This window comes from Scardinius erythrophthalmus, assembly GCF_964197995.2.
Source record: "Scardinius erythrophthalmus genome assembly, chromosome: 6".
Classification (NCBI taxonomy): Eukaryota; Metazoa; Chordata; class Actinopteri; order Cypriniformes; family Leuciscidae; genus Scardinius; species Scardinius erythrophthalmus.
Genome location: NC_138226.1, coordinates 42,124,191 through 42,268,369, shown reverse-complemented (window position 1 = coordinate 42,268,369; position 144,179 = coordinate 42,124,191). Strand labels below are relative to the sequence as shown.

Sequence of the window (144,179 nt, the reverse complement as noted above, 5' to 3'; positions counted from 1 at the left end):
ATGAAAAACTTTTTACTTTAGCTTTATACTGACCCTAGTTTGTAAAGCAGTCTGGTGAGAAATGATTCACGCAAACATGAAAGCATTGACGTTGATCGTGGGGAATATTCCCTTCGAAAACAAAACTCAGCCACGGCGTCTTCAGCGGATTTAGGAACATCAAAATGACTGCTGTGTTCCTTATTACACCCAAGAACAGAACACCACAATCACTTAGACGCCATTCTGCTCCAGCGTATCAACAATGGCGGACTATGATGACAGCTCGCTCACGAGCGGGGACGGGTCTGTGTTGAAATGCTGCTGTCGATTAACAATCGTGGGAGAGGCGTCCAATCTTGTGTCGTCACACGGTCGAACGGCTTCATTTGAGATGGGGGAAAACATATAAGGAGATTATAAAAACACCACTGGATGGATTTTTATCATTTTATGATGGTTGTGTACAGGCACTGCCAACACACATTTCAGTACAATCAACTTGTAAAAGTGCATGTACCATTATATGAGCCCTTTAAAAAGCGCACCCCCACCTCTCCTACCCGCTCTGCAGACACTCATAAAAGTTAGGAGGGGCTGTTTCATTGAGGACTGTTGCACTGCAGTTGTCTTCTAGCAAGGATTCATTTAGAAGCATAACATCCAGGTTGTTTGTTTGATGTTTTAAGTCGTTGACTAGAAGTGATTTATTTTTAAGTGATCGGATGTTTAAAAGTGCTAACTTGCCAGTATTAATTTTTCCACCCACAGCAATCTTAGTTTGACATGTAACAGGCAGCAGATTAGATTGGTTTGCTGTACGGTTTGGGAAGACCTTAGACTTTCTATCATGTAATATAACAGAAATAGAGAAAGACACAGGCGCACTGGGTTCCCGCTTGTTCTGTTAAGTTACTGTTATCATCGCGGGACCCGATGCATATCACTGAGAGCTGGTATCAGTTGTGTCTGGTTCACCTCGAGCAGATGGAGGAGGGCGTGGGCCCTGGCGTTGTGGCAGAGGCCGAAGAGCTCTCACAGGAGGAGGGGGAGGGCGAGCTCGGCGCGCAGGCTTTGGTGGTCGCCCCTTTTGGTTGATATCTGGGGGCTCGCAGCAAAAGAGTGGGATAGTTTAGTTCATCATACACCAGTTCCTCCAGTTTCTCTGAGAAGCTCAGATGCGGGGAAGCAGAGAGAGATGTCTGGTGAGAGAGGCTGTTGCTTTGGTGTTACCGGAGGCTGTGATATGTTGTCCTGGCTGTTTTCCAGAAAGTCATCCTTGGATGCTGAAACTTGGAGCAGCTCTAATCCGTCACAGTCTGTCTGTGGTGAGCTCTGTGGGCCGGGCTCAGCTGAGACTGTGTCCGTGAGCAGAGGCTGTTGGCAGCATGCTGTTATCATTGTCCTTGTGTGATATGTCAACCGTATCACACAATGTTCATTACTAAACCAAACACTGACAACATATAAATACCTTTAAAGACATGAATCACAGTTCAGGGGTTTATTTACAGTAGCGCAATCAAAGTGAAGTGAATCACTAGTGAAACAAGGTGACGTCAACAACAGATGCATGCTTTCAGAAACATGTTTCTTCGCCCACAAGATAGTGCTGAAGGCCTTCATGACGAGCACAAAGCAGAGAACAATGACATTATTCACTGTAAGTCACCCAATAAATCTAAGTTTGTCCTTATCTACTCACCCTCATGCTGTTCCAGCCTGCGTGACTTTCTTTCTTTTATGGAACACAAAAAGATATTTTCTAGATAATGAAATGTGCTGTCAAGCTCTGACAATTACAAAAAGCATTATAAAAGAAGTCCATATACCATGACTATAATTTACGGAGCCCCTAAGGGACGTGGTGGTGGAAAAATATATAGTTCCCCTGAGAAACTTTGTGTTCGCTTGCAAAAAAAACAAAGTTTTCTCGGGGGAACACAAAACATTGGCAAGAGAACGCAAAACATTGGCAAGAGAACGCAAAAGTATTGGCATTTAATTTTTCCTTCCATCTTATATTTTTTCCCATCACCATGTCCCTTTAGGGGCTCTGTAATACTTCAAGTTTTCTAAAAAACAAGTTTCCACTGACAGCTTTGTGATAGAAATGTAAGTCTATTTTACTGTATCGGTCAAAAGTTTGGAATCTTTTTTTTTTTTTTTACTGCTTTATTTATTCAAAAATACAAAAAAACAGTAATATTGTGAAATATTGCAATTTAAAATAATGACTTTCTATTTACAATTGAGTATCAAATCATCATATTGAAGGATCATGTGACACTGAAGACTGGAGTAATGATGCTGGAAATTCAGCTTTGATCACAGGAATAAATTACACTTTAACATATATTCATATAGAAAACAGTTATTTTAAATTGCAATACTATTTTAAAATATTACTGTTTTTACTGTACTTTTGCTCAAATAAAAGCAGCCTTGATGAGCAGAAGAAACTTCTTTGAAAAACTTCCTAAACTTTTGACCTGCTGATTAAAAGACATTGAGCATGAAAATTAAGAGCACAAATGACATTTGCTTTTGATTATTAATGTAAATACATTTAAATTTGTACATATTATATCTTTCTACAATGTGATCTACAGTAAGTGTCGAAACAGTTGCATATAAAGCCTATCAGTATTATTAATCTACAATGCAACAGCTGGGAATTCATGCACTCTTTCACACTTTCAACATTCAATTTAAACTCAGTTCGCTTGCAAAGAACACAAAGTTTTCTCGGGGAACGCAAAACATTGGCAAGAGAACGCAAAACATTGGCAAGAGAATGCAAAAGTATTGGCATTTAATTTTTCCTCCCATCTTATATTTTTTTCCATCACCATGTCCCTAGGGGCTCAGTAATAATTCAAGTTTTCTAAAAACCAAGTTTCCACTGACAGCTTTGTGATAGAAATATAAGTCTATAATTACTATATTGGTCAAAAGTTTGGAATCAATTTTTATTTTTTTTTACTACTCACCTAGGCTGTATTTATTCAAAAATACAATAAAAACAGTAATATTGTGAAATATTACAATTTAAAATAACGTCTTTCTATTTTTTTTTTATAATTGAGCATCAAATCATCATATAAGAATGATTTGTGAAGGATCATGTGACACTGAAGACTGGAGTAATGATGCTGAAAATTCAGCTTTGATCACAGAAATAAATTACATTTGAACATATATTTACATAGAATTGCAATACTATTTTAAAATATTACTGTTTTTACTGTACTTTTGCTCAAATAAAAGCAGCCTTGATGAGCAGAAGAAACTTCTTTGAAAAACTTCCTAAACTTTTGACCTGCTGATTAAAAGACATTGAGCATGAAAATTAAGAGCACAAATGACATTTGCTTTTGATTATTAATGTAAATACATTTATATTTTTAGTTTTTACATATTATATCTTTCTACAATGTGATCTACAGTAAGTGTCGAAACAGTTGCATATAAAGCCTATCAGTATTATTCATCTACAATGCAACAGCTGGGAATTCATGCACTCTTTTACACTTTCAACATTCAATTTAAACTCACATCAACAGTCCAGTGGAAACACTCATTGAACATGTTGACATCATTTCTGTCTCTCCATCGGTGGAGGCATCAGGGATGTGAAGAGACTTGCAGAAAGGACCTGTAATTTTCCACACCAAAATGTGACAATACATACTGTTCTTTTGAAGACTGGTCCTCTCATCTGAGAGGAATGTAAACATGAGGTATTCTCCTGTGAGACTGTCGGAGGATTCGTGACGCCATCCAAGAGTTTCCATCAACAAGACCTCAACCAGTTGACCATCAGCAGTCATCGACACATCACTGATAAAGCTCTGTGTGTGTTTGTGTCTCCATCCAACTGCAAGTACTGAAAAAGAAGTGTGTTTGTACTGAATGTGCACTTACTTAAAGCTCCAATATGTAGGAATTTTGTAATAAAATTTCCAAAAATAACTTGCACAGTGTGATATATTTCCTCCAGTTGTGTACTCACAATATCTCAAAAGTCTCCAAAGATTTTTTATTTCAGAGAAATTCCGATTTTAAATAACTGGCCGTCCCGGAAAAGAAATGTCGCGCCTCAGTGACGCAATATCCCTTTTTTCCGGTGTGGACCATGTGATAGGATATTCCACCACACCGGATTTTTTTTTTTTTTTTTTACAACAACTTTATTGGGTTTTTTTTTTCTTATCACAATAAACAATAAAGACGTCTGACAAAGAATAAAAAAAGAATAAAATAAAAAATATGACCCACCACACCGGAATATCGCATGGTCAAATGCGGAAGTGGTGGTTAAAGCGTTATAGCCATAGACTGTATGGTTATAGCTGTTATGGATCATGAACTCTTTGGCGAGTATGGAAGTGCCAACAAAACGAAAGCGTCCATATTCGGATACACTCAGACTGTGTGACAAACGGCCAGGCGTTTTCGAGATGGAGAGAGCTGCGCGTCAATCTTGGACTTGACAGAGACTCTGGTCTCGCGAGTGTATTGATAGACAGGTAAGACATGCAACTGTCAATAAAAGCACTTATAAACAAAGTTATATTGCTCTTTGTACTTTGGTAAGGCTTTTTATCACGTGTGGTGACCGAGATTATGGCAGTACAATTAAATACAATCGGATATGATGTTAAAAAAATATATTTAGTCATTACTTGCAAATGTTCGTTCAAATTTACTTTTAGATATTGGTTTGAACACGTTACACAACACGGCATTAACCATAAAAACGTAAAACTGGACAACATTAACCAAACAAATCATTTGACAAATAGCTGTATGTTGTAACGGGATAATATAGCATAACATTTCACGTTCCTTGCAGTTCATTAATTATGATGAAATAAAATAATACGATCAGACATACAGGTAATACAAAAACGAATAAATTACCTCATCCGTGATCATGATTCATTAATTCCATTTAGATACATCGCTAGATGGTGAAAACGCATTAAAAAAAAACGACATCTCCCATCGTCACCTCCTTCATAGCGTCATCAAGCTTCGCCTTTGTTATTGTTGAAACTGCGCCCTCTTGTGTTCAAATACCAAAGTCGCATACTGGAGCTTTAAAACCTTAAAGGTATATTTGATGACACTTTATTTTTAGTGTCCTTGTTACATGTACTTACTGTAGTAATAACAGTACATTTTGCATAATTTAAATGCTGAGTAATTAATTAACAACATGTACTTACTTATTATAGGGTAGGATTTAGAGTTTGGTTGAGGGTTAGTTACATGTAATTATGACTAATTTATTGTTATTATGGTAAGAATATGTAACAAGGACTTATTCAATATTACATTTAAAGTTAATATATTTTAAATGTACTAAATTGCATCTTCGTCATTAGAATATATATTTAAATACATGACACAAGTGTCAATAGAAATGGCATTAAAGTACATTTTAGTTTATCATAAATGTTTGTCAGTACATTCGGCAGTAACTTTAACCATATTTCAAAAACAAACGAAGTTAAAACTAAATAAAACCATATATTTTGTGTAAATTGACTCCATATGATATGATGACTAAAGAACTATGTCTTGAATGTTCAATAGCCTTTTTGTGTCTTTATGCAACTATCAAAAACAACCCCACCCTGAGACATTCACTGAAGGAAAAAAACATGACAACTAGCCCTAGTTTTCCCTATACTGAATCATATGCAAAGGTGCACCCTTACAGAAAGTGTTATGCTAGCTACGCCCATGTTTTAGTAATAGTATCAGATGTTGTCATCATCATAATAGTGTCTAAATGCCCAGGGCTTCATCATGATGGTTAACTGATGCCATGCTTTATTTGTAAAGCACTAAAGCTTCATCACAGGGCTGATTCTCCAGATCCCGATGCCAGCCCGCAGGTGATCCCACAGCAGAGATGGAAACACAGATTGGACCTGCGCTGCATTTAAAGGCCCTCATGTTGAAGTCATTACCACTGCTGAAGGTCACTGGTGTCGCCACCACCCACGCGCACTTCAGCAAATACACCACAGTGCTCAAATAACAACGTTAAAAAAGAGGTTTAGTTCAAATAAACATTTCTTTTTAATATCTTTAGCTCTTTCATATTGCGTAACTCATTTTTGAGGCAGAATCTGAGTCGAAATATGTAGGCTGTTTTCCAGGAGAAAGGCACAACACCAAATGGCTCATTCTCAGGGAACTGTGCCATTTGTGGAGCATCATGTGTCTCCATGACTTATGAACGTACTTATCTGAGACAAGAAGGTTGAGGATCCAAATGCAGTTTATTTATGGACAATCCAAACACGTAATCCAACATACAGGCAAGGTAAAACACACACAGCGCTTTATAAATTAAGTTGACTTTCTGACTTGACTTGTATGCATATTCAGTGTGTGTGTGTGTGTGTGTGTGTGTGTGTGTGTGTGTGTGTGTGTGTGTGTGTGTGTGTGTGTGTGTGTGTGTGTGTGTGTGTGTGTGTGTATATATATATATATATATACATACAAGCATACAATGTACATACAAGCTACAATATAGTTTCTTAAAAATTGCTTCACAATGGTAACAAATTCAAAATCACCTGAGAAGCAATAGTGTCAATATTCAGCTCAAGTCAGTGTTGATTCAGTTTAGTTCAATAACTGTAACATTCATCAACTGTGCATATACATACTGTAGTATATATGTACATACTGTATATAGAGTGTATTTGTGCACATACATGTACGTGTGACAAACCCCTGTACTCCACTGCACACTGAACAAGCAAAAGACACCAGAGATAGTGTTACATTGTTCACATCTGTGTGCAGTTTGGCATGCATGTGGAAAATCATTGTATGTTTGTGTGTACAGTTTCTACGCAAAAACACAATTTTTTGAAGAGTTAAAATAGTATTGAATGATGTCTGATGTTTTGCATGTTGTGTGCGTGTTTTGTGGTTTTGTGTGTAGAGTTTCAAGAAATTGAGTCATAGTTTCAGAAATTGTGTATAAGCAATTTGAAAAAAAAAAAACTGTAATACTCAGGGCATCATCATGATAGTTTACTGATGTCATACTTTATTTGTAATGCAATAAAGCTTTATCACAAGGCTCTTTACTCAGATCATAATGTCAGCCTGAATGTAAAAGGTCTGCAAATATCCCAGTGCAGAGGAGGGTTTTATTCTCCCAAAGAAAGAAGTGATTCTGAACTGCTGAATTGAGTCATTAGCAATTCCAGTCTCACTTCCCATTACATAACTAACAATGTAACTCATTTGCATAATGCCAGCCTATGGTCTTCATTGCCTGGTGAATGTCTTTGGCCCTCAAACTCTGCCCAGAGGAAGCATTTATTGCTCAGTGGTTGCTTTTCCTAAGCTCAGGAGACTTAGTTGTGATTCCCATGCATTTCAGATGTTCCTCCTATCATTTCTTAGGAGAAATAAAAGTAGGCACAACTAAGACACAAGAAAGTGTTGAGAGAAAGGAGTCCAAAATGATAATGGGCTGAAACAGAAACATGGGGATCACTGTATTGTCTTGCAGAGGTTGCTCTTTTTTTTAATCATCATTATTGTACGCCATTGGGGTGTTTCACCTTTAATGGACAGTATTCATTCAAATACCATTGTACATTTCAGAATATTAAGGGTTACTAGTTTAAATTAATCTTCAATGCCCAGCATTGTATATGCAGCACATTTTCCAAACACACTAGAAAAGAATTAGATAAGTAAGATTTAGTATAAGAAATACTTTCTTTTTTATCAAACGTAACAGTGGTGTACCAGTACTTCATTGTTGTTGCATAACTTTTTTTTTTTTTTTTTTTTGCATTGGAAATTTTGTCTTGTAAAACCCATTTTGCATGCATGTAAATATAGGCCATGACTTTCTCTATTAAATCATTAACAATAAACGACTTCAAATATGACAATGCATATATTGTGTTTGACTGAAATAATGGAAAAAATCTCACATTTTTCTGCTAGACATATATTAGGTTACATTAACATCAAATGGAGACTTTTGCTTGAGTCACTTTTCTCTTGAGACAAAACAAAAATAAACATCGAACTCTGTCACAACAGTCTCCTTTAAAGTTGAGAAGAGACCTCAACATCACACACTGTGCTCAGATGTTTCTCCTAAACTAAAGACCCCGGCGGTCTCATATTTGTCTCCTCCAAAGGTTCAGACAAGATCTCAACCACATCACACACATTTGCTCAGATTTGAAGAAGTTTTTTTTTTTTTTTTTTGTATAAAGTTTACAAGAGACCGCAACAACTTTACAAATTGTGCACCAAGTCAAGAACTTCAAATGCAACAAAGTAAAAAACAATCCATAAATTCAGAGCTTAGGTCTATAGTAAGAGTGAAGTTATGCAGAAATAAGGTTGATGTTAATTGCTGACACACAATAGGAGAATAGAGCTGTACAGTTTATGTGCACATCATTTGTTCTCGGAAAAATAATGTACCGATGCCTTTATCAAAACTGACTTACAGAAGTCTTACTACAGGAACAGTCAGCCAGGAGCTTACTTCGCTGAAAGGCACATTAAATGTCTTACGACGTAATCCTTGACCAATTTGATTATTAGTATATATTATATGGTAGCAATGTTTGAGTTTATACTGAGACATTTGATTTGTAAAGTTGTTGAATTTTAAAGGAGAGAAATGTGAGACCACGCGAGTGTTTAGTTCAGGAGAAAACTCTGAGCACAGTGTGATGCTGCTGACATCTTTCCGTATTATTTAAAGGAGACAAATGTGACAGACCATTTCATGTGAAAAATACATGTAAAAAAATAAAATAATGAATTGCATTGTCACACGTCAAGCTAAACCATTCAACAAATTACATTTTTTTTAAGTAAAAAACAACAATTTTCTTCACTCAATGCTATAAGTTTCGGGAAACAATGTTTTATGAATAAACACAAACCACCAAACAATCTACTGAGTTCTTGCAAAGTTTGGTTACCCAGATAGCATGTAACCATTGAAACAATGTTGAGTCAGACAGTGTTGATGTGGCAGCGCTGATTACATTGAAATTACATTACAAAGTGATGTTGCTTTAGCATCACTCTTGCACCCTCGGTTAATATAGAAAAAATTTTAAGATTTCAACCACAAATCAATAGTGTTAATATTGCTTCAACATTACAAAGTGATGTTGTTTCAACGTCACTTTTGCACCCTCAGTTAATGTTGAAATAATATTGAGATTTCAACCAAAAATCAACGGTAATAGTATTGATTCAGCATTACAAAGTGCTATTTTATCAACATCACTTTTGCACCCTCAGTAAATGTTGAAACTGTTGAACAAAAAATCAATAGTAATGCTACTGAATCAACATTACACTATTGATTGTACATCACCGATGCGGAATCAAAAATAATCAATGATAATGTTGTTGAATCAACGTTACACTAAGATGTTCACCGATGCTGAATCAAAACTGAAATTAACAGAAATAATCTTTGGTAATATGGTTTGATCAATGTTACAATGTGATGTTGATTAAATACATTTTGTTGAAACACTGAAAATACAACTGAAAGGGAATGCCAAACAATGTTGTCATCTGATGTGCCAAGCTAATGTTGAAACAACATTAATATTTCAACTACACTTCAATGACACGTCAGCAAATTCCTGACCATTTAAGAATTTGGCGAAAACCTTTTAAAATATAAATGACACCTTTCCAGCAGTTGAATCAATTTATTTTAAAAGATTAAAAGATCATTCTTTAAAAAAAGAAAGGGGGAGAAATAGGACAAAAGCATTTTAACCTTTAAAAATAAAATTGGCTTCAGAAGTCTGATGTCATAACTACAGGTGGTCCAACGGTTCAGGTTTTTATAAAAATCTGTCATACATCAGACTACTGCCTCTTTTCCTCTGGGTTCTCTGAAATCTGAAAAAGAAAGCATGATGTTACTCAAGAAAAAGTCAATTCAGTTGCCACATTCAAGAATGTTAATATACTAAACACAATATGAATCACTTTTTAAAAAAAGTCACTGAACACAAAATATTCTAACTATTATTATAGTATTGTTAAATTCTGTTAATTTAATTTATTTTCTAAAATCTATTAATGCTTCAATATCAAAAGAAATCACTTCTTCTTCTTCTTCTTCTTCTTCTTCTTCTAGGATTTAATGGCGGTTGGCAAACCAACTTAAAAGGTGCATTCCCGCCACCTACTGAAATGGAGTGTGAAGCGCATATTTGGAAAGGAAGTTTAAACTAGATCTACTCTTTTAAAAAATAAAAAATTACATATATATATACATATAAAATTTACACATAATGGAGTAAAATAAATCACTGGCAGGGGTGTCCGATTTTATCTCCAGCCCTAATTAAACACACCTGAAGAAGCTAATCAAGCTAATCAAGGTCATTGGGATCAATTAACACTTCCAGGCAGGTGTTGGAGCTAAATTCTTCATGAAGAGGAACAAACACATGTGAGCTATAGCCATTAACTATATCTCAGTTCATTTTCTGTGAAACTACATAGCATTCAAGTAACAAGTTTATCTTGTAGAATAAAAGAACTTAGTTTTTTTCAATGAAAATTTCTTTAAAGGGATAGTTCAGCCCGAAATGAAAATTCTGTCATCATTTACTCACCCTCAAGTTGTTCCAAACCTGTATGAGTTTCTTTCTTCTGTTGAACACAAAAGAAGATATTTTAAAGAATGTTGGTAACCAGAAAGTTGACGGTGGCCGTTGATAACCTGTCTGGATGCCAACATTCTTCACTCTCTCTTCTTTTCTGTTCAGCAGACGAAAGAAACTCATACAGGTTTGGAACAACTTGAGGGTGAGTAAATGATGACAGAATTTTCATTTCGGCCTGAACTATCCCTTTGACGCTGCAGATTCACCTTATGTAGACCTTAATCTCTTTAAATATCACAAAATAGCCATGTCAGTCACTTTCTTAATAAACACAAGATTGTGTTTCAGTGGAAACAAGCTAAACTGAATGGAAATCAGTTACATTTCTCAAATTTAATACAGATTCAGGAATATGAATGATTACCTGATTAATCAGTGATAAGTCCCAGGTCAGGTGATTATGCTTTCGACAACAACTCAGTGTATAATAGGGTGACCATACGTCCTGTTTAACCAGGACATGTCTGGCCAGGATTTCGAGATTGCCCAAAATGCCCGGGATTCGGCTTTTGCTTTCTACAGTCACCATTCATTATGTTTACATTATTTGACACTGACACGTACGTGCCAACTTTGCAGGTCATGCATTCTGCTTCACACAGATCCCGATCGAGACGAAAACACAGGAATTTTCTTAGCAATGCTAAAACGCACATCAACCGATCACTTGTTTAGCGTTCTTGTAAACACTACATTCAGATTCACCAATCGGAGTTAATTCAGTCCTACTGAATCAAAAGGTGTGCATGTAAACAAAATGAATGGCGACGAGAAAGCAAAAGCCGAATCCCGGATATTTTGGGCGATCTCGAAATCCCGGCCGGACATGTCCTGGAAAAAGAGGACGTATGGTCACCCTAGATAATCAATGTCAGCATTATCAGGAGGGTGCTTCTCTCTCTTTTTTATTGTCCATCTTCATCTGCCTTCACTCCTAAAGGAGCAATGTGCTCTGCATGCAAGCACTGACGGATGCAAGACACCCTGGGCTATGTTTGCAGTGTAACATTCTTGCTCATGTTCATGTCTCCTGCACTTCAACGTTAGAACTTTAGTCAGGAAATTACTAATAAACTTTACTAAAGCAAGATGCATTTTTTAAGAATGTATAAAAATAGATGGTTTATTCAAACAGTTACTAACTTTTAAATGTATCTAATTACAGTGAGTGACAATACAAATCATACGCAAACAAGCACGCAAAACAAAGGAAGAGAGAAATAAGGTAGATGCACCATTTGAAACTGTGCTAGTATGTCAGGTGCTTCAACATACAACACTTCTGTAGGATGCACCTACTGTATGTTTTCTCTCTAATGAGGAAGCATTAGACTACTGAGAAGTGTGCATGCAAAACCAAAATGGGCATTTACCAATCAGTGGCCAATTTCAAACGACAATAAATGTTTTTCAACCATTTTTTCAACAGACTTGCTAAACCACCCCACCCCTAAACCAAGCCCCCACTGGATTAGAGCAAATCAGGTAAAGCGGTTGAAAATGCCCATTGTGGTTTGAAATCACCCCACTGATAGAGAAACACCCACTAGTGTTCTGCAGAGATACATGCCTGAATGGTCTTGTGCTCATCAACTACAAATCACTGCTAGTTCAATGTCACTGTCTCCACCCATGTGTGCTGTTGGCTTTCATCAAAATTTCAATGCTGATCCAACACACTTTAAACACTGAAATGTCAATCTCAACCAGAATTATGGTTTGGATCAAAACTCAACATGTATCAATGTCCCCATGCTATCTGTGTGATTTATTTCAACACTTTACTTACTTTGAAAATTAATGTATGTTAGTAGATTTAGTAACAATAAATAAAATGCAAGTAAAAAGCGTGCTAAAAACAGAAATACATTTTATGCACCATTGTTTGAAACTCATAGAGTTCATCCATGTCAAACACACAAGACTTCCGTATAGGACGCACCTTGTGTTTTCTCTCTAATAAGGAAGCATCAATTAACTACTGAGAAACCCACATGCAAAACCAAAATGGGCGTATACCAATTAGTGCCAATTTTCAAACATCATGAGGGCCCACCCCTAAACCAAACCCCCAGTGGATTAGAGCAAATGAGGTAACACCATTGAAAGTGCCCATCATGAACTGAAACGCTCCACTGATTGGGAAACACCCAGTAGTGTTTTGCACAGATACACATAGATATCATATAAAGGCTAGGGGTGCTTCTCAATATCCCTCCTCGTCTCCTCTCTCCTCTGTCCTCCATCCTATGACCCGGAAACCGATCGAGCACAGCCATCTTGAAGGACATCTCAATTCTCTAATTGCACCGCGAGGAGTCGAGGATCGAGGAGTGAGGAGGCTTCCAGAGGAGTCATGAGCGAGGATACACAGGTGCATCCTATGCGGAAGAGTTTTATCGACTAAAACGTGACGCACGTATAAATTCTCCTCCCCCTTCACATCGGTCACAATAATTTTGATTTATACTTTACTTTTGCAGTTTATAAAAACCACACACCGCACATATTTCAACAGGGTATCTTTCTTTATTATTATTTATTATGAATTTCTTAAATAAACAAATTTCAACAACATGAGGGCAGATCCTCTGAGCGCTGCTGATGACGCGATGAAGTGACGCTCGAGTGATCAAGTATTCCAATGTATAAAAAAAGCTTTCATTCGATCCCTCCGTCCTCGCGTCTTTTCCTTGCAGCCTTCCCTCGCATCCTACAGGGGGCGGAGCTGAGACGCGAGGAAAGGAAGCGAGGAGAGGAAACGAGGATGCACAAATAAGAATTGAGAAGCACCCTAGATGTCTTAAGGCGGAGTCACTTCCGGCATCACCGGCGGCCATCTTAGGACAGGGCTCTGTGAATTAAGGTGAGTGAGCAGCACGCACACAAATCCTCTTATCTCGCTGAAATCTGGACGGATTTACAAACGGTTTGGTTTCTTACAAACGTTATTAACATGGCTATAATTCTGAATGCTTAAACATTTTGAACATAATTATTCATATGTATGCCGTATAATAGCTACATCTCTGACGTTTATAACAAACCAAACCGTTTGAAAATCGGTAGAAAATTGAGCAAGTTATGGTTATTTAAAAGTACATGCACCATGTTATGAGTGAGCGAGCACCCTGTGGTAAGATGGCCGCCGTGTGCGGATGTCGAGCTCCATTGGCCAGCAGCGCGGACGAGACATCTAGCCTTTATATGATATCTATGCAGATACATGCCTGCAAGATCTTGTGCTCATAAACTAAGACTCACTGTTAGTTCAATGTCACTGTCTTCACCCATGTGTGCTGTTCCCTTTCATCAAAATTTCAATGCTGATCCAACACACTTTAAACACTGAAATTTTGATGTCAACCAAAATGATGGCTTGGATCAAAACTCAACACTGAATCAATGTTACCATGCTGTCTGTATACAGATTTGTAAAAATTTCAGACCCCATAAATAAATGAATTAGACAAACAAACGGACAATACGATATTTATTTTGAACTCTCTGGCTTGACAATCAACATTTTCTAAAGGCTGAGCACATATTTTTTAGGCCCTATTTAGTATGGAAAGAGCCGGAGCTTGTATTATAGTTGTGAACACTGCAACTACGGCAACATTTGTTCTTCTGAAACTCTTCAACATTCCTGCTGCTTTTCTCTCCCTGCATTTTCCCCAAGTTTGCTTCCCCAAGACTTCTTTGTTGGCACATACGTTTCTTAGAAAAAATACTGCAAAAAAAAAACGTTGCTTTGGTTTGCAGCTCTGAAATCTGGCCATAATTTTATTGCCAGATTTCAATCAAGCCAATCGAATGGTATTTCCTGCATTTGGATAGAACGTTCACAGACTGGATTGTCTAGATCTCTTTTTCTTCACAGCCTGTCAACAATTTTGTGGACTGTTTGCTTTTTACAGCTTTTAAAAGCAACACAATAGTGCAGTTTGAATTTGACTAAAATTTGGCATGATTCTTAATAATAGCAACCCACTGACCCGACTTACCCCGAAGCAACTGGCTCAACTTACTCCAAGTTATTTATTAGTTGCTAACCTTTATTGTGTTGAGCATCTCAGCCAGCCCAATACTTCCTTATCTAATTAACTTTAGCTTAAAGATTAAAACAAACTAAGTTCTCTCTTTGACCTACACACACACACACACACACACACACGCACGCGCGCTCTTTGTGTGACAAGGCGTAAATTCTACACAGATGTAAATGTTGTCGCCATATGTGGTTGAAATACTAACACATATTGCTCATCAAATAGACATGTGGGCTTTAGTGGCTCTTCTGTAGAATGCAAAACACAGTTTGCTTGTTGAGTTTATGTATGGGATAGTATTTAGTGGGTCTCAGTGAATGCACTTTTTGTATGTGGTGTAATTTGCTCCTTAAATGTTGCTTCCACATTATTTATAGCATCATTCCTTTGTTTCTGTTGGCTCTTTTTCTTCCTCCTTTTAAATCTGTCTAACATTGACTGATTGAGTAACACCATAGCAACAAACAAAGAGGAACCCCACAATTCCCTACTGTGCCATGTGAATAACCACTAAACATCAATGTAAAAAAGCATGTTTTCAAATAAAACCCAATTTAGCCTGACACGAATGAACTCGGATTGAATAAAACGCTTTTTTTGTACTTTTGTCAATTAAATTTTAAAAGTGTGCTACTTTCTCATGTTTAAGCATCGGTACAAATTCTGTTTGGGGGCGGAACTATCTGTTTGAGCAGCCAATGGAAGACATGGGAGTGTTCAAGAATCTTGTGTGATTGGTTAAGATTCCCGTTTTAAAATAACCTGTATTTTGACAATTCCATAGAAACAGACATTAAAGCTTGTTAAAACTGACATGCAACACTTTTTAGGCACCTGTGGTGTAAATTCTGTCAAATCTTTCAACAGAGAAGCTCTTATTACGCCTGCGTTCCAGTCCAAAAATGTCTTGCCCTTCACTCGCTAACTTCCCTCCGTCTCGTTCACTCGGATGTACGTCATTGCCTACATTGCATGAGTGCCCACTACTGGTGGAAACTGCAATGGGCTGAATTGGAACGTGCTAATAAGCCCATGATCACTTGGAATCCACTATGGGGGTTGATTTATTTATTTATTTATTATTTTTCCCTTACGAAATTGTTTAATGCAGCATTCTATATGAATATATGTGTGTTTGAGTTGTTTGAAAAAAATCTAAAAAATAATGAATATATCATTGAGTTGTTTGTGGTGGGGTAAATTAAACGCAATATGCGTTGACGTCACAATTGTGTTGCATTGTGGTATATGGAGCTGCCTGAAGTAGATGAAGTAGACTCGCTCCCTCGGTCAAAATCGAAGGTCTGTCCATATAAACTTCCCTCGTCCACTTCACGAAGTGGAACGCACTTCAAAATGGCGGCAGGGATTACCCTGAGGGGAAGTGCTTAGGGAAGTCTGCAAGTGCGTGTCTAAAAGTGGACTGGAACACATCCTTTTTGTTTCAATGGAAATCTAAGTGTAGCCTGTGACTACTACTGTGCTCTTGAGCAAAACACTTAATATGTATAATCTATGTAAGAGTTAATTGTCTTAAAACATTATGCTTAATTGCAAGTTTCCAGCTCTGTGCTTTCCCTTTTTTTCTTGCTTTCCTCTGCATTTTTTTTGTGACTTTTATACAGCATATTTCAAGAAAGTTTGACTCACAGATGTTTTCTGCATTCTCTCTCATTCTGAGTTTTGATGAGTCATCATACAAAACATGTGGTAACAATGTGAGCTGTCCTAGTGCACTGGCCCCCAGTTTCATAGACCAGGCTAAAATGCATGTTTCAGCTGTTTTAACTGAGATATCTTAAAGTATGTCAGTGCCTTTGTTTTGTCTCAAGATACACACCAGTAATGTTTTATACCACCAGGCACGGTTTTCTTAAGATACTTAAATATCCTAATTGAACTAAGGCCTAATCGCTGTCTGTAAAACCAGGCCTGATTAAAAATGTCTAATTTTATAGTTAAAGGAATATTCCAGGTTCATTACAAGTCAAGGCCAGTCGACAGAATGTGTGGCTCGGCTGACAACAAGATATTTTGATATAAATTTACACAAAAAAAAAGTTAACATATACGATTTGTGGCTACCTGTCAGGATTATGGTTAGTTTAGTTGCCTTTTTGTTTCCATGTATTTTTCCCTGTCTCCAGTTCAGTGTGGTCTTGATTAATCCCTAGATAGTTCCCTTAGTTATCAATTATATTCACCTGTCAATCATTATGTCTCCCTGTGCATGTCAGCCCTTAGTTTCCTCAGTTCTTTGTTTGGTCTCATCTTATTATTACTATTCCTGGCATTCTCCTGCATTTTTCCTTTTTGAATTTATTATTAAAGACTTTTTAAAGATTAATGATATTTTTTCCTACTCCTGCGTCTTGCAATTCATCACAGCCACAACGTGACGCTTCCATTGGAACAGTCTGCTCACTTCCATTAGAAGTTCTTCACAGTAACCCAGATTTTTGATCCAAATTTCATGTCCATTTTTTTTTTGGATAATAAAACATTATACCACAAATGTTGTTACTTTAAAATTGTAGAGATTTTATCTAATAACTTAAAGCAGAATAATTCTAAAACATTAGAATGAGCAATTTATTACTAACTTTATTAATTCAGTTACAGTGTGCATCCAAATGACACAATAGTATAATATGTAAAATGAGTTCTTTCAAACAGAGCTGAAATTTCATTCCTCAATTTTACACTCTTAGAACAAAAGGTTCCGTTGTGGTTCTATATAGAACTCTAGGGCTCTTGACTCAACTTTAAAGAACTCTGTATGCAAAAAATATATATATATAAAAAGGAGATTGCATAATACTTTCATGTTTAATCGGTTATTTCATTTTTCTAGTGTGTTTATGAGCTGCTTGATTTATAAAATTGATTTAAAATAAGATTTTATTAAAAATGTATTAATTCAAACTTAATCCATAACATGATCCCATGATGGGACCTCCTAAAAGGTTCTATAAGTGAAGCACCTGATGGAACCCTTTAACGTTCTATATAGAACCCAAATGCCGCATTATACATTATGCACTTATACACTCTATACTCAACACTTTATACATATATTTATACTGTAGTCAACATTTGAAGTGGATCAAAAAAGTTCATCAAAGTAGTCCTAAGACAAGAACGGGTATTGTTCAAAATTCATGCATAACTTTGATGAAAGGTTTTAATCTGCTTCAAATGTTGACTACTGTATAGGTACTAAATATAAAAGAGATGATGCATTAAAAACATATTTACGGTAATGTACTGCATTAGTTTTAAAAGTGCAGTAAGCTTTTTTTTTTTTAAACGCCGTTAAAAGTGAATCGGACCGAGCTCCAAAACAAACTTGTAGCCAATAAGCAGTGTAGTCCACTCATGATGGGGGAGGAGAGAGAGTGAGCCAATCAGCAGAAGGGGCGTGTCCACTCATGATGGGGGAGGAGAGAAAGTGAGCCAATCAGCAGAAGGGGCATGTCCACTCATGATGGGGGAGGAGAGAGAGTGAGCCAATCAGCAGAAGGGGCGTGTCCACTCATGATGGGGGAGGAGAGAAAGTGAGCCAATCAGCAGAAGGGGCATGTCCACTCATGATGGGGGAGGAGAGAGAGTGAGCCAATCAGCAGTAGGGGGCGTGTCCACTCATGATGGGGGAGGAGAGAGTGAGCCAATCAGCAGTAGGGGGCGTGTCCACTCATGATGGGGGAGGAGAGAAGTGAGCAAGAGGGAGTTTAGAAGAAAGACTGACGGCTGAGGCTGAGAGACATTACAAAAGCTCAGAGGAATATCACTTGGGTTCTGATCAGGCAATAGCTTTAAGACACGAGTTTATCTTACGAAAAGCTTTCCATCACTGGAGTCACCCAAGAAGGAAGGCCTGAAAATGGTTGCAGAGCTTACACTGGCTACGTTTATATGCAACCAAATAATCCATTATTAATCGCATTGACGGCTCAATCGGACTGAAAACCCTTCATGTAAACACCTTAATCGAAAATTTTGATCCAGATGAAATTTCAATCGGATTGAAAGGGGTGGTATATTCCTTTTCTAATCCGATGGAGAGGACATGTAAACACTTGATCGGATTGAAAACCAAAACTGAAAGGACTGCGCATGTGCAATGATGTTGAAATAGCATGATGACGTATGACGTGCGAAACGAGCTGTTGTTCCTGTTGAATAAAATGTCATATAAATGAGTGTCCCGTCATTCTAAAATTCTCCTTTCACTCTGTGAAGTGGAGCAGGACAACGTCCCACCAGTCCTTGTTTCAGACTCTCATCCACAGACGACAACGGTTCATATGCTCATTGTCTCCAAATTATGACCAGAGACGTATATTGAGTCTGATAACAAATAAATAACCAATGTAGGACAATGTTTATTATGCACAAACAGCGGGAAACTCTATATTTATTTGCGCAGTGTGCGCATGTCATAAAATCAATTCCGATTTGAAGCTTGTGACATATATACGAGACTCGATATAAACCCGATCACATGTTTAGCGTTCATGTAAGCACTACATTCAGATTCATCAATCGGAAATGAATTCAGTCTGATTGAAGCAAAAGGTGTGCATGTAAACATAGCCATTGTGAGTAACATTGGTCTTACTGCACCTTTAAAAGTCAGTATTTCCCAACCAATCTTTTTTTAGTCAAGTTGGAGCTTTCTTGAGTTGGGGTGAGTTTGGAGGGACTGGAGCCCATCAGATGGAGGAGCTGGCCATGGGCTCTTCAGGAGAGTAGCTGACCAGTGCCGAGTCTAACTCAGTCGCAGACACAGACTGGCTCAGCTCTCTCAGCGAGTTCTTGGTGAAGTTAAACAACGACCTCCTCACCAGTTTACGCACTTTCTTGGTGAGCAGTACGTAGAGAATGGGGTTGACGCAGCTGTTGAAGAAGGCCAAGCTGGTGGCGAGCGGGAAGCCCACCATGAGCACGGAGTGAAGGTGTGTGGTGTGGTGCATGCTCAGCTCCATCAGGCTAAACGTGTGGAACGGCACCCAACACAAGAAGAACGCGAGGATCACAGCGGAGACGGTTCTGGAGAAGCTGGTCAAGCGTAACGAGTTGGACTGGCGCATCTTGACGGCGAGCAACACGCCGCTCACGGTGATGGTGGCGAACGGAAGCAGAAAACCCACGGTGGTTCGCAGAGACACGAGTACAACGTGTCTCACCATTACCATGTGCATGCTCTCATTGTGAAAGTTATTAAAACACACGATCTTCCCGTCATGTTGGATTACGTCACGGAATATCAGGGCCGGACAGCTTAAACAGCAAGATATGATCCAAATCAGCGCACACACCCCCCAGGCCCGCCGGACGTTACGGTACCTTTCCGACCAGCTGAGGTGGACCAGTGAGATGTAGCGATCCAAACTCAGGACGGTGAGAAACAACACGCTGGCGTACATGTTCATGGTGCACACGAACGAGTTCAGCTTGCACATGGTCTTCCCGAAGAGCCAGTGAAAGTCTCGCAGCACGTAGTCGATGGAGAACGGAAGGAAAAGCACAAACACGAAGTCGGCAATGGCCAGATTCTGCAGCCATACGCTGTTTACGGTCCTTTTGCTTTTGAGTGCGGTCACCCAGATCACCAAGCCATTCCCAATTACACCCAGAGTAAACGCCAGGCTGTAGATGATCACTGATATGATGTGAAGAGCTTCTCTCTGAGTGTAGCCATCAGCTTTGGTCTCCTCTACGTAGCCAAAGTCCGTGTATTCGTAAGTGAGGTTTTCATAGTCCGTGTCTTCTTGGGTCATCATCCTAAAGACAAAATGAGAGAAAAATTACTTTAATGTCTATTGACTTTTACTTAGATTGAAAGGAGAGCGAACTGCTTCAAGGCGATGTAGCAAGTCAGCAAGTGGAATTGCAAAAATGATCAAACATTTTTCCCAGCACACTCCCGCAATCTGCCATTGTATATTATTATAAATGTATCTTAATATATTTATTACAGTACCGTCTTGCATTTCTTTTGTCAGGATTGTCCCTGAAAGAGTTGTGATTTCACAAAGTTCCAAGTTTTGTTTGCAGTGTTTTGAATTAATCTGTATAACAAACAGTCATGAAGTCTGTGTTTTTGACAGATTGTGAGTTTTTAAAATTGTGTGAGGTTTTGAGAAAATGGTTAAATGTCAGGAAAATGATGAAAAACAGTAAACTGAGTTAGGAGGGGAAAAATAATTCACACATATCAACAATGTCTCAAGCTGTGCTGATCTGCCAACATACCAAAGTCAGAGATTGCAACATAAACTCGGACATCTCTTATCAAATACATTTTTAAAGCTCAGCATCAACTGTCTCATTTCTACAGATGTTTATTTCTTCTAAAAGATTAAAGAAGTATGAAAATATATATATATAAAAAAGTGAAATATCTGAGGCAAAGATGACACATAGATGGAAAATAACTGAGAAATACACAAATATGTATTCTAACAGTTACACTCAGTTCATGGAAATATTAAGAGTTGAAGAATGAATTACCTGCCAGCGTCCAGCTCACGGATCAGTTCCTCTCTGCAAATACTCCTGCGCCAAATCCCAAAAGGATAATGCTGTCCCTGCTGGGTGTTTCCCTGTTTTTGTTCCCGGAGTAGAACGAGAGAGAGAGAGAAGGAGAGGGTAAGAGAGGTGAAGAAAGACAGGAGATATGGACTAAGCCTGGCCTACACACACACACACACACACACACACACACACACACACACACACACACACACACACACACTTTTGCCGCTTCATAAACTCATTCCTGTGTTTTGTTTTCTGTGTGCCGTTAGGAGCACAGGGGTCTGTGGTCTGAGTTTTGCCAGCACGCGCACACACACACACACACACACACACACACACACACACACACACACGCTCAAAGGGCTTTTTATGACAGATCTGTCACTAACTCCCAAACCTCTCACTCAACAGGAATGTATCACAGCAGGATCTTTCCATCTGTGCGACCAGAGGACTTTATGACCCTAATGAGAGATGCATGAATATTCTCTCTCTGGAAATGTGATCAGTTAATAAACGCGACTGTAGTTCTGATGGGCTTAACACAAATCAGCTCATCATAAGTTTGAAAACTAGCTAGACAGCTGAGCTGTCATTGCTTGCAAACATGATTGAACAACAATGCATGAGCAACAACAACTGATATTATATTTCAGTTATTCAGTTATAATTATATTTATTCTGCCACACCAATGCAGAATTTGAGCAACAATGAGGGCAGAGATGTTTGCATAGCCTGATCTTCAAGAATAAAACTGGTTTCAATTAGAACCAAACCCAAGCTTTGTACATTTTTAAGTCTGTACATTTGTAAGTCCCTCAAAGAGTTTTCACTTCTAGAAAACCATCCATATGATTAAATAATCCAGAAACCAGCAACCAGTGAATCAAGAACTTCACTTTTTAATATTCAAAGCAACACATAGCTCAACCTACAGTAAAAACAAACAGAAAAACGCTTCTTAATAAAACAGTTCTTTGCCAAATATAGAAAGACCGGCTGAAGTACATTCACTGTAATGAGTGTAATGAATAATGCATTGGTGACACTTTACAGTAAGTTTAATTTGCTAACATGAGTTTAGTTAACATTAACTAAGAATGAACGGTACTTCTACAGCATTTATTAATCGTAGTTAATATTAAATGTTGTATTTGTTAACATTATTTAATGCACTGTGAACTAACATGAAAAAAAAACAATGAACAGCTGTGAACTATGCACTATTTTTAGTTAGACCTATGCACTAACAAAGATGAATTAATGATGTAACAAATGTATTGCTCATTGTTAGTTAATAATACATTAACTCATGTTAACTAATGAAACTTATTGTAAAGTGTTGCCAATGCATTTAGTGAAGTCATAAACTAGCCAAGTGAGAGAAACGTAACTGTAAACGTCGCCGTACCTTGTTTGTCGTTGAGGATATTGTTCGCTAGTGTAGGTCCCAACCCCCAAAAGTTTAGGCAAATGTTTGCCCCATTTGTTGAAATTGGTTTATAAGGCGTGTAAAGTGTGTCGTTTGGTGGAGGATGCGAGATAAACACTGAAGACTCACTGCACTGACTGGAGCGAACTTTACAGTGGAGCGATTTTGCTCTCTCTCTCTCTCTCTCTCTCTCTCTCTCTCTCTCTCTCTCTCTCTTACAAAACATACAAACTTATAAAATATAATTATAAAACAAGTGATATAAAACAACATATTTTACACTACGTTAGTGTACTTTTTTGTTCTGATAGAAATTCATACTTTTATTCAAGGACATATTTTAAGGGACAGTAAAATATTTGTGTTACAAATAAATGCTGTTCTTTTGAAGTTTTTGTTCAAAAGCTGTTCTTTTGAACCCCTCAAAGAAAGAAAAAAAAAAGTGTAAAACATCCAACATTGAATATAATCCTAAATGTTTCTTGATCATCAAATCATCATATTCTGAAGGATCATGTGACACTGAAGACTGGAGTAATGATGCTGGAAATTCAGCTTTGATCACAGGAACAAATATGCCAAAGAACGCTAATCTAAACGATTATAGTGGTTTATTAATTAAATGTATTATTACATATGGTTAATTCAGTATAATCATGACATTTATCCCAGTCATCTCAATGGCAAAAAGTGTTCAAAATTGCCTTTATATGTCCTGCTATAATTATTGCAACAGAATGAATTAATTTAATCACCAGTAGATTGTTTCCCCATATGTACCATGTTGCTGTGACCAGTTAATCCATTTTACAGACCTCTGGTCTCTATACTCATCACATTAGCACTATAGTCTGCCCTATTACAGGTCTTTCATTTTGTGCAAATGAAGCGCATATGTCTGTGGTTAGTATAGTCATCAGAGTTAATCTCTGCAGTCTGTCTGAGGTACACAGTCTCAGATGTATGTTTCTGAGCAGCCACTGCCCCCTGCTGCAGTTGAAGCATGGCTTTACATGTACAGGATGCATATGGTGTTTAATTCAAACCTTAAGGGATGCGTGTGAGTCACTTCCTATTCCTTGGAATATGACCTGCAGATGAAGGGCTAAATTTGAACCATATTGTTGATTAAACAGCTGAGATTTCCACACTAGTTTTGCATTATTATTTATGGTCTAATTCCATCTTGTCTGCATTTCTAATATAAATGTTTGCTACAATCTTTGTTCTAACGAATTGTTATATTAAAGTTCCTCGGGTTTGCTTCTTCTGCTTGGAATAACTTACAAAACATCTTAAAGCTGACTATGCTTCCATCACTAAACAAGTGTATTATATGTTTATGTTATTGTAGCTGCTTTCTTGGCCGGGTCACTCTTGTAAAAGAGATTTTAATCTCAATGAGTTTTAAACATGGTTACATAAAGAATGAAAAAAAAACAACAAAAAAATGCTTTCAGTGTCTAGCACTCTAATAGTGTCTAATACATTTTCATCATATGTTTATATTTTTCTGTATCGCAACAAACTTCTGTAGGTTTACCCCTAAAATCAGCACAGAAAATGTTTGCAGATGTTGTCTATGCTTATTAGAGAGAGACAGCTTTAACCCAACATATAACTGCCACTAACAGTAACTTCCACACTGGGCAGACACCAAAGAGATATGAATGTCTGACAGGTAACCAGTGCAGTTGTGAAATCATGGATTGTATCTCAATGATCTGCAATTAATCGTTTAAGGTATGATGATCACTGTGGCTTGTGAGTAATAAAGTAAAGTAAACAGCCTGTTCTGAGGAAATTAAGAGGTCTGGCATCTGAACTGGGAAGGAAAGGGCTAAACTAGTTGAGAGTCATAGTTCAAGGCCATGGACAGCATTTGAACACAGAAATCCTGGGCTGATCATTCGATCTGTTTCCAGCATCGCTTCAGTGGCTCTACTGGGGTCTCATCATTTTAACAGGATATCCTGGAATTATAATGTTTGTAACAGACAGTTAGAGGACACATAACCACTATGTAAACATTATTAAGCTGGAATGCATGGAATGCACATATTTATGTATTACATAATTAATACAAACTTTTTTTAATTAAATAATTTTGTTTGAATTCTTTCTAAGCACAAACAATCAGCCAAAATGAAAAACTTCCTGATGCACAGACTCTTGTTTTCTTATTTAATCTTGTATATTCATTAATTAGTCTAAGTTTATGGTGCTAGTTTTATAAGGATTGTAACCCACTTTAATTAAAACCTAAAATAACCAGAAATGTTTATACAATTGCATATAATTATAAGGAATGCAATGGGATATTTTCTCACATGCATTAACAAGTTATAAAATTATAATTAATTACCAAAGGTAATTAAATGATAAGATCATATACGGATAGAAAGCAGTTTGTTCGAGAAGACCAATGATCTTATAAGACTTCATGAAAAGGCACCAATCCTCACAAAAAAATGCCAGAATGCCAGAAACCCCCCGTTAATAAGATACAGTTTATAACTGTAATTTTACATACAATCTTACCTTTTCTTTAGCTTTTTAATGTTTAATGAAGGATCATTTACTTGTATAAAAACAATACAATTATCTATAAATAAGGTTAAACACTGCTATATACAAATAACCAGCCTCTTAATTGCAAAAATATATTTTTAATTCAATAAAAACAGTGTAAACAGAATAACAGTTTTAAAACTAGTAATGGTTTTGAACAATTGCAGCAGTATACATAATATAACAATACAAGGTACACAGCTGGTCAATAATTAAACAGTCTCTAAAGCCTTAACACTGGTCGACAGATGAATTACAATTCAACTAAGAGTGAGTGTTTTCAAAGCCTGCGTGACATTGATGAAAATTCCCGTGCAAGTGAATGGAGGGAGATTGGACTCTCTTCTGAAGAATGTTCTCCATGTACTCACTATTCATAGTCTGTAATTTTGGTTCAGAGTGAAAGAACCTTTCGAACACAGGTGTCAAACTCAGGGTTGAAGCTAAACTCTGTCAGTTTACTCTGACAGTGGCCTCAAGGAGCTAATTAAACACACCCGAGCCAGCTAATCAATGTTTTGGTGTACCTCAAGGTTCAATATTGGGTCCTTTGTCATTCAGTTTGTATTAATGACCTACCATACGTTAATTGTCAGATGTATGCTGATGACGCAAGCTGCAGAAGAATTATCAGCTGCCATAGCCATTATCTCTAACTGGTTAATAAATTCATGTTTACACCTTAATGTTAGTAAAACTGTATGTATGTTTCCGCAAATAGAGATCCAGATCAAGTTGTTATAGTAGCAGGAAGAAGATTATCAGCAGTGCATGAGTATAATTATTTAAGCATAATAATAGACTCACAACTTACATTAAAAAACAACTGTAAAAAGTTGGGAATAGATTTAAATTTAATCGTGTAAATTTTAGACACATTAGACCCAAGGTCCTGTGTTGGGAGCTCCTTGTTGTCGCAAGAACGACAAATGCATTTCTCACGGGCTGGGAAGTGATTCTAGATGGTCGCTCAACTCAAAGTCTGTGGAGGGGTCATCATCTCTCTTGACACATAAACTGCCTAGAGATGACGCTGTCTTTCTTGCTCTCAAGAATTTCCTCCCAGACCTTAGGGGCCATCATTTGCTTGTCCGGACAGACAGCACATCGGTGGATGCCTATTTACATTTACATTTAGTCATTTAGCAGACGCTTTTATCCAAAGCGACTTACAAATTAGGACTAAATTAAGCGAGTCATCATGAGGAGGCAAAAACAACGCAAGAAGTGCTCAAAATACAAAGTTCAGGCATTATTCAGAGTAGCATAAGCCTGATAAGTGAGGTTTTAAAGGGAAAGGGTTTTTTTTATTATTTTTTTATTTTTTTATGAGGTTAAGTGCTCACGGAAGAGAAGAGTCTTCAGCTGTCTTTTGAATGTTGTCAGGGATTCTGCATTCCGGATGAGGGTGGGGAGAGCGTTCCACCAGCATGGAACTGTGAATGAGAATGTTCTGGAAAGTGATTTTGTGGCTCTCTGTGATGGAACCACGAGACGTCGCTCGTTGACCGATCGTAGGCTTCTGGTAGGGATGTAGACTCGTAGGAGTGAGTGAAAGTAGGAGGGAGCTGCTATTTAAATCACCAGGGGGGTTTGTGCTCATGTCCACTTTGCAAACTGGCCCACCAAATCCTTCTGTGTTTTCAGCCCAGCCAACATTTGTATGTGGGGCCAAATGGGTATGAAATAAGCTGAAAAACGGGCCCCATTGTCCGCAGGTTCCATAATAGCCCCATTTTAATTGCCCAGCCGGATTCCAGATGGTGGGATCCAAGTAGGCAACATGCACAAGACCAATCTCAGTCCCAGCTTTAGGGAAAGCTGGTTTCACTCGGAGAAGCTTACATCCCTGAGTGCCAAACCCAGGGAGCAGACATTGTGTCGAGGCCCGGGGAATGGAAGGTGGTGCAGCAGATATGGAGGGTGTTCAGCCAGGCAGAAGAGGATCTGTTTGCGTCTCGAGAGATGTCTCACTGTCCACACTGGTTCTCCATCACGCATCCAACTCCTTTGGGACTGGATGCCATGGTACAGACGTGGCCGAGGCTACGTCTGTTCGCTTTTGCTCTGATTGCTCTGCTCCCAGGAGTTCTGGAGAGTCCCTTTGAACCTATTGAGGAGGTTCCAGTCAAGTTTTCCTCCTAGCTACCATGTCTCTTAAAAGGATAGGAGATTTGCAAGCTCTATCGATTGCCTCTTCATGCTTGGAATTTGCATCTGGCATGGTGAAGGCATTTCTTCAACCGAGGCCGGGTTACATTCCTAAGGTCTCCACTGATGTCTCTAGATCTATTGTGCTGAAGGCCTTCTGTCCTCAAAGAAACAATCTGCAGTTCGGCATTAGATGCTTACGTCCACAGAGCTGCAGTGGCGTAAATCAGAACAGCTGTTCAACTCATCTGTTTTGAGGTTTTACAACCAGGTGGACTTGAGCTCTTCACCAGGGGCCCGGTTGCTCTCGTCTAGTGCTTTTTTCAAATGATTCCACACTAGACAGACACTTGTCATTATGGCAGCATGGGTATAAATGTTCCCAAAGCGTCAATCGATGCAGCACGAATTCCCTTGTAAGGGAACGCTTCGGTTGTAATCTTGGTTCCCTTAAGAGGGAATGAGATGCTGCGTCACCCTGCCATACTTCCTGCGTGCCTGTCAGTGACTTACTTCAGCCTACTAGAAGCTAGCGCTGAACTGTTTGGGCATGCTTTATAGTTTCCTGGTCGTGACGTCACCTGCCTTAACGTCCCGCCATACCGTTGGGCTGATTTCACATGTGCTTCATGACACAATCACGCAGAGCGTTCCCACAGCGTCACTCGACACAGCGTCTTGTTCCCTCTACAGTGAACAAAGGTTACAGTCGTAACGAGGCATTTGTGTTAATATGCTCTGGTTATGGATATGTTTACTGGAATATGTTTTTATTTATTTATTGCCATAACAAGCAGGTTTCAAGAAATGTGCAGAATTAGTTTTAATTGATCTAAGTCGACTGCCTGAAGGTAGAGGAGGAGTTAAGAAATGTCTAACCGGGTGTGTGTGATATCTATGAATCTTTTCTGCTGGTCTGTGGAGCTGCCAAACCACACTATTACTGAGAAAGTCAGGACGCTTTCTATCACAGCTCTACGAAATCTGGACATACCAACTTGAGATAGTTCAGCTGTCTTAAAGGAACACGCCGACTTTGGGGGATTTTAGCTTATTCACTGAATCCCCCAGAGTTAGATAAGTCCATACATACCCTTTTCATCTCCGTGCATGCCGTAACTCTGTCTGACGCCCCCACCGCTAGCCCCCGTGGTGAGGAGCAGAGAGTTCATTCGGAGTTGGAGTAAATCACTCCACAGAAGTAGCAGAGCTTCACCTTCTGAGAATATAGTTCCCAGTATGTATATGGTTAGAAGATGGCTGTGTCTCATGTGACCTTGTTATTCATACACGCTTGACTATACAAATCACAACATGTAAATAGGAAAATGTTGGCGTTATTTTGTCACTTATTGGGAGCAGTATGCTAGCTGGAGCCGTTTACCTCCAGTCTTTGTGCTAAGCTAGGCTAGCGGTGGGTGCGTCAGACAGAGTTACGGCACGCACGGAGATGAAAAGGGTATGTATGGAGAATAGGTCTAATAGGTTAGACAAACTTAGTCCCGGTCACGTTGGAAGTTACCGAGCTGGGGACTATTTTCAGGAACTGCGTCATATCATTACGCCTGCTGGACTCATGGTACGGCAGCAAAGTTTCTTGATTATTACGCAGGAATGAGAGTATAGTTCCTAGCCATATCAGCCTAGAAAATCGCAACTTTTCATTTTCCGTCGGTCTTAGTACACAATGTAACTACAGAAGAGTCATTGAAGTTTTAAATAGGAAAAATATTGAAACTCTTTGGTCATTTTTTTGAGAGAGATGCTAATGGTCTTGTCCGATTCAATGATCTATGCTAAGCTATGCTAAAAGTGGTACCGCCAGACCCGGAGATCAGCTGAATGGATTCGAAAACGGTAAAACTCAACTGTTTAACTCTGGGGGAATTGTAAAATGAGCCTATTTCCAAAAACAGTGGAGTATCCCTTTAAGGTCTGTAATCATCTAAGTAGCTAATTTTCTAATTTTCGGGGCTAAACAGGCAGTGTTGAAGTAGGTGTTGATCTTCTGCGGAGGCGGTGTTTGATACCCTTTGACGTCATAGATCCCCACTTTTAAAAACCTGTCGTTCGCTGTGCCTGGTGTCAATAAAAGCTTTTGGCAAAGGGTGCCATGTGCGTTCGATGTAGACGAAATGTCAAAAGCGTCAGTATATGATGCCCTAGGATGAGAATGCGTTGGATATTCTTATAGTATAACCAAAAGCTCAAGGAAAATGTGATTTCTCTTTAATTTCCTCCATCTTCCCTGACTGCTATCCCTCTTCTTCCCTTTCCCTTTTGTGTTTGTTCCCTGCCTCTGGATTCAGAAGTAAATGGATTATTTTTAGTGTAGTGAATGAGTCATCATACCAACAGAACTAGCTAACAAGCTTACAGTAAGTATAACATATGGTTTTAATCTTCTAGGCCGCACTTTAGCTAGGGATTGTGTTTATGAAGGGAAAATCCCCTATTAAAATGACTTAAAAAACCAAGAAGAAAATTATTTTAGGAAAATCTTATCCACTATTGAAGCCCTTTTTATCCCATACTTGTTAAGATAAACCAGGGACATCACTGGGGCCAATTTAGGAGGGCTTTAGACATCACCCCCATATATCCACCCAGCCCCCCTAAATATATGCAATTAAAGAGTTAGTTCACCCAAAAATGAAAATTCTGTCAGTAATTACTCTCCCTCATATTGTTGCAACCCCGTAAGACTTTCGTTCATCTTCAGAACACAAATTAAGATATTTTTGATTAAATCCGAGAGCTGTCTCACTCCTCCATAGGCTTCTAGGTAATCGATTCTGCCAAAAGTTAGTAAAGACATTGTTTTAAATAGTCCAAGTGACTACAGTGGCTCAACTTTAAGTTCATCAAGCGACGAGAATACTTTTTGTTCAGCTATTCATGTTCTTCTGTGTGGGCCTCTGAGTGAGGTCACGCATTGTAACAGCGCAGCACTTCTGCGTTGTACGTCAGCACGTAGGCTCACTATTGGCTGACGCTGGTCATGTGTGTGATGCGTATGATGCTGGCCCAGAATCGCTGCGCTGTTACACTACATGAACTCACTAAGAGCCCCACACAGAAGGAAATGAATAGTTGAATAAAGTCGTTATTTTATTTTTTATTTTTTTGCGCACAAAAAGTATTCTCGTTGCTTGATAAACTTATGGTTGAGCCACTAGTCACTTGGACTATTTTAAACATTGTCTTTACTAACTTTCTGGGCTGGCAAGTTTCAATAACATAGAAGCCTATGGAGGAGTAAAGCCTGTTTTATACTTCTGCGTCGAACTCACGCCGTAGCTACGTCGTAGGCTGTGTGTAGCGCGCGTACCCTGACGTGCACCTCTCCAAAAATGTAACAACGCGTCAATTCTACGCGGACACAAGCGTGGTGATTGGTCTGCCAGAACCCCTCCCTCGGGGTTTCACATGCTCCCTAGGTGCGCGTCAACGCGGACAACGACACAGAAGTATAAATTAAAACCAACACGTTGCCTACGGCGTATAGGCTCCGGCGTAGGTCCGACGCAGAAGTATAATGAGGCCTTAAGTCAGCTATCAGATTTAATCAAAAAATATCTTAATTTGTGTTCCGAAGACAAATTAAAATGTAAATTACTAAATATTTTATTTTTGGTTTTTTTGAACTGTTGAATGTCGCTAATTACCTAAGGTCGAATCACAGCTATTCAGAACAAATATTAGGCATATGATAATAGGCTTATACATATCAAGTTCAGTCATGAAACTCTAAACTCTAAACTTTAAGGATGCGGTCCTTCACATGCAATCTGCTAGCAGTCACATCATTACCACCACATGGCACAAGCTGATTGGCCTCTGCTGATCCTGCTGCCAATGAGACTGCTTGCTGAACATTGCTATACATTGGCTGTATAGGCTCCAGCGCACTATTAGAGCTCCTCTGAACCCCTCCACCTCCCCCAGCTCCACCTGCAGATCTGCTACAGGATTTATGTGTGTGTATTTACGTATGCAGCAGCAGCACATCTTACAAGCTCACAGCAGCGTGTCTGTGTATCTACTAGCAGTAACAAGTCCATACTTGCTCTGCAGCAGCAACTGCCAAACATATTTTTCATAAGCCAATAAAAGATATAGGCCTAGATATTATATACCCATAAGATATACAGTATAAGTCTGCATTATGTATCTGCATTATGTATTATTAACAATTCTTATATCAATACATATCTTCAAATTATAATGTTATGCAGACATGCATAACATTATAATTTGAAGATATTTATTTATATAATAATTGTGTACAGGACATGTTTAATCGTATCTTTGCGATACCTGCAGTATGCATGCATACTATTTTAAATAAAATATAATCTTACATTTAAAATATAATCTTGTGTGGGCAGATCAGCTGGTAGGGCAGGGGGGTCATGTGGGCAGATGCACGGCACCTGCGCGCGGGAGCATCATTATCTGAAGCGTGCTCGCGGAGATCTCGGGCTGGCCTCCGCCTTCACGCTCTGCACCATCAGGACCATCAAGGACAATGAGCCCCTAGCGAGTCACCGCATCCATACGTTAATCTCGCGCTATTCCATAGACCAACTATGAATCATGTATGTGCTTGTACTGTCAAATCTGCTCGCGTGCTTCCTCGCTTCTCGTCTCCAGCCGTTCGTGGCGTCAGCGTCAGCCGGTACGTACTTAACCTTAACCGAATCACTGTATTTAACTTGCACAGACCGCCAGCGCGCATGCTGATAGTTGTAATATGTTTTATAAAGGAATGCGATGTGCTTTCGCGAGTGTCTGGTTCGGGATGTTTTCAGGGAGTTCTGCTTCTGCAAGGGCATCGTGTGTGTGTGTGTGTTTGTGTGTGTGTGTGTGTGAATGCGGAGGACAGCAGGGAGCAAAGTGTCCTGACTGAGAGAGACAGAGACAGACATGTGCACGCTAATACAGCAGTGTGTCTCTGAGACTTGATATGGTCAGGGCTCACAGAGGAGACTGCAGAAGTTGAAATGCACTATTTCTATTTGGATCCTCAATCTCTTTAATGCATCGATTGATACTGCTTAGAGCTTGGAGTCCTCCTGTGCATTTTATCTTGAGAAATTTACTTTAGAAATCTCACTGTCTGGTTTTATTTCTCAGAGGGAATTTCATGAAAACCAGGAATGCTTGTAGAGAGGGATCCCAATAAAAAAGTCTTCAATGGTATAACTTATTCATTGGGCCTAGGGAAAAAGGCAAGGCACCCGTATCGTGTCCTGCCTCTTAGCAATGCATTTTATCATACAATAATAATGGCATAATGTAAGAAATGACAACATGAGTAAGCCTACCAGAGCTGTATGGCGTTGTTATGAATAGTCTAAATAGATCCAGTTTTTCCCGATCATCTTGTGACGCATGTATTGTAGTCTGCACTGACACCAAAGCCTTCCTGTAAATTCGTCACTGATTTCTTTGAGGTTCAGTGTCAGATTGGCCTAGTTTAGATGGTGTTAGTGTCAGGAGTGTTCATCGGACATGGAGATGGTTTCAGTCATGTGTGTGTGTGTGTGTGTGTGTGTTGTCAGTGTTGGAGGCTGAGATCCCCAGGGAGGCGGTGTCAGATGATACTGCAGCGGGACAGACGCACAATGCCAGCGTCCCGCAGGAGTCACAGCGCACACTCACATACCCCTCTCGCCTCATCTACTACCTGAACGAAGCTTCTGAGAGCACCTACCATGACCTGAACACCCGCAGTAAGATTCCTGACCCACACAGACAGGTGAGAGCAGCTTCACTGAACTCAGCATCCGGGACAGAATATGATACATCAGCTTATGTCCATAGAAATGTGCGCGGATCTAAATAAGACACTGCTGAGGCAGGATAGGGGACTTGTTGTGTTTGGTAAGGATCACACTTTAGTATTATCACATTATCTTATCTTTTTACTACTTCTCATGGACCTTCAGTCCCCAAGTAAACGAACGCATACATTCGTCATGCATAACATAATGCTTCCAGCACAATCAAATTCTATGCATCACTGAACACTAACTTATGCATTATTAAACCCCACTTGAAAGAGCACAACAGGACTGTTTTAAGAAACTAACATTCCCTCTTTCATCTAGCCATGATCTCAGCTAACAGGGAATGTGCCAAATTCTCTCCAAATGTGATATTCATACACTGTGCAACAAGATGAAGCATTAGCCGCTCATTTCTTTACATTAAACGCAATGTAGAACAAGAGCTACCATTTAGTAAGGTGGTCAGATTTTTAAAAATGAAAACACAGCATATTTAAAGTGCAGTGGTCCATATATGAATGAAATTTCCAGTGCCGTTATGAATAATAAAGTGGGACATTTCCATTAGACCATTATAAATGTAGTGCTGAGAAGAACTATATCATACTCTTCATACTACTTTTATCAACTGCATTCAGTAATTGTAAATGCCATCCATTATTCATTACATTTACATTACATTAGATTAGATCCATTACATTAGTCAAACTAATGCTCATTTAATAATGTCTGCGCAACAAAAACAATGAGCTTTTGAAGTTGTAATGTAACTAAATAAAATATTTGCATGAACTAAATATTGACAGGATCGTTATATTATGTTGTGCTGTTGCTGTGTGCATATTGACACCCGTTACTATGCGACCTTTAGCCTCACAACTTCAAAATGGTCGTGTTTACAATGGCAAGCAAGTAAACAGTAGAGTAAGATGATGATAAGATGACTGAAAGCCGCTAAAGTGAGCGGTTCCCTCTGGTGGACAAAATAAGCAGGAACATATAAGCCAGAGCTACTGAAAAAGATGTGCACTTAATTTTATTGAATGTACACTTACTTTAAACATTAGGCTAAAAGTACATAAAAAAACTGTGCTTGCAAATAGTATAATATTAATGAATTAAATGCCACTTATTTAAAGTACACTTTCATGACTGTTTCTCAACACACTTAAAGGAACACTCCACCGTTTTTTGAAATAGGGCTTATTCACCTTCTTTCCTACATTTAGATAGGTGGGCAAATGCATTTTTGTCTCAGTGCATGCATTGTTTTAGTTTGACAGGGTCGGCGCTAGCTTAGCTTAGCATAATGAACGGAATCCTTTGTTGCCAGCTAGCATGTCCTGAGTAAAAGTAATATGAAAAAAAAAACAAAAAAAAAACACCTAATTACTTCTTGTGGCCTGCATATTCACAACAGGTACAAATAGCGATGCAGATTAACAATGGGCGATTCCTAGGCAGATATTGACTTGGGACTATATTAGGGGGAAGCACAGGCGAAGCACTGCTACTTGGGCGCAGAGATATCACGCCCAAGTAGCAGTGCTTCGCCTGTGCTTCCCCCTAATATAGTCCTTAATATATAAGTCAATATCTGCCTAGGAAATCGCCTAGTGTTAATCTGCATCGCTATTTGTACTCGTTGTGAATACGCAGGCCACAAGAAGTAATTAGGTGGTTTTTTTTTTTTTTTTATATCACTTTTACTCAGGACATGCTAGCTGGCAACAAAGGATTCCGTTCATTATGCTAAGCTAAGCTAGCGCCGACCCTGTCAAACTAAAACAATGCATGCACTGAGACAAAAATGCATTTGCCCACCTATCTAAATGTAGGAAAGAAGGTGAATAAGCCCTATTTAAAAAAACGGTGGAGTGTTCCTTTAAGTGCACTTTGTAAAAATGTTGAATTCAAATTTTTACTTTAAAATCCATTTTAAATCATTATGTTTTAATAATCTTCTGTTGTGCTTTAAAGAATTACACTTAATTGAATGTGTAAAGGTCACGTAAAGTACTTGCTAATGTGTAATTAGAAATATATTTTAATACATGACATTCAAGTTTCAATAGAAATTACATGAAAGTATATTTTTTATTTAACCATAAATGCTTGTCAGCACATTCATCTGTACACTTTAACCATATTTCAAAGACAATAGAAGTAATTATGATATTACATGTAAAGATGTGCTTAAGTCCTTCTGAAGTGGCTCAAAAAGCACCCATAAAGTCATTTAATAAAAAAAAATTAAGCTATAATACATTTTCATTTAATTGCAGTGTCCAAAAATGTTAAATTTAGCGAATTCTTTTAACATATATTATTTCCCTAATAATTACTCTGAAAGTATTCTAAAGTGCACACACACACCCCTTATTTGATAATAATTATTTTATATAAATGAGGCTAGAACTTCATCCCAAACCGCCATATTTACACAACCATTTGATAAAAGACACTGCAACATTTAATTACTTTTTCTTATTTATTAACTTACTGGAAGCAAAACAAAAGATACGTTCAAAACAACTGAAAATAGGCAGTACTACTTACTGACTGGCTGAGTCACATTTCACCAACCCTGATAAAAGGACATGTTTGTGATTATTACTGTCATAATGACATCGCTCAGACATTGCTTTAGAAATTGCTTAACAATGTTTTGATTGTACCATAGAAATGAGTGCATTTCCTATGACAGCTCGAGGGACTTGATCTGTAAGCGTTTGGTCAATCTGGCATCCAGCTGACTCTAAATCTGGACTGTTGCTTTCTTCAACAGGAGGTTCATCTCGCTCAGGCTTCATTCCAGCTTCAGGCCTTTGGATCCCAATTCATTCTGGACCTCACACTAAACAAGTGAGTAATGCTAAGTCAAATCAAGATAAGAGTAACTTGTGCAGACTCGCATCGGCCTCACACACACGTCTCTCATGACTGTTGATGTGCCAGACTATTGATGTGTTGTGTCTCTGTCAAACTAACACATGCACTTAAGGTGATGATACACAGGGCAACGTTTTGAGCAATGTTGCTGGGCAATCTTGCCGAGCGATTGATGCTTGGGCACTTTCCCACTGAAAATGGGCAATACATTTCTATCTGGGTAATCTAGATCGGTCGTGGGTCCTGTGTCTCATCTGGTTGCCCATTGACGGCAACATTGCCCAGCAACATTGCTCAAAAAGTTGCCCTGTTTATCATCACCTTTAGGGGAATGAAGGTCCTCTCTTTTGTGTTACTGGAAGCAAAGTTTGTACGATGGGATCCATTTCCATTCAGCTTCGTGGATTTACACTGGAAATAACTCCATATCCTTTTGTCCCCTCCACATAAAGTGGTATTGAGCGCCTGAATGGTTATTGCAGGTTTTGTAACCAAAACACTACATAACTACACCCTTCTGTGATCACACAGAATCCCCACAGCCAGACATTCATCTGAAGGGAATGTGTTTGTGTGTGGTTAACACATGCACGCTCACAGACACGGCATCCCTGCTGAAAGAGAAGTGTGCACTTGTAGCACTGAATGTTGCGCTTGTGCAATTTCAAATCTTAAAAGTATATTTTTTAAAAACTACTTGCAGATAATATTACATTAATGAAATAAAAGGACACTTTAGTGTACTTAAAGGGTTAGTTCCCCAAAAATGAAAATTCTGCCAGTAATTACTCTCCCTCATGTTGTTCCAACCCCGTAAGACTTTCGTTCATCTTCAGAACACAAATTAAGATATTTTTGATTAAATCCGAGAGCTGTCTCACTCCTCCATAGACTTCTAGGCAATTTCATTCTGCCGGCCCAGAAAAGTTAGTAAAGACATCGTTAAAATAGTCCAAGTGACTACAGTGGCTCAACCTGAAGTTTATCAAGCGACGAGAATACTTTTTGTGCATGATGCATGTTTTAACATATGGCTAACATGTTTTAGCATGCTGTCTTTGGTTAGTTGTTAAGCTTTAAAAGTGATAGAAAGCTTAAATACTCTATTAGAGTTATTGTATAAAAGTTTTGAATACGTCACTGAAAGTCTTTTGGAATTTGGGATTGTTCGAAGGTCCGGTACGGTAATTCCCAAAGTCGGATCAGTCTGAAAAGATATAGCAACGTGAGTCAGAACAGTCTGAAGGTCTCACCTGAGTTTGTTGTAGCTTGAAAGCTGTAGGAGTTAAGAGTCAGAAACTTTAGTCTCAGAAGAAGAAGAATTCTTTCTTTCTCAAGCCAACATAGTTACACTGTTGACCCAGTCTAATATCTAAATACTCGGTACAGGTCAGATTGAGCTTGATTCCAGATGTTGCTCCAGAGAAAATAAATCTTTTCCTTTGTAATAATTCATGAAAATCTAACAATTCCTCTTGGCGGCTAAGATCACCTAGATAGTTGATTGCTGTTTTATCTACAGTTGTAAGTGATTTAGCCTTTCTAAAATCTTGCCAACAGTTAATTAACTAATTTAATGGCAGTTAATGTTAATGTATAAAAGGTTATTACAATAATAGCACATAACAAGCGACTCATAAAATAAGTGTTGCCATTGGAGTACATTGAGATTGTGTAATTGTTGAGTTACTTTTATCAGTTCATGATGGATTAGTATGGAAAAAACTTGGTCACACTGGGTCAATAGTATTGCTATATCGAGGCCATATTATGTACACAAACAGAGAAGGATGTAGTAGAGTTCTTTCTATCACAATGTTTCCTGTTATTCCCTCACATATGCACGCGCACTAGCCTAACCTATTCTAATATTCTGATCTGCTCCCGAGGAAACCTGACTGTGTGTTTGCGTCATTTACACAAGGTTACAGGAGAACGCCATTCTGGCAGAAAGTGGCAATTTTGGCATCTTGAAATGAGCAGTCAGCTAAGAATGAGACAGCTAGCGGTTTGTCAGCTAGAGTGCGTGTTTGTGTGTTCTGCCTCGCTGACTCAAGACCAGGCTTGTGATGATTAAAGGACGTTAAAGGTCAATCAGTGCCTCTTCCTGACACACACACACACATACACTAAACACTGCCTACCTTCGTTTTACACAAAAACAAACAGAGATGAAAGTGTTAGTCTCAGCCTAAAGCACCTTTTAGATTCGTCTGTTTTGACATAACACATCAGGTGACAAGGCCGACAGCTACAGTATGTGATCCTGAGTGTGGCCAAAGTCCTTTACAAGGAAACTCTATTCACTTGGCGGCCATATTTGCAACACCTCCGGGCAGCTATTTCAGCCATCCAAGACCAAGTCCTATTTACTTAAATGGGGAATTAGTAAACTTTAAAGGGATAGTTCACACAAAAATGAAAATTAGCCCATGATTTCCTCACCCTGAAGTCATCCTAGGAGTATATGACATTCTTCTCTCAGACGAATACAATCGGAGTTGTATTAAAACTAGTGATGCACCGATATGAAAACTGTGGCCGATACCGATAACCGATATTAATATTGCTGTTATGGCTGATACCGATATTTACCAATGTCGATATCTCTGTATAGAAAACACATTTTTATGATAATCAAATAAAGAGCTATTTTCCAAAACACTTTTTTTTTTTTTTTACTTTTGTAATTTATTTTCAGAAATTACTGATATTGGGCACCTTTACCTGTGTGCAAAATATGTCACAAGATTTTCAGAAGAAAAAATAAATATTTATATATTTTTTTTATAAAGGATACAAGTGTGTCCTGAATTCACACTATGAATAAGGATGAAAAGGCAATGAATAGGCAATGTCAATGTCTGAGAGTTTTGTATAACATGCTCATTGGGTTAAATGGTGAGATTGACAAGTGCTGAAAAACTGTGCTGTTGAATTTACGCCTCCAGCCTAGTTCAACGATTGTGTAGGCTGCTCTATACCTAACCTCTGTCATTAAGAAACATTAAGAAACATCCAGAAACACCCCTCAGCAATCTCTGATATATTAAGTGAATCCCAACAAAATCCCATTGCATAAACTTTCAATTATGTCCATACTTCACGTCAACACACGCTGAACACTTGCTACGTGTACGTGCTACGTGTAGGCTAGAATAAAGTTGGGCTGCAGCTACAGTGTATATTTTAATTGTTAGCGTGCTTTTCATCCATTCAATGGTGAAACGAAACTCTTCTTATCACTCAAGGAAGATATTTTTCCACCTCCACATTGGCTGTTTTTTTTACTAGGGTGACAATACATCAAGACTTTAGAGTAAAAGCAAGCTGCAGCCGATCGATACTGTATAGGCAACTGACCCAGCCTGGAAGTGTACGTGCATAGCCCGAAGGATGTTAGCTTAATTTCTACTATGTCGCCAATTATATGGATTGAGCCAAACTGGACTGTTTGGCAAGACGACTGCTGTTCTTTGCAATTCCTATTACGACCATATAACTACATTTTGCCTGATACTAGGGCTGTCACTTTTGAGAAAAATCTAATTCGAACGGGTATCAAATATCAAGCAATGTATTCGAATATCTACGAGTAAAAAACGATCAGTCAAAAAATGCGTCATGAAGACAAAAAAAAAAACATATATAAGTCGCATTTATTTAGACATTTATTTCACACACACACAAAAAAAAAAAATGTTACGGACGGGACAGGTTACGGATGTGAGCGCTCTGAAAGCGGCACTAAAAGACTGCTTTAAAACTTTCACAGAGACTCAAACAGAAAGCACAAAGCCTGTCTTTAAATTTAATTTCGTTTTGTATTAATTGTATCTTAATTTTAATCAATGTTTCAGTGGTGTGGTGTTCCCATAGCATCACTACCATGACGCAGCACGTCGTTCACTTCTCAGGGAACAGTGGTTAGAGTCGTACCCTGAGAGGTTCTCTTTAGGTGAACTTAACATCATACTTTTTATTTTTTTATTTTTGTACTTCTAGGGTTCCTATTTAATTTTTATACTTAAAATAATAAACCTTTAACTGTACTTGAAATAGACTTTTTTAACTCCTATATGTACACTACCTATAAGTTATGCCAATGATTTATGTATTACATAAAGAGACTTGCTCTATTTGCTAGTTGACGCACAACGTAATGACGAATGCAAGTTAAATACAAACTAAAAATGTAACTTAACTTAATAACTTTCTTTAGCATATCTCGATCACAAGATTAAGTACAATTATAGGCTAAAGATACAGATTTTTCTGTATAGGTTACTTGTCAGTATAAGACAAGCATTCCGTTAAGTATATCTCGGATAAGTACGAGACTATCTTCTATACTGTGTTATTTTTTGTTTAAAATAAGTATACTAATAGAACTTGAATTTTTTTCTTATTTGTATGGGTATGTAACAGAAATGCAGAAAACGTGTGTTGCACATGAATGTATATTGAACCGAGTGTAGTGATGTTTCGCCTGAATTATAGGCTCTGGTCCAACAAAATTGGATTCAGATACTTTCCTTTCAAAGCAAATACTCTTCAGCCGAAGGTGGCTGTGAAAACAGTCCTTGTGCGTAAACTTGAGCCAGAATACCAGAGTCTTCTGATATCCAGAATCAACAGATGATCATAAGTTTCATATTTGTGTGTGTTTGTGTGTTCCAGTGACTTGCTGTCCTCAGACTATGTGGAGATACACTATGAAGAAGGGAAGCCCATCCTCGGGAAGGTATAAACTAGGATTTCTCAATTCAGTGTTTGTCACTCTGGATTCCATCCCAAACATTTCATGCTAATCTAGTCCAGCTGGAATGGAAATGGTTTCATTTTCCATTGTGGGTCTGATAAAGAAGCTCTTTGGAATGTAATACAAATGCGTCTGAGTTGATAGATGGTACGAGATGTAAATAGCAACTGTGTAATGGATATTTCTTTTAATTTCTTTTAATTTTATTAACTTTATTAACTTGTGTTTATTTTGTTAGCCAATTGTGCTGAGAATTCCAGATTAAGAACAGTGTGTAATCGAGCCATGCCAAACCAAACTTAAGTGGGAATGTTACTGGAACAGTTCCTTATCTTTCTTAGAACCATTTGGCCCGATGGTGGCTTATGCTCTTTTTAGAGAATAGTTAGTCATACAATGGCTATTGCAATGATTGTAATAATAATAGCCATATAATTTAATTTGAAAACATTACTGCTGAACCTCACTCACAGAGTATTGTAACTACAATTGGGAAAAGAACTTTTCATTACAACTGGAGCTGCCAGTTTCAAATGATTATTAAACAGCAAGCAAAAGTGCAAAAGTGGCAGCCCTTCCAACGCACTCAGTGTCCGAATTCACTCACTCGTTCTCATTCACTCCTTCAAGTGGACTTTATTAGTGGAGTGATGCAGGCTGTAGTGATTGAGGGTATAGGGAGCGATTTCGAACACAGCCATGGAAATAGGAACTAAACCACAGCAAGACAACACAGACACATCAAGACAACAGGATATCAAAATAAGAGTCCATGAAACCGAGACACAGAGAATCGTAACAGAAACGAGTTATTTTCACTCAAATATTACTGAAAGTTCAATGAACTTAAAAAAGTTATGTTTAAGTAGAAAGTTATGCTTGGTTTTAGTTAACTAGAAAAAAAGTTATGCAAACTCATTAACTGATTATATTAAACAGAACTCAAACTGAATCAGTTGCAGTAGTCTCTAGTTCCCTGCATGCTTTGCTTCAGACATTGTAAGGAGAGTAAATGTTGAAATTAAATTATATTTTATCTTTACACTGATTTGTTTAAATGTAGCAACTGCACTTGCTGATAGAGTAGTAGTCTCAGTCATTGCTGTGCAATTTCACAGTTTTTAAATTTAAATTATGTTTTATTAACAAAGTTTGGGAGGAGCACGTTCAGATAGTCTACCCAATCAGTGCGAGAGTTAGCTTATTTAGAGAGCCAACTCCTTACACTCGATTATTCTTATCCTAGCCAGGGATGGGGCGGGGGTGCTCTGGGTTCTGGCCAAATTCAGAGCTCGGAGCCCATTCCTTGGACAGCACACCAAATACGCATATTTTATACTATATCTGATTATACATAAGTGTGAACTCATGAAATGGACTGAGAAAATCTGTATCCTCAATTGAAATGAGTTATCCTAACTCGTTGGGTGTAACAGTGTAATAATTTAACCGCCTACAGTGTTGTGTGACGGGTGAGATGACAGATGTGACACAAAGGTTGTGAGAAAGGGGAGAGTAGCAGAAAAGAGCATGACCGGAGGGAGAGAGAGAGAGAAAGAGAGGATGCTGATAAGCGCTGAATCCGGTAAATCAAGACTTCACTGCTGAATCAGCACAGCTTGTTCACCTGCAGGTCAGGTCACATGACCAGCACACGTTACTCCACGATAGCAAAGCAGAGAGAGGCTGAAGACCAGTCGCTCTGGCGTTCCTCGAAGAATCACTTTTAGAGTAGATATGGACGTCAAACTGTTAAACATTTGTATTCATGCATTTGTACACTGAGACCCACCATACAGGAAAATGTATAAAAATCTGATCTTCACTTCCCACGCTATATGCAAATTTAGGTAAATGAATGTAACAGATAATCGAAAACAATCAGCTCACTTCAAGATCAAAGAATGCAATAGAAAAGAGAAAAAAATGAAAAACATTTTTGGAGTGAAAAGACCAAATATAAATGGAATCAGTTCATATAATGCTCAACTTTGAAGATGAAGAGAAACAGTGAGTGATTGTGTGTTGTTTTGATGAAAAGATACTGAGCTACTTATTTGTGACGGGCCATATCGTATGTACACAGAGATATATCTTTAATTATAGGAAAGTTGCTGACCACTAATGTAACTTCTCCTCTATCTTGCTGCGACACTCTCCACTACAGGATGTAGCGACGGGTCACGTGACTTCCCTCTTATTGATTGTCGCTCCTGAAAGTCGCTTTTCGTTTGCATCAAGTTAAACATATAGGTGCGTTCGCATCATGTGGTAATTACCGTAACAATTCGGATCTGTAAAAAGCCTTCACGTGCTTGTAGAACTTATAATTACAACGTGTACATTTTCTGAGAGCTATGACTGCTGTACCACCTGACCACTGCAGATGTGTTTGATTTGAAGTACGGTAATTACGACATGTCGTGAACGGAGCATATCTCAATGCTAGACATGTCTATATCTTGTCGCCAATGGTCAAGCCATGGTCACTCTGCCAGTGACACACAGTGACATGATCCTGTTCATTTCAATGGAGAGCTGCCAATTTCTGGCGACAGGATGTAAACGTCGCCACGGTGTTGAGATATGTTGAACTTGATGCAAGTGAAACTATGAACTATGAAGGTTTTGTGAATCCAGATAGACCAGCGATTGCACTTTTGCTCCAATAGCCGCGATGGCAAAGAGCACTCGCTGTTTCTCGTTCATTAATATTAGTCCATCTGTGGTGAAAATCAAGCTTTTAATGTTGTTTATGTGTCTATGTGGTGTTTTTAATATGCTTTAAGACAAACCATGTGTAAATTCATAAGTCGACAGCATTGCTGAGTATTTCCTCCTTAAAACTGCAGTGAATCAAAGACAGTCTCAAAAACACGCTTTGAAATCGCTGGTGTTTCTGACGTCACAAACTACCTTGTAACCAATCAGATCAACGTGTGATCGATCGTCAACCAGTGGATCTCTGAGCTGAGTGAGTGAGTGAGTGGAGGCGGGGCTCATTTGCATATTCATAGAACTGCGTAAACTAAATGAGGCACGGGTGTAGAGTTACATTCAAGCAATTTTAAGGCATGAAGAAATAATTTTTTCAAGGAGAAACCGTTTAAATATGTCATTTTGATGATCAAAGATGAGTTTTAAGGGACAAAATTATCGACTACAGGGAGACTTTAAGCATTTTAAGTATTGACTCCATTTATATTTAGTCTTTTCCCTCCAAAATGTTTGTTTTATAGCAGCTAGAGAACTTATTCATTGTCTACAACATGGAATAACATCCGTGACTGTCATTGTAGCCAAACTCTCATACTTTTTTAACCCATTTGGAAGGAGTAAAATGTACATATGGCTTTAACAACCAGATGTATTATTTACACTTGTCCAGTTTCATCTGGAAAGCGTCTCAGACCTCCTTCTGAAGTGGTCTCGAATGCATTTCGGAGTGCATCGGATAGCTGTCCAATCAGAGAAAACGCATGAAGTGACCAGGTGTAAATGTGTCCTAAGGCCCTAAATGTGTGTGTTGTCAGGGTGGAGAGCACTGTTACTACCACGGCCAGATCAGAGGGAATGACAACTCGCATGCCGCTCTGTCCACCTGTGACGGTTTACAGTGAGTACTGCACTCAATCCATACACTTAAATAATAAGTCTCAATACTGACTTATTCAGCTGTGTCTGTAATTTATGTTTATGCCACACATTATGTTCCTATAACTCATTGTACTGTGGTGTGTCCTGTGGTTTGTAATGTGTCTGTGTGTTTTCTTCATTTCTAAGTTGCTTTGGATAAAAGCAGCCAAATGAATCAACATAATTGTTTGTCTCTCTCTGGTACCCAGTGGCATGTTTGATGATGGACTCCATATGTACACAATTGAGCCACTTAATCAGACTCACTCTATTGTAAGTTTTCTTTTCTAAATATCATTTTTACACACTTTAAGACCAACTTTTATGTAACTCAAGCACATTATCTAATTCTATTGTTATTATGTGGTGATGAATAATAGTAAATTCATAGAGTTAGATGTGATGTTCCTGAAAGAAATTAATACTTTTATTTAGCAACAATGCATAAAATTGATCAAAAATTACAGTAGAGACATTTATAATGTTGCAAAAGATTTCTATTTGAAATAAATTCTGTTCAAACTGTATTGCATTTTCCACACTTTATTAAGCAGAATAACAATTTTCAACTGTGATTATAAGAAAAGCAGATTCTTGAACATCAAATCATCATTATTTCTGAAGGATCATGTTGCTGAAAATTCAGCTTTGTTCAATAAATTACAGTTAATATATATTCACGTAGAAAACAGCTATTTTAAATTGTAACATACTAATATTACTGTATTTTTGATCAATTAAATGCAACATAACGGTGGTGTATCTTTGGGAAACTTGATAAAAATGTTGTATCAAATTAAGTATTTCCTGTAAGCATACAAATAAAGCCTAATTTTCCATTAGATTACTTATTGAATATTCTTCTTCTAAAAATTAGGTATGATTTATAGACAGCCATATTTAGCGTCTGCAAGTTTCAAAAGATTATTTTGGTCATATGAAGTTTCCAGTAAGAATATGTACACATTTGTTTTAAGGAAAGAAAATGGTTGCATCATTTTTTGATCAGTAGAGTCGTTCTGTCACTACAGCTCTAGTGTAGCTATTTCCTCTGCACATCAACTCTAAACACTTTAATTAACTCCATACACACTCTCCTTACACACAGTGACTCAAATAAATCTCTGAACTTTCATTTTAAACTAACAAACCATCTTCTAAAAAATAAATAATCAATAACCAAACTGCACAATTCATTATAAACACTAATCAAAAGCACAAGGCCATTTAAAACTTTGCTATGTGCAGCTTTGGATGAACTTGTGAGGTTTGGCTGCTCATCCTCTGTGTTTTCTTCATTAGGAGGGAACAGCGAGACCACATGTCTTACGCAGAACGAGTATCCTGCAGGAAACACCACCTACAGGAGATGAAGGTACAGGCACAATGCACATCTAAAGGAATCGTTCAAAAATCGAAATACTAAAATCTTTGAGGGGAAAAGTATATTTTTTAAAAACTGAAATGAAATGAAAGGCCATTTAAGTGCAGAAACTTTCAAGACTGTTTCATAACACACTTAAGTATACTTTTAAAAAGAGCACTTTGTAATACTGTCAAACTAAAAGTTTAAAGTATATTTTAATTTAAATACATCTAAATCATAATATTTTAATAATCTTTTGCCATGCTTTAAAGAAGTACACTCTTTTTTTGACCAATATACAAAAGCACATGTAAAGTACTTGATTATCATTTTCACAGTAGCTATGGTGGATACAGAGAGGCCTGCATAAGTCTGCTGAATGAGACTCTAGACAGCAAAAGACTTCAAACCTAGCTGTCTATTAAAATAGCTTGTTTATTTAAGTTTGTAGACTCGCAGTAGAATGAGAGTTTTGAGTGTTTTGTGTCAATTAAAACAATTGAATGGCACATGACACTCCGCTGAGAGCACTGAATGTTCAGATTTTCTCAGTATCTTTATTTTCTCAGTTAAATCTTGTTTGGAGAAGAGAGAATGTGTGCTTTGTGTCACTGAAAACAATGAAACACTCTTGTTAGAAGATTTCTGTTTTGGGAAGGAACGAACAAACATGTGTGTGTGTGTGTGTGTGTGTGTGTGTGTGTTTGCAGGCATGGAGGAGGATTTGTCTTGGCTTCGACAGAGGAAAAAGCGAGCTGTAAGAGTTCGAGCTGATGGAGACAGGCCACAATGTGATCCAGAACAAAACACTGTCAATGCAAACCAACACACATCCCATAATGTCAAACAGAGAGACCCAGCCTTAGAACTGGCACTTACATCCCAATCTGCATAAAGTCCATTCTAGATCGTATTCATGCAATTCAAACATTAGTAAAGTAAAAACAGTTTGACACTGGTGTCTGGATGGGAGGCTTTTAAACAGTAGAACATAAAACATTAAGTAGCTAATTATGAATAAATTATGCCATTTGTTTATCAAAATGCTGACTGTTATGCTAATGCAAACAATATTTGATGCAATTTTATGAACTAGTATAGAAGTATTTCCCAATAATGGTGTGCTTCTGAAAATGAATCATTCAAAATGTCAACAGGTGCATCAGTGGAGCTACTTTCTAAAGAAAACAGATGTTTTAAATTGTAATATTTCACAATTTTGCTACAATGTTTGCTGTATTTTTGATCGAATAAATGCAGCCTTGGTGAGCAGAAGAGACTTCTTTAAAAATATAAAATAATCTTACCAACCCCAAACTTTTGAAATGTACTTTCCCATCACCAGAAAAATGCAAGCTTTCACTAGGGAAAAAATGAGTTTGTTTTTGAGGCCATAAATTAAATTATGTTGTTGCAGAAACATGTAAATTGGGATCCATCCAAAAACTTTGATCCAGAACAGTGCACATTCTTTGATCCATAAATGTAACGGCAGCACATTATGAGAGTTTGTAATGTGTGAAAGTGTTTATAGGCACTGTTCTTGAGGAGCGTTCATGCAGAAGCTGAGCCATGCTTGTGTTTTCCTTCTCCTCCTCCAGATCCCGAGGAACCTGTTTGAGGAGATGAAGTACATCGAGCTGATGATCGTCGTCGACCACAACATGGTGTGTTTAGATGCTGTTTGAATATAATAGTATGTGAGTGTCTTTGGCACATGATTTCCGTTGTGAAGAAGTAAAATTTAGCAGTACTTTTAAAAAGACTTTTAAAAGACTATTGTCTTTAAAATATGTAATAAAGTTACTGCTGATAAGCATTTATGGTTAACTAAAATGGATTTATTTCATTTACTAAAATGTAATTTCTATTGTATTTAAATATAGTTGTAATTACACAACTGTAATGATGAAGTTGAATATAAAATATATTCATTTTAAATGATCAAATAATATCAAATAACACACTACTGTTAAAATGATAATCAACTTTACATGTGTTTAGTATGTAGTCAACACATCAAAACAAGTGTACTTTAAAACATGACAAAATATTATTAAAACATTATGATTAAAAATGTACTTATTTGGACATTATTACAAAGTGCACTTTATATAAAAACATTTAAAGTTTCTTTATGTACCCTTAAGTGGCCTTTTATTTTATTAATATAATAAGTACAGTTTTTAAAAAATAAATAAACTTAAAGTCCCCTTGTGTTGAAAATCCAGCTTTTAATCTTGTTTAAAATATCTATGTTGGGCTTTTAAAATGCTCTAAGACAAACCATGTGTAAATTCATAAATCGACACCATTGCTGAGTATTTTCTCCTTAACACTGCAGTGAACCAAAGAGTTTGAGTTTGAGTGTTTGTTTGATGTTTTTATGATCAGGTTATAACTATATCAGTATTATCCCACAGTTTAAGAGACTGGGGACCAAGCAGCGCACACTCAACTTTGCCAAATCTGTGGTCAACCTGGTGGATGCTGTGAGTTTTTGAATTATTGATCACTTTTCAGTCAATAGTTTGTGTTAATGATCAATTCAACAACCCATAGAGCTGAATTTCAGAAACCCATAATGGTTTGGGACCCGTAGAGATGAGAAATGCCAATTCCGATTTAAATTAAACAAAAAGTGTAGATATTAAATGGAAAGATGTTGTTCATTTCCCCCTGTTGCTCTTTCTCTCTGTCTAATGGAAGAGTTTTAAAGATCACCTGTACACGCGTGTGGTCCTGGTCGCTCTAGAGATCTGGACGGATAAGGATCACATTCCCATTAGTGTGATTCCATTCGACATGCTGCGAAACTTCTCCAAATACCGACAGCAGCACATCAGGAAGCACGCGGACGCGGTGCATCTGTTCTCGTGAGTTCGTGTTTGTGCATAACTGCTCACACATGTGCAGAAATGACTTGTGCGTAATGGAGCGTCGGTGTGTGTCTGCAGGAACGTGACGTTTCACTATCCTCGGGGCTGCGCGGCGTATTTTGGAGGAATGTGTTCTGTGAGTCACGGGGTTGGAGTCGTTGAGGTGAGTGAAGCACATGTAGATTGACTGACTCACAGCAAACATCCACAATGAGGAGCTGAACTTCATAGTAGCGAATATTACAGCTGATTTTACACACCGATCTTACTCTAAGTTGGAACTGAACTAAGTTTGCACACCAGGGTACAAAATAATACTTTCAATGTTTTTGAAAGAAGACTTTTATGCCCAGCAAGGCTGAATTTATTTGATACCGTAAATACAAATAGTTGTTTTCAATCTGAATATATTGTTAAAGTGTAATTTATTCCTGTGCTCAAAGCTGAATTTTCAGCATCATTACTCCAGTCTTCAGTGTCACATGATCCTTCAGAAATCATTCTAATATGACGATCTGATGATCAATAAACATTTCTGATTATTATCAATGTTGAAAACAGTTATGCTGCTTCATATTTCTGTGGAAAGTCTATATTCATATTCTTTGATGAATTGAAGGTTCAAAAGAATTGTTTAAATATAAATATTTTGTAACATTATGTGTCAAAATGTGTCTCTTTACTGTAACTTTTGACCAATTTAATGCATCCCTGTTAAATTGATTTGTTTTGATTAGGACAAAATGTCCCCACATAGGTGGCAATATCCAAAATCCTTGTCCTTGTGGGACAGTCCTTGGTCAGCTTATAAATCATACTAAGTGATGTTTTTGAAAATGTAAAAATGCAGAAAGTTTTATGTGATGGGTAGGTTCAGTTCCCGTGATTACCACCAGAGGACACTCCACCCCCGACCATCACCACACTCTCACGGACTCCATTCCCCATAATCCTTTGCCCAGACTAATCAGCCATGATTACATCCACCTGTGTGTCATTACCTTGTTTAGCTCACCCTATATAAGCCTGGTTTTCTCATTCATTCCCTGTGAAGTCTTGTCTAGTGTAACACTGCAATTTTGAGCATTCGCCAGGATTTCTGTATCTTAATTTTTTGATCTTCTGTCTGGCGTTCTTGATTTCCTCTTTTTTTGCCATAGGTTTTTGCCTGTGACCCTGTTATTGTTTGGACTGGTTACCCGGAGTTTATGACCTTTGCCTGTTTTTGACTACGATTGTGGATTACCCTTTCGTTAAAACTGCATTTGGATCCTCAGCCTCTTGTGTCTCGGAGCAGTTTTGTTACATTAGTATAAGGGGAGAGAATAAACAGTTAGTACTGTATAAAAATATTTATATGAAAACCCAACATGTCTCTCTCTCTCTGTGTGTGTGTGTGATGAATGTGCAGTATGGCTCTACGCGGACATTGGCGCTCGTGCTCTCCCAGAGTTTGGCTCAGAATCTTGGCATTCAGTGGGATACAACATCAATAAAAAGTACCCACTCTTTCTCATAATCTTGCTCAATTTACTTTGATACTGAGATATAAAATACTGAACATTAACTCACTGTGTGTGTTCTGTCTTATCAGATGATTGTGGGTGCATGAATTCCTGGCTAGGCTGTATCATGGAGGATAATGGGTGAGATACTCAACACAAACACATTGTGTGCTTTATGACAAGTCTCCATAATCCATATACAATGTACTCATTAAACTCCTGTGATATGTTTAGATAATTTAGGCAGAGCTGTTTAGTTCTGACATCACTTTATAAACACTGTCAGTGTCATGTACTATACACAAACACCATCAAAACATACAATAATTCAACAATCAAAGTGCCCCTAGTATGCTATTTTAAAGGCTCTTCATTTTGTTTTGGAGTCTCCTGCAACAGGTTTTTTATTTCAAAGTCAAGAAAACTTTTTTTTCATAATACACATTGCTCTTTTGTAACTGTGTCTGAAACAGTTTGATAAAGGATTCAGTCTCTCTAAACCCTTCGTGTCAAAGAGTCTGCTCTGATTGGTCAGATGGCCCAGGCTGTTGTGATTGGTCCACTCTCCTCTGATTGGTCAGATGGCCCAGGCTGTTGTGATTGGTCCACTCTCCTCTGATTGGTCAGATGGCCCAGTCTGTTGTGATTGGTCTGTTGTGATTGGTCTACTCTGCTCTGATTGGTCAGATGATCCAGTCAGGGCTGCGTTCAGCCCCGACAAAACGTTGCACAACGTTTTTTAAACAGAAACGGTGATTTGTTGAACACACTGTTCTGATGACTCAAGAGTTGCAACTATGGCAGCTGAGAAGGCCGTTCTTTGTGAAGAATTTTCGGAGCCTGATGAAGTCGGTATAAATATGTGTTTAATACACTACAAAATATGCCCAATGTTACAGTTACTGCACTTGCCGCCCAGAACAAAAGAGAACATCCCAATCGAGTGAAGGGATGGCTGAAACTGAAGCACACATCTTACCTAATTCAGACTAAAACGCATCTATTTAGCCTCACATACTGACTTTATTTGTAGTTCATACTGTTTTAATACCCTGTAATTTCTTTCTCATTTTTAGGAAAAGCACTTAATTACCATTGTTTATTTCTATACCAAATGTCATACACTTGCAATGAAGCTAAAAATATAAACAACTACATCATTATGTTGATATCCTATATTTTTATATGAATAAAACTTATTAAAACTAAAACTTATGACAAACATGTCTTCTAATATCCTCAGTCCTCAGTATACCGAGCTGCATCGAACACAATTGTAAATTACTTTCCTTGAACCCATTGTGCAAGTGCACTTTAATACCGCGTGCTTTATATACATGTTGCTGCTGATTGGACTGCAGTTCTGACACACCCACCAAACAAGAGAAAACGTATCTCAAACCCCGTTGCACACCGGTGCACGCCGTTTCCAGGAAACATGACGTTCAACCCGGAAACCGTAGCAAAACGTTGCGCACCGTTTTGAACTTGAACATGCCCCTGTTGTGATTGGTCTACTCTGCTCTGATTGGTCAGATGGTCCAGTCTGTTGTGATTGGTCTGCTATGCTCTGATTGGTCAGATGGCTCAGTCTGTTGTGATTGGTCTACTCTGCTCTGATTGGTCAGATGACCCAGTCTGTTGTGATTGGTCTGCTATGCTCTGATTGGTCAGATGGCTCAGTCTGTTGTGATTGGTCTACTCTGCTCTGATTGGTCAGATGACCCAGTCTGTTGTGATTGGTCTACTCTGCTCTGATTGGTCAGATGACCCAGTCTGTTGTGATTGGTCTGCTATGCTCTGATTGGTCAGATGGCTCAGTCTGTTGTGATTGGTCTACTCTGCTCTGATTGGTCAGATGACCCAGTCTGTTGTGATTGGTCTGCTATGCTCTGATTGGTCAGATGGCTCAGTCTGTTGTGATTGGTCTACTCTGCTCTGATTGGTCAGATGACCCAGTCTGTTGTGATTGGTCTGCTATGCTCTGATTGGTCAGATGGCTCAGTCTGTTGTGATTGGTCTGCTCTGCTCTGCTCTGCTCGGTCAGATGACCCAGTCTGTTGTGATTGGTCCGCTCTCCTCTGATTGGTCAGATGGCCCAGTCTGTTATGATTGGTGTTCTATGCTCCGATTGGTCAGATGGCCCAGTCTGTTATGATTGGTCTTCTATGCTCCGATTGGTCAGATGGCCCAGTCTGTTGTGATTGGTCTGCTCTGCTCCGATTGGTCAGATGGCCCAGTCTAATGTGATTGCTCTGCTCTGATTGGTCAATTCTTCCAGTCTCAGCTACAACAAATGTTTGAGGGTCAAAGTAGATGTTGTTCACCAGCAACCAATGAAGATCATAGACTGGCATTATGCAAATACAAATACAAACCTTTAAATCTTTAAAACTTTGAAGCCCTTTTTCATTCACACACAGGTATATCACAAACTGCATGAAAGGTAGTATTCGAAAAAGCATAATAGGGCACTTTAACACATACACTCATTAATATCAACTCACCTGTTACCACACATGCACACAATCTATAAAAACCCACAATTATTGTTATTGTGTATATATAATAAATTAAATTATTTCCTATTCATTTAATAAATGTTTTCAAATAACATGCATCTCAATGGGTCTGTCAGTGGGAGTAAATTGTTGCAAACCGTTCTTCCTCTTCATCTCTACTCAGGGTTCAGCTCACACGGATTTTCTCTAAGTGCAGTATCACTGGTTTTAAAGAGTTCCTGTTGAAGGGAGGGGGATCCTGCCTCTTTAACAAACCCACCAAGGTCAGGCATCATTAACATCATCAGAATGTATCCAAAAATAAGAAACAGCATGAGAAAGTATGAGGAGACAGAAATATTTAAATATTTCTAGGTCATCTCATCTGTGACATGCTGCACATTACCACAGAAATAGTTTTCTGTAATAACTCATCTCTCGGTTTGTAAAAACAAACGAATATGATGTCTATATGGTGAGGTGTTCCGGAGAGGTTAAAGCAGAAACTGTGTTTAAACTGGACATGTCAAAGCCAACGTTCTTTGACTCTTCCATTTGTCCTGTTGTTGACAGACTCAAGCGCATAGAGAGTCAGAAACTGAACACGCATCTGTATACTGTATCACTGTAGACAGCGTCAGTCATTATAATGGCTTCTGTAAAGTAGCAAAGTAAAGTGTGACCCAGTTTTTAATTTTTAATTTGATTTGAAGTACATTATAAGTGCAGTTTAATTTACAATTAAAGAGAAACCCCCAAATTATGAAAATTCTGCCATCAACAACTCATCCTCATGTCCTTTGCATGTATGTCCTGCAGCTTTTTGAAGAGACAGAGTGTGGAAATGGATATGTAGAAGTGGGAGAGGAGTGTGACTGTGGACCAAGAGAAGTGAGTTTACATGATACTCATATACAGACAGCGCATATACAGTAAATTATATAAGCTCACTACAGTGTCACAGCAGTATTCAGCTGTTATGTGTGTGTGTGTGTGTGTGTCATAGGAGTGCATTAAAGAGTGCTGTAAAAAGTGTTCTCTGTCTAATGGTGCACACTGCAGCGACGGACCCTGCTGCAATAAAACATGTCTGGTGAGAGTCAGTCACACAGTACACTGTAAATAATTATCAGTCGACTTAACTTAAAAAAGTGAGGGAACCCGTTGCCTTAAAATTATTAAGAAAATAAATTTCATGTAATTGAAAAAATTAAGTTGTGAACTTGACAATTCCAGATAACTTAATTTTTTCAATTACGCATGTGTCACCATTCTGTTCAGTTTAGGGAACGTTTACACAACAACGATATGCTTAAAACGGAGAAGTTTTTCCTTTGAGTTTTCCGCATCAATTGTCAAAACTATCCCGATCCACACGGATCTGTGAAAACGACAAAAAACGCTGTATTCTGCTGCCAAGCCATTAGATGGCGATGAAACACAATAGACTGAACAGGTAACACGCATGTGCATGACATCATCGTCTTCAGAGATTCGCGTTTTTGTTGTTTACACACAGACCGTTTTCAAAAACTTGCACTTTGAAATCCGTTTTCAAAAGTTTGCGTTTTCAGGCACCCAAAACGTTGTTGTCGTGTAAACGAATGACCAAAATGGATAAAAAGTGTTACGTTTTAGTTGAAAACGGTGTCATGTAAACTCCCCCTTAGTTTAGTTTTCATTAGTCTCGCGTAGCCAGACCTTCAGACTGACGGCTGAAGGTCTGGAATTCATAGCAGCTTTCTTTGGCCAAGGCCCGCCCATAAGGCCGTTTGACCGACATGTCAAACAACCAATTACAATTCGTTTCGTTCAGCGTCACGTTTCGGGGCGTGGAAATGTCCCCACAACAACAGACCGGCGTGCAACATGTCAGTCAGCATAGAAAATCAAAGAAGGAGAAGAAAACAAGCAGTAAGTCATTGATCTGTTCGTGCACGTATACTTTTGAGAATCCTACGTTTAGCTGATCTTGATAAATGCTCATTGTCACTCAAGTAAACACAACAGTTTTTCTTCCGCAATCACACGTCTGCGCTTTGTTTCCCGGCTGACCGAAAATAAACGCGACACTCGCGCCCCCCGGAAATCCGATAAAATTCAACCAATCAGATGACGACTTCGACATTCCTGAAGTGTTTCCAGTTAAGTGTACCATATGCATCAGACGTTTAGCCAACGTTCCGTGGGCGTGACGTCTGAGGCTGAGACTAAGTTTTCATAGACTTTCAGTTTGTTTTCATTTGTCATGTCTTTGTTCTGATTTACGTCAATCATAATCAGTATCCTTGGTTACTGTCATTACTAGTTCATCCGTGTCAGCTGTGTTAGTTTAATCATCTGGTTTGAGTTTGTGTATATATAGGTCACCTTATCCTGAACTCTTGTATCCTTAACACTATGGTGTGTGTTTGTATTTTCTGTGTGGATCGCTGTTGGATTATTATAAGTAAAGTTACCCATTTGAATCTTCATCTTCTGTGTCTACGTCTTTCTATCTGCACGCACCTGTTACTGAAGGAAGTTTATTTACTTAATCATTTTAAGGCAACAAATTTAACAATACTGTTCAAATTATAATAATCATTGTTAGTCAACACTTCACAATAAGTGTACTTCTTTAAAGCATGACAAATGATTATTAAAACATAATGAATTCAAAACTATGCGTGCACCTTCAATACAGTTAAGCACAGGTAATCTTTCACAAGAGGTGTGTGGGAGCTCTATCTCTTTCTCTCTGTGTCTCAGTTCTACCCGCGAGGTTACACCTGCCGCTACGCCGTGAATGACTGTGATATTTCAGAGACGTGCTCAGGAGACTCAGGGCTGGTCAGTGACATATCAGCACTACTTCAATCACATATAACAGTCTAATTACGCATGTTTTTATTGAACCTTTCTTTGCATCTCTGTGTGTGTCTGTGCAGTGCCCTCCCAATCTACACAAGCAGGACGGTTACTTTTGCTCTCTCGAACAGGTACACACCACAACTGTTACTCTACTGAAACATGCTTATTTATTACGGGTTGGCCAATGAGGTTTTTTTATTTAACGTCCCCCTGTAGTCAATAATTGTATACTTTAAAACTCATCTTTGATCACTAAAATGACATATTTAAATGTTTTTCCATGAAAAAAAATTCTTCATGCCTTCATCAATTCTTCAAATATCTTGAATGTAACTCGACACCCTTGCCTCATTTAGTATAAGTGCTTCTATAAATATGCAAATGAGCCCCTGATCTGATTGGTTACAAGGTAGTTTGTGACGTCAGAAACACCAGCGATTTCAAAGCGTGTTTTTGAGACTGTCTTTGGTTCACTGCAGTTTTAAAGAGAAAATACTCAGCAATGGTGTCGACTTATGAATTTACACATGGTTTGTCTTAAAGCAGATTAAAAACACCACATAGACACATAAACAACATTAAAAGCTGGATTTTCACCACAGGGGGACTTTAAATGGCCAGTGACAGTATCGAGAAAGCTGGAATTTGTCGTAATCTTAAAGAGCTTCTGATATAAATTTATTTACAAAACTCATTTTAATTAAGATTTTTAAATGATCTGATATATTAGATAAAAGGAAACAGAGTTTCCATGTATGTAGGAATTATTATTATTTATTTATTTTTTTTTTTTTTTACATACACCTATTTCCATTTGTGTAATTTCATAGCTTTTATAGCTTGTTCTATTATAATTCTATTGGTAATGTTAAAGCAGAAATTTATAAAATGAATAAGTTAATGAATGAAATGTAGATAAATAAATAAATTGAATGGTAGTAAAAAAAAAGTATTAAAAATAAATATGATGGTAGCGAATTGCGTTTATTGCATTAAATTGATAATTAGGCTAAATAAAATATTTACAAATATTTAAAGATATTCATTAGTCATTGGAAAGAGTCAGCATTTTTTAGCAGAGCAGGCACTGATATCAGTCAATGCTATTGATCTCAAAAAGGCCCGTAATCGTCTGATCAATGTGTTTGATTGATATATGTAGGTGTTTAACTATTGATTAGTGAGACTGTGTTGTTTTTGCAGGGCCGCTGCTACGCTGGGGAGTGCAAGACGAGAGACAGTCAGTGTAAATATGTGTGGGGTCCAAGTGAGTGACCATTACCTGTCAACATCAAGATGATGATGATACTCTGTCGTTTTTGGTCATACACATAAGAGTAATGCAAACGTCCCAGGACGAAAGGGAACTGTAAAGGGTCTACTTTTATTTTTGTAAACTCACAATAACAACAAAATGTTGTGCTTTTGTAAAATAATGGCGCTTTCTGACGATACGGTCTCAGTGAACATGAGCACATGACAAATGAACCGAAACTCAGTGTATACTCAGCGTCCACTTCTGCGGAGATGACGAGTCAGCATTGTTGACTTAATCTCTGCAGCCGGAAACACAGAAAACAATTATTACAATGTTAAACAGTCTGATTCTGATTTTTTCACAACACATTTATAATCATTACTTTTACTGGTGCTCTGTGACAAGCTTTATGTTTGAATTTGTGCGCAGATTAGGCTATACAGAGTGTATTTTATATAGGCAATTAAAGGAACATTATTATGATTTATGGCTTATTAATATAAAGCGCGGTAAGTCAACTAATGACTTAAATGGTGGATACAGTAAAGTAGATCTACAGTAAACTACCATTAGTCAAACTAGTTTATCTATTCTGAAGTTTATTTTCTTTTTTCCCTTGTTTCCCTCCTTTTTCTTTGTTTTCACACAGAGGCTGCGAGTTCAGAGAAGTTCTGCTATGAGAAGCTGAACACAGAGGGCTCAGAGAAGGGCAACTGTGGTCAAGATGGAGAGAAATGGATCCAGTGCAGCAAGCAGTGAGTTTTAAACCATTCAACCATTCTGGGAGGTTGCTTACCGGCCCAAGACTAAAGATCCCACTTCTCTCTGGGATATTCTGATCTAAATATGGCTCGGGTGTTTTATTGTCCACCAGGAGAAAATTGTTTGCTTGCTTAGACGAGAAATTGTACAAACTCAACAAGCTGCATGTTGTGAAGTGTAATCCATGTCTCAAAAATACTTTGTTATATATATATATATATATATATATATATATATATATATATATATATTAGCCTCTTTCCCATATCTCTCACACTTTTAGTGTTGAGTTTTGTTGGTAAATTTGAATATGCACATACAAAGGAAAAAAAAAAATTCAAACTCAACAGTCCTCTGCAGTGGCAACACACACGATGCATTGTTTCTGATTTTCAGCAGGAGTATGTGCTATTGATGTGAATTTGAGTATAATGTTTCTTACAGAAGTGTCGCTGTGATCTCTATATTTGCAGTGATGTGTTTTGCGGGTATCTGTTGTGCACTAACATGGGCCGAATCCCACGGATTGGAATTATGAAAGGAGAAGTCACTCCCACAAACTTCAACCATCAGGGCAGAGTGATCGACTGCAGGTGAGAAGCTCAGAGGCAAATGCATCAGTGGCGTAGCCACGAGGGGGCCTGGGTGGGCCTAGGCCCCCTCATTTACATGTCCGACCCCCTCAGATTTCGAATTGCTTAAAATAAAATAATAAAAATAAAAATAAGAAATTGTTGATGTGTTAGTCTAATTGATAGATTGACCAATCAAAATACTGCGCGGTAAAATGCGGCTGTTTTTAAACTTGATTTGACGTGTTGTGCGTAACCTACGCTGACATCTTCGCGTGAGAGTTCATGCGGTGAATGGCAGCGTTGTGCAAAGTGCAATATTGCGCACGAAAAGATGAGCGAGAAGGAGAAAATAAGCCATCTACATCTGAGTTTGCTTCAGCTTACTACAAGACGACAGCGAGTGAAGCGGCTAGGAGACAGAAACGCACATATTTCATCACAGAATAGCGGTGAGACTTCGACTCAGATCGGCACATTGCGCAATGACTTGTTTGCAATTGATGAACCGCCTTCACAACCAGTGATGACCACATTTCCTGTATAGCATGTTGTATATGAAGAGTTTGGTTTCAAAACGTGATAAATCCATTATGATTAATTTGAGTAGCCTAATAATGTGTTTTTTTTTTTACCAAGAGAGTGGAAAGATGAAAACCACTATTTTTGTTTCAAACTTTCACATAGCATATTTAGGTTATAATAAAAATAATAAAAATTACAATTAAAATAAAATAAAATTTAAAATCCATATTTGATTTTCAAATATTCTAAAATATAATAAAGGATTAGTTTCCCCTCAAAATGCAATAAATTCATGACACTTTTTTTTCTTCCAAAATGCAATTAATCCATTGAATCAATATAAAAATTATTTTTCATATTTTAACTGTTGAAATACACAACAAAGTAAGTTGATCCACATATGACAGCCTCGGAACTTGGTCAATACTAATCTTATATAACTTACAGGCACTGGACTAAAAATAGCCGACATTAAATCACCATCGCTAAGAAATACCACCTGAACTTTTTTTTACGGCGATCAGCTGTAAAATGGCTTGGTCCTGCTTGGTTTTTCGTTGACTTTGAGTAAAACAATTGAAAGTTTTTCAAAAGATCCCCTGGGGTCAAAATTTCAGTGTGACAGAAGTTTGATGCTGTCGTGTGAGAACCATTTTTTTACAGTCTATGGTGAGAACAAGCAACAGTCGAGATTTCCTCATCTTCTTAATCTCCTCAAGTAGCCTTAATTATTAGATTTCGATGGCTTACGTTTCTTCCCCACCGCAGAAACCACCACAGGGTCACCAATGCCGTCAAAATTATTATTATTAGGCTATTTTTATTTTTTTTATTTTTTGTGGATTACAAAGTAGAAGGGAAACTAGGATGCCTGGTTTATTCAAAGCGCCGCCGTTGCGGTTTAGAAAGCGTGGAATGGTGCGCTGACTGCACGGATATCGCATTTTACGAAAAATTAAAAATGGACTTTTCAACACCGACCAGATAGCCTACAATACAGATTTTTGCGGGAACTAAATATATATATATATAGGCCTATAAATATATATAGGCTATATATTTAATTTTGGAACCAAACTCTTTATATATTTGCTGAGTAAGATGACATGATTGACACTTTATAATCGCCCTCGTAGGCTACTTCATGTTAAAGATAATAATCGCCGAGCTATGTCGCTAGCCTAGTCTATATATATATATATATATATATATATATATATATATATATATATATATATATATATATATATATATATGAGGGGGCAACTAATATATATATATATATATATATATATATATATATATATATATATATATATATATATATATATATATATATATATATATATATATATATATATATATATATTAGTTGCCCCCTCATTTTAAGATTGGCCCCCCCAAAAATAAAATTCTGGCTACGCCCCTGAAATCTATGATCCATATGTTTGATCATGTATGTTAATCAGCATCTATTTCAGAGCCAATTGCAATATATCACAGTATTCATTACTGAGATTATGCTGCCAATATCAGAACGCTCTGATCTGAACACACACACACTGTTTTCTCAGCGGTGGTCACGTCTTGCTGGATGATCAGACTGATCACGGTTATGTGGAGGATGGGACTCCATGTGGTCCGTCAATGATGTGTCTGGACAGGAAGTGTCTCCCTATTCAGGATCTGAACCTGAGCTCCTGTCCCACCGGACACAACGGACACATCTGTTCCAGTCATGGGGTGAGAACAATCCCGAATACACACACTGAATACATGTACATTTTCCTAAATCAAGTTCTCATTATACATAGTGTCATGGTACACTATACAAAGTAATACTTAGAAATAATTCATGTGATTTGTATTTTATGCATTGTTTTGGCGATTTTAAATTTTAACAGGTGTGCAATAACGAGGCGGCTTGTACATGTGACACAACATGGGCGGGGACAGACTGTAGCATGCCTGACCCTCCAAAAGAACCGGCCCCTAGTGAAGATGAGGAACCCAAGGGTTTGTTGCTTTGCTCCTACACAAACACATATGCTTACACATACAAAAACAATAGAGCTCATTGATAAAACACTGCAGGAGGGATTTCAGTTTAAATAGTTTTTCTATTTTCAATGGATTCATGATCGACTTTTTTGAGGCTTAATGATTGAGGCTCAGAAGTTGGTTTGGATAGATTTTTTCACTTTAGTTTTGGAATGCATCATTCCTGAATAAAAGTATAATTTCTTTATTAAATCCTACTGAATCCAAACTTTTGAACTATAATGTACTATTATTGTTTTAGTAGAAATTGTAATTTTAGTAGTTTAGTTGTCTGTCCACTGTAGTGCATATATGTGTTTTAATAAACAATAACAATAAAAGTTATTACATGACACATTTCCTAAAATCATAATGGCAAAATTAGAGACAAGCGCCACCCAGTGGACAGGAAAGAATTCATCAGAGAGAGGGAAACTACACTCTAAGAAAAGTCTCTGAAAATAGGGCACATATGAAGGAATTTTCCAAATAAAATTTTCACAGGTGTTTTACCCATATTTTGAATTACGCATTGCAGTAAAGGAAATGTCTGTAAACTTACTGGTTTACAGACTATAGAACTATACTAGTACCTTTTTCTGCATTTTTTTTCTTACAGTGAGGCAGGGCCATTACAGGCAAACATAGATATGCTGCATATGAAAGAATCAAAGAATTGGGGCCATTAAGATAAAAAAAAAAAAATATATATATATATATATATATATATATATATATATATATATATATATATATATATATATATATATACAGTATATATTTAAATCATCCTTGCTGAATTAATGATTTAAAAATCTTCCCGACCCCAAACTTTTGAACAATGATCAGCAGAATGAATAAGCATAAGCAGGAAGTCCAAAAGGTAAGCTTGTTCAGAAATGGTGACAAAAACTTGATGAATAAAATAATAGTGTCTTTCTCAAATGTAATTTAAATAAATTAATATTCAAATATTTGTTATTTATGACCCCAAATATTCAAATACAATATTTTTGAAAAATGCCCATCCCTAGTTTGACCAACATGTGAAGTGACCAACCACAGTTTGATACGTTGTCGTTACACGCAGTGTTATTAGGGCTGACTGGAAGAATTGAAATAACAAACCTCAAACATGGCATAAAATGCTGGATCTTTTTAAAACACCATCTGTTTTGCTGGAACAGATATTTTGAGTTCTAGCAAATCAAAGCTCATGTCCCGTTTTCCTACACTTGCCCAAACAGGTCCTAGTGCCACCAATCTCATCATAGGGTCCATCGCAGGGGCCATCCTGGTGGCAGCTATAGTCCTGGGTGGGACGGGCTGGGGGTTTAAGTAAGCACCAGTCTGCATGTCTCTTCGCTCTAGGCAACACTATACCTGCAGCTTACACTGATATGGTTTGGGTTTCTGCTGCAGATGCCGTATCAGGAGAGAAACGCTCTGCAGATGCCAACGGAGTGAACAACTGAGATCTAGGGCAAATAATGCAGAACTCTGAGCGTTAAAACCTGGTTTAAATTTCACTGCAGCAGAACCTCAAACCAGCTTGTAGGGCCCAGCTGAAATCCTGACCTGCATGTTAAAATGACACACAACTTCAGTTGTCATTCACCAAACTGGCATCTATAGCAAAGCTAGGGAGACTGAATCCACATACTGCAGAAAATCTCTTGATTGATGTGGGGAATAGATAGTTTAGAATCAGCTGAAACTAACAGCTTTAAAACTTTCAGACAATAATTAAATAAATTGTAATAGATGTTCTATGCAATTAAATTTATAATTAAATTCAGCTACAGTATTTTACTGCTGAATAATTAGCAACTGTTTCTACAGACCTCTATGCATTACCCGTCCGCCATATTGAAACAGTCAAAGCCGGTCCGTGACCACTTGAGAGCAAGTTGATTGTGAGTCTGCAACCCACAGTAGTTATTCACATTCATCAGTATCCATAGCCGCAATAGTCTTTAACAGCTGATTTTCAGTTTATCATTCATGTTAAAATTCTGCATATGGTAAATATCTCTCAGGGAGCCAGTTAACATACATAACCTGAAATGTTACCTTTCGAGTGGAACTCAATGCCGCATCATGGCTTGACGTAATTGAAACTTTAATATGAATGTCGTCACGCCACTGGACAATGCCTGCCCTACAAGGCTGTGTTTCTGCACAGACAGCTGTGAGCATGGGCTAATACCAGATCAACCTTGAAACCCTGGGGTTGAATCTGAATCCAGACTAAAATACCTGATGAATGTGTGCGGAGAGGACCATCCTGCCGCAACACAAACATCTTACAAAAGTGAGAGTCACCATGAGGTTCAGCATTTTTTATGAAACTGACTCTAATGGCTCATATGGAGCGTCTGTTAACACTCCCAGGACCAATGCTAGGTCCCAGGACGAAATTCGTGACTTGCAAATAGGCGTCAGCCATCTGGAACCATTCAAGAACGGAGACCCCAGAGGATGCCTCCCAACAGAAACCCCTTTTAAAGGTATTTGGCTAGCTGATATGGCGGCCACATATACCCTTATTGTAGACGGGGTCAAACCCGTTGACAGACATTCTTGAAGGAACTCCAGCATTGAACCGACCGGGCAGTTGACTGGGTCCAAGTGGTGCTGCTCGCACCATGATATGAAAAGTTTTCTGATTTCCGGCCTGGGGTGGTAGATTGTCCCTTGCACTTGAGACAGAAGATCTTTCTGAACTGGAATCTGCCATGAAATGCCATCCAAGGGAAAAATCAGGTCCGAGAACCATACTTGGGCCGGCCAGAACGGAGACACTATGAGAAAGTGGACTTGGTTCTTGGCTGACCCTCGCTAGAACCCCCGGAAGCAGAGCCATCAAAGGAAAATGCCACGTCTGTACCATGACATCCAGTCCCAGAGGAGCTGGAGGGTTTGATGGCGAAAAAGAGGGACAGTGGGTCGTCTCCTTGGAGGCAAACAGGTTCACTTCCGCTCTGGCGTACCCTTGGCATATGGACTCCACTACTTGTAAGTGGAGTCATCATTTCCAGGGCCTCAGCACTTGTCTCGACAGGATATCTGCTCCAAAGTTTGCATGCATGCCTGAAAAGGGAATATAAATGCAGAACGCCCTTGTGATTTATGTAAGAGACTACAGATGTGTTGTCTGTGTGGACTAACACATGATAGCCCCTTAGGAGTGGGATGAAGTGTTTCAAGTCCAAAAACACTGCCTTCATTTCTAGACAATTTATGCGTCAATGAAGATTTAGGTCCCCCCAAATCCCACTGGCTGGTTGTCCATTGAGAACCGCACCCCATCCTGTGACAGAGGCGTCCTTTGTTAAAGTCTTGTGACTGCAACACACCCCAAGATCCTGGCTCTTGTTTAGGAACCGTGACTCCTTCCAAAGCCATAGAGCACGTAGCCCATGGTACGTGACCCTTGCAACCCTGAAGGGAAGGCTCAGAGGATGAAATCCCCTGCTTTTGAGCCAGAACTGAAATGGTCTTATGTGCAGTTGGCCTAGTAGAATGATGTTGGCCACTGCCGCCATGAGACCTAACAGGCTCTGAACTTGAAGAACTGAGTGCTCCTGACCTAGCTTGATATCTTTAAAAGCATTTAGAATCAATTCTACACATGCAGGAGACAGACTTGCCTGTATTGTGGTTAAGTCCCAAACCACCCCAAGGAAAGTGAATCTCTGAGCTGGAGAAAGCGCACTTTTTACTTGCCGTTCAATCTCAACCCCAACTTTTTCAAGTGGGCGAGCACAACATGTCAATGTTGTGCCGTCAGCTCTTCCAATTGAGCCAGTATCAGCAAATTGTCTATTTAGTTCTGCACACGGATGCTTTGGAGTCTCAAAGGAGCCAGAGTGCCATCCATGCACTTGGTGAATGTGTATGGGGATAGAGCTAGGTCAAAGGGAAGACCTCAATACTGGTATGCTTCTTTTTAATTTATTTCTTTATTTTTCTAAGCCCACAAAAGTGAATCTGAGAAACTTCCTGTGTTCGGGCAGAATCTCGATGTGAAAGTAGGCATCCTTTAGATTTATTATCACAAACTAATGACTTATTAATTCACATTCATCAGTATTACACACACAGTCCTTGAACTGGATTTGCGACACAACTAACTTTAGGGTAAGCATCTTGAATCTGTATGTCCAAAGAGTACAGTTCAGGCACCTCAGATCTAGAATTGCATGCAACCCTCATCTTTTTTTGGGGACAATATGGTACTGGCTGTAGAACCATAAGTTCCTCTCTGGAAGGGGTACACTTTCTATGGCCCCTTTTGCCAAGAGAGACTGTTGTTCTTGTTTGATGAAAACATTCCTGACTCCCGACGTACCACTGTAGCTACAACGCCATTGAATCTAGGTGGACAGAAGGCAAACCAAATCCTGTAAACTTTACTGAGATATGTTTTAGCACCCACTGACATATGTTTGTTGACATATGGATAATTTTTATGATAGCACTGGCCTGCTCAGCGCCCTGAATAAGCAAACTGGCAGGGACCAACTGTGTCAGGACTTTGTCTTTACCATCCTAGAAGATCCTGTCTCCCCCAGGATGGCTGTGCCTGAGTGTGCTTCCCGGTCCCCTTTGTGAGGGGAAATAGGGGCCGCCACGTTGTCATTCTGTTCTTCCCTCCATTCCTGGCCTGGAGCGACTGGTGGATGGTGTCGACTCCTGGAGATGGCGAGGGATTCAATCCCTGAACGCTGCTAGCAGTTTCTTAGACTCCTGGTATCTGTTGACAATGGTGTTGACAACATCACCGAACAGGGCAGAAGGCGAGATTAGGGTGTTCAGGAGAAAAGCCTTGTCTGTTTCTTTGATCCCCATGAGGTTTAGCCACAGATGTCGCTCCATAACAACCATAGCAGCCATTGAAGGGCCATCGGTGTGACCATCTGCTTAGTTTCACGGAGGGCAAGGTCTGTGACCTTGCATAGCTCTTTTACTGCATTCAGGGCAAACTCCTCTCCATAATCCAATTCTTATAGTAGGTCTGCCTGGTAAGCCTGCAAAACTGCCATAGTGTGCAGGGACACACCAGCCTGACCTGCTGCCATGTAAGCCATACCCACAAGGGCCGAAGTGTCCCTGCAAGGCTTGGTGGGTAAGGCAGGTTTCCTCCACAACTATACACTTGAGGGAGAGAGACAGCCTGCAAGTGTCTCTTCCACCCTCTGCGCCTCCCGTACCCATGTCATGCATACCAACCACATAGAATATGTTAAGGCGGCCTGCGTATACATTCATGCAGAGTACGAATTCCTCCAAGACCTAGATCAAGGAAATGCCTATGAGGGTACTTATTTAAAGTACGACAAAAGATTATTAAAACATAATGGTTTAAAATGTAAATTTTATGTAAAACTTTCTTATTCAGTCATGAAAGTATACTCGAAGTACACTTAAATTACATTTATTTAAAAAAACTTTTGATATTGATATTGTGGTAATGTGGTATTTTTGAAAATTCATTGGTTTTTAATGTGACTGAGTATTGTCTGAAATGTTGATGTTCCAAGATGGTGGACGCGTTGGCGTGTCTGGAGTAGTCTAATGTGGTATCTAGAATAGATATCTATGCATACAAAGTTGTGACTGGTCACGAACTTCCTACAATGAACTTCATATTCACAATCAGTTTTAAAGGGCTTTTTCACCCAAAAATGAAAATCCTGTCATAATTTACTCACCCTCTTGTTCCAAATGTATGACTTTCTTTCCAGAGTGCTCTTTTCTACACAATGAAAATGATATATAATTGTATAGTGATTTGATTAGATTACAATCCTTTATCTTATGATTGAGATGCATCATGAAATTTGAAATTGAGTCGCATTTCAATCAGATCGGATTCAGTTAGCTGTCAAACGTAATGCAAAAGTAACTGGAAAGACAATTTGCACTATATCAATATTGCACTAAATGATACATCAGACTCGACATTCACGTCTCAAAAATATAATTTTGGATAATTTGTGCTTGATTGAAAAAATAAATTCATCCAGGTTTGGAGGGTTAGTAAACGATGACTGAATTTCCCTTTTTGAGTGCACTGTTCCATTAAGTGATGAAGTGTGGGGGTAAGTACTGGAGAAGTGTGGCGAGACATCATGTTAACCCTTGCACTCTCTTTCAGTCTTGTGTAAACTCAAACCTTTGTGACATGACACGTGCTCTTCACTTCCTGTCTCCTTGCGGAGCTGCTGGCTGGCAAACCCACCTGGTACAGACAGCTCTCACTGGCACTGGTCTGCATGGCCACGTCCAGAAATGCTAGCATTTCACTCTCGCGCACAATTATACCGTCTGCATGGGGCTGTCCAGGATAGGCATCATTTTGGATGGGCGTTCACACTGACAGTGACTCACTACGTTCGCTGGAGGTTGCCAAATCACGGTAGTTTCTACTCGACTGCAATGTGCGTCAACTGTAGGTGGATCATGTTTGATTTATTCCCTTTGATAGTCTGGTCAATGCATGAATTATGAGCATGGCGCTTAATTTTTTAATCTGGAATATATATTTATATCATAGTTGTGCAACCCACATGCAGAAAAAAAGACATAAAACAAGAACTGATATCAGAGAACACCTGCAGACCCTCATGACTGTGTGTCAATGAATACGTTTACATGTGCACCAATTAATCGCAGTGAGATGTTTACATGACACAAGAAAACCTCTTCACTCCCGGTTATGTGCAGATTTCATTATTCTGATTATTCGCTATTTCTTTTTTTCTTCTTTTTTACCATTATTTACAAATCCCAATGCACAGCATAAATGATGAACTTCCATACAGTCAGTGTGTTACTGGTCACTGTTGTAATCTAGTCACGTCAAATGCAAAACACATTTCTGTAGACGTATTGGATTTTTTTCGGTGATGCGCCTAAATGTTGTCATTTCAATGTTTTTGACCATCAATATACTGCATTATATTCATATCGAACAGCGTGTTTGTCCCAAGCATATGCACACTTTAATCAGAGTGGAATATAGGCCTATGCCATTATAGTGTTTTACATGCCTGTTTATTGCAATTAAAAATGCCATTAATTGCATTGAGGGTTCATATAGACATACTCAATGTCATCATATCTAGTAAAATATCACATAATTTAACTCTTTATATTTATAATTTGGTAAGCTAATGGCATATGATGTGACCAAAAACAAAAAAACAAACAAATAATGATTATTGCAATGTGTGCTCTCTCACATGTATTCAAAATGCACTTTGGTAACACTTTATAATAAGGTTATTAACATTATCATTTGCTCATATGAATTCATATGTAATAATTAAAAGTTAATAAAAAAAAAATGCATCGTTAGTTCAAGTTAACTAATGTAGTGTCACCATTACTTTTTGCTGGATGGCTAGAGCACATGACATTTTAGAGCGACTCAATTTAAAACTAAATAGATAAATAAATAAATAAATGATTTGAACAACATTTAAAGGTTTTTCTTACTTTATAAAACCACATTTGTCACATGATTGTCACCTCAAATCTCCAACTCTAACTGGGTGCTTGGTCCCTGCAATGTGCTGTCAGTGTAAACGCCCTGAAGACCAACACCCCTTCAGTAGAGTTTTACACATGAACACTGAGTGTGTCTGTTCTTCTTGAAGCAGTGCATTTCCACTGAAATAGTCCATTGCCAGCCTTTCGCTCTTTATGTCCTTGTCTGCTGACTTGAGGCTTGTTCTCTGTAGCGCACATTGTTCTGCTTCAGTTCCACAATGTGTAAACTGAATACAAATTTACTACCTAAGAAACACATTTCAGTGACCGTGTGCAGTTAAACTATACAATTGGATTCTTCTTATTTGGATGCTGTGGAGCTGAAACAGAACAATTTCTATCTCAAAAACATCAGTGTTTTGTTTCCCAATAACTTTTTTCTTCTTTCCTCTTCTTCCAAACAACAAGAAACGTCAAACGGAAGGGATATGATCCAAGTGCTTCTGCCATCTAGAAGGAACGCTCCAATCTCCGGAGCTTCTGTATTCTGGCATTAGTTATACTTGAAAATATTATACATAATAGTGAAGAATTCAACCAACAATACCTTAGTTGTGTAGCTCCACCCCCTTTTATAAGCTCCACCCTCTCTCTCAGAGCCAATTTACTGACATACCCCCCTCTCCCCCAACAGCCAATCAGATCATTTTTACATTACAGAAGCATGACATCACCACGGCCTGGCCTTGGCACCTCTTTGAAGGTTTTGCATGGCTAATGCCCATATTCAGCAGAATACAACATAACGACCTTTGAAGAACTTCATTGTTTTCGACACGATCTCAGACCCCCATAATTTCTTGATTGACAGAAGTAATTGATAGCTGCATGGCTTAGCCTTAGAGAGACATGTTGAGTAGAATTATGGGATGGACTTGATTCTACATATAAATGGCCAGATAAATCTATAGGAATAGTTCATAGGAAAGTAAAAATTCTGTCATTATTTAGTCACCTTCATGTTGTTCCAAAACTGTGTGCCTTTCTATCTTCAGTGTGGCACTAAAGAAGATGTCAAGCAGAATATATTGGCAACTCTTGTATACTGTGTGTATGTATACAATTGAATGGCAACAAGCTCTAATAAGGTTAAAATAGCACAGTGAAAGTACCATAGTACACTCTGGCACAAGGCACAGCAGAACTACACGTTTACATTGAAGACACCAGACAGACAAAGAACTGAGGGTTTAAATACATAGACCAAACGATGGAGCTAAAGACATAAGGGTACATGATGACAGAATTTTCATTTTGGAGTGAATTATCCCTTTAGGTTAATAACATATTTTTTTAGAAATCTTTCTAATTCATTATTTCTTTTCTTTTTTTACGGAGCACGTTTAGTGCCCATTTTTAGGAATGTTCATGACTAAATTATTATACTTTTTTTTTTTTTTAAACATTAATATGTTAATATAAGTGAAAGTTTGATTTCATATAAATCCTGTACATTTAATAGTGTGTGTATGTTGTAAGTTGTCTGTTATTGTTGGTCTTTTGCTCTGATATGGGGCTGTGCAGCTGAATGTAAGTGATCTATAGATGCTGTATGTCACCATCCACTTTGAATGAGGAGGTGATTCCAAGCCAAAGATCTAAAGGAAAAAAAGTGAGTTTCCGATGTAATACACAGCACTTTATAGTGATATTTTTCCCTCTGCTGGGGCGAGGTATTATTATGGTAACTGATCACCTGAAATTAGGCATGCACCGATACGATACCAGTATCGATACATACTCGTGTACTCGTATACTTATTAAAATGCTCAGACACCACGCATTGTGTGTACAGTGTATGTGTCCAGGCAAAGAAACACTGACAACAGAGATGGGGATAAAAGAGAAGGCTGTCTATGAAGTAAATGTATCTAATTAGTGAAATATTAAACAAAATGTAGTAACGCCTCTATAGCTGTGGTGCACAAGATAAGCAGGAAAACGTGCAGTGGATTGAGCGTCCAGCAGCTTGCGAGCTTGTCGAGCTCATCCCTTTTTCAGACATCAGTGGAAAGTTTGTAATTTGGTTGAATATGGTGAAGAAAGGAGAGAGAGAGAGAGCGAGAGAGAGAGAGAGAGAGAGAGAACACCTCTTTTGCTTGCTCTTGGTTGCTGAGCGTTCACTCAGCAAACATGCATCATTTGGATTCAAACTAAATCGCATATGTAAGTAAAACGAACTATTACATGATTTATGTATAATGAGTGGTTACCTACATAGAGTGGTGTAGGTATGACATCACTTTTAAGGCCAAAACATGGTTAGCATTTTAGCACGTCCGGTTCCATCGTCCCGAAGTCATTACGTTTTTTGAATGGGGTGTTTGGTTAAATGGATAAAATAAGGTCTGTGGTGAACACAAGCTCAAGACACTTTCATGTTTTATTCTACAACATAAAATACATCAGTATTACCCCACTCATGATTTTTTTGTCTTGAAAAAGGCAGTTGCTAACAAGTGGTTTAATGGGACTACAGAGGCTGTCGAGGAGATTAAACTTCATCACACTGAACAGATAAACTCAGTCCGCTTTTACACCATCATTTTGCTTATAATTGTGCTCTTATAAACTATTCTAACTCAAACTTTCTGGGAAAATGTTTTTTGATAAAAACTGAAAGAGTTAGTGATGAAACGTTGCATTCATGGGACCGTGGTGTAGTCCGTTATATCCTACCTTTAGTTTTTTACTTCTGGCGACTGCATTTAGACTTAATTCATAAAATCTGTGTTCATCTGTGGAAATGATCTCGATTGATAAAACGTGTAAATATTAAAGTTTTGTTGATCACAGAGCTTGTTTTCAGCGATAATCCAAAAGCCTATGGGAAATTGGTGAATGTGATCACGGCTGATTAGTCTGGGCAAAGGATTATGGGAAATTTAGTTTGTGGATGTGTGGTGATATTCTGGTTTAGAGAGCCCTGTGATGGTTATCCTGGACACACTCGTGTACAATTCACACAGGTGGATGCGGGGGCGGGATTGAGGGCCAGGCCCGTGGAGCGGAAGAGAGCCTGTAGACTGAGCTGGAGCAGGCTGCCGGGGGGAGTAGGTATCCAAGGCAGAGCAGGCGTCCAGGGTGGAACATGGCAGGCGTCCAGGTCGGATTCACACTTCAGGGGGCCCGGGCGGATGCAATGCTTCAGGGGGTCAGGCGCAGAGGCGGCCATCTTGTTTCCGAAGACACCGGTGTAGAGTCAGTCATCTTGTTTGAAGACAAAGGCGTAGAAGCTGTCATCTTGTCCGAAGACACAGGCATAGAAGCGGTCATCTTGTCCGAAGACACAGGCATAGAAGCTGTCATCTTGTCCGAAGACACAGGCATAGAAGCGGTCATCTTGTCCGAAGACACAGGCATAGAAGCTGTCATCTTGTCCGAAGACACAGGCATAGAAGCTGTCATCTTGTCCGAAGACACAGGCATAGAAGCGGTCATCTTGTCCGAAGACACAGGTATGAAGCTGTCATCTTGTCCGAAGACACAGGCATAGAAGCTGTCATCTTGTCCGAAGACACAGGCATAGAAGCGGTCATCTTGTCCGAAGACACAGGCATAGAAGCTGTCATCTTGTCCGAAGACACAGGCATAGAAGCGGTCATCTTGTCCGAAGACACAGGCATAGAAGCTGTCATCTTGTCCGAAGACACAGGCATAGAAGCGGTCATCTTGTCCGAAGACAACAGCGTAGAGTCAGTCATCTTGTTCGAAGAAAAAAGCGTAGAAGCTGTCATCTTGTCCGAAGACACAGGCATAGAAGCGGCCATCTTGTCCGAGGACATCAGCGTAGAGGCGGCCATCCTGTCAGAAGACACAGGCGTGGAGGCAGTCATCTTTTTCCAAGACACAAGCGTGGGGTGGCCATCTTGTCTGAGGGCTCTGGAACGGCTGCAACCATGAGGGGTCACGAGGGGTCACGGGATGGTTGCCTGAGGGGTCACGGGATGGAGTTTATGTGTGTGCTGCCCACATATACAAAATAGCCGTGGCCATGATGATCAGTGCTGTATCATCTGGAGCTGACTCAGGCACGGCGTCCATCTTCTTCGAGGACTCTGGAAGGGCAGCCATGACAAGCCGAGGCTCTGGAAGGGCGACCTTGACGTGAAGAAGCTCAGGCTCGGCAGGCATGATGTGAAGAAGCTCAGGCTCGGCAGGCATGACGTAAAGAGACTCGGGCTTGGCAGACATGATGTGGAGAGGCTTTGGTGTGGGAACCAAAGGAAAGGGATGTACATAAAACACAGGACTAGCAATCATCAGACCCGGGCATGCTGGTGACTGTGGTGGGCCAAGGCCTGTGGGAACTGGATGTTGGTGTATTGTGCCCCTGACCGCCAAAAGACATTTAGGGGAAGCGTCCTCCTCTACCTCCCCGACTGTGAAGGAGGACCCAGTCAACTGTAGCACATAATCTAGAAACTGTAAAAAATCAGAGGACCATCAGGGATGAGAGTTGATTGATAATATTCATTGAGTCCATAACAGAAAAAATCTATGAGAGCATAGTCTTGGAGGTTAGAGAAATTGAAAATGTTCAAGAAGTCCTGGATATGGTCCTCGAGTGGTCGATTACCTTGATGTAGGCGGATGATCTGAACTGCTGGATCTATATGGACTAGGTCTTCTGTAACAAAACTGCTCTGAGACTCGAAGGTTGAGGATCCAAACGCAGTATTGATTGAACAGGGTAATCCAAAGATGTAATCCAGATAACAGGCAAGAGGTCATTAACACAAAGCAAGCAGTCCAAACAAACAAAAAAGGTAGGGGACCCAGGCAAAAAGGGGAATCCAAGAAACAGGCATAGTAAAAAAAAAACAAGAACATGGGAAGAACAGAGAATATTAGGTATTGCAGTAGAGACACTAAACAACTAACAAGGCTTCGCAGGGAATGAATGTGAAAACCAGGCTTTTATGGGGTGAGCTAAACAAGATAAAGACATAAAAGTGAATGTGATCATGGCTGATTAGTCTGGGCAATGATTATGGGAAATGTGGTTTGTGGATGTGTGGTGATTGTCTGGGTTGGAATGCCCTCTGATGGTTATCCCAGGCACTCTCACTGGTGATCATTACACCAACGGGAGGGTCTCGGCCTACAAGGGAGCCTCAGTGAGCTCTGTGGGAGGTCGCGTCATATTTTAAAAAGTTTTGAGCAGTGAGCAATTAAAGCTGCAGCCCATAACTTTTTTGTTCAAAATATACATCATGAATCCATTTTCAAAACAGTGTTTTTGTCTTATCAAGATTACTATGGTACACCTATAATAAGTGTTTTTATTAGCCTATATTCATTCATTTTTCCTACACACCAGTGTGAATATGGATATTTTTGTTAATGCATTTCAAATAGGGCCAATTTATAGGCTACTCCTAGGCTTACTTTTTTTAAGTTACAAATGGCCTACTGATGTTTTTGTTATTATATTTTTAATATTATAGGCTATTATTTAAAACAACTTTTTTTTCATCCTTGCTGCAAGCTTACAAGAGTGATATCATTAAATGTGAAGGGGGGCCTCTTAAATATTTTCTTGAGGAAAAAGGGGGTCTCAGTTCAAAAATAAACAAGTGTCTTGTCGGACTCGTTCTGGGGAAAAATGGTATCGGTGCATCCCTACCTGAAATACATGCAATAACCCTGATCAGTCCTTTAAATATACCTTGTTATATCTGCTTAATGTAATTGTAATTGTTCACCCAATCTGTTGGTCAAGACATTATTCAGACCTTATTATATGGCCTTTCTCGTCCATCTCCCTCAGCAGTCAGTGCTGCTAACCCTACTGGAAATGATTGCTTTGCTGCATGAATTCACTATAGTAGGCATATTACTCCGTAAGTATGCCCAACCCCATAGGAATATGTATATTAAATACAGAAACAGTGCTGTGCTGTTTGTGCATGTCAGCTACAAAACTTTTATTTACTGTACTATGCAAAATAATTTGATGCACAGTAAAATACCACATTGAAGTATGACAGTTGACCCTGTTTTTTTTAGCCATTTTAGCCCTGTTTTTTTTAGCTATGACAGTTTTGCTGAGCTTTACATATCAGGAAAAATAACATCTTTATTGCTCATTATCCTTTAAAGGGTAACTAAACCCCTGGTCAAAGCCTGACTCCACCCACTGGCAATATTTGAAAAATGCTGGAAAAGTAGGCAGAGCCCAGTGGAGAGGGGGCGTGCATCTGAGACGTATCTCTTTGCAGGCAAGGGCGTGGTTAGCTGGTACCCTCTGACGTCAGAGTGTACCACAACTTCCAATAGGAAAATTCAACTGCAGTAGCCACTGTTCAACCTGAAGAGGGCAGCACTCAGACGTTTTTACACCATATTTAGTAAAATTAAAATACTTTAAACACAAATGTCAAAAAAATTACTTGAATCAATGAACAGCACTAATAAAGTCCCATTCTTACAGATCATTAACTAAAAAAAGTTGGTTTAGGGTTTAGTTACCCTTTAATAAAAAGGAATGAATGTATTTCCTTCTGTTAATGAAAAATACTTCATAGGTTACTTTTTCACATTTGAGGTTTCAGGTGCGATTTTGGACACTTGCCTTTTATATTTTCTCTGTTTTTCATCATCTTTGTTCATTAGCCTAAATGTTCCTCCATTTACCTGCTGCTGTTACTCTGAACTACAGAGAAAGTCATTAAAATAAACAATAAAATTAACAGTGTTTTATACCTCTGCCTGTAGTTTCTCGTGTTTATTTATTCTGGGATATGTTACATGGTTTTAAGATGGTGAGCTGTAAATAATCCATCATTGGTTAAAACCCTCTGGTGTTTGAGGTGTTTTCTGGGCCTGGAGGTGTTCTGACATGCTCTGACATTTGTGCTTATTTCTGTTACTTGTGACATTTTCATGGCTAAATTCTGATTACACTGTATTTAGCACAAACTCTGCTTCAATAATATGTCAGCAGCATGTGTGTTAAAGTTTGTTGTTTTGAGATAATGACGTTTTTGCGTGGTTTGTGAAAATACAAAAAACAATTATTGAAATAAGCTCATGAAACCCATACTGATTATTTCTTCACAAGACTTTTGAAAATTGTATCACATAGCCTAGAATATTTGCTAAAAACTATGTGAAAACCATCCTGACTGCTCATTCAGATAAGATAATATATTGATTTGAAAAATGTAAGACGTGTTTTGTGTAAGAAAGCTTTATGCGAAGAGGCGTGAACACATTAATATGTATGGTTTTCACACCTGAGAAAGACAAATACACTCCCTAATGGCCCTATTAGGAGCCATCAGGCCCTGTCATTCTGAGCAACCTTGCACAAAGAATGAGGAGATTTAAAAAAGAATGGCTTTTAGATTGTCTGGATTTATTTACAACACAACATAATCCAAAGATACACAACAAATGACTAAAAGCACATTACTGAAAACCATGATCAGCCTTTCTGCCATTCCTAAAAACATTGTACATACCTTTCATTTCCAAAGTGTTTTATTTTCACTTTAATACACATGTTCATGTACAGAGACTCATGTGAATGTTGAAGTCAGCGGGTCTTTTGCATCTGGGCCCTGTAAAAAAACGAAAAAAAAAAAAAACTGTGAACATGCTGATATCAAGAGAAACTATAAGGCTGCACGATTTTGGGAATAGATTTTTAGATTTTTCTGGTTAAAATTTATTTTTAACTTTCACAGAATACACATATACACACACACACACACACACACACACAAATGTCTCCAACAATAATGAACACCAGGTTTGTTGTGCCTTGTAGGCATAGGCTACGCACAGTGCTGCATAAAATAATAACAATAAATTAAGTCTTCCAACTACGCTAGAGAAAAATATATTGATTACAATATAAAAACATGAAGCCTATTGTTTGGTGCGGTTTGCTTTTCAAAGGCACATCGCACTTCAAAATATGATACATTCAAACGTTCAGATGGTAAGCAACCAGAATGCCTATTACCGCTGCGCCAGGTGCCGCAAAATAAAACCAGTCGCATTTCAAAGTCATTCGCGAAATGACCGCCAGGTGGCGCAAAGGGATATTATGCAAAACAGCAGCAATTGCTGCATTTTTTTAATTGCCGTAAGTAAGCGTTAATGTCAATTATTAGTAAGGATGAAATACTACAACTATGGTAAACAGAATAGAACATTTTATAAGGCCAGAAAAATAGAATAACAAGAAAAAAAATAGAGACGATAACCTGTATTATATTGTCGGCCTAGACGTCGGTGGGCGACAAGCCTATTCCCTGGGGAGCAGTGCGATAAAACACACAAAAAAAAACACAAAAACAAATTTAATACCAAAAATAACAAAAAAAGTTAATTATGTGCAATGAAGCTGATCATTTGTACTATTCTATTGAGGAATGAGACGAATAAAAACCGTTTCTTGCATGTGAGCGAACACACTGTAGGCTGGTGCGAGTAGTGGAGTGACTGCGGTAGGAAAGCCGTTGAGTGAAGCCAGGGGGGGGTAATTGAGTGCTCGATTTCCGTACCACCCCCGGGAGCCGCCATTGGCTAACAAGCCTTCACCTGCTGTTAGCATCCCATTGACTCCCATTCATTTTGGCGTCACTTTGACAGCGAATAACTTCTAAAGAAACACGACAATGTATAAAAGGCTCCATTACCTTGTATCTTACGTTATGGCCCCGTAGAAGCAGTTTTTGTAAAATTAGGCTAACGATTGCGTCATAACCACGCGACTCTCTGGAAATTACCGTAGAGACAGGAAGAGAAGCTCGCAGTCAATCGGGGGGACGTGGAGGCATAATGTCCGATAAAGTCAAGGGAGAAGCCCATAGAGAGTCATGACGTTGCTTCTAGCTCATGGACAGCTCCTACTCACACTCTCCGTCTCTGCGAGATTCGGAAGGGAATGGTTCAGATTTCGCTTGGCACAGCTACTAGAAAACTTACAACTGTCAGGCAGGCTGCTCACGTCACATCCATGTCGTCAAGCTCAGTTTGAGTCTGCGCAGTACGCTTGGCAATCAGGAAGTGAGGGCTTCTAATATGCTTCACTTTTCTCCGTTGAAGTCTATGGGTTCGCTGTGTCCAGTTTATACTGTCTTTGAGTGAAGCAGGTGCTCGGAAAGAGGATGGAGATGGAAAGGGAGAAAATGAGGACGTGAGTGTGAACGCGTCTGGAAGTACTGAGGGTACAAACGAAGAAGTTTTGCCAATTGGTTGTATTGTTACTGGTGCTTTAAGCTTCAAAGATGATAGAATGCAAGAAGAATTTACAGGTTCAAATGATGAAGCAGAAAAAGAGTCTGAAGACGAGAGCATTAGAGATGATGATTCGTGAATTGATGTAGACGTCGGTAGATATGGAGATTTTCATTCTGTTGAACATAAATAATTTCCTGGATGAAACTAAAGGGGAAGAGTGTTGATGTTGAAGAGGTTTTTCCTAACCTAGAGAAGTTTATCACATCCGTTATGAAAGCTCGTAAAGAATGTGATGTTGAGGTTTTGTCACAGCAAAAAAGGTTCAGATTAAAGAAATATTTGACAGCAGTCAGACAAAATATTAAAAAGATGAAGGGCAAACGTAGGTCTACTAAACTAGTTCTAAATAAATGCACATGGGGGTCTGGCCTTTCTTTCTTTTTTTCCTTTCCCCTTTTTATGGAGTTTCTTAAAATAGGATCCTTAAATATAAATGGGGCAAGGGATATAAGTAAATGGCCTTTATTAAAAGAATGTTTAAATTTGAAAGAAACTCAAGTTATGTTTCTACAAGAAACACATAGTAATGAAGAAAATGAAACTGATTTGGGGATGTGGTGGGAGGGAGATCATGTCTTGAGTCATGACCTTAGAGCAGGGGTGGCAATATTATTTTTCCCAGATGTAAAGCTAAAATTTTGTCTAAAAGTGAGGCAGTGAAAGGACGCCTGCTTGCTCTCAGAGTAGAAATAAAAAATAAAGTTTTTGGGTTAATAAAAGTTTATGCTCCTACAACGGGTAGAGAAAGAATAGCTTTTTTCTTAAGCTTAAATATGTAGTTTCCTCTTTTATGAATGAAATTTTTTTAGTACGGTAATTGGAGGTGATTGGAACTGTACTTTGGATTTTACTTGTGATAGAAATGGAGAAGAGCCTCATTTTTTATCAGCAGTATCTTTAAGAGAGATTACCACACAATTTGGACTTATTGATATTTGGAGAGAGAGAAATAAAGCAGTTAAACAATATACATGGATTAAAGTGACCGAGAATAGGATCAGTGCAGCACGTTTAGATAGATTTTATGTCAAGAATACAATGTACAGTAGAATAGAAGAGACGCATATAAGCCCAAGATCTATTTCAGATCATTATTTAATTTATTTAAAAATGATTGTAACAGAAACAACTCCTCGTTATTCTTATTGGAGATTTAGTAATAAACTATTAGAGAATTTTGATTTCCATGATATATTGAAGCTGAAGAACTTGCTCAAAAAGTAGGTTTCAGGTCTGTGCGTCTCGCAAAGCGAGTGCTAGAAGACCTAGAAGCTGCACTTCCTTTTTCAGCTAAAGATTTTCTCAAAGAGACTTGTACAAGAGATGATACAGAGCCATATTCTTTTCCGGAATTTGACTTTTTGATGAAAAAGGATTATCAAGAGGAAGATCCTGCAAAATTGCTATCTCTGAATACTCCAGAAATGGGGTTGTTCAATGATTTATCAAAAATAACTTATATACAGCATGTATTAAAACGTACTCGGTTACTAACGTAACCTCGGTTCTCTCTAGAAGAGGGAACGAGTACTGCGTCTTAGCTAAGATGCTGCGGGAAAAGTCTCTTTTCACAATACACTGAAGCAAAAATTATCCTTCATTTTGAAATATTGTAAAGCGCATTTGCAGCAGCAACAGCCATAGGCAAGACGGCTCACTTGCTCATTGGCTGCTCTGCAGCAACTGCATAAGCCTATCGAGCGCAGGCTGATGCAACATCAGACCAATGAGGGTGCTTCGCGCCCTCCATGCCACTTCCCGCCGAAACGGGTGTGGCCTAGCCCTATAAAGGGAGCTCGAAAAGGCTGACTCACCTGATTTATTTAATCGCCGAAGCGAACCAGAGTGAATCATACGCACGGCAGAGAACGCAGTACTCGTTCCCTCTTCTAGTACGTTCTCTTACGAGAGTTACTCGTAACTCTCAGTACGTTCTCTCGTACTGCGTCTTAGCTAAGACGCTGCGGGAACCCAATGTAAAACGCCGTGCGTGTAGAGATCACACACCAATAAACCTGGAAGCGAAGCCCAGCATTTACAGTGCACAACCACTAGAGGGACTCACAGAGAGTCCTAGAACAGGAGGGGGGCACCCTCCGTCCCCATGTATAACAGCGCCCGTAGATGTGACAATGACATCACATATTCAAGGCAAGGCCTGATTAATGTGGGAATGTGGGTCTTACGCAATACTGCCCATATGACAGTTGGCAGCGCATTGCGCTTACAATCTCAGTGTTCCAATCAGGACACTGATTCAGCTACACCGACAACAGCTTGGCCTGTAGGGCGGGCACCTCTAGGTTATAAAACCTGATAAATGTAGACGGCGAGGCCCATCCTGCCGCCATACATATATCCTGTAAGGAGATCCCACTAGACCAAGCCCATGACGAGGCGACGCCTCTCGTGGAGTGTGCTCTGACACCCAGTGGGCACTGAAGGCCCCTGGAAGTGTAAGCTAACGCTATGGCGTCGACTATCCATCTGGATAGGCTCTGTTTCGAAACAGCCATTCCCTTGGAACGTCCACTGAATGAGACAAAGAGCTGCTCAGTCTGTCTGAAGACAGCAGAGCGAGACACATAAGCTCCTAAAGCCCTAACGGGGCAAAGAAGACTTGAGTCTCCATCCTCTTCTGACACCGGCAGGGTATATATATATACATGCCTTTCCCTGAGCCGGTGTCTGTTCCAGTTCCTGAGCTGGAGCCAGTGTCTGTGTCTGTGTCTGTGTCTGTGTCTGTGTCTGTGTCTGTTCCAGTTCCTGTGTCTGTGTCTGTTCCAGTTCCTGAGCCAGTGTCTGTGTCTGTTCCTGAACCTGAGTCTGTGGTACCAGTTCCAGTGCCAGCTCCGGTGGTACCAGTTCCGGTGGTGCCAGTTCCAGTTCCTCCGCCGTGGCCGCCCGAGGGGTCTTCACCGTCGTGGCCGCCCAAGGGGTCTTCACCGCCGTGGCTGCCCGAGGGAAAGTCTCCGCCCAGGCCGCCTGAACAGCCTGCTCCGCCCTGGTCGCCTGCACAGCCTGATCCGCCCTGGTCACCTGCACAGCCTGCTCCGCCCTGGTCACCTGCACAGCCTGCTCCACCCTGGTCGCCTGCACAGCCTGATCCGCCCTGGTCACCTGCACAGCCTGCTCCGCCCTGGTCACCTGCACAGCCTGCTCCGTCCTGGCCTCCCGTATTACCACAGTCTCAAGGTCCTCTTCCGCGGTCCTATAAAGGCAGTATATATGACACCGGCATAGATAAATAACCTGAGCCCGAAACGGTGTGTTGAGGGATTTTGGCACATAACCGTGCCTAGGTTTGAGTATGACTCTCGAGTCATTAGGCCCAAACTCCAAGCACGTCGGGCTCACCGAGAGCGCCCAATCCAAAACCCCTGGAAGCGCTGACCATGCATCTGCATGGATGGCTAAGGGTTGGATGCGAAGCGCGCTCTGTTGACTGGGCAACGAGAGAGCTTCGGTGTGCTGTAACATGGGCGTTATGCCTGTGACATTCGAGGCGGGGAGCGCGCTGATCACAGCGGGCAGTTCGCTCGTCCTCGACCCCGCCACAGTGCGTAACCGAGTGAGGGAGGGCTGAGCGAGTCCCATGGGACTCGTGCTGTCTGTGAGTAATTGTGGGCTGTAAGCGTGCACATTTACTGCTTTTGACGCGTTGTCTGCCTGGGCAGAGCGAACGTGCACGGGTTTTGTTTTTACAGAAACCACATGACGTGTGTGACAGTGTTTGTGGGCACTGAAAAGTGGACACGTTTACTATGTAGTGCGCGTGATCGACCTGAGTCGAATTTATGGGCGCGAGCCCTGTGTGAAGGGCTGTGCTTGTGTGTAGAGATGGGCACTGAGGAGTGGGCATCAGTACTACATTTATAGCACCATCGGCCGTGGCCGGGACACCAGAAATTACACTCTTTTCGGGAAATATCTAGGTAGCCGTGAAAATGGCTTTTGTGTGCAGGCAAGCGGGCAACTGTACAGGCTTGTGCTTTGCAGAAGACGCTGAGACAGTCACACTTCCTGGAACTGAAACAGCGGCTCGCTTGGGTGAGAGTCCGCAGCGGGACTCATACACCGGTGCTTTCCTAGGAGTGCTAGGATGACTTCGGGACTTCCGGTCTTACCGCAATCCTCTGCCGCGGTCCCCGTGGCACGGGGCGACGGCCGGTAGAGCGAGAGCAAGGTCTCGAGCTGCGTTGCTGTCACTGTTGCAATGAAGCAGCAGGAGGCGGGGGCTGTGGCTGAGAGCTCCGCGGGGCCGGTCTAGCACGACTCGCTGCAGAACCGGAGCGCTTCGGGAGGAAGTGCTTAAAGGCTTGAGACGCTTTCTGGTCCTCGGCGAATCTTTCAATGAACTCGTTGACAGAAGATCCGAAGAGGCCAGTGTTAGTCAGCAGGGCGTCGAGGAAAAGTGAGGAAACGTCAGCCAGAGATGCCTCTCAGCCACAGTAGCGGAAGCCCCATAGCCTGTGCAGCGGACTTAGTAGCGCGATGAGAGAGATCCGAAGCGCTTCTTAAATCCGCGAGGCAGATAGCCTCAGGTCCCATCTCGTCCAGCTTACGGAAGAGATCACCCTGGAATATCTGCAGCGTGGCCATGGTGTGTAATGCAGACGCAGCCTGCCCAGCAGTGGAGAAGATTCGCGCGAGCAGCGATGACGTCATGCCGCAGGCTTTGGATGGCAACAACGCTTTCGTCTGCCGTCCAGCAGAGGGCGGGCAAAGGTTCCTCGCTATTGCCTGTTCCACCGGCGGAAGTGCCTGGTAGCCTCTGTTTTTAGCATCATCCAGTGTGGAGAATGCTGGTGATACAGACGAACGAGTTCGTGCTGAGTAGGGAGCGTTCCAAGCCTTTGCCACTTCTTCGTGCAGCTCAGGAAGAAATGGAGCGGGCTTAGAGTTCGGAGAAGTACGCTCACCCGGAAGATAGCTACCATCCAGCCGAGAACGAGAAGGCAGCGCTGGTGCGGACCACTCGAGGCCGAGGCTCGCTGCGGCCAGCGTGAGCACTCGCATCAGCTCCTTCTCGATGTTAGCTCGTCTGCTAGGCTTCTGAGCAGAAAGCGTGAGATCCTCAGAGCTCGCCCAGTCTTCGCTGCCCGAAGCTAACAGAGAGCACGTGTCCTCGTTCCCCCCGACGCAGCTCTGGGATCAACTTCCTCGAAAGACGCGGCGGCAGACAGCGGGCGCTGACCATCGGGAAGCGATGCAGGGGAAGCCGGTGAAGCAGGGCGAACCGCTGAGCTCGGTCGGGCTGGAGAAGGTTCCGGGATCCGCTGAGAGCGGTGCTTTTTACGGCACGGCAGCGCAGCGGGGAATGCAGGCTCGGAGAAAACTGCCATGCGAGTCCTCAGAGTAACCATTGGCATCAGCTCGCAGTGAGGGCAGCTTCGCTGAAGAGATGAAAAATCAGGTGAGTCAGCCTTTTCGAGCTCCCTTTATAGGGCTAGGCCACACCCGTTTCGGCGGGAAGTGGCATGGAGGGCGCGAAGCAGCCAATGAGCGAGCGAGCCGTCTCGCCTATGGCTGTGTGCTGCTGCAAATGCGTTTTACAATATTTAAAAATTAAGGATAATTTTTTGCTTCAGTGTATCGTGAAAAGAGACTTTTCCCGCAGCGTCTTAAGACGCAGTACGAGAGAACTCTCGTAAGAGAACTATGATCTATAAAGACCTTAAAAAGAGTCTAATCACTGTACAAAAAAAAAACACTGAAAGGAGAGTAAGAGATCTGCAGTGGAGAATTGTACATGGAGTTTTAGCCACATACAGACACATAGCACGACTGAATCCTTTAGTTGGGGAGGGTTGTCCTATTGTAATGCATCAGAAACTGTGATTCATACATTTATAGAATGTTATCGCCTGAAAAAATTGATGCAGTTAGTGAAGGGTTGGAGTCTGAAGCTAATGGGTTTATTTGATGTTTCATTATTTATTTATGGGACAAAGTACTCAGTAGAAAACAAGAATAAAGTTATTATTCTTAATTTTCTTTATGGAATGGTGAAGTTGGCAATTTGGTGTACTAGAAAAAACAAAGTTGAAGAAAGTGGGTGTACTGATCCTATTTTTTTGGCAAAATGTTTTATAAAAAAAGGTTAACGATATAGAGTATGCCTTTTATTGCCTTACACATAATGTTCAGGGTTTTTTTCATCTCTGGGGTTTTAATATTTTTTTGTGTGAACCTGATGGGAATGGAAGCTTTAATCTAAATATTTTCTAATGTGTTTTGGAAAAAATAGGTGGAATTGAAAAAAAAGAAGGAAAAAATGTTTTGTTATTTTGTGTGTTTATAAATATTTATGCAGATAAATCCAAAATGTTATTGAATTAATAAAGGGATTTTTAAATGTCATGTCTCTCTCTCTCTCTCTCTCTCTCTCTCTCTCTTTTCTTCTTTTTTCTATCTTTTTCTTGTTATCTATCTTTTTTCTTTCTTTATTTCTCTCTCTCTCTTTCGTTTTTTATTTTTTCATCCATCTATCTATCTATGAGATGATATAATAAGATGCCATATTTCTAGAGTTTTTGTACTTTACTCTGTTATCCTTTTAATTTACACTCACGTTGTCTTTGCAAGTTGTGTGATTTTGACTAATGTTTTTTTTTCTTTATAGGTCACATTTAGAGAATTTTTATGTAGAGGTTTACAACATAATTATTTGCAAAAAAAAGCAGTAAAATAAGGTATACATTCTTTCTAAATACCTCTTTTGTTTTTGTTTTCATATATATTTTTTACTACATTAAAAGTTTCTGAAATTCAATGTCACATATGGTCACTGTATGCACACTACATTTGAAACCATTTTACTGTAGCATTTTGGAGATACGTCAATTTATTCGACTTTGGAGGCCTATAAACACCTTATTTCTAATAAGTAGAAAAAAGTGGTCAGTTCTTATTGGGGACGTCCCATACAGTATGCACACCTCATATCAAAACATTTTACTGTAGCGTTTTTGGAGATATGTCACATTTTACTAATTTAGAGGCCTAAAAGACCTCATTTCCGAGGTTTACCTCATTTACCAAACACTAATGGTCAGGGCTGGGTTTCCCGAAACCTTCTTAACGTTACGTCGTTCTTAAGTTACACCTTAAGCTGTACCTTATCGTTAATACCTGTTTCCCGAAACGTTCTTAGTTAAGTATACCTTCTGTAAGTCATACTTTCGGAAGGTTGGTCTGGACCACTCTTAGCTTTACCTTATCACTGTTGCAGGTCTATATGAATTTAATTCTGAAGTTTTAATACACCCAGACAGTGTTCAGTTAGGCTAATTCAAGTGTTTTCGTGCAAAGAATAAAATTGTCATTACACTGATTGTTAATAGAATTTTAATTATATTATTATATATAATAATTTTTTTATACATTTATTTGAATTAAAGAGCGCTTTTAAATGCCAGTGAAAGCATAGGCTACTGTCAGTTAAGTCCTATTCGGACGCTGATATTGTTTCTCATGGGCTCGTAGTAAGTGGGTTATTTTAGTGCCGTCCAATCCATAATATCAGTGTTTTTTTCTCATCCAACCCGCGTAAAAATCCCAGGGCAAATTAGTACCTACTGTTTTTTGACAAACAGGTCGTACGTTAATTTAATTGCCGTCTGAATCCACATCTCCGAGTTTATATTACAAGAGATTCAAAATCCACTGTTTAAATCCTTTTTGATTACTGCCGAGCACCGTACGTATGACGTACACTTTTATTACTGAAATGCTTTAAAGTATTTACAAGAACAATATTTCATCACAGCTCCATCTCAGTGAACAAAAATAGTAAAGATAAGAAAGTACAAAAATTATTTAAATGGTTATTATGGCAGCAATATATGATACAATTTTAAAATATGTCGGCAAGGCTATTATAGGCTATTATAGTTTTTTTTATATATATATATAATATCCCATGAGTCCTAATAAATGTAATTTAAACTATTTCTGAAGTGCTTATTTTATAAAGAACACCGCTTTCTCACATAAACAGCCCCTGCACGAGAGAATAATTGATTCTCGAGCGATCGATATCAACTAATTCAGCACCATCGCCGCGGACAGCGCCGGTTAACGTCGCACGTAAGAAGGTATATCTTAAGCAGCTTCCTAAGGCATAGTTCGGGGAACACGCCTAGAAATGGTATACCTTCAGTTAAGTTATACCTTAAGAGTCTTCGTAGCGCGCTAAGAGACAACGTTATCGGGAAACTCAGCCCAGTTCTTATAGGGGACCGCCCATACAGTATGTACACCTCATAACAAAACACTTTACTGTAGCGTTTTGGAGATATGTCACATTTTACTACTTCAGAGGCCTATAATATGTCAACACATATGGAAGCAACCTCATTTCTAATAAGTAGAAAAAACTAATGGTCAGTTTTTACAGGAGATGTCACATACAGTATACACACCTCAAATCAAACCATTGTACTGTAGCTTTTTGGAGATATGTCACATTTTACTACTTCAGAGGCCTATAAAGACCTCATTTCTAATAAGTAGAAAACACTAATGGTCAGTTCTTATAGGGGACGTCCCATACAGTATGTACACCTCATAACAAAACACTTTACTATAGCGTTTTGGAGATATGTCACATTTTACTACTTCAGAGGCCTAAAAAGACCTAATTTCTAATAAGTAGAAAACACTAATGGTCAGTTCTTATAGGGGGCATCCCATACAGCATGCACACCTCATATCAAAACATTTTACTGCAGCATTTTGGAGATATGTCACATTTTACTAATTTAGAGGCATATAAAGACCTCATTTCTAATAAATAGAAAAAACTAATGGTCAGTTCTTATAGGGGACGTCCCATACAGTGTACACACCTCATATCAAAAATTTTTACTGCAGCATTTTGGATATATGTCACATTTTACTAATTCAGAGGCATTTAAAGACCTCATTTCTAATAAGTAGAAAAAACTAATGGTCACTTCTTATAGGGAACGTCCCCTAGAGTATGTACACCTCATAACAAACCATTTTACTGTAGCGTTTTGGAGATATGTCACATTTTACTACTTCAGAGGCCTATAAAGACCTAATTTCTAATTTGTAGAAAAACTAATGGCCAGTTCTTATAGGGGACGTCCCATACAGTATACACACCTCATATCAAAACATTTTACTGCAGCATTTTGAAGATATGTCACATTTTACTACTTTAGAGGCATATAAAGACCTCATTTCTAATAAGTAGAAAACACTAATGGTCAGTTCTTATAGTGGACGTCACATACAGTATGCACACCTCATAACAAAACACTTTACTGTAGCGTTTTGGAGATATGTCACCTTTTACTACTTTAGAGGCCTAAAAAGACCTCATTTCTAATAAGTAGAAAAAAGTAATGGTCAGTTTTTACAGGCGACGTCCCATACAGTATACACACCTCATATCAAAACATTTTACTAGCGTTTTGGAGTTTTGTCACATTTTACTACTTCAGAGGCCTAAAAAGACCTCATTTCTAATAAGTTGAAAACACGTATGGTCAGTTCTTATAGGGGACGTCCCATACAGTATGTACACCTCATATCAAAGCATTTTACTGTAGCGTTTTGGAGATATGTCACATTTTACTACTTCAGATGCCTATAAACACCTCATTTCTAATAAGTAGAAAAAAGTAAAGGCCAGTTCTTATAGGGGACGTCCCATACAGTATGCACACCTCATATCAAAACATTTTACTGCAGCATTTTGGAGTTTTGTCACATTTTACTACTTCACAGGCATATAAAGAACTCATTCCTAAAAAGTAGAAATAACTAATGGCCATTTCTTATAGGGGACGTCCCAGACAGTATGCACACCTCATATCAAAGCATTTTACTGCAGCATTTTGGAGATATGTCACATTTTACTACTTCAGAGGCCTATAAAGACCTCATTTCTAATAAGTAGAAAAAAGTAATGGCCAGTTCTTATAGGGGACGTCCCATACAGTATGCACACCTCATATCAAACCATTTTACTGCAGCATTTTGGAGATATGTCACATTTTACTACTTCAGAGGCCTATAAAGACCTCATTTCTAATAAGTAGAAAAAGTAATGGCCAGTTCTTATAGGGGACGTCCCATACAGTATACACACCTCATATCAAACCATTTTACTGCAGCATTTTGGAGTTATGTCATATTTTACTACTTCAGAGGCTTATAAAGACCTCATTTCTAACAAGTAGAAAACACTAATGGTCAGTTCTTATAGGGGACGTCCCATACAGTATGCACACCTTATATCAAAACATTTTACTGTAGCGTTTTGGAGATATGTCACATTTTACTACTTCAGAGGCCTATAAAGACCTCATTTCTAATAAGTAGAAAAAGTAATGGCCAGTTCTTATAGGGGACGTCCCATACAGTATACACACCTCATATCAAACCATTTTACTGCAGCATTTTGGAGTTATGTCATATTTTACTACTTCAGAGGCTTATAAAGACCTCATTTCTAACAAGTAGAAAACACTAATGGTCAGTTCTTATAGGGGACGTCCCATACAGTATGCACACCTTATATCAAAACATTTTACTGTAGCGTTTTGGAGATATGTCACATTTTACTATCAGAGGCCTAAAAAGACCTCATTTCTAATAAGTAGAAAAAACTAATGGTCAGTTTTTACAGGAGACGTCCCATACAGTATACACACCTCATATCAAACCATTTTACTATAGCGTTTTGGATAGATAGATAGATAGATAGATAGATAGATAGATAGATAGATAGATAGATAGATAGATAGATAGATAGATAGATAGATAGATAGATAGATAGATAGATAGATAGAACGATAGATAGAACGATAGATAGAACGATAGAAAGATAGATAGATAGATAGAACGATAGATAGAACGATAGAACGATAGAACGATAGATAGATAGATAGATAGATAGATAGATAGATAGATAGATAGAACGATAGATAGAACGATAGATAGAACGATAGAACGATAGAATGATAGAGCGATAGATAGAACGATAGAAAGATAGATAGATAGATAGAACGATAGAACGATAGATAGAACGATAGAACGATAGATAGATAGATAGATAGATAGATAGATAGATAGATAGATAGATAGATAGATAGAAAAAGAAAGGATAGATAGATAGATAGATAGATAGATAGATAGATAGATAGATAGATAGATAGATAGATAGATAGATAGAAAAAGAAAGGATAGATAGATAGCTAGATAGATAGCTAGATAGATAGATAGATAGATAGATAGATAGATAGATAGATAGATAGATAGAAAAAGAAAGGATAGATAGATAGATAGATAGATAGATAGATAGATAGATAGATAGATAGATAGATAGATAGATAGATAGATAGAAAAAGAAAGGATAGATAGATAGATAGATAGATAGATAGATAGATAGATAGATAGATAGATAGAAAAAGAAAGGATAGATAGATAGATAGATAGATAGATAGATAGATAGATAGATAGATAGAAAAAGAAAGGATAGATAGATAGATAGATAGATAGATAGATAGATAGATAGATAGAACGATAGATAGAACGATAGAACGATAGAATGATAGAGCGATAGATAGAACGATAGAAAGATAGATAGATAGATAGAACGATATAACGATAGATAGAACGATAGATAGATAGATAGATAGATAGATAGATAGATAGATAGATAGAAAAAGAAAGGATAGATAAATAGATAGATAGATAGATAGATAGATAGATAGATAGATAGATAGATAGATAGATAGATAGATAGATAGAAAAAGAAAGGATAGATAGATAGCTAGATAGATAGATAGATAGATAGATAGATAGATAGATAGATAGACAGATAGATAGATAGAAAAAGAAAGGATAGATAGATAGATAGATAGATAGATAGATAGATAGATAGATAGATAGATAGATAGATAGATAGAAAAAGAAAGGATAGATAGATAGATAGATAGATAGATAGATAGATAGATAGATAGATAGATAGATAGATAGATAGATAGATAGATAGATAGATAGAAAAAGAAAGGATAGATAGATAGATAGATAGATAGATAGATAGATAGATAGATAGAAAAAGAAAGGATAGATAGATAGATAGATAGATAGATAGATAGATAGATAGATAGATAGATAGATAGATAGATAGATAGAAAAAGAAAGGATAGATCTAGATAGATAGATAGATAGATAGATAAATAGATATAGATAGATAGATAGATAGATAGATAGATAGATAGATAGATAGATAGATAGAAAAAGAAAGGATAGATAGATAGATAGATAGATAGATAGATAGATAGATAGATAGAAAAAGAAAGGATAGATAGATAGATAGATAGATAGATAGATAGATAGATAGATAGATAGATAGATAGATAGATAGATAGATAGATAGATAAAAAAAGAAAGGATAGATAGATAGATAGATAGATAGATAGATAGATAGATAGATAGATAGATAGATAGATAGAAAAAGAAAGGATAGATAGATAGATAGATAGATAGATAGATAGATAGATAGATAGATAGAAAAAGAAAGGATAGATAGATAGATAGATAGATAGATAGATAGATAGATAGAAAAAGAAAGGATAGATAGATAGATAGATAGATAGATAGATAGATAGATAGATAGATAGATAGATAGATAGATAGATAGATAGATGGATAGATAGATAGAAAAAGAAAGGATAGATAGATAGATAGATAGATAGATAGATAGATAGATAGATAGATAGATAGATAGAAAAAGAAAGGATAGATAGATAGATAGATAGATAGATAGATAGATAGATAGATAGATAGATAGATAGATAGATAGATAGATAGATAGATAGAAAAAGAAAGGATAGATAGATAGATAGATAGATAGATAGATAGATAGATAGATAGATAGATAGAAAAAGAAAGGATAGATATAGATAGATAGATAGATAGATAGATAGATAGATAGATAGATAGATAGATAGATAGATAGATAGATAGATAGATAGATAGATAGATAGAAAAAGAAAGGATAGCTAGATAGCTAGCTAGATAGCTAGATAGATAGATATATAGATAGATAGATAGATAGATAGATAGATAGATAGAAAAAGAAAGGATAGATAGATAGATAGATAGATAGATAGATAGATAGATAGATAGATAGATAGATAGATAGATAGATAGATAGATAGATAGATAGATAGATAGATAGATAGATAGATAGATAGATAGATAGATAGAAAAAGAAAGGATAGATAGATAGATAGATAGATAGATAGATAGATAGATAGATAGATAGATAGATAGATAGATAGATAAAAAAGAAAAGAGATAGAACGATAGATAGATAGATAGATAGATAGATAGATAGATAGATAGATAGATAGATAGATAGATAGATAGATAGATAGATAGATAGAAAGATAGATAGATAGAACGATAGAATGATAGAACGATAGATAGAACGATAGATAGAACGATAGATAGATAGAACGATAGATAGAACGATAGATAGATAGATAGATAGATAGAACTATAGAACGATAGATAGAACGATAGATAGAACGATAGATAGATAGATAGATAGATAGATAGATAGATAGATAGATAGATAGATAGATAGATAGATAGATAGATAGATAGATAGAAAAAGAAAGGATAGATAGATAGATAGATAGATAGATAGATAGATAGATAGATAGATAGAAAAAGAAAGGATAGATAGATAGATAGATAGATAGATAGATAGATAGATAGATAGATAGATAGATAGAGAGATAGATAGATAGAAAAAGAAAGGATAGATAAATAGATAGATAGATAGATAGATAGATAGATAGATAGATAGATAGATAGATAGATAGATAGATAGATAGATAGATAGATAGAAAAAGAAAGGATAGATAGATATACCTCAATCCAAAAATTTAGTACAAGTACAGGCCAAATATACTTGGACTATTATAGTATATTTTTAAGAATTATATAAAATGTAGACTGAAAGTATGCTTTCTTATTTTTAGTTGAAAAGAAGTATACTAATAGAAAACTTGAATTTTAAATTATTATTATCACTGCGTACAAGATCAGGTTCAGTTCCATACTCATTTTATTTACTCTATAAGCTATTCCAAATGGAGTCAAATGGACAAATGGAGTCTATAAAAGCCTCAGATGTAAAGTTATTCGCTGTCAAATTGACGCCAAAATGAATGGGAGTCAATGGGATGCTAACAGCAGGTGATGGTCTGCTAATCAATGGCGGCGCCCGGGGAACCTTAAAAAAAATATGAAACCCTGCCCCCCTGGTATGAACAGGAGGAGAAGCTCGCGGGCAGTCAGGGGGACATGGAGGCAAGATGACAAAATGATTAATCAGAAATACTTAGCAAAAGTTTCTCCTGCTCCTAGCTCTCGTTCTTAGTAAACTACAAGTATAATAAGTTCACTTAAAGAAAACTTGTAGTATAAACTACTAAACTAGTAGTTTACTGAAAGTATACTTCAAAGTGTACTCACATAAACAAAAAATTTGCTACAAGTATTAAAATAGTACTAGTACTAGTATACCCATAAGTTCACTTGCAGTACAAATGAGAAACTTAATTATGAACTAGTTGTGCACTTAAAGTTTACTACTGTTACACTTCTAGTACACTTAAACATATACTTTTATATACTAAAAGTGGGCCAATTTAGTCCCAAGCGGTATTAAAATAGTAAACTTACAAGTTTACTACAAGTACATATTGACATTAGTATACTTACTACATAAAGTACTTAAAAATATACTTGAACATAACTTCAAGTATAAAATGAACTTGAAGTATACTACTTTTTTGTAAGGGGAGTTTCTCTGGGAAATGCAATACTTTTATTAGTTTTGCTCTATTTGGCCATGATCTGTGAAGCTAACTATATTAGTTTAAACTATATTGTGTTATACTGGACACCCCTGCTTAAATTAAACCTGACGTTCCTCACATTCACATGCCTAAACACTGCATCGTTTGATGGCTAGATCCAGCAGTATGAGATGAAAGGGGACTGGAGAGGAGTCTGTCTCATCATCAACAACTATGACTTCAGTGCATGCAAATTGGGAAAAAGAGAAGGAACAGTCTTTGACAAAGGTTAGTGTAACAAACACAACTAAAACCAATGATCATGCCATTAGCCTGATAACCATCATAACACTATCAGTATTAGTTGCGGAGTGGTTGTTTCTATGTGGTTTTTAGTGTGTTATGTGGTTTCTTGTTTTGTTTTGTTTTGTTTTGTTACAGCCCAAGTCAAAAGAGCCTAGCTTTTATGATATTCTGGTCTCTAGATATGGCTCAGGTTTCTCCTTCAAAAAATATAAAAGGCTAGAATTCGTTGCATTGAATATTTTAATTTGAATGAACTATTAATGTGTCTGTTCACACTGATATGAACACTTGCTTGCGTCAATGTGATAGAGTTTTTTACGGGTGATGTTTCAATCTCTTTTCCATAGATTGCAACAGTCGGTTCTGAAAATACAAATCTAGTTAATTTTCTCCATGGGGAAAATTGACCTTTAAAGATAACTTACAAACCATTAAAGGCAGATAGACTGTGAGCTCCGACATTGTTAATCAATGGTATATGCTTTTGTTAAAGCCATCAGTTCACATTATTTCAACTTATTTTTCAAAGAATTGTGCTCGACAGTAGTTCCCTTTCGAAAGCTACAATCGATGCTGCGCTGCTCAGCGCATTGGGAACGTCTTTAGTCGTGACCAGCTGTGAATATTGTGTGTAACACGTCGATAGAATTGACCCGGAGGTAATATAGCCTCGGTCGATGACGTCATCGGCGCGCACCCGCAACACGAGGCTATAAATAGATGAGCCACAGGTGCATCGTCAGGTCTTTTGTCTTCAGACCATTCTGTGCATGTGTGTACGCAAACACTCTCTCTCTACCTCTTGTTAGGAGTTAGTTTTGTCAGGCAGTGTGCAGAAATTTCTCATTCTCAAGTCTTTTTCTCTCACGTTACACAAGGAGTTTTAAAAAAAAAAAAAAGGAGAGAAATGAGTCAGCAAAGCAGTAAGCGTTGTGTTCCTCCATGCTCCCGTCCCATGTCTGAGCTGGATACACACGACTACTGCTTTGTTTGTTTGGGGGAAGAGCACGCGGTTCTGGCGATAGAGAAGGGCGGGTGCGAGCATTGCGACCATCTTACTGTCAAAATGCTTCGTGCTCGTCTGAACTATTTCCAGACCGCACCCGCATTACCATCGTGGGGCTCTCGTATGGATCTGCATGATGAGCAAGAGACGGGTCCGTCCCTTTCGCTTGCTGCATCACCAGATCCACGCATCCTTCCTGGTGATCTCGAAGCGCGCTCCGGCGCTTCTTCAGTTCACGAGGGGGATGATATATCTCTTGGGTCTTCGGACCGCGAGCAGCCCGCCTCTGAGCATTCCACTCGCGATAAAAGATCTGTCGAGGAATTACTCGAGGTGGTTACTCGCGCGGTGGCCAGGTTACAGCTTGACTGGCCACGCGAACAAGAGACCCCCACACAGTCTAAGCTAGGGGATAGGTTTCTGTCCGGTGGCAAGGGGGAGAGAACGCAACATCAGTCTCTCCCCTTTTTCGAGGACCTCCATGACGAACTATCTAAGTCATGGAGTAAACCATATACTTCCCGTGTCTTTGTACCCTCGACGTCGACTTTTTCGACTATCATGGGTGCGAAGTCGCGGGGGTATACGGAGATGCCACAGGTTGAAGAGACGCTCGCGGGCTATCTCTCGCCTGGCGCGGCATCTTCGTTAAAGAGACCTACCCTCCCTTTGAAGCCATGTAGAACAACATCAGCGCTCGTAGGGAAAGCTTATCAAGCTGCAGGTCAGGCTGGTGCTGCGCTGCACACTATGGCAGTGTTACAGGCGTACCAGGCTGACCTGTTGAAGGATTTGAGTGCAGGCAATACGATCGATGAGGAAGCGTTTTCTGAACTGCGCCGAGCCACAGACCTGTCTCTTCGCGCGACCAAGCAAACGGCTCGCGCCATCGGCCGTTCTATGTCCGCTTTGGTCAGCACGGAGAGGCACCTGTGGCTCAATCTCACTGGCATCAGAGACAAAGATCGTGTTTTTTTTATTAGACTCACCTGTGTCACCATCAGGCTTATTCGGCGATTCCGTTAATACGGTCGTCAATAGGTTTAAGGACGTAAAAAAACACAAAGAGGCGTATGTTCAGTTCCTTCCTCGCCGCACTCAAGGGGAGGGGCCGTCGGCCACCCAGCCCCGCCCCGGTCCTTCAAAAGCTAGGGAGGAGAAAAAGCAGAGTGTGGCAAGTCGTGCTCCCCCTCAGAAAGACTGGAGACAGACTCGCCAGACTCAGCAACCTCCCAGACCAGACCTCAGGACTATTATCAATAAAAAGAGAAAGTCCTGATGGTCTGGCGCCCAATCTAGTGGGGGTAGTCCCCCGCGGGATGGGGCGCGTTCAAGATCTCTTCGCCCCTTCCCGCTACCCTCACAAAACCACTCCATCCCCGCCACCTCTCGTGCTTCGGGGGGCAGCGGTTTCCAGCGAAATGTTAGATGTTCCGTTGTTTCCTGCCGTCATTCAGGACGCGGAACATCTAACATCCCCTCAAAAGGAAGTATTAAAATTGATACCACTCTCAGAAAGTCTGGCAGCGTGGAAACTTCTGCCAGGCATTTCTGCGTGGGTATTAAGCACAGTACAGATAGGATACAGAATCCAATTTATTCGTTGTCCTCCGCGTTTCAACGGCGTGGTTTTCACTTCCGTGAAACCGGAGCTGATGCACGTACTGTCACAAGAGCTGCAAACTCTTCTGAGCAAAGAGGCCATAGAACATGTTCCTCTTCCAGAGAGAGAGTCGGGCTATTACAGCAGATACTTCCTGGTTCCCAAAAAGGATGGGGGGGGTGCGTCCAATCTTAGATCTTCGAGGCTTAAACCGTTCAGTCAAAGCGCTCAAGTTCAAGATGTTAACCGTCAAGACGGTCGTGACGCAAATTCAACATCACGATTGGTTCGTCACGATCGATCTGAAGGACGCATATTTTCACATAGAAATATTGCCACAACACAGGAAATTCCTGAGGTTCGCTTTCGGGGGCGAAGCGTACCAATTTCGGGTTCTTCCATTCGGCCTAGCCTTGTCACCCCGCACATACACAAAATGCATGGATGCAGCACTGGCTCCATTGCGACTCCAGGGCATTCGCATTTTGAATTACATCGACGATTGGTTAATACTAGCACAATCACGAGAGATGGCGCTCCAACACAGAGACATCGTGTTAGCTCATCTAGTTTCTCTAGGGTTGAGACTCAACACCAAGAAGAGTGTTCTTTCTCCTGCCCAGAGAACGACTTATCTCGGGATCGTTTGGGATTCGATCACGATGCGGGCACAACTGTCTCCCGCTCGAATCGAGACCATTCGGCAGACCATGAGCAAAGTCAGGCTAGGCCAAGAACGTACTGTTCGTCAGTACCAAAAAATGTTAGGTTTCATGGCGTCAGCATCCACGGTGATTCCTTTGGGGCTGTTGCACATGAGACTGTTTCAGTTGTGGCTAAAAGCCAGAGGATTTCATCCAAGAGCCAATCCTCAAAGGCTAATAAAAGTGACGCGCCGCGGGCTTCGTACACTATCTCCGTGGCTAAGACCCCGGTTTCTCACCTTGGGTCCCACTCTAGGGGCGCCGTGTCGTCGCAGACTGCTAACGACGGACGCCTCCCTGATGGGCTGGGGAGCGGTCTTAGATGGCCGTCCAGCTCAAGGGGAATGGGAGGGCCATCAGCTCGATTGGCACATCAATTGCCTCGAGCTGATGGCCATATTTCTGGCTCTGAAATATTTTCTCCATCAATTGAGAGGCTGTCATGTCCTAGTGCGGGTGGACAACACAGCGGCAGTCTCTTATATAAATCACCAGGGAGGTCTGCGCTCACGCAATCAGAACAGAATAGCGAGGCAGATTTTTCTCTGGGCCCAGGACAAGTTCCTGTCACTCAGGGCAGTATACATTCCAGGGCATTTGAATGTGGGAGCAGATTTACTGTCCAGACAGACACTACCGACGGGGGAATGGAAACTCCACCCGGAAGTAGTGAAACAGATTTGGACCAAATTTTACAAAGCGGAGGTGGACCTCTTCGCCTCACAACAGACAGCGCAATGCCCCCTTTACTTCTCTCTGAGTCACCCAGCTCCACTGGGTCTGGATGCGATGGCGCACACATGGCCCAAGATGCGCCTGTATGCGTTTCCTCCAGTTTCTCTGCTCCCGGGAGTTCTAGCCAGGGTTCGCCAACAAGGGTCTTGCCTCTTACTGATAGCGCCGCGTTGGCCGAACAGAGTATGGTTCTCGGAGATAATATCTCTCCTCGACGGCTCGCCGTGGGCGATTCCGGAGAGGAGAGACCTTCTGTCTCAGGCGGAGGGCACGATATTCCATCCCAGGCCCGACCTGTGGAATCTTCACGTTTGGCCCCTGATGGGAACCAACTGAGGGACACTGGGCTTTCGCCTGCCGTTATTGAGACCATTCTAAGTGCTAGGGCTTCCTCCACTAGACAAAGTTATGCCAATAAATGGGGTGTTTTTGAAAGATGGTGTGTTGTACACAATGTGGATCCAGTCAACTGCCAGGTTGCTTCAGTGCTGGACTTCATGCAAGAGAAATTATCAACGGGCACATGCCCTGCTACTCTTAAGGTTTATGTGGCCGCTCTTTCGGCTTGCCACGCCTTGGTAGACGGGGCACCGCTCGGGAGACACCCTCTGCTCTCTCGCTTCCTTCGTGGGGCCAGGCGACTGAGGCCTCCAGTAAAAACCAAGATCCCTTCATGGGACTAAGCTACAGTTCTCGAGGGTCTGGTTGACACCCCCTTTGAACCTATAGAATCAGCGTCTGATAAACTTCTGACTCTAAAAATGTTTTTTCTAATGGCAATAACTTCCTTGAAGAGAATTGGGGATATGCAGGCTCTGTCTATCTCTCCATCCTGCTTAGACTTTGCCCCAGGAATGGTGAAAGTGATTTTGCATCCTCATCCTGATTACCTGCCTAAGGTTCCATTTTCGGCTGTACATCCGGTCATTCTAGAAGCCTTCTGCCCTCCACCGTTCACAACGCCGGAGCAGGAGAAATCTCATAGACTGTGTCCAGTTCGTGCTCTTCAGGCTTACGTCCACCGCACTAGCCAGTGGCGTAAGTCAGAGCAACTCTTTGTCTGTTATGGTGGTAGTAACAAAGGAGCAGCTGCCACCAAGCAGACCATGTCTCATTGGGTTAGGGATGCTATTGCTCTTGCTTATGAGGCGCGCGGTCAAGCTTCGCCTAAAGGTCTTAGGGCTCACTCCACCAGGGGGGTCGCATCTTCTAGTGCTTTGGCAAGAGGTGCCCCCCTACAACAGGTTTGTGATGCGGCAGGTTGGTCCTCTCCGCACACATTCATAAGATTTTATAGTTTGGATGTTCATGCCACTCCGGGCTCTCATGTCCTTGAGTCGACATCACAAGCTAATGTCTAGGCCTTCTTGCGTTCTTGTGAAACACACCTGCACAACCGTGGGGGTCCAGACATGTTCAAGCACGGCGGCGTGGGTATTCTCGTTCCCAATGCGCTGAGCAGCGCAGCATCGATTGTAGCTTTCGAAAGGGAACGATCTCGGTTACTTAACTGTAACCTTGTTCCCTGAGAAAGCGGAACGAGATGCTGCGCTACTTTGCCGTGCTGAAGATGTCCCAGGACTGCTCTTCAGACAAAATATCCTGACGATGCACCTGTGGCTCATCTATTTATAGCCTCGTGTTGCGGGTGCGCGCCGATGACGTCATCGACCGAGGCTATATTACCTCCGGGTCAATTCTATCGACGTGTTACACACAATATTCACAGCTGGTCACGACTAAAGACGTTCCCAATGCGCTGAGCAGCGCAGCATCTCGTTCCGCTTTCTCAGGGAACAAGGTTACAGTTAAGTAACCGAGATCGAATTCCTGATGAAAAACTACATTACCCATTATGCTGTAGAGACAATTCCACCAATCAGAGTGAAACAAAACTCTTTAGCTCCGCCCACTCCAATAAAGCACAGCGAGAGACAAATCAAACTGGTCTCGCTATACTGTCAAAATACTTAAATATTTGTAAATATATGCATATTTATAATTATAAAATATATATATTTTTCCTAATCAAAATATTTAAAGCAGTAGTTTTATTCTTCTCCTTCATTTTTATTTGATTGTCATTCGCAATGCTTAATGGAATTAATGGATAATATTAATGGAATAGTTCTTTCCCTTTTTGTTCGATTTTAAAATACTTTTTGTGTCTGTACAGCCAGTCTGGAGGGTGTGTTCCAGTGGTTGGGCTTTGAGGTCGTGGTTGAGCAGAACTGCGATCGCATGCGTATGCTGCAGGTGTTGAGGGACCTGGCTGCCCGTGACCACACACCGGCGGACTGCGTGGTGTGTTGCGTGCTGAGCCACGGACGTGTGGATGGCATCGTCGGGGTCGATGGAAAGACTGTCACCTTCAGAGAGATGACGGAGACTCTGAGTCCATATCGGTGCCCCTCACTCTTCCAGAAACCCAAACTGTTCTTCCTCCAGGCCTGCAGGGGGACCAATGAGCAGAGAGCAGTGTTTCCTCAAACTTTCCGAGAAGATGAGGACACGCCAGTCAGCGACGCAGCTGTACCCAGAGACTCCATCCCAGAGGCGGCGGACTACCAGTTAGCCGCCTCAACTGTACCCGACCATGTCTCATACAGGGAAAAAGGGAAGGGAACCTGGTTCATACAGTCCCTCTGCCACAATCTAAAACTGCTGGTGCCAAGGTGAGCACACCTCGAAGACAACACAATGCTTTTCACATAAGCAGAGGTGTAAAGTCCAGGGGTCAGAAAGTGAAAGCCTGCCATATGTTTATTCCACACATGAACACATGATTTCACTAATTAGTTCTAGAAATGTGCTAATTCATGCTATAAACATGCTAAAACATGTTAGCAATGTGCTAATTCATGCTATAAACATACTAGCATTTTGCTAATTCATTTTAACAACGTGCTAAAACATCTGTGTTAACTGATGCTAGAAACATGTTAGCAATGTTAAAACATGATAGCAACGTGTTAATTCATAATAACAGTGTGTTAAATAATGCTAACATGATAAAACATGCTAGCAATGTGTTAAACCATGTTAGCAACATGTTGAAACCATAGACAGTAAAAGAAGTGGACACAGCGACCCCATTGGAACTCAATTGAGACAAGTGAAGCCCATTTTCAGCGATTTCTTAGCACTTCCTTTCCTGACGCGCAGACTCAAACCGAGCAAAGCGTTACACGGACCACGTGAGCAAACCGTCTGTCTTCTAGTAGCTGTGCCAAGAGAAATCTGAATCATTCCCTTCCGAATCTTGCAGAGACGGAGAGTGTGAGTAGGAGCTGTCCATAAGCGATGAGCAGGAGAAACTTTTAGTAGGTGTTCTGATTAATTACTTTGCCATTTTCCCTCCACGTTCTCCCCGATTGCCCGCGAGCTTATCCTCCTGTCCATACGGTAATCTCTCTACTGTGCGACAGAGAGTCGAGTGGTTATGACGCAATCGTTAGCCTACTTTTACAAAAACTGCTTCTACGGGCCCATAACATAAGCTACAAGGTAATGGAGCATTTTATACATTGCCGTGTTTCTTTAGAAATAAAAAATGGACAAATGGAGTCTTCAAACGCCTCAGATGCTAAGTTATTCGCTGTCAAAGAGACGGCAAAATGAATGGAAGTCAATGGGATTGCTAACGCAAGTGAAGTTCCGCTCAAGATGGCGGCACCCGGCCGACTTCAACTTCCGGTCGACTTCCTTCCCGCCTGGTTGAAACACTAGCAAACCTTTCTATCATCAAACTGAAATCCTTCAAAATTCAAGCTTTTAAAAATTTCTGGTCAGGCTTTTTTAAGCCAACATCAAAGTTTGAGTCCAGCTGTATTTTTATAAAATATAAGTACAAAAAATTTAAACATATGTACACAATAAGTGCAGTGTATCAAATGATACATTTTAAAGTAAGAACATAGTACTTAAAGAATTAATATAAAGTGGGACCTAGAGCTGTTTGTCACATGATCCTTCAGGAATCATCCTAATATGATGATTTGCTGCTCACAAATATTTCTGATTATTATCAAAGTTGAAAACAGTTGTGCTGCTTCATATTTTTGTGGAAACAGTGATTATGCTACTAACAATAAGTAACTTTACATCTGCATATCAGCTAACTCTCATTAGAGTGTTAGTAGACTGTCTGCTTAATATCTGCTAACACTATAAGTAACTCTAAAACTATATACATCAACTTATTCTACTAACCTTAACTTAACAGTCTATTCATACTCTAATGAGAGTTAGTTGACATATAGTTGCAAAGTTATTTATAGCTAAAGTCAGAGGTGTAAAGTCCAGGTGTCAGAAAGTAAAAGTCCTGCCCTATGTTTCTTCCACCCATGACCTCAGCCAGCTGATTTCACTAATTAGTTCGATCTCCTGGCTGAAAAACTGTTAATTAGCAAATCCAGATGATTGGAACCAAATACTGAGGAGGACTTTTACTTTTCTGAACCTGGACTTTACAGCTCTGCACATAAGTTTATTTAAAACTCGCTTTGACATTTTGTGCCTTACTGTCCTCGGTATAATAAATGATTCATTGCAGACTGTGGTTGTTTAGGCAGCATTAAACATTGCTGCTGTAACTCCTGTGCCAAAAAAAGAAAAGAAAATGCTGCCCTGGGATGCGTATGTAGCAAGCAGCAACATTCTAATCTGAAAAATGACGCCTACCCGGAAGTGCGAAAAACTGCAATACATCGAAAATCCGCTAGGGGCAGGTCCCAAAAGGAAGCAAATGTCCATAGACAGAGGAATACAGAGGAATTAAGAAACAGCTTGGAGACTGAATTTTCCAAGATGGCGCCGCCCATACCCCCCATAAACGGCCTCAAAACCGTTCTTCAGAAAGTCTATGGGTGACGTCACAGACGCTTTGTCCATATTTTTTTTAGTCTATGGTATCTAGTTTGCATGACATGTGGACTCAATAAATCCTTATCCTGAGCAAATTACATTCAGTACAATCTGCATATTTTATTTAGAATACATAAAAATTTAATTTCCATCTTTTAGTTTGTCAAGAGATTTAAAGTGTCATTAGAGTGTGCATGTGTGAACGTGCTCTAGAACGCAAGAACGAGCCAATGATTGAATCTGGAAATGAAGCAAAATAACTGATAAAAATGAGAATCAGTCCTCAGATGCCATGTCCTTAATTTATCATTCTCGATCTCAGACGAATTCAGTTAAAAGTAGTTATTACTCCGCCACCTGCGTGACATCATAAACCACCGTGGTTGAATGACAAATTTGCGAAAATATGGTTTTGGGCGCCGCCAAAATAAAGGTCCGTCGCGCCGTCAAATTAAAAGTCACCGTGCTTGCGTCACTCCCTTACCCCTCCTACCAGTTCCTATGGCCACTTGGCCAGTGCGAACACAAACAGCAAAACCGAGTTTGGGGGAGAGTAGCTCTTAGAACTGTTTAGAAGTGGACAGTTCCTGGAACTAAGTTCCTATAACTACTTGGTCAGAAAGCGGCTAATGCATCTTACTCTGGTAGTTAAGCAGCGAGTTACAGAGTTGTACGGGAAAATAGGCTTTTACTTACTCGCCATGAAAGTGCTTTTGGTGTTTCGTGGACAGCTTTAAACTGGTCTGAATCCTGTTTTACTGACCGTTCCCAGTTCATTGCCTTGTGTGGTTACAGGTCTGAGATCAGTTCGGTACTCACTGGTGTCCCTCACGGCTCAGTTTTAGGCCCTTTACTCTTTAAAATCTACTTGTCACCACTTGGGCATCTGCTGCGATTGCTCAGCCTTCATTGTCACTTTTATGCCAACGATAATCAGATCTACACTAAACCTGGTGAAAATCTGGGTGTTTGATTTCTTTCTGATTGTGCTTCTGTGATCAAGATATGGATGAATAACAATTTTCTCTGTTTGAATAGTAAAACTGAACTCCAGTTCCCCATACCAACTTTCCAAAGCTGGTTTACTGACTTTGTTGATGGTACTGTTTTACAGTCTCAAAGAAAATTTAGGAGCCTTAGTGTAATCTTTGATGCCAGACTTGCATTTGATTGTTAAATATTTTTTTAACTCTTTGGTTAGAAGCTTAGTTTCTTGATTGCATGACATGTGGACTCAATAAATCCTTATCTTGGGCCAAATAAGCAAACTGACATTCAGTACAATCTATATCTTTTATTTATAATACATACAAATGTCACCATCCACTTATATATAAAAAATGCCATTTGGGGACACAACTTAAGACGGTACTGAGGCGTAGAAAGAGTAATTTTAACTGTAAAAAAATAAGATAAAAACTTGCTGTTGTTCATCAAACACCCCGTCTTTTTTATGCAATCCAAAAAACTGTCTCTCTATCAACTTTTGTTCATGTGCGGGTACAGAGTGTCTCTCTTTCGTCCAGCAGCAGTGGCTACACACTGCATCTTATACTGGAGTATAAACCAGATCCTGGCACTGAATTATTTACGATATTATCGTATATGCAATATATAAAACAGTAAATATTAATATCAGGTTAAAGGGTTAGTTCACCCAAAAATGAAAATTCTGTCATCATTTACTCCCCCTCAAGTTGTTCCAAACCTGTATGAGTTTCTTTGTTCTGCTGAACACAAAGGAAGATATTTGGAAGAATGTTTGTAATCAACAGATCTCGGTCACCATTGACTTCCATAGTATATTTTTTTCCTACTATGGAAGTCAATGGTGACCGAGATCTGTTGATTACAAACATTCTTCCAAATATCTTCCTTTGTGTTCAGCAGAACAAAGAAACTCATACAGGTTTGGAAAAACTTGAGGGGGAGTAAATGATGACAGAATTTTCATTTTTGGGTGAACTAACCCTTTAATATCACATTTATTGTCAATAGCAATACTCGACACCATATGTGACCCTGGACCACAAAAAGAGTCACAAGGGTACATTTTTTGATACTGAGATTTATACACGGAGCATGATCTTTACTTATTATCCGAATGATTTTTGCCATAAAAGAAAACAGTATGCAGATTTTTTCTGTATGCATGTGTAATATCTTTCCAGTTTGGTGGATGAACTGGTATATTTCTTAAATCATTGGCTGAATTTGAAATACTACCTTATTATTTCTGTCACATATTTAAAGTATACTATTTATGATTATTTAATTTACCTTTTTTTTTTTTTTTTTTTTGCGGAAACACTGAGTTGGAAGTAACTAAGTTTAACTGTCTAAATTTGACTTAGTTTGATCTCTGATTTTATGTGTCTGTCTTATGTGCGTTTAGGGGAACAGATCTACTCTCCATTCTGACGAAGGTGAACAGTGACGTGAGCCAAAAGACGGACGGTCGTGGTTTGAAGAAGCAGATGCCACAGCCGGAGTTCACCCTGACCAAAAGAGTGGTCTTCCCTCCTCCTAAAACTCGCCCACCCCTTTAATAACGCCATGCTGCAGTCCTCCAGTTTACCTGCCAGTCATCCAGTGTTTACATGTTGAGCTGGGGTGGAGATATCGTCTTGTTTACTTAAAATTAGGGATTGCGGAAAATACTCCTGTTCATGATATTTTCCGCTTCCCACATGCAGGAAATGAAATATTTTAGATATTTATAATGCCACTTCAAAATATACCATTTTAAGACTTGAGAAATTAGATAAATGCCAGGCGTGAGGCCCTGAGAGGACAAAGGACTTCTCTGGAAATGAACATTTGAACTCCCCCTTGTGCACTATCGAGACGAAAGTCTCACCTCCGAGTCATCCCAATCTAATTTCATTCCCTCATCCCTCTCTCACACTCAGACCACCTGAATTCACCCAAGGAAGATGAGCCCATGATGTTGAAGGACCTCAAAGAATTCAGCATCATGTATCTTAATGTTGTGTTTGCATATCTTCTTCTTTATTCCAGAGCACTTGATGTTTTGTATCGATTATCTTTGAATTGATTATGAAATTTGGCATGATACATTTACCTGACATAATAAATTGCTACATTTGATTATTCTAACTGACTTTGACATTATTTTCATTAAAGAGTTAAAAGGAATAGTCAAACAATCGCTCACATAGTCATTAAAACACAGATATCATTAAAACCTTTTCATTTATGGAGTCAGATGAAATAACGAGAGAATACATATTCAAATGTATTGTATTTAATACACCTCGAGAAAAAGATAGTAACACGTAAAGACCTTCAGTGCTGGTTGGATGCCGGACTTTGGGCCGATCATCGAGTGCGAGCTTACACCATCATTACCAATTTGGCAAACATTATCATCTATGCAATTTACAGCACAACTTGAATGGGTCTTACTGTGGATCCTAAGGCAGGACGTGGTTCAATAGATCGGCCAGCTACTGTACACATACAAATGAAGGATAAATGCAATATTTCTTTGGTGAATATCTTTTGTAAGAAGCTGTTGAAAAACGTTCACTAACACTTACTTTCTCACCTGCACAAGCATGAATTGTTCGTGGCACATTACATTTCCAAATTCACCCAAGAACTGAAACAATGCTATGTATATTCATGCTGGGAAAGGGGTATGATGAGAAAACCTGTATTAGGTTTATTTGCACTTCTTTGCATTTGTTCAGGAAAGCACTTCAAATTACAATTCTCTCACATCTGATGTTACAGCATTTTTTCGTTTGTTGCTCTAGATAAGAGTGTCTGTAGCTGCGTTTCCATTACCCTTCAAATTGCGCAAATTGAAATTGCGAATTAAAAATGCGCCCAATGGAAACGCGCCAATTTCACAAAAACTCCCATTTATCGCAAAAAGTTTTTACATTCACATGAGGTGGTTTTTCAGGCAATTCGAAAAAGAAATATTTAGCAAACCTGCAATGGAAACAGTTTTTGCACTTTTATAGGTCACCTGAGATGATTACGGGGTATGTTTGGACAGAATACGAGACAAAAGAATTACAGGAATTAATTCTAAACCTCAAATAAATGCAGATATGAGGGAGAAACACCCAGAAACACCTCATATGTGCCGCTCACAAGTATATGGATTGTTCCTTACCATTAATGCTTGGAAAACACACATACATCTCCATCCATTAATAATAATGGCCAGTGCAGTGGCTGGGATTGTGGGATATATGGTGCGTTCAAGTCCTCCTGGGAAGTTCGTACATACGAGGTGGGAAGTCGTGCTTATAATGGCATGTGCGTTCAAGTCACTTTCGTAGGAGCAAAATGGCGGAGTACTTTCTCTTAATTAATTACACAAAAATACAATAAGGTTCTTAAACTCTTGTTCTAGAAAATGAAGAACAAAGAAATGTGCATCAGGTGTACTTTGTATTTTTATGTTTTTAATTAATATATGAAGACACTGCCAACTCATCGTTACATGTTGCATTGTTATATTATAATACTATCATATTCTGTGTTGGCGATTAGCTAACTGTGCTGTAAATAGAAAAGCCTGACAATATCACAGCTAAATACTTTACGTATTGTGTATTCCGCCATGTTAATCACTGACACGCCCCCAACTCGTAAAGATAGGAGCTTAGAGAAAATCCCGAGAGGAAAAAATGAAGTTTTAGTCGCATGATATCGGATGATGGAAACGCCGTTATTTCGCAATATTTTGTCGACATTCATTTAAAAAAAAAAAAATCGCAAAAGTTTTGTGCAAATCTGTAATGGAAACGCGCCTTGTGTGGTGAAAATCAATCTTTTAATGTTGTATATGTCTATGTGGTGTTTTTAATATTGTAGATTTAAAAATCATGGTTTCCCCTTTATGGTTGAATCACGGAAGCTATACCAGTTACCTTTGCCAAGAGATTCAATTTATTATGTATCATGTGTCAGACAGAGAGAAGGCTACATGAGAGGTCTTCATTCCAGATTTCTCTGTTCCCAATTTCTTTATCTTCTCATCCCATCATGCTAGATGGAAATGGTTTCTCTGGCTTTGTTTCTCTGCCCTCATACCTCTGTTTCTCATACCATTAAGTTTCTCTGCCTCTGTTTCTCTTGCCTCTGTTTCTCTGAGGTGGTACAGTAAGATTGAGCTTATATACATCACAGAGAGACTTACAGCTTCCTTTTAAGGTATCAAACACATATAGCTTGTGTTTAAAAATGGAATGTATACCTAATTCTTACACATGGTGCAATCCACTATCCACATTAAGAAACTATTTCTCAGTGTATACATTAATGCATTAGTGGTATACAAATGGTACATTTGCATTAGTTGAAACATTCCTATTCTCGCAAAGAGCATACCAACTGTACACATTTGAAGTATCATCATCATTGGAACTCTGCTAAGTGAACATTGCATACCTCTAAGCAAAATAAAACTCTACCAGCTCTCTGCTCAGCACACAAGTTCAAACATAGTCTGACTTTACAAAATACATTATGGAATTATGAATAAAGAAAAATAATACAAATACATAACATTAAACAGCACATTTTTAGTCTTCGGTATGCTTAAATGCAAACCATGTGCGAATTCATAAGTCAACACCATTGCAGAGTATTTTCTCCTTAAATGTGAACTAAGTAACTTTTTTATCTTAACCGAACAGCTTCGGAGTCATTGGAATAGTTATGTCTTTTTTCGGGTTGAATGGTGGTTGTCTCGCTCTCGAACTCCGAGCTCGAGCCCTCCCTCCGGACAGCACGCCAAATACATTAAAGCTCCAGTATGTGATTTTTTTTTACCACAAGAGGGCGCAGTTTCCAACAATAACAAAGGCGAAGCTTGATGACGCTATGAAGGAGGTGACGATGGGAGATGTCGTTTTTAATGCGTTTTCACCATCTAGCGATGTATCTAAATGGAATTAATGAATCATGATCACGGATGAGGTAATTTATTCGTTTTTGTATTACCTGTATGTCTGATCGTATTATTTTATGTCATCATAATTAATGAACTGTAAGGAACGTGAAATGTTATGCAACTTACAGCTAACGTATTTGTCAAATGATTTGTTGGGTTAATGTTGTGCAGTTTTACGTTTTTATGGTTAATGCCGTGTTGTTTAACGTGTTCAAACCAATAACTAAAAGTAAATTTGAACGAACATTTGCAAGTAATGACTCTATATATTTTTTTTTAACAACACATCCGATTGTATTTAATTGTACTGCCATAATCTCGGTCACCACACGTGATAAAAAGCCTTACCGAAGTACAAAGAGCAATATAACTTTGTTTATAAGTGCTTTTATTGACAGTTGCATGTCTTACCTGTCTACAATACACTCGCGAGAGCAGAGTCTCTGTCAAGTCCAAGATAGTCGCGCAGCTCTCTCCATCTCGAAAACGCCTGCCGATATTTATCCAGGTTTTATTCCTTCGTTTGTCACACAGTCTGCGTGTATCCGAATATGGACGCTTTCGTTTTGTTGGCACTTCAATACTCGCCTAAGAGTAATCGTGATCCATAACAGCTATAACCATACAGTCTATGGCTATAAAGCTATAACCACCACTTCCGCATTTGACCATGTGATATTCCGGTGTGGTGGGTCATATTTTTTATTTTATTTATTTTTCTTCTTTGTCAGACGTCGTTATTGTTTATTGTGATAAAAAAAAAAAAACTCAATAAAGTTGTTGTAAAAAAAAAATCAAAATCCGGTGTGGCGGAATATCCGATCACATGGTCCACACCGGAAAACAAGGATAGAGCGGACATTGCGTCACTGAGATGCGACGTTTCTTTTCCGGGACGGCCAGTTATTTAAAATCGGAATTTCTGTGAAATAAAAAATCTTTGGAGACTTTTGAAATATTGTAAGTACACAACTGGAGGAAATATATCACACTGTGCAAGTTATTTTCGGAAATTTTATTACAAAATTCCTACATATTGGAGCTTTAAACTTAAATTCCACTAGAAACAAACCTTGTATTATTTTATCAGTCCTAGTTCTGTGATACTGCAAGGAAATTCTGGAAACGGGAAATCTTTCACTGTGCAGAAGATCATGATGGACTGGGCATCTGGTCACCTCAACAAAGGGTGGTTTGATATTGTGTTCCACTTAAAGTGTAAAGAAATAAATCGCATTCCTGGCGAGAAGAGTTTGGCGGAGATCTTGAGCTGCAGTTGTAGTTTATCATCAGATCAGTTTATCATTTGGCTGATCGATTGCTCCTGTCTGCCTCGTTGCCTGTGTGTTTGTTTGCTTCGGTGCTGTAAGCTCCGTTTAAGCCTTGTATTTCTTTGTTTTGAACCATCATTTACTACAATTTCTAGTTGTTTATAGGCTACTACAAAAATACATCTTACCCAACATCTCAAATTAACCTGACATCGCTAGCTTCCGTTACTAGTACTACTAGCACAACACGCTTCGCTAGCCTGTTAACGTGCCACCCGTGCGCTCAGCTATTTTTATTTATTTATTTTTCTCTCGCACGCCCGCGCCTTTGAGTTCATAAAAAGCTCAGGTGAGTAAGAATCAGTCAACAAACACGGTGAGTAATGTCTTGTCCTGTTATTGTCACCTGCACTTCATGTCACATGTTTAGCATAGCCTTCTCTGTCGGCAATATAGGATTTATATGTGATAAATGTAAGGAGACAGTTAGGTTGACGGAGAAGATTTCAGAATTAGAAACACGCATCCAAACCTTAATTGAGGATAGTAAGAGTGCTAGAGCTTTAGATGTTTTGAATGCGCCTAGCATAGTGAACACTTTACATGAGTCGGTTCCGGCTGAAGTAGAGCCTGCGCAGCCGGGCAAATGGGTGACAGTGAGGGATCGCTCTAGTCGCGGATCTAAAAAACACTCTTCCGTTCCGATTACCATAACAAATCGATTTGCCCCGCTCAGTGAAACACCCACTGAGAATGATTGTGCCCTAGTTATTGGCGATTCTATTACACGGAACGTGAAAATAGAGACACCAACCACCATAGTCACCTGTTTGCCGGGAGCCAGAGCGCCTGACATCAAAGCAAATTTAAAAGTGCTGGCTAATGCTAATCGTAAATTCTCTAAGATTATTATTCATGTCGGCACTAATGATGTTCGACTCCGCCAGTCGGAGATCACCAAAATGAATATTAAAGAGGTGTGTGAACTTGCAAGTACGATGTCAAGGACTGTAATTTGCTCTGGCCCCCTTCCTGTTCGCAGGAGTGATGAGATAGTTGGTAGATTGTGTTCGCTTAACGGTTGGCTGTCTAAGTGGTGTCCGCAAAATAATATAGAATTCATAGACAATTGGAAAAGTTTTTGGGGCAAACCTGACCTGTTGAAAAGAGATGGTATTCATCCCTCCTGGGATGGTGCTGCTCTTCTCTCTAGTAATATGGCTCATAGTCTTAGAGCTCAAACATGACAATCTGGGGCTCAGGTCAGGAAGCAGACAGACTGGCTAAACCGACCGTCTGCTAGCGGCCTCGCGTCACCATGGTCGAAATGCAGGGAACAAAGTCTTACACAGCTCCGTTGATGATGCTCTGAAAAAACAAACTCCATCCACTGGTCCCTTAGCGCTGGGTTCTTTAGGAATATGTGCATGGTTGTCTTGCCCTGGCAACCAAAAACACACTTCTTTGGTGAGCCGAGCAGAGCGCTTTGATGGCGAACTGCTTTCGCTATCTTGCTCTGGTCTACGAGTGCGCGCGCACCTGCGGTTCTTCCGGCAGAAGTGCCCTTAGGACCCATATAAGGAAATTCCGCCCCATCTTACGTGACACAGACCCATACTCGAAAAAACTTTCCGAAACTTGTGACAAACCGGAAGGACAATTTTTGGCACAGAAATACTCCTTTAAACGTACAATTACATTTTTGAAACTTTGTCCATGTTTAGCATGGGAATCCAACTCTTTAACAGTGTAAAAAAATCAGTATGCATGAAATAGCATTTCACCCCCCCTTTAATGATATGATTTCAGATAATAATCTAGATGTGCTGTGTTTGACAGAAACCTGGCTAAAACCAAACGATTACATTACTTTAAATGAATCAACCCCGCAAGATTACTGTTATAAACATGAGCCTCGTCTGAAACGCAAAGGGGGTGATGTTGCTGTAATTTATAGTAATAGTTTCAAAACCACTAAAAAATCAAGTTTTAAATATAATTCTTTTGAAGTATTGGTGCTTAATGTAAAAATATATAGTGTAAACGATAAATCACGTTTGAGATTTGTGCTGGCTACTGTATACAGGCCACCAGGGCACCATACAGACTTTATCAAAGAATTTGCGGACTTTCTATCAGAATTAATATTGACTGCAGATAAAGCACTAATTGTTGGTGATTTTAATATACACAACGGTAATGAAAAATATGCTTTGTGTTTGGCATTTAAAGACATTGTAAACTCAATTGGAGTTAGACAACACGTGTCAGGACCTACTCATCGTCGTGATCATACTCTAGATCTAATATTATCACATGGAATAGATGTTGATGCCGTTGAAATTCTGCAGCAGAGCGATGACATCTCAGATCATTATCTAGCCTCGTGTAAATTACATTTAGCCAAGGCTGCAAAGCCGACTCCGTGTTTAAAATATATTAGACCTATCACTTCTGCCACTAAAGATTGCTTTATTAATAATCTTCCTGATCAGTTTCATCATCTTAGCATCCTGGATAGCTTAGAAGTACTATCAAGTACAAGAACTTGATATTGCAACAGAAACTTTTAACTCTCTCTTTTCCAGCACTTTAGACACAGTTGCTCCTTTGCGCTTAAAGAAGATTAAAGAAAATAGTCCAACGCCGTGGTACAACGAGCACACTCGGGCCTTTAAGAGAGCAGCCAGAAAAATGGTACGCAACTGGAAGAAAACAAAACTAAAGGTATTTCGCATCTCATGGAAAGAGAGCTCGATTACTTACAGAGAGGCTTTAAAAGCTGCTAGATCTGCTTATTTTTCAACCCTATTAGAAGAAAATAAACATAATCCTAGGTATTTATTTGAAACAGTGGCTAAACTAACGAAAAATAAAGCTTCAAACACAGAAGTTTCCAAGCAGCACAGCAGTAATGACTTTAACCCTTTATGACCTACCATAGAACAGTTCTGCCAGAGTATATCTTTGTATTTTTACATGCTGTGCTGTCATTCTTTTGAGCATTTTCATATGCCATACATCAAAATAATCCTTACTCTCCCAATTTGAAGGCTATATTTGTAATAAATCAATAGTGACTAGATAAATATCTCAAAAGTGCAATAAACAAAAGGAAAAAAAAAATCATATATTTTTTTTCTACATATTTTATTCAATACAGAAATTTGATAAATCCCAACCTCAAACTTGTCAATGTAAAAAACGTGCATAAAATGATTTTAAACTATACAGAATTGATTTGAACTGTTTACATAAATTAGTTTCTAAGATACACTCATTTATAGGTCTGTACAAATTGCGTAATAAGCATTTACAAATACAAAAGAAAAATAAACAAACAAACAAAAAACACAAAAATGCATTGCACATCATTTCTTTCTTTGGCTGCTTACCTGGCTTTCTTCCTGATAAAACAATTTAAAACTATACATAATTTATTTGAACTGTTTACATAAATTAGTTTCTAAGATACACTCATTTGAGTCTGTACAAATTGCGTAATATGCGTTTACAAAAACAAAAGAAAAACAAACAAACAAACAAAAAAACACACAAAAATCCACTGCACGTCATTTCTTTCTTTGGCTGCACACCTGGCTTTCTTCCTGGGACGGATCTATTCCTTCAAGAAAGTCGGCTTGGTCCTTGAAACGGAATCTGGAGCCGATGAGCAGACGGAGAGTTCATCTTCATCGGACGCAATTAGTATTGCCAAAACATCCGCGTCCGTGTACTTTCGTTTAGACTGTTACGTGCACGCGCGTGTGTGTGTGTGTGAATGTGCTTGCATTTGTAAAAGTGTATTTGTGAGTGTGTAAAGGAGAAATAAATGATAAAATGAAGCAATGATAAAAAGACAATAACGAAAAGAAAGAAACATACCGGTACAGCAGGGGCGATTCTAGGATTTTCATTTTAGGGGGGCTCAGCCCCCAATGAGGGTATGATTTAAAAAAAAAAAAAAAAAGTTAGTTTATGGTCTAATGCACATTATTAACTAGTTTCATTCAATCATCCAGTAACATACATATGGCAGGGTTTTATAATCACTGAGGTACCAAATGAGAGGAAGGCCTATTTAGGGGTGTTCGGGGGCATGCTCCCCTGAGAAAATTTTGATTTCTCTGATCTACATATGTGCATTTTAAGATGTTTTGAAGGCCAAAAAAATTGGATAACAACAGCTTTAAAACCATGTGCGGGCAGCTGTTTATTTTCCACACTTCATCAGCATCACTCTTTTTCTCTTTGTTTTTATCTTGCTCTGTCTTTTCCCCTCCTAAAGCTGAGCTTTGACTGATATAGGCTTTTCATTTTTGTCTGTCAGTGAAGAAAGTAAACATAGGGTCAACTGATAGGTTGATTTATGAATCATTTTCTCAGACAAATCTACCAGGAAAGCTAGGTAACTAAGTTTATTAAATTCATTCACAATATGTACACATTCATTATTGATCTAGGCCTAATATATGGCCGTAGACAGGGCTTTATAATCAAAGAGGTCATAAATTTGAAGTTGTTATGGGGTTAAACATTTTTATTTCTCTGATATGTGCATTTCAAGACGTTTGAAGGCCAAAAAAGGATAAGAAATAGATGTAAAACCTGCTCTCTCCTCATCTCCATTACTCTGTCTTTTTCTCTCAGTCTCCTGATCTTGCCCTGTCTCTTCCCCTCCTAAAGCTGAACTTTTTTAATTTACTGAAGGCTACAAATTGTATTATATTAATTCTCAACATGTACACATGCATTATTAATCTTGTGCCTATGAAAACGGCTTTGTTAATATTTCATGTCCCCTCACAATGACATTACACGTTATATAGGCCTATTTTCAGCTCAAAATAGCGAAATAAGACAAAAGTTGATTAGTTTTCTAATTATTTTTGTCATTCGTTTAACATTTATGACCTAAAAAACTGTCAAATATTAAACGTTTAGTTTAGCTACTTACATCTTCTTAACTCGCACTTAACCGTAAACTGAAGCGTCAGTCGTGCTGCTAAAATTCCATGTAAAATTCGCGCTCAGCAGCTTCTGTGAACATAAAGCCCGCCTACTTTGATTTGATTGGTCATCTCAAATATTCTGACACTGACGAGAAGTGAAAGACCAATGAGGCTCAGGCCCTGTCCCAAATGGCGCACTTCATGCGGACTTTCGGTCTCGTGGACTTGAATTGCGCGTGCTCGCTGAGTCTACGAGTCCGTAGGCCGTCCCATTCAGCATTTTACCGCTCTGAAGTGTGCTCAGCAGCGCCCCCTTTGTACCCTTGAAGCGGTCTTCCGCGAAGCCCGCATAGAAGCAGGCTTCACGCACTTTAACTACCCAGGAATCCTTGCGAAAGGCCAATCAGACAACGGATGGGAGGAGATTTCACTCACGGATAATTGTTGACATGGCTGAGAAGAAAATATTACGTTTTTTATGATCTAAATGTACATTTTACCAGTTGTTACCTACAGTTTATACAAACATTATGGTCATCGACCAGTGGTTGATGTCTCAAACATAATAATAGCGCGTTTAATAATACGATCGCATTATGATTCATTAAATAATTAGAACCGAATGTCAGGGCTTTACTGAGTCATATGTAAACATAGTATGAATATTGAAACCTGTAAATTGAAATAAAATATGTTTAAATTATGTTTTAAAATTGTAATCTTAGTTCTAATGGAACATTATGTAGCCTATTATTATGTACAACTGTATACATCATTTAAATAAGCATGATAGATTTATTGTTTAATGCCCAGGTGATATGCACAATATCAAAATACAGAACTGTAAAATTAGGATGTGTAGTTGACATGCAGGTAATAGCACAAAAATGAGATTTCTCCTGGCCAACAACAACCAGGCCGTTATTTCCGGCGTGCCGATCGAGTCTGTCCCAAAAATACCTCTCAATGCGCCCTCGTGGACTCGCATCAAGGGCCCTATAGGTCTGCACTACATGACGTCACCAAAGTGTGGACTCTGAGGAAGTCCACAAGTCCGGAGTGTGCCATTTGGGACAGGGCCTCAGATGAACAAACACACACACACGCGCGCCTCTGTTTCTGACCTGCGATCTGCTTGGCGCTGCTGCCGACTAAAGATGAAGAACATTATTTAACCTTGTCAAAGACAAAAAAATATATATACAGTATATATTTTTAGAATAACAACATTTGAAGAGTTTGGTTCCAAAACGCGATAAATCCATTTTGATTAATTTGAGTAAAAATGTGTTCTCTTACGAGAGGTTCTCTCGTATTGCGTAAGTAGCTTACGCATCGGAAAGTCTTCTTTCTTCGAGATCTGAAGCCAAAAAATTATCCTTAATTTTGTATTCATTGTCAACGCAGTGCAGCAGCCGACAGACCTAGGCAGGCTGTATAAGCGTGCTCATTGGCTGCTCGGCTGCAACTGCTTAAGCCTATCGGTGAGCGCTATGAACGCGGCAACCAATGAGGGCGCTTCGCGCCCTCCGCGCCCTTCTAACCGTCAGAATGGGCGTGGCCAGCGTGTATATATTCAGCGCTCACAGGCTAAAATTCTGATTTTCTTGTCTTCAGCGACGCTCTTCGCATCGCTGGATCTTGAGAGCCGCCGCCGTTGAAACCAGCGACCAGCAAGCTTAGGACAGCGCCTGAGGAAGCCGGCCGTCTTCGCCGCCTTCAGCCATCCGTGCCTGCTACGCTATCCGGCGACATATCCTTTACATTATTACTGTTTCTGTGTGTACTCTAAAAGAGCACGAGGCGTTTTTGTAAAAACGCCTCGTTTTTGCGGCTCGTGCCGCGCCCCGCTCAGCTACGGAGACCGCCACCTCTCTGCGCTCTCCGACTGGGCCGCGGGCACGCCGCCACCGCACTCTCCGAGTGCGAAGAGCTTTCAATGTCGACCCTGCGGGCTCGACTTGAAGCTTTCGACCAAGCTGTCGCTCCGCCTGTCCCTGCCGGGCCGCGCAATAAGAAGCGCCGCTCGCAGCGACCACCGGAGACTGTTGTGACTGAGGAGCTCGCCGGAACCTCTCCCTCGAGCTCTCTCTCGCCCTCTCCCTCCCGGCCGCTCAACCGCCGGCTCTGCCCGCGCCGCCGCCGCGTCAGGAGATGAGGTGAATGTGATAGATACCCGTACTCTCCCTCTGTTCGAGCCGTGCAATACGCCGCTCACAAGGGATGGCAGAAGCGGACGGTCTCGGAGCGAGTTTCCTCTCCCTCTGTTCGAGCCGCGCAAACTGAGCCGCTCACGAGGGATGGCAGGAGCGGACGGTCTCGGAGCGGGTTTCCTCTCCCTCTGTTCGAGCCGTGCAATACGCCGCTCACGAGGGATGGCAGGAGCGGACGGTCTCGGAGCGAGTTTCCTCTCCTTCTGTTCGAGCCGCGCAAACTGCGCCGCTCACAAGGGATGGCAGGAGCGGACGGTCTGAGCTTTCTTTACGTTACAAGAAAGCTACTCCGTCCTCGCGCGTCACTGGTGAAAGGGGAACAGAGTGTTTTCGTCCCGCCGTGGCCTGGACTATAACCTCCATTCTCACACATTTCTCAGTCCCCTCTTAAGTTCAGGCGACTGGAATTGTTACTATTGCAGTATACGAGCCTGTTATAAATACACGCTCGCCTGCAAGCAAACGCTGTCACAAGACATGATGACGCTAACCGCGTACTAATGTATTCACCCCTGTGGCTCAGTGGCGGAATCCTAGACTGTCAAGCTAGAGACCCGGGTTCGATCCCCGCTCTCGCGGCAGTTAAAGTTTATGCTGTTCGCTTCTCCGAGCTCGCGGCCAGTTTTTCTTACATACAGAAAACAAGCCCGCTCTCTCCCTCGTTGGGCCGTGCAGATTGCGCCGTTCAAGGGATGACAAAGCGGACGGTCACGAGCAGCGTTCAGCGTGCGCGCCTCACTCACCGGCGAAAAGAGAAGAGAGTGTGTTAGTCTCGCTACGGCTGGACAACCGCCAATCCTCACACATTTCTCAGTCCCCTCTTAAGTTCAGGCGACTGGAAATATTACTATTGCAGTAAACGAGCCTGTTTTAAACACACGCTCGCCTGCAAACGAACGCCGACGCGACACAAGAGGTCGCTTTTTATATGCTCGCGCTAACTGAAAGCCTATGTGATTCCCGTGTGGCTCAGTGGCAGAATCATACGCTTTCATGCGAGAGACCCGCGTTCGATCCCAGCTCTCGGGTAAAATAAAATTTATGCTGCTTGCTTCTCCGAGCTCGCGGCCAGTCTTTCTTACTTACAGAAAGCGAACCCGCCCCTCGCACCACACCTTCTCAGAGTGCTCGAGTATTTTTTGAGCGTCTAAACACGAGAGAAGAAAAGACGGTTAAATCCCGCAGCCCTGCGGCTGGACCACCGTCGAAGCTTAACGCTCTGTCAGTCCCCGTTGCCACGGCTACTGCAGCTGTTTACCCCGCAGTCAACGAGCCGGTATCTACTCGCTCGCCTGCGCGCATCCGCCGTTCTCACGGCAACCCAGAAAATGTCAAAAGAGCATAATGTCTGTTTGCACGGCTGACGCCGTATGTGTTTCTAGTACAGTGAATGTGCCCACGTTCTGTGCTCACCCCTGTACACAAGCACTATACATCCCGTGTCTCTCACAGAGCCCACTCTCATGAAGCAGGCAAAAGCCGCTTTAGTGTTAAAAGTAGGTCACGTGTCCACTTCTCCGTGCCCACACCTACTCACTGCCCGCTCTGTCACACGGCCTTGCACGACCGGTCATGTTTTAAATGTGAGTCCTGTGCCCGCCCTCGAGCGCTCACACATACATTTTCGCGCCTCACACTATATGTTCCCCGTCCAAAGCCACCGGGACACTGTGTGTAAAACGGCCAGCTATCGCTACGTGCGATCCGCCGTATCTAACCACCAAGAGCGCGCGCGCCGCGCCCGCCCCTGAATGTAACTCCTGTGCCCGCCCTCGAGCGCTCACACATACTAACGAACATTTTCGCCCCGACGCCGCCATCGCGCGTCGCGCCTCACACTTTATGTTCCCCGTCTAAAGCCACCGGGACACTGTGTGTAAAACGGCCAGCTATCGCTGCGTGCGATCTGCCGTATCTAAGCACCAAGAGCGCGCGCGCCGCGCCCGCCCCTCCGTTTCGAGCTCCCGAGCCCGCGATGCGCGGCGATCGGAGCCCGGAGGCCATTCTGCCCCTGGCTGCACACGCAAAAGCGTGGGAAACTATTCCAGGCGCATCAGAACGGGTGCTAAGCACAGTAAAACAGGGCTATACTCTGCAGTTCGCTCGCCGCCCTCCGCGCTTTCAAGCGCGTATCGAGACCAGAGTGAATGGGGAAGTAGCACATCTACTTCGAGCAGAAATTCACTTCTGTGCAAAAGGGCTATGGAACCGGTTTCCCCTTCCATGAGCGAGTCGGGCTTTTACAGCCGTTATTTCCTCGTTCCCAAGAAGGACGGAGCACTCAGACCAATTTTGGATCTGAGACGTTTGAACGAGGCTCTTATGAGAAGACCGTTCAAAATGCTCACAACCAGACAAATTCTCGCGCAAATTCGCCCGAGGGACTGGTTTATATCTCTCGATCTAAAAGACGCGTGCTTTTCAGATCCTGATAATACCCCGTCACAGGCCATTCTTGAGATTCGCCTTCGACGGTCAGGTATATCAGTACACGGCCCGTCTGTCGACACAGCGCGCGCGCTGCATTCGACGCCTGGCCGCGTCTCTCCGGCCGGGCAGCACCGTACCTCTCAAAACATTTCAGAGGCTACTGGGTTGTATGGCCTCAGCCGCAGCAGTGCTTCGGCTGGGTCTTTTACGAATGCGCCCGCTACAATGCTGGCTGAATGCCCGAGTGCCTCACAGAGCATGGGCTTCCGGCGGTATTCGCATCAGAGTGACTCAGAGCTGCGTTTCAGCTCTGAAGCCCTGGTTAGCGGCCGACTGGTACCAGCGGGGAGTGACAATGGGAGCTATCTCACACCGCAAAATTATCTCGACGGACGCTTCCACCTCAGGCTGGGGCGCTCTGTTCGAGGGCAAACCGGCTTTTGGCCTATGGTCAGACCGGGAAAAATGCCTCCACATAAACTGTTTGGAGATGATAGCGGTCGAGAACGCGCTCAGGCGCTTCCTCCCATTCATACGGGATCACCATGTGCTAGTCCGCTCAGACAACATGTCCGTGGTATCCTATGTGAACCGACAGGGCGGTGTCAGATCCAGGAATCTGTGCAGGCTGACAGAACGCCTTCTCGTGTGGGCTTACCGCTCGCTGCGCTCGCTGAAAGCCGCGCACGTACCGGGCCACCTGAATGTCGGTCCAGACAGACTGTCCAGGGACAACATTCCCCCGGGAGAATGGTCTCTGCACCTCCAGACAGTCCAGTTTCTCTGGCGCCTATTCGGCAGAGCGGAAATCGACCTCTTTGCGTCGAAAGACAATGCTCAATGCCTGAAGTTTTATTTGAAGAGCGAAGACGCGCTGTCCCAGACATGGCCCAGCCTCCCGCTGTATGCTTTTCCTCCGATCTCCCTGTTGCCACAGGTCATTTAGAGGATCAGAGAAACGCACCACTCAGTGCTGCTTATAGCCCCGCGATGGGAAAACCAAACTTGGTACCCAGAGCTAGTGAGGCTGTCGCACTCACCCCCATGGCCGATCCCGGTGAGAAAGGATCTCCTCTCCCAAGCCGCTGGATCGATCTGGCATCCCCATCCAGAGCGCTGGTCGCTGCATGCATGGGTGATCAACGGATACCCGTTGACCTGTCAGAAGGGGTCGTGAACACGATCACGCAGTCTAGAGCCCCCTCCACGAGACGGCTCTACGCGTCTAAATGGTCGGTGTTTTCTAAATGGTGCGCTACTCAAAACCTGGATCCGCGCGCATGCGGGGTTCCGCGGGTGCTCTCCTTCTTGCAAGAGCTGTTGGAAAAGGGCAGATCCCCTTCCACGCTCAAAGTATATGTGGCCGCTATTACAGCGTTCGCTGAGACGACGCTCGGCCGGGCAATGGGAAGGAATGAGCTCATTATCCGCTTCCTCAGAGGAGCTAGACGGATGAACCCCCCGCGGCCCCCCTCGGTTCCCTCGTGGGATCTGTCCTTGGTCCTGGCGGCCCTAAAGGCTTTTCCCTTTGAACCGCTTGAATCCGCGGATCTAAAGTATCTGTCGCTTAAAACCGTTTTTCTGATAGCTCTGTCTTCAGTCAAACGAGTGGGTGATTTGCACGCGCTATCTGTTAGCCCTGCATGTCTCGAGTTCGGGCCGAATGACTCGAAAGTCATTCTCAGACCGAGGCACGGTTACATCCCCAAAGCGATTGGAACCCCATTTAGGGCACAAGTTATTTCCCTCTCGGCTCTGCCAGCATCCGATGGTGGGGACAGTGATAACCTCCTATGCCCTGTCCGGGCGCTGAGAGTTTACATCACGCGCTCCGCCGCTTTCAGGCGTTCAGAGCAGCTCTTTGTTTCCTTCGGCGGACGCACCAAGGGTCTTGCCGCCTCGAAGCAGAGCTTGTCCAGGTGGATAGTGGACGCGATAGCAGCAGCTTATGCCTCCAAACACCTGCAGTGCCCTCTGGGCATCAGAGCCCATTCCACTAGAGGCATGGCCTCGTCGTGGGCCTGGTCCAGCGGAATTTCTATCCACGACATTTGTATGGCGGCGGGCTGGGCCTCCCCGTCTACATTCGTGAGGTTTTATAACCTGGAAGTTCCTGCCCTACAGGCAAAAATATTGTCAGTATAAGTGACATGTATGCTCTGCCCAGCTCCCGTGTGCAGACTACGTTCATATGCTGGCGCTATTCTGGTAACTACTCAGGGTGAAGTGTTTGACTCAGACCGGCTGATCCGTTCTGTTTCCTATTTCCCGTTACGCGCTGTTATCGGTGCTGGCCCGCGCTGCTGGCCGCCCGCATTATTCTCTGCCGCGTGGGAATTTTTCTCTTCATGTGAGACCGACTATGTCGTTTTCTCCTACCCTTATGAGTGCTTATGTACTGTTTGGGCTCGCTCCGCCGGCCCTACTGTTGTACTGCTATGTTTATAGACCGGCCGCGCCGCTCTATTTCATATGCTGCATGAAGTGCATGTACTACGCTGGCCCGTCTCTCGACCGGCCACATTTTCCAGCAGAGTGTTTTCCCCGGTTCCCCTGGGATTCATGGGCTGGATGCTCGGCGCACACGGCGTTGACAAAGGGTTCCCGATGCGTAAGCTACTTACGCAATACGAGAGAACCTCTCGTAAGAGAACGTACTCGGTTACTAACGTAACCTCGGTTCTCTCTAGAAGAGGGAACGAGTATTGCGTAACCTGCCGTGTCGCGCCACGAGCTTTTGCGCTTCAGACTGCGAAAACCAGAATTTTAGCCTGTGAGCGCTGAATATATACACGCTGGCCACGCCCATTCTGACGGTTAGAAGGGCGCGGAGGGCGCGAAGCGCCTTCATTGGTTGCCGCGTTCATAGCGCTCACCGATAGGCTTAAGCAGTTGCAGCCGAGCAGCCAATGAGCACGCTTATACAGCCTGCCTAGGTCTGTCGGCTGCTGCACTGCGTTGACAATGAATACAAAATTAAGGATAATTTTTTGGCTTCAGATCTCGAAGAAAGAAGACTTTCCGATGCGTAAGCTACTTACGCAATACTCGTTCCCTCTTCTAGAGAGAACCGAGGTTACGTTAGTAACCGAGTACGTTTTCTTTACCAAGAAAGTGGCAAGATGAAAACCACTCTTTTCTGTTTCAAACTTTCACATAGCATCTGTAGGTTATAATAACATTAAAAATTCAAATCCAGATTTTGATTTTCAAAGATTTATTATAAAAACGGGTAATCTTTCCCCCAAAATGCAATAAATTCATGACACTTTTTTTTCCAAAATGCAATTAATCCATTGAATCAATATGAAAGTTATTCTTCATATTGAAACTGTTGAAAATACACAACAAAGTAAGTTGATCCACATATGACAGCCTCTGAACTCAGTCAATATCTTATAATACAGGCACTGGACTATACATTCAATCAGCCATCGCTAGGAAAAACCTTCTGAACTTTTTTGACGGCGATCAGCTGTAAAATTTCCTGCTCGGATTTCGTTGACTTTGAGTAAAACAATTGAAAGTTTTTTAAAAGATCCCCTGGGGTTAACGTGTCAGCGTGACAGAAGTTTGATGCTGTCGTGTGAGAACAAGCAACAGTCGGCATTTTTCTTCCTCCCGCGTGCCTCATCTTCTTAATCTCCTCACGTATAAATGATTAGATTTCGATGGCTTACGTTTCTTCCCTACCGCAGAAACCACCACAGGTTCATCAATGCCTTCAAAATTATTAATGTTTTTGTTTGTTTGTTGATCAAAAAGTACAAAGTAGATCAGGAAAACTAGGATGCTGGGTGTATTCAAAGCGCCGCCGTTACTGTTTACAGTGCGTGGAATGGTGCGCTGTGATTGGTTGAGAGCGGATCTATCGCATTCTGCAGAGAAAGGAGACTGGCGTTTGTCGCGGTTTGGAAAGAAAGGGAGAAAACATGAGACAATAACACGGCGGATATTGCATTTTATGTAAAATTTTAAATGGACTTTTCAACACCGACCCTATACAATACAGATTTTTGCGGGAACTCAATTTTTTTAAAAATGGCGTTTATCGCGTTTTGGAACCAAACTCTTAATTTCTTACTCCAAGTTTTAGGGGTGCTGAGCTCCTTTTTAGGGGTGCTGAAGCACCCCTAAAAAGGGGCTAGCCTCGCCCATGCGGTACAGCAAATGGGAGTCAAACGCATGGTCAAATGACGCAGCGTGTGACGTCACAACATGTGACAACCTTTGGGGTCATAGTGCACAGAACGTGATACGTCAATGAGCATCGGAAGACGTAACTATCAATCGCAGATCTACAGAACATGTGTGCAAAGACGTGCAATGCATTTTTATGTGTTTTTTTTTGTAAACGCATATTACGCAATTTGTACAGACTCATTAGAGGATGAAAACAACGCAATAGGAGCATGTTGGAGGCTTGATCTGAACATGTTACATCTCTGGTTTTGTATGCAAAAAGAGTTATTGAGCTAGCGATTTGGTTTCAGTTTCTATAGGCTCTTAAACAGACACACGCAAACGGGAGCGCCGGCGCTCCCGTCGGTCTTAAAGGGTTAAGAACTTCTTCACTTATAAGATTAATAATATCAGGGACAAAATTATAACTATGCAACCATCTACTACAGTATCGCATCAGACAGTGCATTGTAGTCTCCCTGAGGAAAAATTTGATTCATTCAGTGCTATAGGAGAGGAAGAATTTACTAAACTCATTAAATCATCTAAATCGACAACATATGTTAGACCCTATACCGACTAAGATACTGAAAGAGATACTTCCAGAGGTCATAGATCCTCTTCTTAATATCATTAATTCGTCTTTGTCTCTAGGATACGTACCAAAAAACTTTAAGCTGGCTATGATTAAACCGCTTGTTAAAGGAGTCATACCCTCGTATTACCTTGGATACCTACTGCTGTATTATAGTCTTTCAGGCCCTTCTAAAAAAGAAAAGTGGAAAAAAAATAAACACAGAGCTCCTCAGACCCTTATTTCTGTAGGCATTATTGTCTCGCGAGATCTGATGCGATATTTTGGCTGTTGTGGACGGTCATTATAATAATGCAAATGAGGGGCGCGTTGATTGGTTGCAGGAAGGAGGGGGGTTGACACCGCAGGTAAGTCTTTAGCATATCATTACAAACTGACATCATGGCGCAAGTTGTGAATGAACGCGACCGGCTTCCCGGCCAGTGTATAGTATGAGGCGCCGTTTAGGGCTTAAATCAAACTTCATTCACGCACACATATATGAAACACGCTTGCATATATACTAAGTAGTCACACATACATGTATATGAACTATCCACGCACATAAAGTTACTCATATGAGACGCGAGCACAGCACACACACACAAATATAAGACGTGAGCACACACACACACAAACTAGACGGCGCCTCATATATAAGTGTTATGCAATAAATAAACAATAACCGAATTCATGATGATCTCAGTCATTTGTTTTTTGCAAAGTACGTTAGCAGCCATTCCCCATACCTCGAAGCTAATACTCCCACCAGTGTTGTGCCTGAACGCGTTCATTGAACGATAGTTCATGAACTCGTTCATATTTTGGGCGAACGTGAACTCACTGAACATACCGCATTACTGCCTGACGAACATTACTGTGAACTCGTTCATTCTGGTGTCTGTGAACGCCACGCTCTCTCAGTTTAACTTCGTTCAGTAAGTTAGGATGCCAGATTTCTATAAAGCCTTCCAGGCGAACACACACCTAAAACACACCGTAAACCGGCCTTAATATGTAGCGGAAAAAACACCCAATCTGGCAACACCAGCCACCAGTGTCTCATTCATCAAAATGAACAAATCTTTTTTCGAGTCATTTTGTTCATTTAAGGGGCTTTAAATGTTACTATTAACTGGCAAATTCCCCGAACACATCAACCTACGCAATCTTGATCATATTCTGAATTAAGAAATCATTATAATGCAGTCAAAAGTCCGTTTTTGCAGTCCGTTTACAGGGAACATAAATAATTACTTCACCTCTAATCTTTCGTGTATTTGTCTTGTGACAGACGCAATAGCATTCAATAGCCGCATTAGCATTTAGCTGCTGTTTGTTACACACATTAGAGCAATAAAAAAACCTTACCGTTTCAATTGCAGGCAATTTTGTTGGAATGGTGCTTTTCCAGAGCTTTGATGCCAACTTTGCCTGATATTGCCCCAAATTTGTGAAGGATTTCGGCGTACAATGTTTAGCACATAACAACAGACACCAAACGATAAGCCAGTGGGAAGGGTTGAAGGAACCGCGTCATTAAAAATGAATTTAATCCACTGGTCTCTGATAGATAGCTAGGTCCATTCTTGGTAGAGAAAACACATTTACATGTTGATTCTGGCAGTCAACCACAGAGCAACTCACGTGTGCACTCGGTTTCTGCATCTTTCTCTTGACTGAACTGAATATGAGGGGGAGAGGGGAAGGGCGAGCTTCCTGCTGCGGTGTCCATATATGGATATCCTCCTCCGTCTTGACGTCAAGGCAGGGTAGAAATCAAAATCTCGTATTTGAGTGCGCGTGCACGTGGGCTATTTTACAAACCCTGAGGTAAACAAACGCTTCACTTTTAAATATCGGCTTTCCGGCCAGTGTATAATCGTTAGGCAATCATAATATACATTGATTCTCGTGGAAAAGTGAAAATTGTAGGTCAGGACTCCTTTAAAAAAACGCAACTTGATCCTACAGAATTAGTCAATTACAGGCCGATCTCGAATCTACCTTTTCTGTCAAAGATACTACAAAAGGCAGTATCTTCACAACTGTGTTCCTTTTTAGAAAGAAATGATATCTGCAAGGATTTTCAGTCTGGATTTAGACCGTACCATAGTACTGAGACAGCTCTCGTTAGAGTCACAAATGATCTGCTCCTATCATCCGATCGTGGTTGTATCTCGCAATTAGTGTTACTCGATCTTAGTGCTGTGTTTGACACCATTGACCACAACATTCTTTTAAATAGACTAGAAAATTATGTTGGCATTAGTGGAATTGCACTAGCATGGTTTAAATCATACTTATCTGACCGTTATCAATTTGTAGCAGTAAATGAAGAGATGTCTCATCGATCACAAGTTCAGTATGGTGTACCAAAAGGCTCAGTACTAGGACCGCTGCTGTTCACTCTGTACATGCTACCATTAGGAGATATCATTAGGAAACATGGAATTAGCTTCCACTGTTATGCCGACGATACTCAGCTCTATATTTCTTCACGCCCAGACGAACCTTACCAATTCACTAATTTAACAGAATGCATAGCTTTTTTATCTGGGGGGTCTGGGTCTGGGATCTCTTCGCCACCAGCTGCCTTTGCTGGTAGCACCTCATCATCAATGACAATAGAGCTGACAATGACAGTTGTGTTGGCACTGGCTCGATTGCATACCATATCCTGAGCTAACAGTTGGAGATTCCGCTTGTTCTCCTCAGAAGCCCAGAACTTGTCAAGTTGCTGAGGGATGGGTGTATGTCTGTTCATGCCAATGATGTCGATGCCTGTTGTTGAGTATGTACGCCGCATGCGCTCCCCTTCTTTCAGGGACATCTCGAGGTAGGAATCTAGTACAAGATGGATGAACTCCGGCTCTTGGTAGAGGGATGATGTTGAGCTGATGATGGCATTGATGACCGCACCTAAAGTAGGGAATTGTGCTAGAGGCATCTGTCGCATCTTCGACATGAAGTTTAACACAACATGAGTGGCATAAGTAGACTCAGGACTCCATTGGTTGAGATCAAGTCGAGGCTCAATCTCACTGACATGTTTTGACTTGTTGACATGAGCTGGAAAGTCACCATCAAACAGGGGAGATGCTGAAAGCAAATCATGAGAAAGTATATGCCGGATACTCATGCCCCGCTCCTTAGCAATGTCCATACTCCTATGTGCCTCGGGCCATGTCTTTGGATGAGACTAACTTCTGCTCCTTCATACTGATTGTTGGTGTCTTTTGTGGTTGTTCGTTGAACTGAGGTAGTTTTCTCTTTGATACAGTTGTGCTAATTTTTTTGGTCTTCTCAACTAACCTCTCCTGCCTGTACGAGCAGTAGACATGCTTCCCATTTTGGAGACAGTTGAGCAAGCGAGGAGCAACACCTCGGTCAACAGCCTGCTTGGTGAGCAGATTGTGCAGTGGAACAGGCACATTGACTGTCACTGAGTATGGATTCTGCCGCTCTAGCACAAAGTCCAGCAGCTTTGAAACATTTTGGTTGAATGTAAGGCGGCGAGTGGTGCTCAGTGCATGCAGGAGATGGCATTCTGTCTGTTTCAGAGTGTTGGTGAGAAAGTTGAGGATATCAGTGATCATCCCAATCTCATGGAACAAGAGCTCAATCTCTGCTACAGCATTTGCATTGTGTGTGGCTCCTACTACATAGTGACCTCCAGGACCCTTTGACACTCGCTGAATGGTCTGCTCAACCTTCATGTCACCTCCCACAGCACAGAACCAGCCAGGGCGATCCTGCACAACCCACTGGCCCATAGAGAAGCGCCGGTAGAGCTCAGGATGTGTGAACTCTAGCACCTTGATTTGTTCAAGATACCATGACCCATGACGAAGGTAGTTTATGCAGTCACATTCTGCAAAGATTGGCATAGAATCCTCTATAGTAGCCACGTGTAGGTTCCAGTTTCCTTCTCTTTTCTCTACAGCATTTTTGATGATGGCCACCAATTCCAGCCAAACTCCAAAGAATTGGCAGAGCTCTGACTTTGCTTCGCACTCCTTCTCAAACTCCAGAAAGTCCTGATTCAACGTCTGCACTTGTTCAATCAAGGCTTCAAACTGAACCTCAAAGCAGTTTTCCCTGGCATCTGAGTAGAACACGGGTCCAATGGAAAGGGCCCATGCAGAGGAACAGATCCTTGAACTGTTCTGTCTCATGCAGGTAAATATCTACAGCCTGGGCAAACACACTTTCATCACACCAAATCGCCATTGACACCTGATTCAGTTGTCTGCGAACACTCTGGAAGTTGGTGAGGCAATGTCTGACGGTGGCACGCTCAGTAATGGGTCTTGGTATGACAGGGAGGAAGCCAACACGCATCATCGGCACCACAGCAGATGAGACAAGTGTGTGCACAGCGGCCCATATCAGAGGGTCTCCTGCTGATGCACCGCAGCGGATCAGACTGATCAAGAATTCATGCTTTCCAGATACACTTTTGGCAGTTGCAACATCAAGTAATGTTGCTTGCTTGTTTTTGTTGTGGTTTAATTCTTTTCAGGGAAATGACTTCAAAGATATTTGACATCAGAAAAAATTAGACTTTATTAACAAACAAAGCCGAGTGTCCCTCTGCAGAAAGACCCTCCAGAAAAATTGCCCAGCAAACGTATATACCCTCTCCTTGTCCCAAACATGGTAATACATTCTATAGGTATTTTGAGAAATAGTTTTGTACCATGTGACATTACTGAAATAGAATTTTCTGCTGTGACAACAGCTTGTGCTCTCAGGTTCCAAAGTCAGCCAAAGTCACCCACAGACAAGGAAATAATAGTGTACAAATAAACAGTTAAATTACTTATTTTCTAAATAATAAAATCTTCAACATTCCCTCCTCTGGGGCTTATTTAAGCCCCACATTCGCTATCCTTTTCCAGAGTGTAGTTTCAAAATCCAGTCCCCTCCGTTATACTACCTTAGTAACTAAATTAAGTCACTCATTCTTATTTTCAATGACTGAAATTATGCCACCATACTCCGGAGGAGCAATCGAGCCAAACATCTTTCTCCATACATTTTCTTTCTTTCAGTTGTTTTTTCTTTTTCAATGGAGAAAGTAAAAGACTCGAATCCTCCCTAATCTAACATCAAACATTGTTACAAGTGTGTGGATGAAATTGGTTCAGCATTGTCTTATTGTCACAGTTATGTAGAACATGTCAAACACAAAAATCCCTTATACAGTTAAGAGTTCTCTTGCGGTGTAGATATCCTCTTCGACCCAGACACCCAGGATCTGGCTTATTCATTATCTTCTTCATCCTTATTCGAGGTACTTCAATCAACGTCCAATGATTGTAAATCTTAATTTGGTTTATAAGCTCAAATATATGATTTGTTGCCCTCTCAAATTAGTTTTCATTATCTTCTTAATATGGGAAGTACACAACAGAATAATAACCCCCTTTCAATATTGCAACTCCAAAAAACATTTCTAATCTTTTAAATCAAGCTTTCCTTAATTTTTTTATTCATTTGTATTTGCTAAATTAATCTCCAAACATAAGTCATTCTACTTTTTTCATGTAATTGTTTTCCTTATAATAAAGGCAAATCATTATAATAAATCTCTGCTGATTATAATAGAATAAATTATTTAGTTTGCATGTTTTTCCCGCATAATCCATATGAATTAAAATAGGGCTGGGTAAAAATAATTTTATCTCTTTTTTATTTGCTTATTATTTTTATGAAGGAATATCAATTCTTAAATTTGAAGAATCAATCTTTTAGTCAGTCATGTTTTAGTTGATGAACAACCATAACACTGTAGTGCATCTTCTATCCATTAAATCGCAATATGCTTCGTTATAACGTTTTACATTTCAAATTCTGTCTACTTTATTACCAATTTAACAATAAATAGTATTTTTAAAATGTTTAATCTCACGTGTTGCAGCTTTTTCTCATTATAGCTCCTCAGTTCAAGCATACCTTAACTGAATACCTTTTCTTCCTTTCTACTAATTTCTAAATGAACTATCATGAATTAACTTAATTATGTCACATGTAATCACTCAAACTAAGAAAGCTTCAAGAGCAATGTTACATTTACTTCATAAAAGTCATTCAATGACCTCATTAGACAATTAGAAAAAATAACTCTCGAAAATAACTTTTTATACTCTTACATATTCATTGTACAGTCATTTCTTTTTCTGTATAACTAAGTTTTTTCCTTAACCTTTTCAAACATAAAGCATTATAACTTAATTATTGTTAAAACTTCCTTTCTGTAATTTACGTTTTTGCATACAAATAATTTTAATTTCAATTTTTCTAGAATGACTGCTAAACCATTATCTAAACTTATTTCTGATAGAATTTCAAATCTAAGGAATAATTCTTTGGTCTTAAATTTAATTACTTCTCTTGACCCTCCTCTGTTGATCTCATCTCTATCTTGTTCATATAATCCATTACCAAGAGTTTTATTAGTCCTTCTGGTACTGATATATAGCCTTATTTGTGTCACTGTTCCTTTCCTACCTTTATTTTTGTCGCAAATTTCTCTTGTGCACAGTCAAAAATTGCAAAAAATGCCTTTTATTTAATTTTCATTATTCTTTTTCCTTATTCTTAATTTAGCCTTTTAATTATTCTCCTTTTAATTATTGTCCTTCCTTATTCTTTTAATCCCTCCCCCCTTGCGCAAGGGAATACCTTGCGCATGGTTTGAGAATATTCAAAAGTATGTTTTTGTGCAATAACCTGTCATTCTTACCCCCCTCTGGTACCACCATATAGATTGTTCATAAGGCAATCATCTACATGGTATTGAACAGTCTATATGCTATAACAATTTGTTTGTTATTGAATTTGAACAATTTCCATCTGAGGTGGTTGTTCTATTAGCACCATTTAAAATACATTTAATTAGTCAAATAGCATATTGCATTAAATCATAATTCAAATCATAAATGAAATCAAATATTTGTTAATAGCCAGTGTTAATCTTTCTTTAATTTTCAACTGTAGCCTTAAATTAATTATGTATACCCGTTTTATTGGCAAATTACATTCGAGTACCCATTATGATCTATTTTAAAATGTCATTTAGGTCTATTTGTATTTTCCTTCATGACTTGTCTTAATTCGCACTGTGCTATGACAGTTACTTGAATTAGTCGCTTATCATTCATTATTTTCATTTGTTTTCTGATTTTTCATTATCGTTTTTACGTTGTTTTTGATATATTCTTTAATTCAATAATTTTTCTCTTTCTGGTGGGGTTATTATTAAGTTGTTACTAGTGTATTTAATGGCTTTAACATTACATTTAAAGACAGTTTGGTTGATGTTGACTATTGTTTGAACTGTACTCATCTCTGTTGATTCTCTCTTCTTTGCACAACTCCTTGAAAGTTTCTTATTCTGCAACTTTTCATTTAAAGTTCTTCTTGTCATTTGCTTCTTTTTCCATTCATGTTGATCATTCTGTTAGCCGTCTTAACAGTCATTACATGTTTCACCAGGGTGACTCTTTACGAGCCGTTGCATGGACTTCCCTCGGAGGTGAGGGGGCTGTTACTAGCACAAGCCCTCTTGATCCCTCACTTCCTGTTGTGGAGAGTAGAGGCTTGTTGGTGTATCTTAAATTGAGAGGCATGGACTCAAATGTCACTTTGCTGATCAATGTTCAAGATTCTTCTGAGATGACAAAGCACAGTCACTGGTTCTTTTTGTAATCGTCCCAGAACCCTTCCTGGAATTGAACTGTTCTCATCTGCGAATGCAACCTTCATTATTTCTTTTTAGTTTTGTTAGTGACAACAACATTTTAAATCATCTGCTCCATTGTCCTTCTTGGTGTCACCTGTAAAATGATCATGTGGGCTGAGTGGTGTTCTGGCCTCTTTTGTGTGTTTTCTGCTCATTAGCAGCAGGGCTTTACCCCTATATTATTATTTTTTACAATTAGTCAATTCAGCTCAGTTATCTCATTGTTTTGAGTCCCACTATCAGCATACTAGTTATCAGGCATCTTTGACAACACTCAACCCACTTTACTAAAAGACAAACAATATTTCATACTTTTGACAAAACGTCAGCTCCTTCGTGATATGCTGAAAAGCAAGTCAGATGTGTTATTCTCCATCATGATATTCTGAAAGGAAAGTCAGATTTATTAGGTGCTGCACAAAATATAGTACTGTTTTGTTTTCTTTTACAATTTTTTCCCCATTTTCTTTTTCTATTGTCACTACAGTTTCGACCAGGAAATTAACCAAATCCATCCATGGTCATTATTGGGCAGAATATGCCCTGTGGGCCCACATATGAAATTTAGATACAGCTGTAGGCAAAATAATTGATTTGCCTTAGTGTACACCATCTCTCACTCATTCATAATCAGTCACTCATCGGCCATCACACATTCTTCTTCCGCAGGTTGTGCTCTAAATGCGGAACTTACAAATTTAGCTGTGGAATTCCAAAGGTCTGACAGACAACGTCACAACAGCTATTCAAACACTATTCAGAAGTGTCAGTTATCTTAATGCTTAGTTTACCACTGTTGTTATAATCCCTTTTTTCTTGTTTTTTCCCAAACTCTAATAGATTAAATATTTCAGAATAATAGGCCTTAGCATGGTGCAGTTGAGAGTAAGGCAGCCAATTGTAATTTCTCAAATGCATTTTGTCATTTGTTTGGTCTACTTATTCATATTCTTTTGGTTTTTCTCATTCTCATGAGCTGCTTTAAGAAGAACATTGGAGATCTCTGCCTAATCTTGGATCCATGGCCAATAACATTTCCATCTCATTATCCCAGTTTTGACAGCATTTTTAATTTCATATTTTTGGACTTTTGAAGTTATGTATCCTTCTCCAATCTATCTCTATAAAAAAATATTAAAACAAGATGGAGTGACCAGTATCATTGTTTTGCAAGCAAAAATAATAATTCTTTGACATTTTGTCTATCTTTTTCTTTGCCAGAGAATAATTCTATCATGCGTTTAGCCCTATATTTGTCCTCACTATACCAAATCCAGCCTCAGTTTAACTATTTTGTGAGTTGAGCACCCACTTCTCTGTATTTTCTTTTCTTATAGAGCTGGACTTGTACCTATTGAAAAAGCAGAGAGGGTTAGTTTAGCAGAGAATATAAAGAATTGCCATGAGACCAGTGAATAATCAAAATGAATTAAGTTAATATAATAATGAACTAAATTTGAAGCAGTCTCTGGAGTGTTCATTAGTTTTGTCACACCTGTGGTGCCGTAAGGGTCAGTTCTTCTGTTTTTAGATCGGTGTTCGTTGATATGTTTTTCAGCCTTGCTGTCACTCAAAGGCCATTGCAGAGTGGAATATAGGCTCTGTTGTTTCTCTGTCTCTTCTCAGTTTGGGCTTTTGATCAATCCTGTAACAGTTTTGCATCTCAGGATTTGTCTTTGTTTTCAGGAAAAGTCTCAAGTGAAAGATTCACCTTTTCCAGTCTTAATTCAGTCTTTCTGGGTCTTTTTGAACTTCAGGAGGGGAGCTGAGAACCCCTCACCCACTTCTCTCTTCTTCTCTGCGTCAGTGTCTCTGCATTCATGTCTTTGCCCTTTGTCCTCTTGTTGCTTCCACAGGACTCTGTTTCCATCTGCAATTTGAATACTCAGAGATCTGTATGAGTCAAATTGAACTTTTACATATAAGCTATTAGCTCTTTATCTACATGCCACTTTTTTAACCTGCATCTTTTCACTATTTCTTTTATATAAAAATCTCACTGGTTGACCATAGCATTTCCCTCATTCTATTAGTAAGCAGTTCTTCATTGCAGGAAAAAGCAAGCTAGTTCTGTTTTTCTATATCAGCTATAATATAACTCTAATGATCTGAGAATAATTCAATTAAATAATTTTCCCTATCATAAAATCAGACTTCAATCTTTCTTCTATATTTGCATGCTGTGTTCACAATAATCTAGTATGTTTCTCAACAATCATCAAGGAATTCTTCTTATTTTTTACTCTCATCAACTTCTGTAAAGTATTTTTGACTTTTGAAACTTGGTCACTCAATCTCGCTAACCTTCAGCACACTGCACCAGTTATTTTTCTCTTAACACAAACTTATTAATCTGCAATGGAATACTTTTTCTACACTGTCTTCAGGGATAATGAGATACAAATTTTAGACGTCTTCAGATATAATATATTAAGCACGTGCAATCTTATTTATATTCATCTATTAATATTCATCATTACATTTATTGATTAACTATATATCTTATTATTTTAACTTATTTTATACTACAATATTCTGCTAAGCTAATATCTTGAAACAATTGTTTTCCCTTACTTTTCTTTCTTTCTTTTTTAATACACACCATTTCAGTCCCTTCATTCACAGGTCAGTCACACATTCTCTGTCCCTCCAAGCAACCAGGGTCAGAGGTCACTTATTTTCAACCACAGGCACAGTCACAGGATCCTACAGGCACACCAACATGATCTAACACACTTATTTTTTTCCCTTCTCTGTCAGATCTGAACAATACATTAAAATATTCACTAATCAACACAATGACACTTTTAACTATCCTATTCCATAAACCTCTGTGATTCACTTCCTCAACACAACAGAGTGAAATAAGACCTTAATTCCCCTGAGCAGACTCTTATTAGATTAATAAGGTACCCGGAAATTGACTTTATCTGCAATCATGCTCATTTGTATCCTTCAAGGCCCTCTTACAAATGTCTGCAGATCAACCATCTATAGGCTATAAGCTAAACTACACCTGTATCAATCAATGCCCACTTACAGGTATAACACATCAATAACTGATATCCTTATATCAGTACGCTTGTCATCCATCGAGGCCCTCTTGACAAGTAACACAAAACTTAACTGATATCCTTATCAGTGAATTCAAACCCTCTGTGTGCATGCTTTTTGCTCATCATCCATCCAGGCCCACTTGATGAACAAACAGAACCTTACGTACGTACGTCAAAACTCTTTGCGCTAAATCAGCATCACCAGTAGTTATAGAATCCACTCAGGATTAAACAAGCACTAGCAAACACTTTTGGGAGCTCCTTTACCAACTACTTGACATACAAAGACAATGCATGCAATTTTTCTGATATCAAACACTCTTTTTCACTTTTTAAGTTCTTTAAATTTGGAGAAGCTTTTCTTACCACATCCGGGCCACTGGTGACTTACACACACACCTTATTCAAAAGCAAAAACTGCTCACCTCAAAGTACAGCGGCCACTGTCTGTGTGAGTCACCAGCGATCCCCTTGTGGCTCCTTCAGCTCCTAAGCCAAGTCCCATCTGGGGTGCCATTTGTTGTGGTTTAATTCTTTTCAGGGAAATGACTTCAAAGATATTTGACATCAGAAAAAATTAGACTTTATTAACAAACAAAGCCGAGTGTCCCTCTGCAGAAAGACCCTCCAGAAAAATTGCCCAGCAAACGTATATACCCTCTCCTTGTCCCAAACATGGTAATACATTCTATAGGTATTTTGAGAAATAGTTTTGTACCATGTGACATTACTGAAATAGAATTTTCTGCTGTGACAACAGCTTGTGCTCTCAGGTTCCAAAGTCAGCCAAAGTCACCCACAGACAAGGAAATAATAGTGTACAAATAAACAGTTAAATTACTTATTTTCTAAATAATAAAATCTTCAACATTTTCAGGATGCAGAATAGGAAAACGACCTTGACCATGCCCTTTCAAGGTCACAATAACCCAATATGGTCATATCAATGGCAGGAATGAATTCAACATACCATAATTAGTCTAACTTGAGGTATTACATGTGTATAAACATTCAGAAACAAAGAAGTTGGATTTTCATCATCATCCGATTGCAGCCATATTTGATTTGACCGTTACGTAATTTGTGGCACTTTGGCAGACGAGCACCTCAGTGATTTTTCATGTCTAGGGACCCACTAACTCAGTTCAAGTGAGAAATTCCCCCAACACCAAATTGCGAACGGGTCTACAGGACAGGTCCAGGACTATAGGGAGGCTAGTAAACTGAGGGTGCATGTTCCGAACAAAACTACGAACCTGCAAATATCTAAAAAAATTGTGTCTGGGCAATGCACAATTTTCCCGTAATTGCTGGAAAGACGCAAATACATTATCTATATAAAAATCCTTAAATGTTATAATACCCAATGCCGACCACTGAGAAAAAGTCCTATTTATTAATGATGGTAAGAAAGCAAAATTTGCTGCTATAGGTGCAGAAATAGAAGAGGTTTGTAAACCAAAGTGGTGTCTGAATTGCCTCCAGATTCTTAATGTAGTTTTAACGATAACATTTTTGGTGTAGGGAGAAGATGAGCATTTAATGGGAGCTTGTACTAAGGCTGCTAGCGAAGTAGGCATACACGAGGTAGCTTCCATGGTAAGCCAAACAAATGAATCATGAGAAAAATCTTGATTTAACCAGTATTGCATGACCCTAAGATTTGTAGCCCAGTAATAAAACTGAAAGTTAGGTAGAGCCATTCCCCCAAGTATTTTAGGTCTCTGAAGAAAAGCCTTACAAATTCTGGGGATCTTTTTATTCCAAATAAAACCCAAAATTAGGGAATCAATTTGACGAAAAAAGTGTTGAGGAAGGAAAATGGGTATGCACTGAAAATAATAAGAGAATTTTGAAAGAATATTCATTTTAACCGAGTTGATTCTTCCAGCCAAGGACAGGGGAAGCAGTGACCAGCGCTCAAAATCTTTCTCCATCTGGAGAAGCAAATTAGAAAAGTTAAATTTAAAAAGGTCTTTAAATGTATCCGTGATGCAAACTCCAAGATAGGTAAATCTATTCTGGGAGATCTTAAATTTTAAAATTATGTAAAGGGTAGTTCCTAGCAGCAGAGTTCAGTGGAAAAATCTCGCTCTTGCTTAGATTTAATTTATAACCAGAAATTGAACCAAAGGACTTTAAGACACCAAGTGCTGTAGGTATTGACCTATCCAAATCTGAAATGTAGAGAAGAAGATCATCCGCATACAAAGACACCTTTTGTTCTGTACCCATTCTTTTTATGCCCATTATAGAAGAATCAGATCGCAGTGCAATAGAGAGAGGTTCAATAGCAATGGCAAAGAGAAGCGGACTCAGAGGGGCAACCCTGGCGAGTGGACCGGTGGAGGGGAAAATATCCTGAACGAGTATTATTGGTCCTGACAGAAGCTTCTGGGCCAGAATACAGTAATCTCACCCAAGAGATAAATTTATCACCGAAACCAAATTTTTCTAAAGTGTAAAAAAGATACTTCCACTCCACCCGGTCAAATGCTTTCTCTGCATCTAATGAAATGACAGCCTCTGGGACAACAGAAGAAGAGGGATTGTATACAATATTAAACAGTCTGCTGTAAGACTGAAAATATTGGTTGCGACCTGATCTATGAGACAAAGGGGCCTTGCTGGCTAATTAGCATTCGACCTCCCCCATACAGCCTGACTTCCTCTCAGAAACAACAAAGAATTCACTCAAGAACATGGTTTGATGGTTTGATGCGAATGTTGATCAATAACTTATGTTTTTAGTGTCATTTGAAAGGTCTCAAAGTGAGTGGTACAGATATCTCATATCCAGATAGATAAAATAAAAAGTAATAAGGTTTATAGAAGTTTATAGAAAACTGGTTAAGCCATTGAGGGTGGTCTTCCCCATCCCCCATGTCACCTGGGCAAACAGTATAAAGGAAGGTGTGCTCTGGCTCTCGGGTCTCTTCTTTGCTGGTCACGAAACGGAATAGGTGGTAGCTCTCTCTCTCTCTCTCTCTCTCTCTCTCTCTCTCTTTCTTTCTTTCTTTCTCTTTCTCTCTCCCTATCTCAGGTACAAGCTGGGTAAGATTCTTTGGTGTAACCAATGTATAACCATGTTCTAGATATTTGAATTGATTGTGGAATTAATTTCTGATATCTGAAACATTAAAATGTTACATTCGATTATTCTAACTGATCTTGACATTGTTCATTTAATGACTAAAAGGAATAATCAAATAATTCACTCACCTTTAGTGAAGCACAGATATTATTAAAACCTTTCATTTATGGAGTCAGATGAATTAACGAGAGAATACATAACTAAATGTATTGTAAATTTAACCAACCAATACTTCGCATGAGTGAGGACAGAGCACGTGATAACCTTCCCTGTGTTATTGGAAAACCTCCATTGGACCAATTTCACGGGCCTTACAAAATGGTGACCTCGACATGATCTCAAAACAGATCAAAACAGTTCACGAGAAACGTCCTTTCCAGCAAGTATTGGGAGTTTAGAATCAACAAGAGGTTTTAACATCTTCTCTTTCTTCCGTGGTTGTGGTAAGTCAATTTTCTTTGCATTCTTAGAAGTGTTGAAGGAATGTTTGATTTTGATGCGGCAGCCAGATGAAAAATGATTCGATTTTAAAGATCTCATTGTTTTGCCTAAGCAACAGGAAGCAAAACCTAAAGTAAGAATAATCTTCTAAATCTTCCAAATAATTAATAACTCGATGAAGAGCTAAAAAAGTCAAGCCTAAAAAGTTTTAAAATCAGCCGCATGTTTTCCGCCATTGTTGTATTGGCTTTGTTTAAACACTAGCAACACATGGTGAGAATGTACAAACAACAGAGAAAGAAAAATCTAAGTTTGTAAACGATCGGAAAACACGTGATTTTATAAATAAAAAGGCAGATCGACACATTGTTTATGGAAGGAAAATTTTGGGAAAACAGGACGATATGATTTACAGGCTAACTCAAATATCAAGGATAATGCTAAATGCTATTGTCCATGTTGCCTTTAAAAACGCTCAAGGCTAATGCTAAATGCTATTGTCCATGTTGTTTTCAAAACGCTCAAGGCTACGCTAAATGCTAAAGCCATGCTGCAATAAAGGATAACGCTAAACGCTATTGTCCATGCTGTTTACAAAACGCTCAAGGCTAATGCTAAATGCTAAAGCCATGCTGCGCTCAAGGCTAATGCTAAATGCTATTGTCCATGTTGTTTTCAAAACGCTCAAGGCTACGCTAAATGCTAAAGCCATGCTGCGCTCAAGGCTAATGCTAAATGCTATTGTCCATGTTGTTTTCAAAACCCTCAAGGACTAATGCTAAATGCTAAAGCCATGCTGCATTTAAGGCTAATGCTAAATGCTAACACGATGGCATTAATTAAGTGATGCATATTCTGTTTGGATTTTCAAATTTGTAATTGTGCTTAACACATTGTGCTAGAACACACTTTATAGTTGTTTGTGCTATGAAAATGTGCACATAGGCTATTCGAATTTATTCTTTAAAAACACAGGATTGCTTTACTGTAAGTGTATTTGAAACACTTAAGCAAAGGTGATATAGATGATGTATTCTATTGCTATGCTGTGAGTGTATTTGGAACACTTAGGTAAAAGGTTGTAGATGTTGTATTCTAGGCCATGTATCCTGTGAACTGAATTAAATATCAAGTGTGTTTGTTGAATTTGTTTGTCTCCTAACAGGAGCATAGGATTGCGATGTGGCTACAATGTAAATCACAAGACAAAGAAATCGGAAAATCAGAAACGAATGCATCTCATTAATCTTGAAACAAAAATCTTTTTATATTTAAGGCTTCAGAGAACTAAATATTGTTATGTTTGAATGTATTCTGAATTACTCTGAGATTTGTTTTTTCCAAAATAGATTAACGGATTCGTATATTGCCACAAGCTGCGTCAGAGGTTAACGACGGTTAACAACTGATATCAGGGAGTTTTGCTGGCGACTTGGGTGGGTGGATGTGTTCCGATGTCTTCTTTTCTAATTTAATGTTACTTTAGATACCTACTAAAGTAAAACAATTGAATTAAGATCTTGAAGGGCACCCGAGGGGGCTATGAAAAAGTCTCTTTGATTGTTGTGCGTGTTCGGCAAAATCCTAGAGAATTAGCCAACTGCCTCTGCTCCTGATCTTCGGGACTGGCCACTTGTGTCGGAGACCTGGGTAAGGAACTCGGAGCAATATAGTTTTCCTTGTCTATAATCGGAAAAATATAAAGTAAGAGTAAATAGAATAACCAAACGTTAAAATGGGCATTTAAAAAGACTAAATGAGAAGAAAAGGTATTTGAAACCTAGAAAAGAAAAAAGAGAAACGGCAAATGTAGATCTTATAATTATATTATAACTTGAATTATAATAAACATTATATTACACTCGCCGAGCAGGACAATAATTGGAGAAGTGTGACTTTCGTCACTTTCGTCAATTCGAAATCATCAATTTCTGAAACAGAATTTCATTTGTGTGCTACCCAGTGCCAAAAAAGGGGAGGGGTATGCATTTAAAACACGGCTAGAATTGTGGCACAGGTGTGCAACAACTAAAATGTAATCTAATCAGAGAAGTAAATTTACCAGGAGGGTGTAAAATGCTAAACAGCAGACAGAAGTACCACAGTTTTTTGCAGGTCAAAAAATATCTGCACTAACTAAAATGTGTGAATGACACCATAACAGATCTGGCTGTAATGAGATGAGCAATGAGCATTGCACATGCAGCGGACTGAAGGCTGAACTGAGAAAGCAGCTTCAGGTGTCACAACACACTGAAACAACAGCAACGATTCAGACTTGGTCAATGAAACTCAGTTTCATGTGACATCTGGAATTAAAATTGCTAACAAGTAAAAGAATTCCACACGTCTGAATTTAATGTTTGTGAAATATTAGAATTATCTGTGGTTCGCTCTCCTCTGTTTTATGTCTCAGGTTTACTTCTGCAAATTCCTCGAAGGATGGACGCCAGGATGGGGCGGACCCCACCTGGATCAAGGCCAGAACAGCGGAATTGTTAGAACATAACCTCGGGAGATGGGTGAAAAGACACTTCAAGAGGCCATTCACACTCACAATAGTACATCACTGCGTAAATATGGCCTCCCAGTTTAGAACTGGAACTAAATTTACAACACAATTGTTATAGATTAGATTACACCCATCTCCTAGACATGAACACTGAACACACCCCTCCATCACTATACCCTCACAGCATCATCACTTGGGATAGATGGTCTATCCAGGCTGAACACTGCACATCAGACGTAGATGTGTCATCTTCACACTAACAGATCCAGATAGCTTCACACACACAGGGTGGAGCTGATCTCATGATCATTGTCCAACAGAGACAGAGAGAATAGCATACGCTATTCACAACAAACTGCCAACTAATGTAACACACATGAACAACTGAATGGCTACAGTCACAAATCAAGACAAATTCTAAGGCAGACCTGCCATTAAATTTCAAACTCTATGATTGTTGGTGGGAGTTGGAAGATCAGAGGGCCCCTGATTTCTCAACTTACCACTAATAACAGAAACATAATTAAAATGGATAAATACCAATTCAATCAAGTACAAAAATTTACAATTCAACTCTGTCATCGTCTGTGACTTAGCCAGATCAATACACACACTCTCAAACACACTCTCTCACAGACACACACACACACACACCAACACACACACACACAAAAACACTCTCACAGACAAAAACGCACTCTGACATTCTAAAAAAATATTCACACACAAACACACAAAACCATTGATTGGTTTACACCAACCTCTTGCTGCATTTCTGAAACCTATTTTGATTTCTGCATATTTTTCCTTTGAGTAATTCAGAAAAACATTTCTGAAACTTGTTTTGATTTTAATTTCTGAAACTTATTTTGATTTCTGCTTATTCCTTTGAGTAATTCAGAAAAACATTTCTGAAACTTGTTTTGATTTTAATTTTCTGAAACTTATTTTGATTTCTGCTTATTCCTTTGAGTAATTCAGGAAAACATTTCTGAAACTTATTTTGATTTTAATTTTCTGAAACTTATTTTGATTTTAATTTTCTGAAACTTATTTTGATTTTAATTTTCTGAAACTTAGTTTGATTTCTGCTTATTTGTATATTGTCCAATTTACTTGCAACAATGTTTTTGGACATCAATTCAATTGAATCTTTGTGTTTGGTTACACCAAAATTTAGCTGACACTCATTAACCCAGCACTGGTTGTTTTGTTAGAATGTTATTTATTTAAATGTTTCTAAGAACAGGGTAAGAGCTTGTAGGATCTTCCTTTGTCCTTCCTTGACCCTCTATAGGAGTATTATTGGCATGGTAATTAAAAATCAGGTAATTAATGAGACCAAATGTACCACTCACATTTGCTGACATGAACATGGTATTTTACATTGAACATGACATGATTTTGCTTCATTGCATTATGCGTTCCTGTGCATTTCCTTACGACTGTAAGTTCATATATGTGCTCAATCGTGAAGCGGACATTTAAGATGCTTTTCAGGTGTCAAAGGAGAACCCCTTCATCCACTGAGGTCTGCCCAGACCACCGTACCGCTGGAGGTGACAGGGTGGGTCAAGAAGGGTCAGATCATCATCGTGAAGAAGGTGCCAGGGAAGCGGAAGTTTCTCCATGAAGGAATGACACGTCAACTGAACAAGTCACAAAAGGTCCAGGTTGACTCTATGAACTTTGCTCATGTCACAGGATTACAGGAAGAGAACCTGAACTCATTCGTCCACCTGCTGGACTAAAGCGAAACACTGGTGAGAACAGGTGTTCTGCTGGTGAACACAGCCCACTGAGCTTCTACAGATGCCAACATTGCAATAACAATTTTTGGGCTACATCTTCAAAGATAATAACAAACGTCTTACTGTGACCCCGTAAGTGTTCATCGGAATGTGACCCACGGGGTCAAGGAGGGAGCTGTAAGACTGAAAATATTGGTTGCGACCTGATCTATGAGACAAAGGGGCCTTGCTGGCTAATTAGCATTCGACCTCCCCCATACAGCCTGACTTCCTCTCAGAAACAACAAAGAATTCACTCAAGAACATGGTTTGATGGTTTGATGCGAATGTTGATCAATAACTTATGTTTTTAGTGTCATTTGAAAGGTCTCAAAGTGAGTGGTACAGATATCTCATATCCAGATAGATAAAATAAAAAGTAATAAGGTTTATAGAAGTTTATAGAAAACTGGTTAAGCCATTGAGGGTGGTCTTCCCCATCCCCCATGTCACCTGGGCAAACAGTATAAAGGAAGGTGTGCTCTGGCTCTCGGGTCTCTTCTTTGCTGGTCACGAAACGGAATAGGTGGTAGCTCTCTCTCTCTCTCTCTCTCTCTCTCTCTCTCTCTCTCTCTTTCTTTCTTTCTTTCTCTTTCTCTCTCCCTATCTCAGGTACAAGCTGGGTAAGATTCTTTGGTGTAACCAATGTATAACCATGTTCTAGATATTTGAATTGATTGTGGAATTAATTTCTGATATCTGAAACATTAAAATGTTACATTCGATTATTCTAACTGATCTTGACATTGTTCATTTAATGACTAAAAGGAATAATCAAATAATTCACTCACCTTTAGTGAAGCACAGATATTATTAAAACCTTTCATTTATGGAGTCAGATGAATTAACGAGAGAATACATAACTAAATGTATTGTAAATTTAACCAACCAATACTTCGCATGAGTGAGGACAGAGCACGTGATAACCTTCCCTGTGTTATTGGAAAACCTCCATTGGACCAATTTCACGGGCCTTACAAAATGGTGACCTCGACATGATCTCAAAACAGATCAAAACAGTTCACGAGAAACGTCCTTTCCAGCAAGTATTGGGAGTTTAGAATCAACAAGAGGTTTTAACATCTTCTCTTTCTTCCGTGGTTGTGGTAAGTCAATTTTCTTTGCATTCTTAGAAGTGTTGAAGGAATGTTTGATTTTGATGCGGCAGCCAGATGAAAAATGATTCGATTTTAAAGATCTCATTGTTTTGCCTAAGCAACAGGAAGCAAAACCTAAAGTAAGAATAATCTTCTAAATCTTCCAAATAATTAATAACTCGATGAAGAGCTAAAAAAGTCAAGCCTAAAAAGTTTTAAAATCAGCCGCATGTTTTCCGCCCATTGTTGTATTGGCTTTGTTTAAACACTAGCAACACATGGTGAGAATGTACAAACAACAGAGAAAGAAAAATCTAAGTTTGTAAACGATCGGAAAACACGTGATTTTATAAATAAAAAGGCAGATCGACACATTGTTTATGGAAGGAAAATTTTGGGAAAACAGGACGATATGATTTACAGGCTAACTCAAATATCAAGGATAATGCTAAATGCTATTGTCCATGTTGCCTTTAAAAACGCTCAAGGCTAATGCTAAATGCTATTGTCCATGTTGTTTTCAAAACGCTCAAGGCTACGCTAAATGCTAAAGCCATGCTGCAATAAAGGATAACGCTAAACGCTATTGTCCATGCTGTTTACAAAACGCTCAAGGCTAATGCTAAATGCTAAAGCCATGCTGCGCTCAAGGCTAATGCTAAATGCTATTGTCCATGTTGTTTTCAAAACGCTCAAGGCTACGCTAAATGCTAAAGCCATGCTGCGCTCAAGGCTAATGCTAAATGCTATTGTCCATGTTGTTTTCAAAACCCTCAAGGACTAATGCTAAATGCTAAAGCCATGCTGCATTTAAGGCTAATGCTAAATGCTAACACGATGGCATTAATTAAGTGATGCATATTCTGTTTGGATTTTCAAATTTGTAATTGTGCTTAACACATTGTGCTAGAACACACTTTATAGTTGTTTGTGCTATGAAAATGTGCACATAGGCTATTCGAATTTATTCTTTAAAAACACAGGATTGCTTTACTGTAAGTGTATTTGAAACACTTAAGCAAAGGTGATATAGATGATGTATTCTATTGCTATGCTGTGAGTGTATTTGGAACACTTAGGTAAAAGGTTGTAGATGTTGTATTCTAGGCCATGTATCCTGTGAACTGAATTAAATATCAAGTGTGTTTGTTGAATTTGTTTGTCTCCTAACAGGAGCATAGGATTGC

At 39.7% G+C, this 144,179-nt stretch overlaps 3 protein-coding genes across 3 annotated transcripts; 2 read left to right on the top strand and 1 right to left on the bottom strand.

The window, feature by feature from the left end:
• Nucleotides 1-18,393: 18,393 nt before the first annotated feature.
• On the bottom strand, nt 18,394-22,884 carry cmklr2 (chemerin chemokine-like receptor 2). Its single transcript, XM_081369642.1, has 3 exons — nt 22,708-22,884; nt 21,269-21,360; nt 18,394-20,539 (listed from the first exon to the last, which is right to left on the bottom strand). The coding sequence occupies exon 3, from the start codon at nt 20,536-20,538 to the stop codon at nt 19,468-19,470; it is 1,071 nt and encodes a 356-aa protein (XP_081225768.1). The 5' UTR covers nt 20,539; nt 21,269-21,360; nt 22,708-22,884; the 3' UTR covers nt 18,394-19,467.
• Nucleotides 22,885-31,851: 8,967 nt separating this feature from the next.
• Nucleotides 31,852-92,743, top strand: adam23b (ADAM metallopeptidase domain 23b). The gene is made up of 25 exons (XM_081368916.1): nt 31,852-32,131; nt 33,018-33,214; nt 36,034-36,110; nt 40,818-40,881; nt 44,433-44,515; nt 44,745-44,808; nt 45,838-45,910; nt 46,612-46,658; nt 47,503-47,568; nt 48,325-48,393; nt 48,611-48,777; nt 48,859-48,943; nt 50,192-50,279; nt 50,375-50,426; nt 52,971-53,070; nt 53,606-53,677; nt 53,793-53,879; nt 55,538-55,618; nt 55,717-55,767; nt 56,843-56,906; nt 57,547-57,652; nt 58,133-58,252; nt 60,331-60,499; nt 60,661-60,772; nt 92,649-92,743. The coding sequence occupies exons 1-25, from the start codon at nt 32,050-32,052 to the stop codon at nt 92,660-92,662; spliced, it is 2,190 nt and encodes a 729-aa protein (XP_081225042.1). The 5' UTR covers nt 31,852-32,049; the 3' UTR covers nt 92,663-92,743.
• Nucleotides 92,744-98,992: 6,249 nt separating this feature from the next.
• On the top strand, nt 98,993-104,707 carry LOC308692680 (caspase-8-like). Its single transcript, XM_081368918.1, has 2 exons — nt 98,993-99,501; nt 104,088-104,707. The coding sequence occupies exons 1-2, from the start codon at nt 99,068-99,070 to the stop codon at nt 104,239-104,241; spliced, it is 588 nt and encodes a 195-aa protein (XP_081225044.1). The 5' UTR covers nt 98,993-99,067; the 3' UTR covers nt 104,242-104,707.
• Nucleotides 104,708-144,179: the final 39,472 nt, after the last annotated feature.

Excerpts from the sequence above, each read along its gene's own strand:
- cmklr2 (XM_081369642.1), bottom strand. The coding sequence starts at position 20,538 with ATGATGACCCAAGAAGACACGGACTATGAAAACCTCACTTACGAATAC.
- adam23b (XM_081368916.1), top strand. The coding sequence starts at position 32,050 with ATGTATGTGCTTGTACTGTCAAATCTGCTCGCGTGCTTCCTCGCTTCT. Across the intron at positions 50,427-52,970 it reads TGTATCATGGAGGATAATGG|GGTTCAGCTCACACGGATTT; the intron begins GTGAGATACTCA and ends ATCTCTACTCAG. Across the intron at positions 58,253-60,330 it reads GGCAGAGTGATCGACTGCAG|CGGTGGTCACGTCTTGCTGG; the intron begins GTGAGAAGCTCA and ends CTGTTTTCTCAG.
- LOC308692680 (XM_081368918.1), top strand. The coding sequence starts at position 99,068 with ATGCGTATGCTGCAGGTGTTGAGGGACCTGGCTGCCCGTGACCACACA. Across the intron at positions 99,502-104,087 it reads CTAAAACTGCTGGTGCCAAG|GGGAACAGATCTACTCTCCA; the intron begins GTGAGCACACCT and ends ATGTGCGTTTAG.